Source organism: Lissotriton helveticus, chromosome 5_1 (assembly GCF_964261635.1).
Source record: "Lissotriton helveticus chromosome 5_1, aLisHel1.1, whole genome shotgun sequence".
NCBI classification, from domain to species: domain Eukaryota; kingdom Metazoa; phylum Chordata; class Amphibia; order Caudata; family Salamandridae; genus Lissotriton; species Lissotriton helveticus.
The window spans coordinates 1,440,587,009-1,440,731,187 of record NC_136065.1 but is presented as its reverse complement, the minus strand read 5'-3'; positions in this window follow the sequence as shown (position 1 = coordinate 1,440,731,187).

Below are 144,179 nucleotides of genomic sequence, written 5' to 3'. Positions count from 1 at the left end.
ATCTTTCAGGACCTGGCCCCCTCAACCCTCTACAGACGAAAGGTCTTCCGCCCGATCACAGAGAGACTCCGGACCCTCAACATCTCTTACCAGTGGGGCCACCCCTTCGCGCTCATCTTCAGGTGGGAGGACAAGCGCAGGGCGCTCAGGTCCTATCAGGAAGCGGCACAACTGCTAGGCATGCCGGAGTCCCCGGATCACAGTCCAACCCGACCTCCCCACCTGGAGAAGGCCCCTCCACGCTCGGAATGGTCCACTGTGCGCAAACGTCGACGGTCCCCTCCGGTGGCTGCGCTCTCTGCCTCACAGACCAAACAGGACATCATCGCACACATCCGCTCTCTTGAGGGCGACCGCGAGGAACAGGCCTCCCAGCTCCTCGCTTCTGGCTCTGAGGGTGGGGATCGCCCCTCGGCTACGGAAGAACACTGACCATTGCTATTGTGCTCACAGATGCCCTGAACATGCGCTCGCCCATTGGGCACCCCGATGTGTCCTCATGCATCATGGAGACTTCACCCCACTGTTCTTGGAAAAGGGGCTTTCCCCCTCTCACTGGCAGGCCACATCCGTGGCTCTCCCCCCCCCGCCCGCGGGGGTCTGAAGGAATGGACGATATCTTTTGCCTCCTCCAGGCCATGTACTGCATCAAGGAGCCCCAGCGCCCCACTGGCGCCTGAATGGACCAAGTGGTCCCACGGCCCGACACGCCCCCGAACTACCTTGGAGCAGCGGGGTGGACGGGCTCTGAGACGATTCAATCTTACTCCACTTACCTAGCTCTTCGCTTCCCCCCCCCCTTTGTCCCATAGGAAGTGACATTCCTGAGTTCATCCAAACCCTTGGGTAGAGGATGTCCGGTATCTGGGACAATGTACACTGGCCCTGTTGGCCTGTTTTGGTTCTACTTCTTCTCTGCGCCTTTTCTCTTTTTCCTCTCTCTCCTCTTCCTACTTTACCCTTCACTGCCCTCTCTTATCACTCTTTCCCCGCGCCTGCGAAGGGGTGGCGGGGTGGGTCCCGTGGGGGTTGGCGCGCTGGAGGCGAGATGAGGCTGCCGCTGTCCTGTCTGCGGGTGGGTCTGCTATGTTGGGTCTTGCGCGACTCCACACCCCCTTAGTGCTATGACAGCGAACATCCCTACGCCCTTGAAGGTCCTCTCCCTCAACGTCAAAGGGCTCAACTCCCCCAACAAGCGTAAGCAGATATGGCGCTACCTCCTACACCACTCCCCTGACATTATCCTCCTCCAGGAGACGCACCTTCTCAGGGGTGACATCAAACGCATGGCGCACCCCAGATACCCTACACAGTTCTGGGCATCCTCTGACACCAAGACAGCGGGGGTGGCGATCCTCTGTAGGGCTGGCATTCGGCGGGGACCCGTGAAACCCTTCAAAAGCGCTGACGGGCGTTTCCTCCGAGCCACGGTACAGATGGGACGAGCACAGTTCACTCTAGGATGTGTGTACGCACCCAACCAGTCGCAGGACAAATACCTCCAGGCGCTTCTGCGGGAACAGTTCCCATCGGGCGACAGTAATGTGATCCTGGGCGGCGACTTCAATCTTGTCTGGGACCCTGAGCTAGATCGGGCGGGAACCCCCTTTAACGGCGCGGGAGCAATGTCCTCTGCCCTTAGAACGCAGCTTACAGACCTGGGACTAGTGGACGTGTGGCGCTACCACAACCCGGGGACCCGGGACTATTCCTTCTATTCACATTCCCATCGGACATACTCCCGAATCGACTATCTCTTCACCTCCCTTGAATTGGCCCGAGACTCCTTAACTGCCACTATCTCCGACATTTCCCTGTCGGACCACGCTCACGTGGAGCTTTTGTTGCGGGACCCCCTGACCCGTGCCACTCGTGAGCGCAGATGGGCGCTCCCGCCGAGGATCCTCCGGGATCCGGACGACGTCGCCAGCATCCGAGACGCCATAGACTCTTACTTCGCCATCAACGACACCCCCGACCTGCCCTTTCACACGGTCTTGGATGCCTTCAAGGCCACCATTCGGGGCCATATCACCTCCCTGGCGGCGGCGCGGAGGAAGGAAGCGTTCCAGATGGAAACCGACCTGGCTAGCGAGATCAAGCAGGCGGAGTCTCGGGACCGGGACTCCCCTTCACGGGCGTCAAAGAGAACTCTCGCCATTCTCAGGGGGCAACTCCGCGCCCTGCGCACCAACAAGGCGGAACACTCCCTACTAGCGCTTAAGCAACGGTATTACGAGGGAGGGGACAAGGTTGGTCGTCTATTGGCCAGCAGGCTGCGGGCACGCGCAGCTAGGGCCCACATTGCCAATGTCAAGCGGCAGGATGGCACCAGTGCCACCTCAGAGAAGGCCAAACAGGCCGCATTTGTCGCTTACTACTCCTCCCTGTATGCTGAGGAGCCCACCTCTGCGGAGGCGCGAGAGGCCGTTCTCGCGGACTTCGGGGGGTCTCCACTGTCCCCTGCTTGTGCGGCCACGCTGGAGGGGCCCCTGCAGGAGGAGGAAATAACAGAAGCGGTCAAAGACCTCCCTGTGGGGAAAACCCCGGGGCCGGACGGCCTGCCGTTGACCTTCTATCGCCTGTTCTTGACCCAACTCCGCCCGTATCTGCTGCGGCTCTACAGCTCCTTCTCTGATACCGTTGGCCCATCCCCTGATATGGGCCTGGCGGAAATTGCCCTGATCCCCAAGCCTGGGAAGGATCCCGACCTGTGTGCCTCCTACCGCCCCATCGCCCTCCTTAACACCGATCTCAAGATCTACACTAAGATCCTGGCCAAGCGGCTGGACCCGCACATGCCGGGATTAGTGAACCCGGACCAGGTGGGATTTATACGGGACCGTCAGGGAGCCGACAACGTTCGCAGGCTGGCACACCTAGTGGGTAAGGTGCACCACTGGAAAATCCCGGCCTGCCTCCTTTCGCTGGACGCAGAAAAGGCTTTCGACCGGGTCGACTGGACCTTCCTACGGGCGGTCCTCACGAAACTTGGTCTTGGCCCTATCATGATCTCCAGGTGCATGGCCCCTTACCTTGGGCCGCAGGCCAGAATTCGGGTCAACGGTCAGCTGACATCGCCGCTCTCGATCCACAGGGGCACGAGGCAGGGATGCCCGCTTTCGCCGCTCCTGTTCGCTCTTGCGGTCGAGCCATTGGCGGAGCTGATTAGGCGCACTCCTGATATTCATGGTATCCCCCACGGAGGGCGCTCTAACAAGGTTGCGCTATTTGCGGACGACCTGATTCTTACTCTTACGAATCCTCGGGTCTCCCTCCCAGCGGTGCACGAAACCCTCTCATTGTTTGAGCAGGCGTCCGGCCTTAAAATTAATCACACCAAATCTTGGGCGCTTAACCTCACCATCCCCGAAGAGGAGGTCTCCCTCCTGAAGGGGGTCACACCCTACCGTTGGGCGGATGACCACATTCAATATCTGGGTCTAGACCTCACACCCCACCTCGACTCGTGGTCCCCGAGGAACTGGGCCTCTTGCCGCAAGGAAGTCCTGGCGGACCTGCGGAAATGGAAACCTTTGATGATTTCCTGGCTGGGGCGGCTCAACGCTGTCAAGATGTCGATCCTCCCCCGCATCCTGTATGTCTTCCAGTGCCTCCCCACCCCGATCCCGATTCACTGCATCAGAACCCTCCAACGCGACCTCACGTCCTTCATATGGGGGGGCAGGCGGCCCCGGTTCTCACAGAAAGTCCTCATGGAGCCGAGAGACAGGGGTGGACTGGCCTGCCCGAATCTCCTCCACTACTATTGGGCGGCGCATCTCCGGTTCGTGATCGAATGGGGTGCACGCGAAAGCGACAAGCACTGGTTCCACATGGACCGAGTGGTCACGGGACGCACCATATGGGACCTACCATGGCTACCGCGTGTGGCGCGCTCCAGAAGTGCATATATGGCGGTCCCCACAAGGACGGTTCTTGAAGTATGGGACAGAGTGGCAGTGCCCAAGGGCCTCACCACGTTCCCCTCTCCGCACACCCCCATTGCAGGTAACCCGCACTTTCCCCCTGCTGCCCAGACCCGAGCCTTCGAGAGTTGGACTCAAGGAGACTGCAGGGTCGCAGGAGATCTTTTTCTTGGTGGGTCGCCTAAATCGTGGCTGGACTGCAGAGACGAATTTGGCCTTCCTCTCACCGCTAGCTTACAATATGCACAGCTACGCCACTGGCTCTCGGGGGACGACATGTATCAGGCTGCTACCAGGGCATACACCCCGTTTGAGAAGTTGGCACTCTCCCTCGGGGATTGAAACGGCTCATCTCCCAGATCTACAACATATTGCAACACCCCGTCGCTCCGCCTGCGCATCCTTATCAGAGGCAGTGGCAGTCGGTGACTGGCGCTGATATCACGCCATCTCAATGGACTCGGCTCTGGAACGACATCCCCAAAACCTACCGCAGCATCCCACAGAGGGAAAACGCGTACAAGATGCTAACACAATGGTACTACACTCCCCTGAGACTCAGCAAAATGTTCCCCACTTCCTCGCCGCTGTGCTGGAGGTGTGGCACTGCGACTGGTGACTTCGTACACATCTGGTGGTCGTGCCCTACCCTAGCTGTCTTTTGGAAGGAGGTCCTTAGTCACATTAAGAAGGTGCTGGGTTTTCCCCTCCCTGAAGAGGTTTGCACACTCCTGCTGGGCATTCGACCCCCCACACTTAGGGCCCTCACGCGCAGCGACTGGATCCTCTCCCTTCACATGTTGGGCGCAGCCAGGCAACTCATTGCTCTATACTGGAAGCGGACTGAGGCACCGCCGATAGCCTCTTGGTTCGTGCGCCTCTGGCACGTCCTGACTATGGAGCTACTCACGGCGCGGATACAATCACGGGGGATACGCTTCAAGGCAGTGTGGGAACCTCTCGTGCGATACCTGTGCTCCATCAGTTATGCCCGCCACATGCCTCCCAGGCTCCGCGCCCTGCAATTGTTTGAGGATGCCCTCATCCCTGCTGACCCAAACAGGCTAGCCACCTAATCGCTTCCCCCAGTGCCGATTTGCGCTGTCCATCCCATATTGGCGACTGCAGTCACGCCCCCCAGATCCCACTCCACCTCGCTACTACTCACTCCTCCTCTGACTTTTCTTCTTTCCTACTTGCCACTCTGGCTTCCACCCCTCTTTGGGGCAGTTCGGCCCCTGTTGGGTCTTTGAAAATGTGGCACCATTGCTCTCTCTTACGTACGCACCTCCCCCGCACACCGACGCATTGCCGTCATCTGACCACCTCTTGTTATACTCTCCCCTAAGCCACGCGGCCGGCCCCTCCAGGGGTTGTAGGCAGAGCGCTGTGTTAATGGTTCCACCTCCCCCGGTTAATACTGCCCACTGGTCTTTTTTTTTCTGCGCGGCCGGCCCTGAAATGGGGTTGTAGGCTTATCGCTGTGTTCACAATAAAAACAGATTTGAACAAAAAAAAAAAACAATAGTAAAAAGAAAAATGATGAACAGACATCATTACTAATTGCAAAGTTAACAAAAATTAATTCTTATACACATAGGGGTCCATTAGGATGTCGTGCGGTGGCACCACAGCGGTGCTGGCGGTGCGAAAAAACACCTTTTTCCGCCCGCGAGCAGCGGTACTTACTTCCGCCATATTAGTATAGCAGAGCATAGGTCATTTCCCGTCCACCGCAGAGCGACGCGCACCGCCATCAAAGTGCACCCGCCACCGCGTCGGTGGAAGCCAATAGAGACTCACCGCCATGTGGAATGACGTCCACCCCGCTCCATAAATTAGGATGGCCCAAAGAGGCAGACGCACCGCAGCGGAGACACCGCCCAACCAGAGACTGCGGAAACTCGACAGCGGAGCGCAAGAGCAGAGACCCTGTCCTCTCCACCCAGCCATGATTGCCATGGACCCAGCCCTACATATGAATCCGGTGATGTACCTGCTACAGCACTATTATCAAATGTGCAGCCGCGGAAGACGCCGCAGGTACGCAACTACACAAATACAACACACAACACACAGGCTGACACAGGGTCCAAAACCATAACAGACACCCTGCTGGGGGTTACAACTCATCCACAAGGGCACCCACACATGACCCACCTGCCACAAAGTCACCCCTCTGCATCCGGGACACACATCGACCATGAACTAGCAGCAACGTCCTGTTCCCGGTCATGTCACCGCCCTGGTCAACACATGTGCACAATGCAGAAGGCAAGGCCACTCCAAGGCGTGGGCAGGGCACAAAGACCACAGGGACACACCACCCCCAACCACACATCCACACACCCCATCAAGTCACAGGCCAGGTGCCCATCCTGTGCCCCCCATGCACAGGAACAAGCAACAAGCACAGCAACAAGCAAGCACAATACACACCCTGCATCACACAACAAACAACCAGGAACACAGCCACTGCAGGAGTGGCTGACAAGGAACACACAACACCAGTGCCTCACACACTGTAGGCTGCCAATACTTCCCAGCACATATACACACAAACAAACACACACCCTAGATGTAGCCACAAACAGAACACACGCACAGGGAAGCCTGAACAGATGCCTTGTAGTGTAGTTCCTATTATCCCAATAGGCTCTGCGCATTGGAATAATATCTTCAATAGTATAGACGTAGGACAAAGGTTAACTAGGTCTTCTACTGACGATATTAGACTTAAAGTTTAGTGTTTGCCAGCTAGCTCAGAGTTCACTAGAAACTTTCTCGAATAGACAAGGAGGAGTTTAACCTCCCTGGATAGACAAGAAGGGATTTAGTTTCTGACAACCATAGAACATGACAACTTTGCTCTCCCCTAATCAAGAGTGTATCTCTAGAGTCGTGCGAAAACAAAAGACAACTTATTTTACTCAGTCAGTTCAGTGCATTCTTAGTTTCACCAGATTGTAGAGAAAAGGAAGAGACGGGCGTGTTCAATAAAAAGATGTTATTTATTGATCAGTCTCTTTTCTCATACAAGAGAAATGAATCGCTATTATTGCAATACTTATTGTTAAGTAAAGTGCATACAGTAATAACAGAATTATAAAATAATACTGTAAAAGCATTGATATGGTTTATTAGCCATATGATACTTAAAATGGATAAAATAGATACATACATATATACATTGACTAATCGTACTCAACTGGTGCTTCTAACTACGCCTACCCCAATGTACCTGACCTAAGCCTAATACGTGGGCGGGAGTAGATAAGTAGCAGTTAAAGTTAAGTTTGCTTTGCCAAGGGTCTGCTTCAAGAATTCTCTGCAAGGGGTTATTCAGTTCAGTACCTGGGATTTAGAAGGCTGGAGGGCTGGTATCTCTATCTCAGGGCTTGATATCCCAGCTGCCTGCAAGGGCGGCTGGAAGCGCCGGAGCTGGATTTCTCGGCAGGAGAAAAGGCAGCGTCTCTCTCTCAGCGCGTCTGAAAGGAGGGGCAGCGTCTGTGGGCTTCGCTGTCAGCTGGGCTCCTCGGCAAGTCTCGCTGCTCCAATCTTGTCACCACCTCGTGTGTTTGCTTAAGGCAATGTAGGTATTATTTATACCTGAAAGGTGCCGAGATTGACTTAAGGATGGACATAAATACGTCAATAAGGATGTCATACAAACTGGTCGTTCGCACATTCTTTACTGAAGTTCTCGGCTAAATCAAAACAATGGCTGTGGGGATTTCCCAGGTCGTGGTAGGTTTGATTTGTTTTGAGAACACCGTATGCCTATTAGGGGGCTGGAGAAATAGTGCTTGCCTAATGAGATGGCATGCGCTATGACCTAATCAGATAACGGGCTTCTGTGCCGTTGTATGGCTAATCAGATAACGGGTTTCTGTGCAGTTGAATGGCTGCTAGTTAATTATTAACCAGACAAGGGTCAGAAATAACGGGATCGATACAGTACCCATAGTAAATACATCACAGCCTGACCAAAAAAACACTCAAACACCGCAGGAATACACACAGAACGCCAACAGAAACAGACATACCCTCTAAGCCAAACTGTGGAAATGCAATGGGAGCACAAACACAACATGATTGCACAACATTATCACTCAAGAACAAAACACACACAACATACCACAAATCACACAAGAACAGCACCAGCACAGAACCACTCTGCCACATCAAGCCAACCACACATGCACATGAAAGCCAAAATCAACAAACACCACAGGACATCAGGGAATGCACATCAGTCAATGTCAAGCCCACATACTCACAGCAATGTATGCACAACAAGCAGTCTGTGCACACCAAGCACTAAGGGCGGGCCCGTTTAAGCCCATTCAAGACCGGCCAAGGACGGGACGGGCCACCCATCTAACATCTACACTCGGACAAAAAGGTCAGTTTCGCCTATTAGGAAATTGGTTGTGATTTATTATTTGCCATAATACGTGATTAAACATCTAGGATATAGTGAGGATGTCTACCTCTCCGGATGCTGGCCAAAGCAGCAGGAAATCAACGGGAGGTTCATTATTGGGAACTCTAGACAATTTCCTTATCAGGGTATCAACTGTACTTGCCAAGGATATAGAACTTACGGAGAAAAGACTATCCTTGGACATACCCTTTGACAAAAGATCTTCCCTGGGCCCCCTGGCAGGAGCAAAATTAACGATACATATATCAACTGACTTACAGGGTACGCTTCCTCCGTCTGGAGTGGAGGCAACTACTTTTTCTCCCGAGCTAGTAACCATTTTAAATATAAGTGATACCTCTTCAACAGTTGGAGTTCCTGCCAGCGATGCAGTCAGAGCCCCATCCCCTAACATTAAAACTCGTTCGGCTGGCCAAGTAAAAGCAGGTTTGGTCCAGCAGAAGTGGGGGGGTGCAAGTTAAAAGGAAGCGCCCTGGGCCCCAAACACTTCCTGGGGGGAAGAAAGCAAAGTCCCGCAAAAATATTCCTCCTGCTGATGATCCAGTAGCGACGCCAGCATCTTGCCCCCCACAACATGGATTGTTGGAAAAAAATGGGCAGGGACGCCACTCGGATAATATGGGGGAGGAATCATACCCGGACTTGGGCCCTTCTTTTTGGAAAAGATTGGAAGGAACTCTTAAGAAGATAAGTCAACCGTTATATGAGCGATTGGACTCTATTGAAAATAGATTGGTGTGCCTTGAACTTTCGCTGGCAACATCTCAGAAACATCCAGGTTCAAGGCACAGTGCCCATATTGGTCGGGCTAAAACCCCCGTAACCCAGGTTACCACTTGCCCTAGTAGTGGTGCCGGGATAGGGCAGGGTGGAAGATCTACCTTAGCTCCTGATAAGGTGCACGTTGCTAAACCCCAATCGCCAGCACAGTCAGGGGTGGGAAATATAGCACAGCCAAATGGGGTGCCCCAAAATACTTTGGCCGCGACAGTTGCACCCCCGTCCCATAATCAAGCAGGGGTTGGAGTGCCACTATTGAGTAAAGGGAGTAAACAGGGAGACAGCACTAAGACGGATGCCACGAAGAAAAATCTCACCGTTTTACCCAAGGCTTACACTGAGGCTCCCTTACCCTACATTGACCTCCCTCCCCAATCAGCCCCTTTTGTGGTAGTTTTGGCAGGGGTTCCACCAGTAGCTCAGGGGAAACGAGAATCATTCCTAGACCTCAAGCATACATGTATTTTCTGGCTTAATAAACACCGTCCATTGCCAGCAAATATGCGAGCTAATATCCTGGGTACTAGGAGAGTTAACTGGATAGGTAGGGGTTGTAAGACGGTGGCAGGGGACTGCATCATTATTAATTTTAGTGACCAGGCATGTGTTAATTACATTTGCAGCTGGCCTCATAATGATCAGTCTAATGGGATGCAAGCTCTACCCCTAGCTTATTTCTATGGACCCCCAGCTCCGGTTTCCTTTGAGAGGGATATGTTCTCACATGGGGCTGTACCAAATTTTTGCCCATTGGGGAATATAAGGTTGTTCAATAGATTCCAGCCCTTGTTGGGGCTGGGGGATTGCGACTGACAGTTTGACCCTCAAAGGCTTATCCAGGGTAATAGATCTGGGGGCACAAGGGAAGGGGAAGAGATTTGGAGAGGGCAAGTGACTCACCAGAACAGTGGGAAAGTAGGGAAGGATGAGGGTGGCCAAAGTTTTATGTCCGACGGCAATATCGAGGTCTCAAAGCTAGACCGGTCACTGAGAAGGCAGATTCATGTACAACAAGGCCCAGGGGATCTTTCCCTAGGGGACGAACTGACCGCAGTACCTGATGGTCCTTTAAGTCAAACATCTCTTATTTCATGGAACGTGGCGGGACTGGGGTCAAAACTTAACTCGCAGCCTTGGGTACAATTTATCGATCGTTTTGACATTTGCTTGTTTCAAGAGGTTTGGGCGGTTGAACCAATGTTTAGAGTAGGCGTTTTGAATTTCTTTGTTCCTGCTGTGAAAAAATGCCAGGGGCGACCTATGGGGGGATTAGTGATATGGGTTAGGCAGTCCTTAAAATGTTACACCAAGCTCCTCCCTGTTGTAAGCAATGATATTCTTGGGGTTAGGTTTAGTTTCCCTGCTAACTTAGAAATTGATATTTACAATGTATACACTAGGGGGCTCCAAGGTGGCAAGAAATCTGATGTTGTAGCAGAGCTGGATATACTACTGCAGGCCACCCCTCCTAACATATTGCCATTGATTGCAGGGGACTTTAACACCACTTTTGAACCCCTTGGCTTGGATGATACACATTTAACAGAGGATGAGGATGCTAGGTGGGGAGTTCCTCAACTTAGTACTAAACCCATAAGAAAATGGACCGAGGCTGCAATCCAGTTAAAGGGCCTCTGCATGGCTAACGGACGCAAATTGTCTGATAAAATGGGAATGGTAACTTTCGACAATGGTGCCAGGGAAAGCAACATTGACTATTTACTTGTCCCCCTTCGGATGTGGTCCACCCTACTGGACATGGAGGTGGTCACTGGTATTGAGAGTGACCATAATACCTTGACTGCAATGTTCAACCTGGGTCTACACAAAGGGGATGAGGACTTTGGGGGATTAACTCTTCCAGATTTAGCTTTGGCAAATGACGAGCGCCACCTTAAGTGGCGTCAAGTGGTAGAACATCAGGAAATCATTGGTAACATTGAAGGAGACTTGGAAGGGGCATTAGAGGCTATGGAGGAAGGCACCTTGAATGGGTCTCCCCTCAATCTTTTGTTAGAGGCACATAATAAGCTCTTCACTAAATTAAAAGTATACTTTTGTAAACCGAGTTCAGGAAACAGAAGAGCTCAAACTAAAAAAGTGGAGAGCTGTTATGACGGCTCTTGCCGCCAAGCTAGGAGAGAATTGGGCCAAGCCTTAAAGACCAAAGAAATGGGCACAATAAGATTGGCCCGAACGAATTATAGGCTTAAGCAACATATAGCTAAAAGGGATTGGGAAGAGGGCATGTGGCAGGATCTTAAAGTGGCATGTAATGTAAAGAATCCCAAACTTTTCTGGGATATTTTTAAATGGGACAGGGGAGGGCACCGCGAGAGCCCCCAAAACAACGTCGACCGAAATTCATGGGTTGACTACTTTAAGCCCCAATTTGCCAACAGGGCGATCGGCATCAGTGTGGGTGCAGTTGATCATACCTTCTATCAGGAGGCTGTCTTTACTCTGGGAGAAGTGGACAGGGCATTGGACCTAGTAACGGAGGGACGTGCTACTGGCATGGATTGTGTCCCCGCAGATCTATTCTTAAACAATAGAGGGCGATGGCGGTTTTATATTTTATATGTGGCGAACGCCATAGCCCAAGGGATGGAAGTCCCAAAATCATGGAAAGGGGCTGAAATTGTGCCGGTATACAAAAAAGGGGACAAGGCATTAGCAGGAAATTATAGGCCAATAAGCCTGATAGACTGTATACAAAAGATCATGGGGCGGCTGGTTTTGGGTAGAATCCAGTCCTGGATGGATGATGATAATATCCTGAGTCACCTCCAGGCTGGATTTCGCCCAAAAACAAGTACCATAGACCAGGTTTTCCGGTTCATTATGTTATATTGGCGCACCGTATTCCTGGAAAAAGGTACCCTGTATGCTGTCTTTGTCGACTTAAGGGCGGCTTTTGACTTGGTCCCACGCAATATATTGTGGAAAGTCCTTGTGGGGTTGGGGATGGCACCTGAACTGCTGAGTTTGGTCGTCCGCTTGCATGAGGGTACGTTCACTCGGGTTCGGTGGGGTTGCCGGGGAGAGGTAACAGAGCCGTTCCCGGTGGAGCAGGGAGTGAGGCAAGGTTGCGTCATGGCACCGTCCTTGTTCTCGCTCTTTGTGAACGGGGTTGCGGCCTTCCTCTCCCTGGTCCCTACCGATGCCCCTGCGATGTCTGGTGAGCGGATCCCGATACTCATGTTTGCGGACGACACCCTCATCATTTCAAAAACACCAAGTGGGCTCCAGCTCGCACTGAAACGATTTGAAGATTTTTGCCTAGATTGGGTTTAGAAATAAACACGGCAAAAACCAAGTTTATGGTCCTTACTGGCCGTAAAACGCATGGGTCTGCCAGACCTTTTAAGAGGGTCAATACATATGAATGCTTCCCCACTGGAGAGGGTAGATGCCTTTACATACATGGGGGTTACCCTCCAGAGAAATTTGGGGTGGTCTAGCCAGTTAGATATTGTAGTGCTAAAACACCGCCAACAGGCAGGCCTTCTTTTAAAAAAATGTACCTCTTCGATAACAAAGCCCATCAGCCCACTGTTGGAAGTATACGGGATTAAGGTGGTAAGTTCGGCACTTTACGGTGCTGAACTTTGGGGATTCGAGGATTTAAGAAAGCTGACGCTGGCAGAAAATTAATTTCTGCGGAAAGCTACAAGCGTTCCCATAAGTACCCCGTTAACACCACTAATGTGGGATCTTGGAAAAAAGACGGTGCAAGATCTTGCCTTTTTACGGCCATTATTAGTGCTGTTTATGGTCCACTGAAGAACTACGGCATTATGCCCAAGGGCTGAGGGAGATAATGATTATGGATTCATGCCAGAAAATTCATTGGCTGAAGGCCATTCGGTCTTTACTTTTCAAAATGGGAATGAGGGAAATCTGGGATGACCCGGAAAACGCTATATTCCCCTCCAAAAAAATTGTAAAAGAAAAGTATTGGGAGATTGTGATTACAGAAGCAAGGACAAAGGGACTCTACTCAAACTTAACAGGCCGATTTATGGAAATTAAAGCCCGACCGAAGCTGGAACTATATTGGGACACTATCGGAAAACAGCAGGACCGTAAGCTCTATTTCCAACTAAGAGTAGGCACCCTTCCAGTAAGGTCTTTTACAGCTAAATGGGCAGGAGAAAATGGTAACGACAGATGTCCTAAGTGTGGGGAGGAACAAGAGTCACTAAGTCACTTCCTCTTCTTCTGTCCTTTGTATTCGGCGCCTAGATCGATGTGGATTAAACCTATATGTAAATTGTTTGGTATCCATAGACATCAAGAGGCGCTAAGAATCCTATGTACTGACCCGACGCCCCTAATTGCTGTTGCTATGGCTACATTTTTGAAATGGGCATGGGTAATTCGTATAAAACAAATAGCGGCAGGCATGTGAATATTAAGCTGATTTATACTTGTAATACTTTCGACCCGGCTTTAGTACAGAAACAGCGCTTATTGAGGTAGCCGAGTCAGTAAGGTGGTCGATGGATGCAGGAAATTCAGCAATGCTGGTACTCCTGGATCTGTCGGCCGCCTTCGACACGGTGGACCACGCCAAACTACTCAGCCGGTTGGCCGAGATAGGGATCCAGGATAAGGCACAGGGATGGTTACATTCCTATCTATCCCTGAGAACCCAAAAGGTGGCGCTAGGAATGATTTCCTCGGCACCTAAGGCCCTCAGCTGTGGAGTCCCGCAGGGGTCGGCCCTCAGCCCCCTTTTGTTCAACATCTATCTCGCTCCTCTGTTTGCGTTGATTGCCAACTGGGGTGTCAAGGCAATTTCTTATGCCGATGACACCCAGTTGGTATTCCCGTACTCAGAGGTGACACAGGAGTCTTTTTCAAACTTCAAAGGCTGTCTTCAAGACATAGCCCATTGGATGAACACGAACAAATTAAAATTGAACGCCAATAAGACCGAAGTAATTTTCTTTGGCAGAGGTCCCCCTCCCTCCTCTGAACTTTGGTGGCCGATGGAGATGGGCCCAGCCCCCTCACCCAGCCGCACGGCAAAAAATCTCGGAGTGAGGTGGGACGATAGCATGTCCTTTACCTCCCATATCCAACAAGTTGCCGGCTGCTGCCTGAGCAAACTGAGAAATCTCCGAAAAATCCTGAGACTCCTCCCGGAGAGCTGCCGGAAAACGGTTATCCATGCCACTGTCACTTCCCGGCTGGACTACGCCAACGGACTCTACCTAGGCCTACCAAAACACCTGATGCAAAAACTTCAGGTAGCTCAAAATGCGGCTGCGAGACTGTTACTGCGAATCCCCCTCAGGCAATCAGTCTCTCCGCATCTTCGATCGCTCCACTGGCTGCCAGTTAACAGCAGAATAAAATTCAAAGCACTTACACTGGCGTACAGATCTCTGTATGGCTCCTGCCCAGTTTACCTGAAAAACCGCCTCCAGAGATATTCCCAAACCCGCACCTTGCGGTCTAACTGCCGTGTTCAACTGACCGTGCCGCGTACGAAAAAGGCTCGACTAGGCGGTCGGACTTTCTCGGCAAACGTCACCTCCTTATGGAATACTTTACCACAAGAAATCCAGCAGGCCCCCTCTGAACCTTGCTTTAAGAAATTCCTAAAAACGTGGCTCTTCACCCAACCCCGCTAGCTCTCTCCTTCCTGCTAGCTCTTTTAGGTCAACTGTGTTCTCTTAGCGCCGGGACGCCTCCTAGCGAGGCAGCTGTTCGCGCTCTATAAAATGCAGTATTATTATTATTATTAATATTTTGGGGGTTGTTTTTATGAGCTTTTGTGCAATACTCCCCTGGACCAAATGTATAGTGATGAGATTGTTTTTAGGATTTATGAAATAATGTAAGAATATATTCGGCAATAGTCTAAGATAGTTTAACACTTATTAATATTTATGTATACGTTTTTATGGATTTTTAATCTAAAATTGTGTATTTTATGTATACTTTTATGACTTAATTGTCGAATAAAGTTTAAGAAAAGAAAGGAAAATCACTCTTGGCCCTTGCAAGAACTGCACCACATGGCACAGTCTCACAAATGAAGTGATGGGGAGGCACATACATATGTAAACCAAGGGGACAGCTGATATCCAAGTCAACTGACTAGCATGTGAGTAGTAGACATGTAAGGGGTGTACTATACACAAATAGAGGGAGTGCAGACCCACAATGCGTAGGCACAAGTGGCACACATAGGTGATGGCATAACACCACACACACCATGCCATACAGGATGAGAAAAGGCATCCTGTTCCTGCAATGCATGACAAACACAAACACAATGCCAGTGAGGAGCAGCAGGGCCACACAATCTACACAGACACACTCAAGACACATTGATGATGAAACATAAACTGATGTGTAAGTCACACACATTGCACACTCATAAGTGACAGAATCAACAAGGAAGAGTCACACAGAACTGCATGGACACACCAACACACTGCACAGTGCACAACAGACAACTCACACAAGTGAAAACCATCATTTACACAGGGCAGGACAATCCAAACAACAGGCACACGACTCCTGGGTGACACATGTGTGTCTATCACAATCCAGGGGCACACACACACATCCACAATCACTACAAAGTCACACCCTTCACACTGCACACTTCTTCACCACCCGAGAGCACACATCTCATGTAGGCCAGGGGACCACGACTAAGGGCCAACACAAAATGACCATGCACATACACAGCTGGGCACATATACAGGAATAACACACATACATCATGACATTGCCCAGCCTGCATGCAAACCTGTGCACAGCATCACACCCTGCGCTGGCAGTGTTCCCCAACCTGACATGGCAACAATGTAGCCAACAATAGCAAACCACCAAAAAGAGAACTGCATCACAGGTAAATTAGCCATTACAGATAACACTAGTATATGTGCTGAAAATGGACTGAAGACCCTGTCACCCCTGTTTACAAATGTTATGTGGCCAAAGAGCGTGGCAATGTTGAAGTAACACATAGCGGTACAAAAGGGGGTGGTGATGGACGGAGCATCTGAATCAATCAAACACTCACACCCAGTCAAAAGATCTGGGTTTAGTGTGGCAGGGTATGCTCAGACGTGAGTCCCTTGCTCACTTTGCCACTGGATTCAAGCAAGCCGGGCTGAATATGGCTGGAATGCCAGAAACCGGTCCTCGGAAGCCTTGATTCCAGTCCAGGGAAGACATGGCTTGGCAGTTCGGGCTAGACTGTTCCCATGAGGCACAGGGTCATACTGATTTGCATATAGCCATGTATGAACTGGGGTGGCAGAGTGGGCTAAAGAACGGTGATGGATTAAACCCAGATCTTTTGACTGGGTGTGAGTGTTTGATTGATTCAGATGCTCCGTCCATCACCACCCCCTTTTGTACCGAAGTAACACATAGAGCATAGGGCACAGGCAAACAAATGCACACACCAAAATAACTTTAATCAGCAAGGCCACTGACAATACAGACAACATGAGTAACTGTCTTTATTTACATATTGCACAGATATGACAGTAGAACAACAGTATAGAAGAGCAAGCACAACATGTTGATCATATGCAAGATAATCTGCACAGGCAAAGTACCAACAGGAAGGCCAGTGTCCATGGCAGGTGGCACAGCAACTACATGAGAGGCGGCACAGGTGAGAGTACAACACAACAGAGCAACAGGGCCAGTGTCCATGGCACAGGGGAGAGTACAACACAGCAGATCAACAGGGCCAGTGTCCATGGCACAGGTGAGAGTACAACACAGCGGAGCAACAGGGCCAGTGTCCATGGTACAGGGGAGAGTACAACAAAGCAGTGAATGACAATTTAAGTTGCCTCGGACAAATGTGGAGTCAGGACATGAGAAGCTGCACAGTGAGTGTGTTTGACCGTACCCTTCCATGACCAGCAACACACCCAGGTGGCAAACAACGGGCAGGACTAGCACACCTGTATGAGAGACATGTTTATGAGGGGGACTACCACTCACATTTGGCTGTCACGCGGACTTGGAGCTGGCTGTGTGTTGGGGACAGCAGGAACACTTGACTGGGGAGACCGAGGCCCAGGTGATGTAGGGCTAGCAGTGGATTGGCAAGCTGGAGGGCTGTTTAGACCAGATGGTATAGTGGCACGTGGAGGTTGAATCAAGCAGACCTGTGACACAGTGTGGATGGGAGAGGTTGGAGGGGTTCCCTTCCACTTCTTGGGAATACGAAATGCCTTCCCTGTCTTGGGGTTTATGGGAACTGGGGATGAGACAACAGGCACACACACCAACTGTCCCGCATCAGGTGCAGACACTGGCACTCCCTCTGGTGACGTCCTGGATCCTGCAGAACGCTTTGTCTGGCTACGCCTCTGTACCACCCTCCCCTGCTTGCCAGGTGTCCCACTTACAGTGCCCTCCTTTGCCTCTTTGCCAGGTGTCCCACTTACAGTGCCCTCCTTTGCCTCTTTGCCAGGTGTCCTACTTACAGTGCCTTCATTTGCCACATTGCCAAGGATAGCCCCTACAGTGCTCTCCTCCACCTTCTTCACTGGGCTAGGAATTGGAGTTGATGTGGTGGGGGAATGTGGCCCTGTGCCCTTACTAGTTGTACCCTTGCCATACAACATCTCCTCAGTGGGCACAGACACTGCACGCTTAGCTCTGAGTGAAGTTTTTGGGACAGTAGAGTCCTTTGCTGGTGATGCCTCTGATGCATGTGAGCCTGATGTCAGCCTCATTGCTTTTTCACCCTTGCTCTTCCCAGACGGGCTCTTGTCTTTGCATTCTGGGGTGGCTCTGCTCTTCTGTGAGGATGGTGTCTGTTGCCGGGACCGCTTGGGTTGTGTCTGCTGTGTGCTCCTTGTGCTGTATCGTGTCTGTGACGCATGTGAACCGTGGTCTCTGTCATCTGATGTGGCCACTGACTGGGGGGTGGACAAAGGCACCTGAGCAGGAATGGGTGCATGTGCCTGTAGAAGGGCAGACTTCACTGCGGATGACAAAGCCTGGACTGTACGGTGTAGCCCACCCACATCAGAGTGTATGCCCTCCATGTAGGCAACCACCTGGCCTAGTTTCTTGTCATGGTCACTGAAGGCATTGAGCAGGGCGGTCTGGTCCACACAAAGCTGGTGCAGGAGATCTACACACTCTGCACTGAGGGCAGCAGGGGGGACATGTGCAGGCTCAGCGGTGCCAGGTGTGAATGTAACTCGTCCCCTCTTACTGACACGGATACGGGCAGCACCAGATGAAGTGGATGGGAGGCTGGGCACTGGCCTTTGTGTGGTAGATGATGTTGCAGACTCCCCTTCCCCTGTGCCTGCCAACATGGAAGCATCACCACTTGCATCAGATGATGTAGTACTCTGTGTATCAACTATGGATTCCTCCTGCATACTACGTTCCCCCTCAGATGCGCTGGTGAGCCCTTTGTCACTGGCCTCCGGTGCAGCTGTTGTGCTACTCTCGCCATCACTGGTTTCCGGCTCCCGTTCCTCCATGTCCACTGGTGATTCTGCAAGAGAGACAGCAATCCAATCAATGCAGTACAGGAGATGCCCAAATCAACATGGAGAACCACCACACCTTGCAATCACATTGCAGCAACACACTACATAGACCACAACAGTGCCTGTAACCCTGAATATCTGCATGACTGAGCCATATTGAGGCCACACAGCACAACACCCTGCCCGTGGATTAAGTGTAACAGACACACAACTTGCCCTGCACACACATGATGTGGGGACAACACTCATTGCCACTGTCAGCCCTTCAGGGAACAGGAGGGGACAACACACACACACCTATCAGGACATGACAGTCCACAATGCCAAGTTGGCCATAACAAGCACCATGTGCTACTCTGGGGCACCTTGTTTTCAGATGTGTGGATCTCACTGATCATGGTGCATGCAAAGTAAGCATACATGATGTCACACTCAGATAGTGGACCCTGCTGTTCACCCCCTAATATATTCCCTACACTATCACAATGCTGAATGACCATGTAGATCGCAACACATCTGGCTATGATAAAGCACAGCAGGGAGGATCAGCTTTGTAAGGGCAGTTTGGCCCAATGCCTGACACTGGCACACATCCCAGCAGCCACTCACATGACACAGAACAGCACCACCACATGAACATCACATGGGCCATCGCTGCCACAGGCCCTGTACACCTACATCCGCTCCCAGCCAAAGTCACCCTCACCAAATACTCACCCCTGCCTTGCTGCCGATGCTCCTTCAGATGTGCATCCAGCTCCAGATGAGTCACTGCCACTATGTGGACCATCAGTGGTGTCATGTTGCGCCGTGCCAAATGCCCAGTGTGCTGTAGCATCCCCAATGTCATCTCCGCCACGTTCTTTGCCAGCCGGCTGATGTCGTCCCACCTCTTGTGGCAGTGGGTGCGTCATCGGTTGAATACCCCCAGGGCTCGCACCTTTGCTGCAATGGCCCTCCACACGGCATTACGCTGGTGTACCTTGAGCTACAGGTATGGGAGAAAAGAAGGGTAAATGACGAGTTGCACAGTGTCATGTACCAACATCTATCAGTACAGTAGCAAGACACAGACTCAGGACCTATTGTAATCTCCCTCCATCCCAAACTGGGGGACACCTCACAAGGGCACTCTGCATGGGCCACACAGATGTGATAGCATGCATACATGAGGGCGTAGAGGGTCCATCATAATGTCACACACATGCAGGATGACTGCACTGAACCCCCTCAGTGGCTTGCAGACATCACCAGTGCCTTGCATGTCTGCCCACTACATACTACAAGTGTGTACTAGCACTGTGTGCATGACTGGGCAGCATCCAATGAGCATGTCCTGTGAACATATGCTTTTGTAATGTTTATGGCCGCGGGGCACATGGACTCAACAATAACATAGCCATCTATGCAAATATACAGGGCTGAGATAGTGCATATCTACTATTCATTGTGAATGAACAGGAGCAGGGACCATGTAAGTTTGGTCATGTGTTCTCGTTTGGGTGGGCAGGCAGTGGGCCTAGTCTCTGGGTCCACACTGAGTCGGACAACAGTGGAACACAGCAACATTCACTCGAGCAATTACTGTCCTGGCACCTACATGTCCAACATCCTGTGGCTCTTGATGGCTGAAAATGTAACACACTCCACTCCCACATACAACTGCAGGCAGTGAAAACAGTGATCTTGGGACACAAACACTCCCTCGCCCTGGAGACAGCTTGTTTGTCAGTGTATGACACAACCCCACACCCTCATGCATATAGTGCAGCAGCACAACTACATGTCTGACACTCCCCCCTGCCCTACAGCTCCCTTAATGCTGGCCACATTGGGGCCACCATACAGCCTTGGGTACTTTTGCCAGCACCTCGGCCACTAGGACCTCCAGCTCCTCGCTTGTGAATGGACTAGCACAGATCTCCTCTGTCATTGCCATCCCTGTGGACATGGAACACCTGTGGTGGTAGGGAATGGCGAGGGGTGCCAGGCAGCAGGCACTTGAGGCAGCAGCAGGAGAGGGTCCCAGGCAGCAGGCACTTGAGGCAGCAGCAGCAGAGGGTCCCAGGCAGCAGGCACCTGAGGCAGCAGCAGGAGAGGGTCTCAAGCAGAAGGCACTTGAGGCAGCAGCAGGAGAGGGTCCCAGGCAGCAGGCTCTGTGAGCAGTGGAAATGTGAGGCTCACTCCCACAGATATATAGCCCCCTGGCATCGTTTGTAAGGTGCAAAGCTGCACCAATTTCTTTTTTAGGTCTGTCTCATTCAAAAGCATCCAATGACCGCCACTGCGGTGGGGAGCACGCCTTCCGCGATTTTCAAAACTGCATCATGCCGCCGCAATCATCGCTCCCCTTGGCTGTAGGCAATGCTCTATGGTGGTGATGCACCGCAGGGGCCTGGGGTGCTGGTGTCACACCGCCGTGGTCAGGCGGTAGCTTCCGTGATTTGGGTGGCAGAGCATGCTCACCGCCATCTAGCCATGTCTCCATGCCAATGGCTACCGCACTTGTAAAGGGGGTGGTGCTGGTGTCACACCGCCGTGGCCAGGCAGTAGCTTACAAGATTTGGGGCACATGCAATGGCAATGTCCATCGTGAACACTGCATCAGTACACAGCAGCGACAGGGTTAAGGGCACATCATTGGGCACACAATGCCACTATTCCATATAATCCACAGGTGGACGCACATTATGCGTGACGCACATTGGTCTGTGGTCCCTGCCATGTCACTTATGCATTGGATGGTTGATGATGCTTCACAGTGTTAATCTGGTGTCAATAATGTGTAAGAAATCAATGTGTTGGGGGTCAGTGCAGACCTTGGCAAGGCTTGTCTCACTGTATGGTGTTGTTACTTACTTGTGCTTTCATATCAGCTCATGCACACAAGTGACAGTTTCCCAGCTACTGTGATCATTTGGTTGTGGATGTGTGCCAAGTTCACATGATGCATTGCGGTGTGACAGGTACAGCAGATGGGTATGTGACAGTCATGGTCATTGTACACACATTGGTGGATGGTACGGTACAAGGCGTGCACATGTGACTTGTGGGGTTCAGTATGTGTGCATTCACATCGACCTATGTGTTGTTTGCGGCACTTGTGTATTGTGAATGGAGAGGTGTGCCCTCTGTGAGTCTCAAATGTCCACCCATGTAACCTGGTGTGCCACGCGTCCATCATGGCAGTATTTGCTATTCCGTGACATCCTTAACGGTATGTGCTGTGGCCATCTCATGATGGTTGTCTGTGACATTTGTCTATTTACATCTCAACTAGGAGAAGGCCTAATCTCATACGTCACCTGACAGTGCTGGAGGACATGGAGGATATTGCAATCATTCTTCCGCCTCGACAGACCGACACTGAAGACCCTTTGTGATCTGTTGGAGCCCCACCTGCAGCCTCATTGCCACTACCCAGCAGCATTCACACCCACATACAAAGTGATGGCAGCCCTCTACTTCTTTGCAACTGGTTCCTTCTAGGAGACCGTGGCCAGAGCTGCAGGGATGTCGCAACCCATGTTCAGCCTGGTGCTGAGGGATGTTCTTGCAGCCATGATGTTATATAAGGATCGATACATACATTTCCCCAGGGGAGCAGAATTGGCCATTGTGAAGGGTGACTCCTATCCCCTTGGGCACATCCCCCATGTTGTTGGTGCCATCGATTGCATCCATATAGGTCTGGTGCACCATAGGTAAGTGAGCACATTTTTAGAAATTGTAAGCATTGTTATTCAATCAATGTGCAGGAGGTATGTCTTGCGGACATGACCATATCACATGTGTGTGCATGATTCCCCGGCTCCGCCCATGATTCATACATCCTGAGGACAGCAAGGTGCCCCGGATGATGGTAAATCTGCTTCCGGAGCGTGCTTGGATTGTGGGTGAGTATGCCCAGTGCTATGGTGTGCTGTGTGTGTGACCTGCTGCCATCTGCCTGTGCAACATTGCAATGCATGTTTGTTATTCACAGGTAACTCTGCATATCCCAGCTGTCCATGGCTGCTGAGCCCACTACAGAATCCCAGGACCCCGGCTGACGTCAGGTACAATGAGACCAATGGCAGGACCCGACGTGTCATTGAGCGGACTTTTCGCCTGCTCAAGTCAAGATTCCGCTGCCTTGACAGGACAGGAGGTGCACTGTCATATTCGCCTGTGAAGGTCTGCAAGATCATTGTGGCATGCTGTATGCTGCACAACATGGCCACTCACAATTGGATTCTCCTGCTCCTGGATGATGGTGAGGACCCAAGGCCCCCGCCTGTTTAGGGCCCTAAGCCCAGTGATGAGGACAGTGGAGAGCTAATTCACTTGAAGGTGGGTGACGAGGTACGACTTGTACATTGTGTGGTGTAATTGCAGTTATTGTGAAGGGCTATGCGTGGATGTTACAGACAGGCACATGTTGAGTAACCTGTGTGTGGAAATGTGGCAGTGACATTTCACATGTGGACATATACAGAAGTCTGTTTGGTGACACTTGCTGCACATTGTGTTGTCTGCCTATAGACTAATGTGGATGTTTTGTTTAGTGTTATGTCTGTGATGCCACAGTAATGCCAGTGACTGTTGTTCTGTTGTGTCTCCCTAGGTGCCTCTAAAATCTCCAGGCCTACCTACTGTACATCTTTTGGATACATCATGGACCTTTTCAAAACTGTAGATATTGCCGTAAAAACCAAACTGCACAAATTGAAATGTGTAAGATATTTTATTTACAAAGGTGACATGTGAGGGGTGCGGGCATATTTACATGAAGTTGGTGATGGAGCAGTGAGTTGACAGTCATGGTAGATGAGATGCAAGGGTAGACACCACATGGATGTGGTGACCCAGTCCAACAGACAGGTGCCATTGACAAGGCAGTGTGGGGAAGGACAGTCCAAACCGTCAATGCAGTGGGGAAGAGGGTTGCCATCAGGGCTGGCTCCGTGACTGGTGTGTGGCTGGTGCTTTGCCTCCAGAGACTCCCAGGCTCTTCTTTGGACGACCCTTGATCACTTTGGTGGTGGGACCTGCTGCATGGGCAGCAGCCTCTGAGGACTCACCCCTCTCTGTGGCCGCAGGGGAGGATGGTGCACTGTCTTCCTGCAGCACAACAGAGGGGGGCGGAGGTGTTGTTTGGGAAGCTGGCCTGTCCCTCAGTAACACCACTTGCTGGGCCACGAGGTCCACCATTTGTCCGATGCGTATGTCAATGGACCTCTTCAGCAGGAAGAGCTCACGCAACAGTTAGTCAGAACGGCCACTTTGTCCCTGGACCTGTTCGTATGCCCCAATGATTCTGGTGAAGTGGTCCAGGGATGGTGTGCCAACCTCCTGTGGTCTGGGGGTGACCCTGGCCCTCTCACCTACCCTGCTTCCACAGACCTGTTGCCTCATCACTGTGGGTCCACACACACTCTCCCTGCCCTCCAAAGTTGTTGTTGTGTCCTGGTCATCCCCAGGGACAGGGAGGGTGCTGCAGGCGGTACTGGAGGTGGTGGTGGTGGTGGTGGTGGCGGAGGTGGCAGCGGTGGAGGCACAAGCCGTGACTGCAGGGGTCTGCTGTGCTGTTGTTATAACAGCAGCCGTGGTGGTGGGGAGGATGGGGTCCTGGGACCTGTTGATCCCTGGCACACCAGATGGGCCGGCCTGGAGCTCATCACCCAAACTATCCTGGGAGTCATCATCTGAGAGTCCATGTACCGGGGGTGGAGACTGGCTCTGCTGGTCGTTGTTGTCCTCAGCAGCGAGTTCTTCATCACCTGTGGATTAGATGGGGAATGTTCAGTGTTGGGCACTGTGCAAGTATTCTGTTTGGTGCATGTCATCGATGTCTGTACACTACACAATTGAGAGATCTTCACTATTATCATTAAGTGCAATACCGGGCATAATTACATGGTGCAGACGAACATCAATTACTGGTACATGTCATCTATCGAGGCATTGCATGCAATAGGTGCTGTGTGTAGTCATGCAGGTTTCCCACCCCCAAACAGCCAACCCAGTCAAGTTGTCTACCTACCTGTTAGGTTAGGGTGAACAGTGCAATGACTGACACATGCTCTTGGGTGGGGGAGGGCTACATCTTGGTAGGCTGTGGGACAGGGGGCATGGTGGGAGTCGTGGTACAGGCCTCCCTCCCCCAAACAGTAGGCCTGGGCGGTAAATTCCATTCTTCTCCCGGTATTTGCGGAATTTGGGTAATTTTGCGTTCCACGGAGAACGCAAAATTGCCCAAAATTCTGCGTTCCACAACTTCGTGAAATTTTTTGCTTGTTCGCGTTCGCAAAATGCTTGTTCGCGGGATATTTCCCCCCGAGCATGCAAACAGCGATTGTGAACAGTAAAAAAGCATCGCGAACAAGCAATTCCGCGTGTTCACGGAATTTCTGCGTGTTCAAGGAGATTTTTTACCGTTTTGCGGCCATTTGCGTAACGCGATTACGGTCATTCCACCCACCCCTACCAAACAGGCCTCCCAAGCAAGATGGCTACCTACCTGTTAGGTGAGGGTGAACAGTGCAATGGCTGACACATGCTCCTGGGTGGTGTGGGGGAGGGCTCCCTGCTGCTGGGGTGTGGGACAGGGGGCATGGTGGGAGTAGTAGTACTGGCCTCCCACCCCCAAACAGCCCTCCCAGGGAAGATGGCTACCTACCTGTTATGTCATCTTGTGTACTGCAATGGCTTCTGGGTGGGGGAGAGATCTATATTGATGATGCTGTGGGACAGGGGGCATGGTGGGAGTAGTGGTACCGGCCTCCCACACCTAAACAGCCCTCCCAGGTGAGATGGCTACCTACCTGTTATGTTGTTTAGTATACTGCAATGGCTGCCAAGTGCTTCTGGGTGGTATGGGGAGGGATCCATCTTGATGATGCTGTGGGACAGGGGGCATGGTGGGAGTAGTGGTACAGGCCTCCCACCCCCAAACAGCCCTCTCAGGGAAGATGGCTACCAACCTGTTATGTCATCTGGTGTACTGAAATGGCTTCTGGGTGGGGGAGGGATCTATCTTGATGATGCTGTGGGATAGGGGGCATGGTGGGACTAGTGGTACAGGCCTCCCACACCCAAACAGCCCTCCCAGGTGAGATGGCTACCTACCTGTTATGTCGTTTGGTATACTGCAATGGCTGCCAAGTGCTTCTGGGTAGGGTGGGAGAAGGATCCATCTTGATGATGCTGTGGGACAGGGGGCATGGTGGGAGTAGTGGTACTGGCCTCCCACCCCCAAACAGCCCTCCCAGGGAGGATGGCTACCTACATGTTATGTCATGTGGTGTACTGCAATGGCTTCTGGGTGGGGGAGGGATCTATCTTGATGATGCTGTGGGACAGGGGGCATGGTGGGCGTAGTGGTACAGGCCTCCCCCACCCAAACAGCCCTCCCAGGTGAGATGGCTACCTACCTATTATGTCGTTTGGTATACTGCAATGGCTGCCAAGTGCTTCTGGGTGGGTGGGGAGGGAGAACGATCCATCTTGATGATGCTATGGGACAGGGGCCATGGTGGGAGTCGTGGTACAGGCCTCCCTCCCCCAAACAGGCCTCCCAAGCAAGATGGCTACTTACCTGTTAGGTGAGGGTGAACAGTGCAATGGCTGACACATGCTCCAGGGTGGGTGAGACTCCGTCTTGGTAGGCTGTGGGACAGGGGGCATGGTGGGAGTCGTGGTACAGGCCTTCCACCCCCTAACAGGCCTCCCAGGCAAGATGGCTACCTACCTTTTAGGTGAGGGTGAACAGTGCAATGGTGTTTGGGTTGTGCAAGAAAGTACATATCAGTGTGTTGGTTAACATTTGTTTGTACTTACCAGCCTCCATTCCCCCGGATACTCTTCTGAGACTCTCAGGATACAGTATGGCAAGCACCTTCTCGTCCCATGGTGTGAGTGTTTTCTGTGGGATGGGAGGGCCACTGCCAGTCTGGTTAGCCAGCTCCCAGTTCTTTCACCTCCTCTCTTTGACAACCCTCTTGAGATCATGCCACCACTTCATGATCTTCTTCTTGGATCGCGGGGTGGTCCCTACTACATTGACCCTTTGTACTATCCTTTCCCACATTTGTGTCCTTGTGGCTAATGGGGTCTGTTGGACCAGGCTACCAAACAGTTGTGGTTCCACTCTCACTATCTCATTTACCATGACTTTCAACTCTCTCTCTGTGAATGTGGGTATTTTCTGTGCTGCCATAGTGCTTGGTGTTTAGAGTGTTTGTGGGTGCAGGGGTGTGTGTGGTGGGTGTGGTGTTGATGTGTGAGGTGTGTTCTGTGCTGGGGGATAGTTGGTGCTCGTGTGATGGTGGTAGTGATGGTGGTAGTGGTGGTGGTAGTGGTGGTGGTGGGGGTGGTGTGTGTGCTGTGTTCTTTTGCCTCTCCTGTCAGATGTGGTGTATGGCCTTCTCTTCTGGAGTGTTGCAAAGGATTGTGGTCAGTAAAGGGGCTGGTTTTATACTCAGTTGTGTTGGTGTGTCCAAATGGGATTTTGATGTCAGGTGTGTTGTGGGTGTTGTCCATGGAGAAGTATATATTTTTTGGCATTTGTTTTTTCATTGGTATGTGTTTTGGATAGTTGGAGGGCATGGCTACTTTCATTTGTGCAAATTTTGGCATCGTTGCGGTGTTTTGACATCGTCCGCCATGTATTTCATTCACCGGCTACTGCGGTGGCTATGCTGCTGCTCTTCCGCTGTCTCTCCCATTCACTCCTGTGTGCGACCTAATTTACCGTGTGGTGTCTCCGCTTTGATTGCGGCGGGTTGTAGCTTTTCCGCAGCCTTTCCGACCGCCGCGGTCATTTTTTGGACGTCACTGTACGCGTCGGGCGGTTTTGGGTGCCCGCTACCTACCGCAGCGGTCGCTCATTTTTGGCAGTTGATCCTAATTTGATCGCCGGTTTATCCGTGGTACCGGTGGGTGGTTGTTTCCCGCCTCCATGGCGGTTGGGGGGGTTTCCGCCCACTATCCTAATGGGGCCCTTAATTCCTGTGCACTTAAGGTTAGTTTATCACTAGGATTAAACTCCATCCATTTTATTAGTGATTATGGATAAACTTGTCACTCATTGCTTCTTTTGATAAGTAGTTTGAGTTAGGTTATTCTGTTGAATACTTCTATCTGCAAACTCCTCACCTTTAGAATATTCCCCAGACTCCAGACTGAATCCAGCCTTTTTACAACAGTGCTCCTGCTAAGTGGAGTCTTGTATCTCCACTTGCACCTGGTTTCGCCCCAGAAAAGATGGATGGAAGTCACATACAGGTACCACAACTGTGCGCCAATGTCAATTCCTTTCTTTTCTGCATTCTAAATTACTAGACAAAAACAAAATATCAAGAACGCTTACCACAATATGCCACAGAAAGCATCATCATATCAAGGATGAACACAAAATGCCAACAATTACCTCCCATTTGGCAGACAGAGCATTATGCAAGACGAGAGAATCATTATGCCAAGAATGGCCACAGTGAGGCAATATTACAACCATTGCACAGGTGCAAACATTATGGTGATGAGGGTACAATTATGTCACAGATGTCCACAATATGCAATGCAGTACCACATTATGGAGGTGGCAGCATTAGGAAGGGACCGACATGCTTTGGAGAGCAAAATTGAAGCAAGTATAGCCAGCCTTATGTCAGAGTGTCTTGAGTGTGCCCATAATATGCCAAAAAGTACTACAGTAATGCCGGAACACATTGGTACCAGTTGGGTACTATAATGACAATAATGCCCACAATATAACAGGTATAACAGGTATGAAAACCATATCGTCAGGTTCTGAATTATGCCTGAAGTGGCCAACAAGACTAGGGAAACCGTAATATGGGAAACTTGCTAACACTCGTATAGGAGAGGTCCCTGGTAAGTACAGGTAGGGCCCATCTTGCATAGATGCCTGAGTACATATGGGAGGGTCTTACTAGATGCTTCAGATGTTAGGGGTTAGGTGGGTGGCACACTCCCACTCTTTCACCCAGACACATCCATGCACTGCCACTGTCAGTCCCTATGCCCTCCTGCTAGACCGCAGTGGTTTCAGCCCCAGCAGTCTAATTGTGAATTTGCCTCCCAAACTTTGCTTGTGTAGCTTCTCAATTGAAGGCAAATGCAATATGTATAGCTTGTGTTGTCACCCAAAGGTCTAGAGCTGTATAGTGCCACTGCAGAAGGCTCACCACAGCTCCAGACTTTGCGACAGCAAACATCTCATGAATGTGTCACCTCTGTCTTACTGTTAACTTTAATGAGCCTTTCTTTTAATCTGACTGCAGGCTATGCTAGCAGGTTCTGTACTACGCCTAATACATATTTTCAGCACATATTTATCCCATATCACATTTTTCACAAGTAAGGAATTTCGGTGATTATTTGAGTTAACAAGGTGGAACGCCAGTGGAATAAATGAGTTTACCAAAACCTACTCTTTTGGTGAAAATGTACCCTTATTTTCCAGAATTGTTCATGACACACTGCTTATAGGCAAAAAACAACAACAAGCACAGTCCTTTCTGCAACTCCATAATCAAAAATGGGGTGACCCAAAAGACGGTCATGGATCTGGTTCAATATAGTATGAAAAACAATGGTGCTAGACTAGAGATCATGCATGATTGAAACATATCCCTATAATCATCATTTAAACTACATCTGAGCTTCAAAACTTTTTTAGACTCACTTGTATTAATACACTTAATACCGTCTGAAGAAGACCTCCAGGCTGAGGCCCCCACTCACCCCTGAGCCCCAAGCCGGGTCAAAACATCGATGCCTTCCTAAACCTTACCTGGACCACCCTTTTTCTTTCAAAAACGTTCCACATAAGAATCCAATTATGTACTGTATAAAATGCAATCAATGATATTAAATTGATACTGAAAGCCTAAGTGGCAAGGTTCAAATAGGGCTGAGAATGTATGATCAGTCATTTTTCAAACAGTCAATTGTTTCTTCATCACTACTCTTGAAATCTTTACTTCACTTTTTCATCACCCGAGCACCCACCTCCTTGCACGCTCTCAGAAGTAATCTGTCCCCTTGTACCGCAAACTGTTTGTTGAAAAGGTGAATGTAATTTTGAAATACGATGGATTAAATTATTAGACCCCATCTGCAAAAACTTTTCCCTTTGATTGTTGCACTTTTTTAGGAAAATGAAGTGTATTAATACAAGTGAGTCTTAAAAAGTTTTGAGGCTCGGAAGTAGTTCAAATGATGATTATAGGTATATGTTTCAATCATGCATGATCTCTAGTCTAGGACCATTGTTTTTCATACTACTTTCGACAAGGCCAGCACGTGGTACCGAAAAAATACCACAACGAAAAAAAACAACCATCACAAAAACACGGAGTACAAAACAGCGAATCTGCTACACGAAAAAGTGAGTTATGATAAAAGAAATAAGTTCCTGTTTTCATGTGGAAATGCGCAAATCAAAATATAAATACAATGGCAAAACTAAAACGGAACCACCTAAACAAGCACACCAGAAAAAACTATAGTGTACCGGTAAAGAGAAATAAATGCTACAAGTTGCATAAAAAAAGGACTAACTTGTGTTATCGTACATTCAGCGCGCGCAGACTCAGTTCAAAGTTCTACTAAACGTTCCCACTATTTTTTTTCAACAGGAAAATGATCTAATTTTAGACCCAGAGATACGTTTTTTCCTTTGACTCTTTTCCAGTGTTGGCACGGTTTAAAGCAATACTATTTATGAAAGGTTTTTATTTTTTACTTGCTTGTCATTTACGGCACGACCCTGCGAGACGAGGTTGACAATACCACTGAGTGTCGTAATCAAAAATAACTTGTTAAAAAGACTAATGGAGAATCACGAGAGAAAGCACAATAAACGTACCCCGCATTATTGTGTGCCTGGCTGGGAGCTCGTGTGTTTCACACTGTCATCGTGCAAATAACCAGTCCACGCATCAGTTAGCGTAAAAGGCCATTTATTAGGACAGGCATGACGTTCAACAATAAACATAACATCGTTAACTTGAACAATCCCCCCAACATCCTGCCATTCACTCCATCATCCACTCACGTGTTCCACCAGCCACTCCCAATTCACCCCATGACCTCTTTGCATCTCATTCACTTTCCCCTTTCACTTTCCAACTCCACCGTCATCTCCATCCATCACACTCCCGTCTACCATTCCCCCCATCCTGCACCTGTAACCCCCTCCCTGAAAGGGTGATTCTGCCCGTCATGGACTCCCCACCCCTCCCAGTTCCCGTCAGCACCCCTATCTCGCCATCCTGTCCTAAACTGGCACGTTGCCCAACATGACAACTTCAACAAAAAACGCCCACGGCACCCCTTTTTAAATGTAGGGTGGGTGGGTGGTACAACTAACTTCTCTCCCTGAGGCACCGGGGACAGAAAGAGGAAGTCCTTCCCCTTCCTGTCCCCTTAAATAAGCCTCCTAACCCCCCCACCCCTGACCTAAACCCCCTAACTACTTCCTGCCCGTCCTGATATCGCGCGAACTCCCCGGGGAAAAGACTGGTCTGCCGACCTGCTTTCCCCAGGGGGCCGCATCGCGCAAATAACCACTCCACGCATCAGTTAGCGTAAAAGGCCATTTATTAGGACAGGCATGACGTTCAACAATAAACATAACATCGTTAACTTGAACAATCCCCCCAACATGCTGCCATTCACTCCATCATCCACTCACGTGTTCCACCAGCCACTCCCAATTCACCCCATGACCTCTTTGCATCTCATTCACTTTTCCCTTTCACTTTCCAACTCCTCCGTCATCTCCATCCATCACACTCCCGTCTACCATTCATCCCATCGTGCACCTGTAACCCCCTCCCTGAAAGGGTGATTCTGCCCGTCATGGACTCCCCACCCCTCCCAGTTCCTGCCACCCAGGGAACCCCCGGAGGGTGGTTACCTGCCCCACCAAGCGTGCACCTTTCGAACTCATACTCTCGGACACCAGATAGATTCATTCCACAGATGGCTAATCAGGTCGCGCAACTCCATTAGGTAAAAGGCATTCCCCATGTGAGAAAGGTGCACGCCGTCATCCCAGGAAAAGAAGTGGCTGCTCCAACTGAAGCCCGACATGAGCCAGCACGTGGATCCCCTTGTCCACACAAAAGAGTCTCATAGCCCTGTTCAATTTCCTGCGTGCCCGTTCGACTGCCGCAGGCTTAAGCGCACCCCTCCAAATCCTTCGTGGGACAAACTCAGTCCACACAATACAGGCGCCAGCCAGATTGCGTTTCATCGCTTCCAAATCCCTCTGCATCAAGTGCAAAAGTGACACCCCCGATTGCTTCACTAAGTCATTCTCTTCCAAGTGGATGATGAGCATGTCCGGGCAGCCCAGCTGCGACACTTTCCTTGTGAGCCATGGTAGCAATTCTCCCCAACGCATTCCGCTCTTACCCCACCATTGTACTTCGTGATGGCTGCTCCTCAGGCCCAGGTTACGGCCGTATGCCCGCCTGGCAGCGTACTTCTCCCCCCAGTGCACAAAGGAGTGCCCAACGACCCAGGTGACCGTCTTGGCCCCCGGCCCGCGAACATAACCTACGAAGAGAAAGAGATTAGTACCCCAGCCGAACAAGAAAAGCAACAACAAACAGTGCAGCCGGTCAAGCAGCACTCCCCACCCCTTCATTTACGCACATAATGCTCGCAGCATCGCGACCGCCAATGACCAATCCTCCGGATCTCCTCCCACGACCAACCCAAACCCGCCGCTGCAGTGGCCGCCCCAATTCGAAACAAGTGCGTGCCAAAACGCGCCGGGTCCCTGCCCAACCTCCGCAAGGCCATCCGCAGGACCGCCAGCAACTGCGAGGACGTCAAGCGCTTCCGCGACGCATGCACAAAAATCTCCCCTTCCAACCTCCGCACTCGACCACAAAACCCCAGCCACTCTCGCACCGGGCACACACCCTCACACCCACTCTCCGAAGACCATACCCATTTGCCCCGACCTAACTGGTCGGTCTTGGAACGTCCCAACCATATGCCCAAACGAACCCCATCCACACACACATCCCCAAACACTCGACCCGGCGCCCCGCGTGTCCCCAGCAACTCCGACACCTGAAACGCACCAAAAAACATCCAAATCATGCATAAACGAAAGAGCGCCACCTCTTCCCCGTCATAACAACAGAAATGCAACTCCCTTAAAACCTGCACCAACAAATCAAACGTGATCGCCTCACGCGGCAGATCCCCCCACCCAATTCCGCCCTCACCCGACCCCAACCTTTTAACATTCGGCTCAGCAGATTAGTCCTAGCCGGATCAAAACCCAAATACACCATGCTGTAGAAAGACACTCCCGCCAACTTGGCAGCAATCGTCGTTTGCGACAGCCCTTTATCCATGCATTCCAACACAAATTGCACCACCCCACGCTCACACTCTTCCTTGGACAACCGTCCCACTCCCATCACTCCCCCCACCAAGGACCCAAACTCAGCCCACGCCAACCTGTACGCCCGCCCAGTGGACTCCGCAATCGACCGCTCAACCAATCCAACCACTCTCACTCCCCCCAGGCCCAGATACCCTCCGGCACCTTGGTCTTGCAAGCTTCCGCTCCCGGCGCCAGCTCCCTAAAGCGCTGCCACTGCGAACGAGATAACGCATCCGCAATTTCGTTATTCACGCCAGGCACATGTTGCGCGCGGAACAGCACATTGAAACGCAGACACAGCAGCATGAAACTTCCCAGTAAGCGCAGCACTCGCAGGTCCCTTGCCTTCTGGTTGTTCACCAAGTCCACTACAGTCATATTGTCCACATGAAACAACACTGACCTGTTCCTGAACTCCGGGCCCCACACCAGCAATGCAACCAACAAGGGGAAGAACTCCAAAAAAGCAATGCTCCTGCCCTGCCGCAGCCAATGAGCCGGCCACTGTTCAGCACACCAGCGGCCGTCCCAGAAAATTCCGAAACCAGCTGCACCCGCCGCGTCCGAGTAGAGTTGAACCTGCCACACCATCCTGTCGCGCGCAAAATCCAAGGACACACCATTGAAGTCCTCCAGGAAAACCAGCCACACTCGCAAGTCCGACCGGACCCCAGCGTGATCCTGATCCTGTGGTGCGGGAGGGCCGCCCCCGACATGGCCATGCCGAGCCTCCTACAAAACGTCCTCCCGGCCCCCACCACCCTGCAAGCAAAGGTCAACAACCCCAGCAAGCGCTGCACAGACCTCAACTCAAGTTTCCGAACCTCAATCGCACCTCTCAAAGCGTCCCGCATCTCCGCCACTTTCCGAGCCGGTAAACGCGCCTGCCAAGCCAGCGAGTCCAACTCAATCCCAAGGAACGACAAGCAGCAATTAGGCCCTTCTGTCTTCTCCGGTGCCAATGGCACACCAAAATACTGCGCCAACAACTGAAACTGCTGCAAAGCCGCCCCACATGCACCCGAGCGACCCGCGCCCACAAACAGAAAGTTATCCAAATAGTGGGACACCAGCCGGTGCCCACTGCGGTCCACAAAGTCCCACTGCAAAAAGGAGCTGAAAGTCTCGAAAAGCGCGCAAGAAATCGCACAACCCAGTGGCAGAACCATGTCCACGAAGATGGACCCGTCAAATTGCATGCCCAAGAGGGAGAAATCCGCCGGATGGATAGGAAGAAGGCGAAAGGCCGACTTGATGTCACACTTGGCCAACTCAGCCCCCACGCCACAGGACCTCACCAAGCCTATGGCATCGTCCACCGACGCATACAGCACTCTAGAGTCCTCCTCCGCAATAAAATCATTCACAGACCCTCCCTCCGGCCACGACAAATGATGAATCAATCGAAACTCCCCAGGCTCTTTTTTGGGCACCACCCCCAGAGGTGAAACAATGAGATCCGACATTGGCCAGTCTGCAAAAGGACCCGCAATTCTGCCCTCCGAAACCTCCTTCTCCAATTTACGCGCCACCACCTCCGGCAACTCCTTGGCGGACCGCAAGTTCTCAGCCCAAGGTCTCTCCCTCGGCCCCTGATAACCAATCCGGAAACCTTCCATGAAACCCCAATACAAACGCACCGCCGCCACCTTATCAGGGTACCGGGAGAGCCATGGACACATGACCTCCACCTTAACCCGAGTATGGGCCCTTCGGCCCAGGCTGCCCCCTACCCCTGGCAAGTTTCCACTGTTCCGACGGTGAAGCCAATGTGAGGCACTGAGTGACCGCATGCCGCCCCCGCACTTGGAACACTCATGCTTGACTTACAAGAGGGGCGGTTGCAGAAACCTTTGTTGAACCCCCAACAGGCCCCAGTAGACACTGGCTTGTACTGTTGCCCTGCTGCCCCTGACCACACAGCCTGGGACCCCAGGCCACCTGCACCTCCTTGACCACCCGCCCCAGACTGGGCGGGGCGTGACTGAAAAGACCGATAAGTAACCGGAAGACCACTAGCCGTATGAGTGGAAGCCACCGCCTGCGTCGAAGACATCCATTGGATCCAGAGCTCCTGATCCCCCTCCCCCCACGGCTTGTCCGGATTGACACTGACCCTGGCCCTAAACTCCTCGTCGTAGCTCAGCCAAGCAAAACCCCCGAAATGCAGCTGCGCCTTCCTGATCACGTCCATATACTTGAACAGAGCAATCGCCCGGTCACCGTGCTTCTCACAATATATACTAGCGTAAATCAAGAAAGCCGACGTCCAATTCTCCATCGTTACCGGCACCCTCGGCCGCCTGGTCAACTCCCACTCCTCCTCCTTAGACCCCTCCTTCGCCTGAATCTCTCTATGTAGCAGCTTAAACACATTCACATATTCATGCCTCCAAATCTTCCCCTTCGTTTTGTCAGACAAATGAGAACCCAGGGGCATCGCCAACCCCATGTATGGCAATTTCTTCCGGAGCTTCTCCACTCCATCTTCCTTACCCCCCAGGTCCTCCACCTTGTCCGTCTGTGCACTGGCTGTCGTGACCTGCTTCCCCCCAGCAGCCGCCCCCGGCTCCACCCCAACCTGGGACCCCGTCCGCACAGACCCATCCCCCACCCCCACCGACCGGCAGGGCTTCTTCCTCCCTCCTTTACCCCCTTCAGTCCATGCATCCCACCAAGCACCCTCACCTGACAAGGTTGCAGGAGCGTCCGTCTCCCGTCGCCGTGCGTCCGCCGGCTTCATGGTCCCCTTGCTGGCCCGACTGGCGCCATCTCATGCCTCATGGGAAACACCAACCGTGGCAGATGCCACCTTAGCCCTGTCCACACATTCCGACTCACGCAACTCACCCTCCTCCAACTCATGTTATGTTATGTTATGTTATGTTATGTTAATAACTGTTATTCGGCGCACAGCTGCCCCAGCGAAGGGGCGTCCTGGCGCCTGATCAAGTACCACAACACAACAGGTCATGACTGCAAGGAAAGAGGATCAATTAACAGAGGCAAACAGATGGGTTTTAATAGCACGTCTGAAAAGAGTCAGGCTATTAAGTGCGCAAATATGGACAGGAAGAGAATTCCATAGTCCAGCCGCCAAAACACGAAAGGAGCGTCCTCCCATCCTACTCAGTCTGAACCTAGGCTTAATCACCAGATGGTGAGATTCAGACCTGAGAGACCGCGTAGGGGCATAGGGAGAGATCAGGCCCGTAAGGGCAGGAGGAGAGGAAGACTTCAAGATCTTAAATGTCAAACAAAGGGCCTTAAATTTAATTCTCTGTCTGACCGGAAGCCAGTGAAGGGAGGTCAGGACAGAAGAGACAGAACACCATCTCGGTAGGGCAACGATGGCCCGTGCAGCCGCATTCTGCACCCTCTGCAGCCTGGTAGCCTCAGCCTGATTAACTCCAAGCAGCAGAGCCCTCCCGTAATCCAGCCGGGACAGGATAGAGGCCTGAACCACCAGTTGCCGAGTAGGAGGGTTGAAGAATTTGAGGACGGGTCTCAGTCCTCGCAGAATACCAAAGCAGGTAGCTGCAGTCTTCTTTGTATGGCTGGTAAAAGAGAGGTTGGAGTCCAGCCAAACCCCCAAGTTCTTAACTTCAGCAGCTGGGATGGGGGACACCCCCAGTTGGGGAGGCCACCACTGATCTCCCCAAAGTTCCGCCTGCTTCCCTAAAACCAGGACCTCGGTTTTCTTAGCATTTAGCTGTAAGCAATTGCTGCGCATCCAATTTGCCACAGCTATTAGTCCTGCACGGAATCTGGGTGCAGTCACCTCAGGGTCCCCACTAAGTGTCACCGCCAGCTGCGTATCGTCGGCATATGATGTCATAATAAGGCCACATTGCCTGACGACAGCAGCCAGCGGTTTCACATAGAGGTTGAATAATTTGGGGCTTAAAGCAGAGCCCTGAGGGACTCCCAGTTCCAGAGAGTGGAAAGAGGACTGGCCAGGTGGAATAGCCACTTTAAAAAACCGGTCCGAGAGGAAAGAGCGGAACCATTGCAGAGCCTTCCCCTCAATACCCCCTTCCTCTAAACGCCGCAACAAAATGTCATGAGACACCGTGTCAAACGCGGCGCTCAGGTCTAACAATAAGAGCGCCGCTGTCTGCCCCGCATCCAGCACTGAGCGCAAATGCTCGATCATAAAGAGCAGAGCGGTTTCAGTGCTGTGCTGTGCGCGAAAACCATTTTGACTCTCGTCAAGAATATGATTGCGAGAGAGGTGGGCAGACAGGATGGAATTTACGTGTGCCTCAGTGACCTTGGCGGTCCAAGGCAAGAGGGAGATGGGCCGATAATTCTCAGGAAGCAAGGGGTCCAAGTTGGGCTTCTTCAAGATAGGACTGACCACTGCTTGCTTCCAGGAGGAAGGAACCACACCCTCACTGAGGGAGAGATGGATCAGGTCCAATATGGGCTCACGACAAAGAGGCGGGAGAAGTCTGATAAACTCCTCATCCTCATAATCCAACCACTCATCCTCAATATCCAGCGGCACCACTTCCATAACCACTCTCTTAGCACCCTTCCCTTTCACTCCAGGCATAAACTCGCATTCCAGCATTGTTGGTGCCCGCTCCCTCGATGGAGGACAGGCCGCCGCGGACCCCCCTGTTTCTTTGTCCCGGCGTTTGGAGGCTATTTTGCGCCCTGCCGGCCCACCCCGGCCTCTGCCAGCTGACCCAGTCGGCTTGTCCCCACCCCCCCCAGCCGTATGCGCTCGGGGAGGCCCCGGTGCCAACAGGTTTCTGATCCGTCAAGGCAGTCCCTGAACCTTCCACCCAGACCCACTGCCCGCGCGACCCAGGGGACCCCCTGCCTCTACCTCCAGTTGCCCCCCTGCCACGCGCAGGCGCCAGGACCCCATCGCCCTTGAGCGCCCCACCCGCCTTCGCCTCACTGGCCTCCTTCAAATGCTGCCACTCCCTCTCATACTCGGCAATGACGCGACGCTGATCGCGGGCCCTCTCCTCCTCGGACATGTGCTCCCACCTGTCATAAACGGACGACCGCCCAGGCACCCCCAGGCCTCCCCCCCCGGGCACGGGTGCCACAGCACCCTTTGCCCCAGTCTGCTGCTGCGCCTTCAGCGGGCCTTTGCCCTTGGAACCCTGCTGTTTGACAACCCCTTTCTGGCCCCCCGAAAGGTCGACCAGCTGCTCCAGGAAGGTGAACTCCTCCTCCCCCCCAGACTCCCCCCCAGACAGCGTGAGTGTGAAATCCTCACCAGCCGCCACCTCCCACTCACCCAGGTCCTCCCCCCCGCTGCCCTCACTGCTCTCATCGTACCCCACCAGCTGGCACACGCTCCCCGACCCCCCGGCAAGTAATGCCGGCGGAGTTCCGTCCGCCCCGCCCACCCCACCGGGAACCACTTCCTTGGCCTCGATCTTGGCCGGGAGGCTCAGTCGCCGTCCCCCTTTCTTGGGCGCCTCCTGCTGTTTTTTGCCCTTCGACCTCTTAGGCGCGCCATCCCGAGCCCCAGCGGGCTCGTCCATGCACGCTGCGACGACCGCAGCCGCCGACGCTGACCGGGGCCTGCGGGTCATCCCGACCCATGCCTGGTCCAGGACACCGGGCTGGAGGAAGTCCGTCCTCCCCGCCCGGCCAAGCACAAGCAGTGCAGCCCTCACCGCCTCCTCATCAGGCGTTGCCATGCTTCGGCTATAGCTTACTGACCTTCCTCGAGATGAGTGAGGTTTGGCACCCTAAATTCCAGCCCGTCCGCGAGATGCGTGAGGTTTGGCACCCCGCGAGATGCGTGAGCTTTCTCACCGCCGCGCGCCGCACCGGGACACCAGGGGCTACACTCCGCAAATTAACTAAAATGGCAAGCCACCTAACGAAACACCACTAAACCTGCCTGGCACGTCGCTCTGGGGCACCAGAAGACGACCTAAAGCACTGAATCACACACCGCCTATCTAAAAGCTCCCTACAACTAACTTCTCTCCCTGAGGCACCGGGGACAGAAAGAGGAAGTCCTTCCCCTTCCTGTCCCCTTAAATAAGCCTCCTAACCCCTCCCACCCCTGACCTAAACCCCCTAACTACTTCCTGCCCGTCCTGCTATCGCACGAACTCCCCGGGGAAAAGACTGGTCTGCCGACCTGCTTTCCCCCGGGGGCCGCATTCCCTGTGCAGTGACCTCTCTCTTAGCACTCTAGAAACCCTCATTACCACATTTTAACAAAAGCTATAATTAGCATGTCAGTGACGAGCGGCTGTGCAAGATTTGAACACTTCACAAACCAGAGATAAACACATTGACCTGAAGCTGGAGTTGTGTTATGGCTTGGAGCACTTTCCAAAGGCTGTAGTTATCATCTTGATTAAAAATAGTACACGCACCGTGTAACAACCAGGTATAGGGGCCAGCAGCCATGGGAGGATACAAATGACGACATGGCTGTACTAAGGAGGGACTAATAAGCCTCATAATGAATCAGAAGACAGCATTTACAAAGGATGAACACACAAGCCAATAAAAAATTAGGGCGCTGAGTGGGTGAAGCTTCTCTCCGTACTGAACTACCACAGCTCTTCGCAGAGCAGGGCTTGCACGCTGGCTCATGCTCCACCTAAAAACTATCTCACTGTTGGAAAAATGGTTGGATGAGATTTTTAAATGGCTCAATTTAATTTTCTGACGTATATTTAGCAAGGACCCCCTGAGTATATGGATCTTATAATTCCTAGGTCAGGGAAAATAATACATTTGAAAAACAACAACCTAGGCAATTAATGTTTAAAACACAGTAATAATAATAAAAATGAACAATTGGCTACAGCTGGCTACAAAACTTGATATTTTATTATGCAATTAAAAAATAGACAAATCATTGGCACAACCCAATATTAAGGTTAAAATTTCACAAAACACATTATTGTAAAAAATATTATACACGAGTTAATGAAAACACAAGTTTAAAATGTATCTATAGTAGATAGGTGGCAGAATGGGTCTCTACGCGCGTTTCGGCGGCCAGCGCCTTCTTCCTGGAGTAGCCACGCAATTTCTATAAAGTGAAAATACATATAGATTACATAATTATATAATTTCAAAATGACATAGTTATACAGATTAAAAAATCTAACATCAAAAGGATTTTAATTTTTGCAGCCAGTTAGTCTAATTTGTAGTTACAAGTTATAAAACAATCTAATTTCCATTATTCATCTTTATCGTTGTCATTTCCTTGCGGTATTCTGTCTAAGTCCATAAAGACACATGTCTTGAAAGGGGAATAAAAAGGGATAGGTGGACCTGACAGTAAGAGGCATACTTATGGTACCTAAAACGATATCTCTAGGTTTACCATTTCTACAGTTATGGAAGGTTTAATATTAATAGGACAATTTATAGCAGCCAAAGGGATCTTTAAGGGCTTGCTATATGTGATGTTTGATAAGGAAACAGATGCATGATTTAAAAGCAACAATCGTATGAATTCATTATTATAATTCTTACGGTCAACTCAGTCTTTTAGTTTTTCAGCTATTGCAGTCTGAAGGTTTTCTCTTATCTTAATTTATTTGTCTAAAATACTTACTAGTCGGGTTTATTTTGGAAAATGGTCGAATAAATTTTCTGCTTCTTGTTTGATTCTTTTTTGGTCAAGTATTGCAGGAGCTTAGGTAGGAGAGATCATACTCACTATTAGTTTTTAAAGTTTTCTGGTTCTCGTTATTCTAGATTAGATTATTAGACAAACATATAGTATAGTATATATACTTTTGGGTTTATATATCCTCTCAAAAAAATAGACATCCAGAAACACCTTGGAAGAATTCAACTTTTGATATTATCCAGCGCTGTTCTATACAAAGGGCTCCGGCCGGCGGGAATCAATTATTCAACTTCTAATCAATCAGGTAAAAAACGGTTAAAAATATGTTTGTCTAATAATCTAATCTAGAATAACGAGAACCAGAAAACTTTAAAAACTAATAGTGAGTATGATCTCTCCTACCTAAGCTCCTGCAATACTTGACCAAAAAAGAATCAAACAAGAAGCAGAAAATTTATTCGACCATTTTCCAAAATAAACCCGACTAGTAAGTATTTTAGACAAATAAATTAAGATAAGAGAAAACCTTCAGACTGCAATAGATGAAAAACTAAAAGACTGAGTTGACCTTAAGAATTATAATAATGAATTCATACGATTGTTGCTTTTAAATCATGCATCTGTTTCCTTATCAAACATGGATTCAGAAACTTTCAACCCAGAAGCCAACGGGCTTGAATGAAAGAATTGAACTTGCATGTTACCTGTAACCAATTGCTCTTATGATCATTTATTGTGCCTACAGCGTTTGTATATTATACATTTGACACTTATCACCATACACATCCCACACTATCACTAGTCTTAGGGTCACAAACTCGTTGATGTCACCCACCATCGCGGTGGCGCAACACATTAATCCCTTAGTCTCACATTCTTTCCAAGCAACAGACTGTGGATCGAGTCCCCACACTGCCACGTTACCCTGACCTCCCATTTTTACCTTCCTTTTGTATTCTATTTTTATTTTTTCCCCGTACATTGCACATTACAATTCTATCCGGCAATTTAAGATCCTGCGATCATCTGCTTCTACCGTTTAGGTGAAGGCACCCAATTCTGAATTTCATCCTCGCTCTTGCGAGTGGAGTCAAACATTCTTGTTGAGTCTTTTTTCTACCCTCTTAGTCATGTGATCGCCCACATGATCGGAGATCTTTCCCTTTGAATTTAGTAGCGCGACCGACTCCTTCGTGCCGCATTTACTGAAACGAACATTGGATTATTTACACCTTGAATTCAACAATCTCAGGTTAGTTTCACTCCCGCGTTTTTTCTCGCACACCACCACGCTTTCAGACCCCACACACCGAAGAAAATAGTAAACCAGTTTCTGCACTCTCCTTTGTTACAGATTTTGAACCCTATACTTGGAAAGGCATGTAAGTGACACCGATTTTGTCCATCATGTATACTGTTTTGCATATGAGTGTCATTATGGTTGTGATAATTTGTTCTTGATATAATCAAATCATTAACCGACCAGTACATCATGTTATTCCTAACGTTAATGAGTTCATTCATGTTGCTTTAATTGTTTGTTCATCCGTTTTTTAACGCTCACTAACGGTCATTCATCATATATTTTTTATAGTGTCGTCTCCCTGATGAAGGGCATGAATCTAATGCCCGAAATGCATTGGTGATTTTGAAATGGACATTGCCTGATGTTATCAAATTGTCTGGAAAAAGATAAAAAACTACCAATATGATTTGAAAGATAACTTTAAATAAAATGAACACTTGAGAAAAACTGCTAAGGAAGTCTTCCTTACTTAGAAGACAATCTAATGTGTGCCCACAGGGGATGATTCCAGACTCTGTCTAGTCTCACTATTCCACTATTGTATTGACGTCGTGGGACCCTCGACGTCACCCTTCTGGTGCACCAGAACCCCTTTTAAAATTTGTTGAGACATTGAACCAACCCTTGAGCTGTGCATCCATCCAATACCAATTGATCCTTATCAAACATCACATATAGCAAGCCCTTAAAGATCCCTTTGGCTGCTATAAATTGTCCTATTATTATTAAACCTTCCATAACTGTAGAAATGGTAAACCTAGAGATATCGTTTTAGGTACCATAAGTATGCCTATTACTGTCAGGTCCACCTATCCCTTTTTATTCCCCTTTCAAGACATGTGTCTTTATGGACTTAGACAGAATACCGCAAGGAAATGACAACGATAAAGATGAATAATGGAAATTAGATTGTTTTATAACTTGTAACTACAAATTAGACTAACTGGCTGCAAAAATTAAAATCCTTTTGATGTTAGATTTTTTTATCTGTATAACTATGTCATTTTGAAATTATATAATTATGTAATCTATATGTATTTTCACTTTATAGAAATTGCGTGGCTACTCCAGGAAGAAGGCGCTGGCCGCCGAAACGCGCGTAGAGATCCCATATTTTTTACAATAATGTGTTTTGTGAAATTTTAACCTTAATATTGGGTTGTGCCAATGATTTGTCTATTTTTTAATTGCATAATAAAATATCAAGTTTTGTAGCCAGCTGTAGCCAATTGTCGATTTTTATTATTATTACTGTGTTTTAAACATTAATTGCCTAGGTTGTTGTTTTTCAAATCAATTTAATTTTCTGTCAACTTTCCAGAAAAGATTTGGGCCTGATTTGCCGTGATTTTGCTATGTCTAATCTTGGTGAAACAGGCCCTAAATGTAAACAAAACAAAAATCCTTAAATTAATGTAGCACTGTTTTATGGTCGATTTACTTGTCCATGGGAAGGTGCATAAACAGCCATGTTTTTTAAGATCGTTGTTCAATGAAAGTTCTAAGCTGTACAAAAGGCTGTGGTGATGGACGGAGCATCTGAACCAATCAAACACTCACACCCAGTCAACAGATCTGGGTTTAATCCTTCACCGTTCTTTAGCCCAATCTGCCACCGCAGTTCAGACATGACCATATGCAAATCAGTCTGACCCTGTGCCTCATGGGAACAGTCCAGCCCGAACTGCCAAGCCATGCCTTCCCTGGACCGGAAACAAGCTTCCTAGGACCGGTTTCTGGCATTTCAGCCGTCTTCAGCCAGGCTTGCTTGAATCCAGTGGCAAAGTGAGCAAGGGACACACGCCTGAGCATAACCTGCCAAACTTATGGCGAACAAAGCGGTACAAAAGGGGGCAGTGATGGACGGAGCATCTGAACCAATAAAACACTCACACCCAGTCAACAGATCTGGGTTTAATCCATCACCGTTCTTTAGCCCACTCTGCCACCCCAGTTCAGACATGACCATATGAAAATCAGTCTGACCCTGTGCCTCATGGGAACAGTCCAGCCCGAACTGCCAAGCCATGCCTTCCCTGGACCGGAAACAAGCTTCCTAGGACTGGTTTCTGGAATTTCAGCCGTCTTCAGCAAGGCTTGCTTGAATCCAGTGGCAAAGTGAGCAAGGGACTCACGTCTGAGCATACCCTGCCAAACTTATGGCAAACAAAGCGGTTTAAAAGGGGTGGTGATGAATGGAGCATCTGAACCAATCAAACACTCACACCCAGTCAACAGTTCTGGGTTTAATCCATCACCGTTCTTAAGGCCACTCTGCCACCCCAGTTCAGACATGACCATATGCAAATCAGTCTGACCCTGTGCCTCATGGGAACAGTCCAGCCCGAACTGCCAAGCCATGCCTTCCCTGGACCGGAAACAAGCTTCCTAGGACCGGTTTCTGGAATTTCAGCCGTCTTCAGCAAGGCTTGCTTGAATCCAGTGGCAAAGGGAGCAAGGGACACACGTCTGAGCATAACCTGCCAAACTTATGGCGAACAAAGCGGTACAAAAGGGGGCAGTGATGGACGGAGCATCTGAACCAATAAAACACTCACACCCAGTCAACAGATCTGGGTTTAATCCATCACCGTTCTTTAGCCCACTCTGCCACCCCAGTTCAGACATGACCATATGCAAATCAGTCTGACCCTGTGCCTCATGGGAACAGTCCAGCCCGAACTGCTAAACAATGCCTTCCCTGGACCGTAAACAAGCTTCCTAGGACCAGTTTCTGGCATTCCAGCCATCTTCAGCCAGGCTTGCTTGAATCCAGTGGCAAAGTGAGCAAGGGACTCACGTCTGAGCATACCCTGCCAAACTATGGCGAACAAAGCAGTACAAAAGGGGATGGTGATGGACGGAGCATCTGAACCAATCAAACGCTCACACCCAGTCAACAGATCTGGGTTTAATCCATCACCGTTCTTTAGCCCACTCTGCCACCCCAGTTCAGACATGACCATATGGAAATCAGTCTGACTCTATGTCTCATGGGAACAGTCCAGCCCGAACTGCCAATCCATGCCTTCCCTGGCCCGGAAACAAGCTTCCTAGGACCGGTTTCTGGCATTTCAGCCGTCTTCAGCCAGGCTTGCTTGATTCCAGTGGCAAAGTGAGCAAGGGACTCACGTCTGAGCATACCCTGCCAAACTTAGGGCAAAAGTTCTAATCAAGTCTCAAAGTTGCCCTCTGTGAGTTGAAATGCATTTCTGTCCTTGAGGGCCTATGCTGGCAATGTGCCTGTATGATGACAGGGATATTCCCAGCATGCTGGACGTAGGTCATGGTAGAAGGTCCATTTTCATCATCATAAACTTTATTCGACCATTAAGTCATAAAAGTATACATAAAAATAATTAGTATTTTAAAATCCATTAAAATTCATACAATAAATATTAAAAAGGAATTAAACTACAGTAGACTATTGCCGAATATCAAATTACATTGTTTCAAATATGACTTAAAATCAATCTCATCAATGAACAGTTCTTCCAGGGGTATATTGCACAGGAGCTCAGATATAAATCTAAAACTTCATAAGTCTGACCCTATTTGTTTTGAATGGATTACCCAAGCCCATTTTAAAAACTTAGCCACAGCAACAGCAATTGTAGGGGTTGGGTCTGTAAAAAAAATTCTAAGAGCCTCTTCATGCCTATATATCCCAAGCAATTTACATATAGGCTTGATGCACATCGTTCTGGGGGCAGTATACATGGGGCAGTAGAAGAGGAAATGGCTTATAGACTATTGAGCCTCCCCACACTTTGGGCATCTGTCGTTGCCATTTTTTCCTGCCCAATTTGCTGTAAGAGACCTTACTGGGAGGGTGCCCACTCTGAGCTGAAAATAGAGCTTGCGATCCAGCTGTTTCCCAATTATATCCCAGTAAGGCTCCAGGGTCGGATGGGTCTTAATATCCATGAAACGACCTGTCAGGTGCCGGGAGAGACCATCTGACCTCTCTTCTATAATCACCATCTCCCAGTACTTTTTTTTAAGAAGAGTTTTGGAGGGGAAAAAAGCGTTTTCCGGGTCTACCCACAGTTCCCTCATTCCCAATTTAAAAAGTAAAGACCGAATGGCCTTTAACCAGTGTATTTTTCGGGAGGAGTCCTTAGTCATTATCTCCCTCAGACCCTGGGCGTAGTGGCTTAGTTCTTCTGTAGTCCATAAGCGGCGCCAGTAAAGTAGTGGCCGCAAAAGGGCGAGGTCCTGTACCGCCTTTTTTCCAAGGTCCCACATTAATGGTGTTAACGGGGTACTTACGGGAATGCTAGTAGCTTTTCGCAGAAATTCGTTTTCTGCTAGCGTCAATTTCCCTAAATCTTCAAAACCCCAAAGTTCGGCTCCGTAAAGGGCCGAACCTAGGGCCTTCATCCCATATACTTCTAGTAGTGGGCTAATGGGCTTTGTCAATGAAGAGGTAATTTTTTCAGGAGAAAGCCTGCCTGCTGGCGGTGTTGTAGAACTGCAATGTCTAATTGTCTAGACCACCCTAAATCTCTCTGGAGGGTAACCCCCAAATAAGTAAAGGCGTCTACCCGCTCCAGCGGGGAGCCATTCATATGTATCATCCCTCTAAAAGGCCTGGCAATCCCATGAACTTTACGGCCAGTAAGGACCATAAATTTGGTTTTTGCCGTGTTTATTTCTAAGCCCCTATCGAGACAAAAGTCTTCATAGCGCCTGAGCGATAGCTGGAGCCTACTGGGAGTTTTTGAAATGATGAGGGTATCATCCGCAAACATGAGGATCGGGACCCGCTCACCAGACAACGCAGGGGCGTTGGTCGGGACCAGGGAGAGGAAGTCCGCAACCCCGTTCACGAAGAGCGAGAACAGGGTCGGTGCCATGACGCAGCCCTGCCTCACTCCCCGCTCAACAGGGAAGGGTTCCGTGACCTCCCCCTGGCGACCCTACCGGACCCGAGCTAATGTACCCTAATGCAGGTGGACAATCAAGCTCAACAGTTCAGGTGGCATCCCCTGCCCCGCAAGAACTTCCCATAATATGTTTCGTGGGACCAGGTCGAAAGACCCCTTTAAGTCAACAAAGACGGCAAACAAAGTACCCTTTTCCAGGACCACGGTACGCCAGTATAACATTATAAGCCTAAAGACCTGGTCTATGGTACTTGTTTTTGGGCGGAAACCAGCCTGGAGGTGACTCAAAATATTGTCATTATCCATCCAGGTCTGGATTCTGCTCAAAACCAGCTGTCCCATGATTTTTTGTATGCAGTCAATTAAACTTATTGGTCTATAATTGGCTGCGAGCGACTTGTCCCCCTTCTTATACACCGGCACTATTTCTGCCCCCTTCCAAGATTTAGGTACATCCATACCTTGTGCTACGGCGTTAGCCACATACAAAATGTGGACCCGCCATCGCCCTCTGTTACTTAGAAATAGATCTGCGGGGACACAATCCATGCCGGTAGCGCGACCTTCCGTAACTTGGTCCAAAGCCCTATCCACTTCCCCTAAATTAAAAACAGGCTCCTCGTAGAAGGTATAATTAAAAGAACCTTCGCTGTTTTCAGATGCACTATTGGCGTATTGGGGCTTGAAATAGTCAACCCATGACTTTCGGTCGACATTATTTTGGGGGTTCTCCCGGTGCCCTCCCCTATCCCATTTAAAAATGTCCCAAAAAAGTTTGGGATTCTTTGCGTTACACGCCGCTTTTAAATCCTGCCACATGCATCTGAATCTGGAGGGGTATTACCCTCATAGGGATCATCCACTTTATGTATGCCCAGATTAAATATTGCGGTCAGGGGATTGTGGTCACTCTCAATACGAGTCACTACCTCCATATCAAGGAGAGTAGACCACATCTTCAAGGGGACAAGTAAATAATCAATATTGCTTGCCCTGACGCCATTGTCGAAAGTTACTTTTCCCATTTTATCTGACAATGTGCGCCCATTGGCAGCTCGGAGCTCATTTTCAATGCAAAGGCCCTTTAACTGTATTGCGGCCTCGGTCCATTTTCTTATGGGTTTGGTGTCAAGCTGAGGAACTCCCCACCTGGCATCCTCGTCCTCTGTTAAATGTATATCGTCCAAACCTAGGGGTTCAAAAGTGGTGTTAAAATCACCGGCAATTAGTGACAATATATTGGGGGGGGGGTCGCCTGAAGTAATTTATCCAGTTCCTCTACAACTTCAGATTTCTTTCCACCCTGTAGCCCCCTTGCATAAACATTGTAAATATTAATTGCTACGTTAGCAGGGAAATTAAACCTAACACCAAGAATATCATTACTTACAACTGGGAGCAACTGGGTTTGACATTTTACAGACTGTCTAACCCACATCACTAAACCCCCCATAGGACGACCATGGCTTTCCTTAATAGCAGGCACAAAGAAATTCAGATATCCTACTCTAAACATTGGTTCAACCGTCCACACCTCATAAAACAAACAAATGTCAAAGTGGTCAATGAATTCCGTCCAAGCCTGGGAATTTAGTTTTGACTCCAGTCCCGCAACATTCAATGAGACGAATGATGTATGACGTAGAGGTCCATCAGGTGTTGCGTCCAATTCGCCCCTTAAGTGGCAGCTCCCTGTGCCAGGATATACATTATTGTGCTTGCCCAAGAGCAGAACTACATTTGGGACCTCAGCAGTGATATCAGATATATTACTTTGGCCAACCTCAGCCACCCCGTCTTCCCTAATTTCTAGAGTAGACACTTGCCCTGTCCTCGTCTCTGTCCCCTCCCTTGTAACCCCTGCTCTGCAACCCAGAGTAGACCTTTGCGATTCATACTGTCAATCAGAGTCCCCTAGCCCGGACAAGGCCTGGAATCTGTTAAACAGCCTTATGTTCCCTAGTGGACAATGGTTTGATAGAACTCCATGTGGGAACATATCCCTCTCGAAGGAAGCCGGAGTCGGGGGGCCATAAAAATAAGCTAGGGGTAGAACGTGTATCCCATTTGGCTAATCATTATGGGGCCAATTGCAGATGTAATTTACACATTTCTGGTCTCTAAAATTGATAACAATGCAGTCTCCTGCCACCGTCTTACAACCCCTGCCTTTCCAATTAACTCTCCTGACCCCTATTATATCAGCTCGCGTATTCACTGGCAGAGGGCGGTTCTTGTTAAGCCAGAAAATACATTTATGTTTTAGGTCTAGGTATGATTCTCGTTTTTCCTGAATTACTGGTGGAACCCCTACCAAGACTACCACAAAAGGGGCTGATTGGGGAGGGAGGTCAATGTAGGGTAAAGAAGGCTCATTGTGAGACCTGGGTAAAACAGGCAATTTTTGCTGTCTAACGTCCAACCTGTTAGTGGCATCTTGATTACTATCTTTGCTTAATGGTGTCGCTCCCACCCCTGTATGGTTGAGTACCTGGGGGAGATTTTTCAGAGCCAAAGAAGTTTGGGGCACCCCACTATCCTTGCGAGCAATTCCCACCCCAGTCGGGGCAGGGGGTTGAGAGTTAGTAGTGTGCACCTTATCGGTAGCCAGGGGTGGCCCAACCCCCTGTCCTAAACCGGCACCACTATTGATACCAGTTGAACCATGGGCTACAGGTGTTTTCGCCCGGGCAATGTGGCCACTGTGCCTTGGTCCTGCCTGTTTCTGAGCTGTTAACAAATTCAGTTCAAGGCACACTAGTCTATTTTCAATAGAACCCAACCGCTCGTGCAACGGGTGGCAGATTTTCTTAAAAGTGCCCTCCAGTCTTTTCCAAAATAAAGGTCCCAAGTCCAAATGTGACTCCTCCCCCCTGGTGTCCAAATGGCTTTCCTGACCATTTTTATCGGCCATACCTTGATGTACCGGGCTGTTTAGCATAGTCACTGCTGGGTCCTCGACAGAAACAGTATTTTTACATGACCTTGCTTTTTTCCTCCAGCATTAATTTGCGGCCCAGGACGCTTCCTTTTTACTTGCGCCCTCCCCTTCGGCTGGACCATAGTTGGTTTTACTTGCCCAGCTGATCTAGTTTTAATGTTAGGTGATGGTGCTCTCTCTGTGTCACTTGCAGGTACTCCATCTCCTGATGAATTTTCACTTATGTTCAGGATGGTTACTGGCTGAGGCGAGAGGGTAGTTTCCACCCCCAACGGAGGAAGTGTGCCCTGTGAATCGGTATGTAAGTGTATCGGAGTTCTGGCTTCTGCCAGATGGCCCTACGAAGACCTTTTGTGAAAAGATGTGTCCAAGGATAGTCTTTTCTCAGTTAGTTCAATATCCTTAGCAAGTGCGGTAGATACCCTGATGAGGAAGTTATCTAAGGTTCCCAATAATGATCCCCCCGTAGATTTCCTGCTGCTTGGGCCAACATCTGGTGGGGTAGCCATCCTTGGTTAATCCTGGATGTTACTCGATACGATTAGCAAATGACGCAAAGTAGATGTCACAACAATTTATTGTATTACGACACTGACCTTTAAGTTGCTGCACCAGGTGTCATAGGGGTGGCCCGTCCCGTCCTTAACTGGTCTTGAACGGGCTTGAACGGGCCCGCCCTTGGCCCGGTCTTAGCCCGGCTGGCCCCGCGCGGGTCCCGCGTCGCGGGAGAAGCGCCGTTGCTTTTTAGCGCCTCACGGCGCGGGCGATGACGTCGGTGGGCGGGGCTTGCGGGAACTGTGGGGGCTGTAGTCCCCCCGCTCGGCGGCCGCGATGTGGAAGCGCGGCGGCGGGGGGGACCAGGCACCCAGATGGCAGCACTCCCGATTCAGCAGCACAGGGCCCCTGAGACAGTACTTCCCCAGCAACAGGGAACAAAGAAGGTACAAAAACGGCTAACAGAAGAAAGCGGCTCCCTTTTCACATTTACAAAATCATGCGTTTTCTTCAGTGCATCCTCCATATTAGGATACAGCGGTGCAGTTAAGAACATGTCCTCTATTAGGGAATGTGTCATTTCTTCCACTCACCCATCATTGTCTAAGCTCAACAAGGTGACCCTACCCAGTGGGGGAGCCAAACAGCGCCACAGGGGAGGGCATGTCCAAGGTATGGCTAGGGCTGACCCTACATGGGGCAATGCCTTACACAGGCTCCCATCTGTAAATACACCAGAGGAAATTCCTGGCTTTATGATAAGCACTAGTGTTTTTTTCTGAAGTGTAGTCACTGCCCACCTGCATGGTCTGTATACATGTAATTGTTGTCACCTTTTCTCAGGCCTTGAGCTTTAAGGTAGTTTTAGTTGTTAACCCAAAAGTTCTCAAGAAGTCGTGACTTTTAGGCCCAAACTTGAAAATGAAAATGCAAAACTGCAGGTCCTAACATGTTATATTCTGCATGCTTTATGCTATGAGCGGGAACATGAGGACTGGCCTGGTTATATTTATCAGGAAACCCTCTAGATAAAAATATGAGTGGGCAGAACACTGTGGTGGTAAAAGACACAAGGGTGGTTAGGTCGGAAATCATACAAACAACAACATGTCACGCTAAAATCACCGCCTTCAACTTTTTGGATGTGGTGGGTGCACAGCAAAGTACTTTGATTTAGAACTCCCATGTTAGATACCAGATAACTGACAAATTAGCTAGGTCAAGAGGTAAAAAGTGCAGTGTACACAGGTGTGATTACCTTTAATGTGTGACTCGTAGTATCAGTTGGTCTCTTACTGACAAGGAAACGGTTAAACTATTCTGTGAACGGATATCAAGATGGGGAAAAAAAGGAACCCCTGTCCCCAGCGTTTTCTGGGCGGGTTTTCACCAAGGCTGTGCCAAAACAAGAAAAAAGCATTAAAAAGCCACATGCAGGGAGCTGCCAATTACAATGGGTGGTGCCACTGCCAACGTGTACGAATGTAATCTCTGAAGTTAACCCTCGCGTGTTGCCTTTGTAAACACACAACAAGCATTTGCAATGCAACAGGTCTCGCATTTACGCGACATGGTCAGCGACTAGCTGCCGCCTCCCCCCCAATCCGGCACCCAATACCCAGGAACGTGGACACGAGACGTCTTTACTTTTTGGAAGGCGGGCGCTAGTCGCCCGGCCGTATTTATTAAAGTATGAAATTAAAAAAGGTTTTAATTGCATAATCAACAATTTATACAAAAATTCAGCAGGACATTTAGGTACATAATTCTTAGCAACAAGTTTGAGAGCCTGACTTTAACAAAACTCTAATACATGTTGTTTCCTAACTTAGACTAAACATCCTCATCTAGAATTTTTGTACATTTCTGGCCATATGGCAGGGTCACTACCGGTGTCAGGTCCTACAAGCTGCGCCTCCCCTCTGGATGTGCGCATGCGCAGTGTTACCCCGGGAATTGCCCGGTCTACGCCCTGAACTCCATTTACCCACTAAAGGAGGGCCCTTACTCTGCGCCGGTGGCGTCATGAGTCCACGCGCGCGGGGTGGCTACCAGCCTAAGGAAAGCGTGAACTACTCCTACCCGCGCTCCTTTGCATATTACCTTGCCCCTGGAGTTCTGGGAGTGGCCCGCAGGCCCCTCCCCCTGGGCGGGAACCTCCATAGGATGATGCCCGCCCCCTCAGACCTCAAATATGTGCTCACCGATAATGACCTTACCGCATGCCCCATACCTAATAAATACGACGACCTATGGGAAAAATTCTAAAGGACAGCTACACTGGCTAATAAATAACAGTATCAACGTATAGCTACAAAGGGAAAAAAGGCCTAAAGACACTTAGCATCAAATACAATTCACTTTACACATGACTTGCTAAAAGGGGAAAAAATTCCTAGACAAAAGCATCAACAAAATATACCAACAGTTCCATCTCTATTACCCTGTGAGACCCGTGGACCGTACCTTCAAAACTTACCATTCAACCAGACATAAGAACTGCTACAAAACTTTTTGTTCCAAGGGATGGTGGGTGGGAAAACAAAGAAGCCCCGAGCGCGGGGCACACCGTTTCGGCGAGGGAGCGTCCAGGGACAAGGGGGTCTCCTGGGCGCTCCCTATCTCTTTATTCCCGAGGGGCCAGGTGGCCCCTCCTATAGCCCGCCCCCCCGACCCGGACCCACTTCCCAGGATCCGGGTCAGGGAGGCCGCCAGCCAATCGGCGGTGGGCCGCGCCCCCAAGGGCACGCCCCCACCGCCGAATGGCGACCAAGGAGACAGTGGGGGCGACGGTCGCCGCGCCGCCATGCGTGCGGGGGGGCCGAGGGCCCCCCCTTTTCACATGGTCAGCGACTAGCTGCCGCCTCCCCCCCAATCCGGCACCCAATACCCAGGAACGTGGACACGAGACGTCTTTACTTTTTGGAAGGCGGGCGCTAGTCGCCCAGCCGTATTTATTAAAGTATGAAATTAAAAAAGGTTTTAATTGCATAATCAACAATTTATACAAAAATTCAGCAGGACATTTAGGTACATAATTCTTAGCAACAAGTTTGAGAGCCTGACTTTAACAAAACTCTAATACATGTTGTTTCCTAACTTAGACTAAACATCCTCATCTAGAATTTTTGTACATTTCTGGCCACATGGCAGGGTCCCTACCGGTGTCAGGTCCTACAAGCTGCGCCTCCCCTCTGGATGTGCGCATGCGCAGTGTTACCCCGGGAATTGCCCGGTCTACGCCCTGAACTCCATTTACCCACTAAAGGAGGGCCCTTACTCTGCGCCGGTGGCGTCATGAGTCCACGCGCGCGGGGTGGCTACCAGCCTAAGGAAAGCGTGAACTACTCCTACCCGCGCTCCTTTGCATATTACCTTGCCCCTGGAGTTCTGGGAGTGGCCCGCAGGCCCCTCCCCCTGGGCGGGAACCTCCATAGGATGATGCCCGCCCCCTCAGACCTCAAATATGTGCTCACCGATAATGACCTTACCGCCACAGGCCAGCATTGTTAACCGACGATCTGGCCTCCCCCTGCCTAGACCTACCCTAGAAAGTTCTCACTATTAGCAAAACCTTCCACCCAGGCCCTGACATCATCAGACTACAGGACCCTTCCTCCCTCCGTCAAATGGACTCCCTTCAGCAGGTAGAACAAATACACCCATGTTGGATCATCTACAACCGGGGGGGGGGGCTTGAAATAACTCGTCCCTCTGTGTGTTGATCCTCTTTATCGAGTGATTCAACGCCCTGACCGAGTCCCTGCCACCACGGGATAAGTTGAGGCCCTACAACTGTGCCCCCCAGGCAAGTCCTGAAGACCCCCCCCACAGTGGAGATGGACTCAATGAGTATTCGCCTCCCCAGTTTGGCCAATTCAGTCCCCCCTGGGTGAAGTATCACCACTGACAGGGGGTCGGGCTGCTGGGCTAAAAGTCCCTGAAAGAAGTTCCTGAACTGCCCTGGCACAGACCCTCAAACCAATTCTTCCCTGTCCTGCGTCCAGCCTGTTGTTTGTGCCGGCCATTGTAGCTCCTCCACTTCTGGTGCTGAGTTCCTCCCCTGCGTGACAGGTTTGAGAAAATGCAAGAACCAGGGAAAGACCAAGAAAACCTGGGTGACAATTCCCACTTCCACCTTAGGGAATGGGTAGCACTTACACCTGCCAGCAATACTTGGGCCCTTGGTGTCCTCTTTCTCGACGTATTCTTTCGCTATCGACGTCCACCCGCTGCTGATGTTGCGGTGTGGGGCACTCCTCAGATATCCGCCATTGACCCAGCCGTGCCTGACGTAAGCCTCCCTTGGGCTGTCCACCTGTTGCAGTTGTTATGATGTGGAGCACTCCAGGTATCCCCCCGGTCATACATAAATTGAAAAGATAGACACACACCATTAGTGTTTCCGGCGATAACTGCTGTACACGCGTTTAGACTTACATTACCATCCATTGCTAAGTTTTAGATAATCTTAGTGCCAGATTACTACACATTAACACGTCGACAGTAAATGTTAAGCATAGCCTCAGTTTGTTTGTTTGCGATTGCAGCATCTATGTCGTTAAGCATAGGATCTGCGCCACCCCCACCATGGTAGGCTATAAATTGGCTTCCTATTTTAACAATCATTGTTACACAAGAAAGTTGAGCTGTAGGCGAGGACATCGCCTCTTAATCCTGGTTTCCTACCCACGTTTCTATGCATAGGGTCCATGTGTAAAAACAAGACAGTCTACTTAACAGTGCAGCCTCACAGTCTTTAGCTAAAAGAATTAGCACAGCCCTACCTCTGCCAGGCCATAAGCTGGCCAAAGGACCCTTTCCGCTCGCCACTTTGACCTCTGGGGAATATCATCCCAGCCAACCGGACATGATCACATGCATCCCTAGAACTATGTGGTGCCGCCACTAGGCTCTTGGGCACCTTTGGGTGTGACATCAGGGTCTGTATCATTACCAGGACCCCAAGTAATCTTTCTACAGGCCCTAGGCCCTGCCTTTCTGCCATTCGTGGTTCCTCCCCCATATTATTAATATATGGCTTTGTTACACCCCTAGAGCTCAACGTATATGGTGCTAAATTACTGTGTGCCATATAAGTTTCCACACTGTAATTATTCGCCATTAAATCTCATCATGGGCTCACGTATATTGTGCCAATGTACTCGTGTGTTAAATAAGATTACTGACTGTAATTCTTGTTTTTTGCCTCGGAAAGGAACTACAGGGGTGTGTTTAGAACCAATATATATACTTGTTGCTATACACCTGTTCTTTTCATTTACCCATTCATGAGATTAAAACTGGTAAAACAAGCTGCTCTATATTCCCTCAAGACTTAGCCCGAGGGCTGCCCGCAATACAGCCAACCCTAGAATATAGCTCACTAATAATGTTGGCTTTAACCTGTCATCCCTGAAGGGTCGCTTGGACAGGTGCAATGTTTGGACTGGTGCCATGTCCCCCCTAGAATAGTGAACAGCACCTCGTATGGTGAGTACCTCCACACTGAAATAAGTCCATTGTGTGGCTTTCCGCTTGCAAAGGAAAGTGGGACCTGGGGAACTGGCTCTCAGTCTCGTCAAGCCCTACCCCTAGATGTCGTTAATCCCCAGGATGACCCCAAGAGAAGGTGGTATACCTTATTCGTGAATGGTTCCACAATTGTTCCAACTATCACCTAGCAGATACCAATGATAGTCGTTCTAGAGTGTCAAAATTTGACTTATGTCAATGGCTGTTCCTTGCGTAAGAGAAATAAGCTGCAACCATGGCTTGGATAAAGTATTGCAAGTGCTTAGAGGACATCAATAAAGCCATCCTATTCTCCAGGTGAAATTTAATGTCACCCATGTAGCGTTAGCTCTGATTTAGACCGTGAGTTTTCCAAAAACTGAACTCATCAGCTGAATGACCTGAGGTCTTGAGTGCCGACAGAGCATCTTCTGTGTAATTCACAGCCCATGGTGGGGACCCGTCCCATCAGGGAGCTGCGTCTGCCTTGTGAATTCTACCCACGTACAACCTGAGCATTAGTAGAACGCCCAAAAGGTTTTGGGCCGACCGAACCCTTAAATGCTCAAACAGCTGGAAAAAGTGCTATTCTACCCCATACACGAAGTAATATAACAGGAAAATTAAAACTTTACAGGGCACAGCATCATGAAATAGTCAAAACTGGATCCAACCCACCAGCTATAGCCCCAGCGCAGTATTTTTTGCAATAATGAAGTACAAACACTGCAACAGAAAATTAGCAGAACACATCACCTTCACCTTAAAATTGTCACCCAATTCGGTAACAACAAACCCTGCCTCAATCTACTACCAAGGACATAACAATGTTCTGTGATCTGTGACATTCTGGTGTGTATTTAGAATTACTTCAAGCTGTTTAACAGCTTTACTTTAAACGAAGGGCATTTACATGCGCTTCAGTCTCTCGCAGTGCGTATTTCTTCTCTTCCTGCGCATTTAAAGAATTGGGTGTTTTGACCATGAGCAGACGTCTGGATTTCATAATTCCCTGCTGTAACATAAAGGTTGCTGCATAAGTGTTTAATGAATCAGACCCTTAAGGGTCTGATTCATCACCTTTAGCTGGTAATTTCACCCCGGATTGAAGTAAAAAACGTTTTATGCTCAATATTATAAAATTGCGTGTAAACATTACTCTTTATTAATGAACATGACATGCTTCTGTCTGGCGGAAAACCGTAATGAATTCCTAGCTCTTCAGTTTATCTGAATTGCTTACGCTGTCAATAGCATAGCGTTTTCTCTACCCAAACTTATGAAAATACAGAATTTAAGTGAAATTGACATGCAAATTACTCTGGTAACAAGCAGCCTGTAGAAGTAAAATTATACCGAGGTCGGCGGTATAGGAAACCCGCCTTTCATATTTTCCATTAACCTAAGCACACAAACAAGCCGCAGACTGCATCCACCTTATATAACGAAAGGAGATGTGAACCATTAAAACAGGAGCAGACTTGGCCTGAATGTCTGTTTTTAAATCAAGTGGTTGACTATTGCATGTGGTAAACTAATGTAAACAGTGCCACTTAAAAAGTTCTGTACAGTGCATGCACACAGTATTATGTCTTCTGCATGTCTGCAAATTACAGCTTTGATGAATGCAGTTGTCACGTCATGGTGGTCTAATATAATGGTCAATCCCTGTACACCCACCTGCTCGCATTACTAGAGCCCGCAGAACATAGCAGCCCACCCAAACACACTCGAGCGCTGTTGCATAGGTTCAGGGGCACACATTCAATATCTTCCTGCCAACGGAGGAGCCTGGTTTAACACCCTTTTGATAGTTCTAATATTATGGGACTTGCAGACAAAATGCTATGTGAAGGCGGGATTGACATACCCATAATGCCCTGGGCATAGGTTGTAAACCATGAGTGGGTCGACATCTCACTCTATGGATTGTAACGGAAGACCCCCGACGACAAGACAAGTACATGCAGCGCACCTGTTCACTACCACTGGGCATTGTAGTAGAGTTATATGGAGAACGAGATACTGCGCAGCCTAAGTTATGAGGGGGTAAGTACACTCTGGCGACGTAGGGAGTCCATCAGTGCCGTGAGGTAGGGTGCGGAGTTTCTAATCTAACGTACGCATGGCCTTCAAAGTCTAACAGGCAGGCACACCTGTTTAGTACACACAGTTTGATATGGGGCAGATAAGGTGGACTGGATTATTGCAGTCTCTTCAAGGTTGCAGGAAAAAGGAGGTGTCTGAAATTCCTCTTAGGAGATAGGGGAATGCTCGTACCCTCTCTCTATGTACCCCACAACCCTAGTCCATAACAGCCTAAGGCCGCAGTTCCAGCTCCCTCCGCACTCATTTGCACCTGCGCCTTGCCCATGACCTCTTCGCCTTGTCACTTGTTTGCATGCCCTCGTCGCAGTCACAAAGTGTACTCTGCTTGCCTGCTTCCCCTCACTCACGTACATAGTCACACGGCTGTAGACTCCTATCGCTTCAGCGCTAGCCTTTCCTTCACTCCCCTATCCTTGTTCTTCTGCCCACCATCCCAAGCAACTGGGCCTCTCGGAGTCCCTGGGGAGAGCAGGGCCCTTCTCAGGCACACACATCTCAGGAAAACGGAAGAACGGTAAAAAGTAAAGTTTAAACCCTCAAGAAGCACAAAAGTGCAACATTCTTCGAAAAAAGAACCCCTAGAAACCCCCATCTACATTATGACACCAACTTATTTTAAAAGCATACCAAGTCGGGCAGCAGGCTATAGTAAGCACACACTTTGCTTACGTGATCGTGCGTCGCCCCAAATAAGCAATTGTAAATTAACCGGCTTCTTAACCGTACATTTGAAACAGCTGCCTGACGCCGAAAGCCGAGTGAACTCCAGCACCTGATACAACCTGAACGTATTACTGGCTGCTTTGCATCCCGGATAGTCGGTTACAGATGCATATTGCCAACCACGAACTAAAAACGTGGGCCAGACAACTAAGAACCAACAGTGCGATAAGGTGCAGAGAGCGCCCAGTGCTAGAACCGGACATGGGGTGAAACCGTGAAAGAAAAGACCAATAAGCCTCTGTATCGCCACCCATCACCCGCCCCTTGAACCTGTCCCCTAACCACATGGCAGTTAACTGCGGGTGTGGAGCAGACACTTTCTCTCACGGGCTCACTTCGATCTCGCACTCACACGCGCTCAGACACCTTTTATGTACTGAGCCGTGGCACGCTCTCATGGTCAGCGACTAGTAAAATACTATAGCACAGGGCGCCAGGGGAGTCAAAGCCGGCCGTGCTCGAGGGTACCTGTTGCTTCTATTCATCGTAAAGTTAAGCGGTTCCTTTGTGCAGTTGAAGCATTAACCCACCGGGCTACTGGTAGGGCGAGAGCAGCGGAGCAGTCACAAAATATACCAACAGTTTACTTTTCCGATGGAACATTATGCACAAAACTGTTCAAAAGCGGGAATATTTGCAAAGGAATGACTGCCCCCGCAAGCAGCCCAGTGAACCCCGTCTGTGAAAGAACACATCCCCACCATGAGACTCGCAAACCCATGCCGCCAACCAGGCGCACGCTCACCATTTTTTAAAACAGGAAGCGGTAGGTGGAGGTGGCTGCTCGCACCGCCGGAGACCGACACAGCTGTTCCCCCAAGGCGCGTTGGCTTCTCCGCCGACTGGCCCAGCTGCCCTCTCACTCCCGCGGGTATCGGATCGCTTTAGCCTCCATGCTCGTCCCTCGATGCAGTGGCGGTGATTCTTTGAAATAGTCACGACGCCAACCCCCATACCTGCGAATAAAAAGGGAAAAAATTAAAGAAACAAAGAAGCCCCGAGCGCGGGGCACACCGTTTCGGCGAGGGAGCGTCCAGGGACAAGGGGGTCTCCTGGGCGCTCCCTATCTCTTTATTCCCGAGGGGCCAGGTGGCCCCTCCTATAGCCCGCCCCCCCTGACCCGGACCCACTTCCCAGGATCCGGGTCAGGGAGGCCGCCAGCCAATCGGCGGTGGGCCGCGCCCCCAAGGGCACGCTCCCACCGCCGAATGGCGACCAAGGAGACAGTGGGGGCGACGGTCGCCGCGCCGCCATGCGTGCGGGGGGGCCGAGGGCCCCCCCTTTTCAGTTTCAGTTATTGGCATTGTGTAAATGACAATGGCTTTTATTTATCTTTTGGTTTTTGAAACATAAATAAAACGCAGTCATTTACAATGCCAATAGCATAAACTTGCGTAAATGAGAGACTTATTGCATTGCAAATGCTTTTTGTCGTTGAAATTTTTATATAGCGAGCACTCGACCCAAAGGCATCAGAGCGCTTACATGAGCACCAGTTGTGTTACAGACAGACACATTCATTTTCTTAGCAGGGGGAGATTAAGTGACTTGCCCAGAATCACAGGATGTTGAGCTTCCCAACAGACTTGAACCCGGTTCCACAGCTTCGAGGTCGACCGCTACCGCCGTTAAGCCACATCCTTCCTAGACTGCTACTAAATGTGGAGACATGGTGAGTGGTGCAGATAGCAGACACAGTAGGCTCCTGATATAACCACACGTCGGTACCAATTCAACACCCCTACTTGTTGTCACATGACCCTTGTGCCTTACCCTTCTTTTCTTCACCCCATCTCCCGCTCACCCCATGACCACATGTCGCTGATACAAATTACAATTCTCCTACACACTCTCACCCCTGATACACGCCACCCCATATTACCTCCACTCAGCAGTTACTATAGATGTAATATTGGTTTTATCGGTATACTTTCCTGTCTAGGGCAGGACACATAGCAGCGACTTAAAATGGCCCTGGATTTCGCTGCTACGACTCGCGCCATTCTTTATATGCTTGTACTTTGTTATCACTCGCTTACATTGTTGTAGTTCTCGTATGTACTGGGATGTTATAGTTACTTGAAATGCAACAGTACCTATTCATGACTGGTGTACACCATTTAGATATGATGATAAAAAATTAATAAAGACATTTTTTTTTATATTCTGAAAAGAAAGATGCTTTAAACGTGTTTGGCAATTGCCTGATAGTACTGTTCCAGCTTTCTTCAGCAAAATGTCAAAAAAATTATTGCATTTTGAAAGGTTAGGGGTACAATAGTGAATGAAGCAACGTTCGTGCAGGTGAGAGTGGTGTTATGTGCACAGAGGAGAAATGGGGCTAAGTGAGAGATGGGCCTAGATGACCCCAGAAATCTGAAGAAGGGCAATTTTAGCCTAGTGGCTGAGGTTGCCAGTGTGCAAACAGGCAACTGGTGCTAAATGCACATATGTGAGAGCAAGCAATGTACAGAGGTGAAGGGAAGGTGCAAATGAGTGCAGGAACTTAAGGTGCATATCAGTAAGAGGTATTAAGTGAATGCAGGTGATATGAATGGTTGCACACAGGGCGAAGGTGTATGCAGGTGAGAAGAGGTTAGGTGCACACAGGCAAGATGTAGCTTGGTGCACATAGGTGACAGAATGATATATGGGCAGACGTATGAGACGGGGCAGTGCATGTACACGCATGAAATATGGCTTAATGATTGCAGATGCCAGAGAGCTAGATTCACATGAGATGCAAAAATGAATGACGTGCTTTGTTGTTTGTACACAAGGTTCAAAGTTGCAAGCAGCAGCTAAGTACACACAGATTTTAAAAATAATTAAATGTGTTCTGTGAATAGCACCTATTAATAAAGTTCCAAGAGGCAACTTGGTTTGTGGTATGTGTTGCATACTAGGCTAACATATTTGTTACAGATGGATGTGTCTAACATAGTTCCGGGCAGACCACATCGGGCCCATGTTTTTATGATAAACCACAAAAACTAAAAGGAATTAATCTAAATGTAATTCAGTTATCAGGTCAGAGATTGTCCTATACAATCTGCAATAGATCAAACACTCCTAGGACTATATGACATTATTTTAGTAAGGGTCTGATTCATCACCTTTAGCTGGTAATTTCACCCCGGATTGAAGTAAAAAACGTTTTATGCTCAATATTATAAAATTGCGTGTAAACATTACTCTTTATTAATGAACATGACATGCTTCTGTCTGGCGGAAAACCGTAATGAATTCCTAGCTCTTCAGTTTATCTGAATTGCTTACGCTGTCAATAGCATAGCGTTTTCTCTACCCAAACTTATGAAAATACAGAATTTAAGTGAAATTGACATGCAAATTACTCTGGTAACAAGCAGCCTGTAGAAGTAAAATTATACCGAGGTCGGCGGTATAGGAAACCCGCCTTTCATATTTTCCATTAACCTAAGCACACAAACAAGCCGCAGACTGCATCCACCTTATATAACGAAAGGAGATGTGAACCATTAAAACAGGAGCAGACTTGGCCTGAATGTCTGTTTTTAAATCAAGTGGTTGACTATTGCATGTGGTAAACTAATGTAAACAGTGCCACTTAAAAAGTTCTGTACAGTGCATGCACACAGTATTATGTCTTCTGCATGTCTGCAAATTACAGCTTTGATGAATGCAGTTGTCACGTCATGGTGGTCTAATATAATGGTCAATCCCTGTACACCCACCTGCTCGCATTACTAGAGCCCGCAGAACATAGCAGCCCACCCAAACACACTCGAGCGCTGTTGCATAGGTTCAGGGGCACACATTCAATATCTTCCTGCCAACGGAGGAGCCTGGTTTAACACCCTTTTGATAGTTCTAATATTATGGGACTTGCAGACAAAATGCTATGTGAAGGCGGGATTGACATACCCATAATGCCCTGGGCATAGGTTGTAAACCATGAGTGGGTCGACATCTCACTCTATGGATTGTAACGGAAGACCCCCGACGACAAGACAAGTACATGCAGCGCACCTGTTCACTACCACTGGGCATTGTAGTAGAGTTATATGGAGAACGAGATACTGCGCAGCCTAAGTTATGAGGGGGTAAGTACACTCTGGCGACGTAGGGAGTCCATCAGTGCCGTGAGGTAGGGTGCGGAGTTTCTAATCTAACGTACGCATGGCCTTCAAAGTCTAACAGGCAGGCACACCTGTTTAGTACACACAGTTTGATATGGGGCAGATAAGGTGGACTGGATTATTGCAGTCTCTTCAAGGTTGCAGGAAAAAGGAGGTGTCTGAAATTCCTCTTAGGAGATAGGGGAATGCTCGTACCCTCTCTCTATGTACCCCACAACCCTAGTCCATAACAGCCTAAGGCCGCAGTTCCAGCTCCCTCCGCACTCATTTGCACCTGCGCCTTGCCCATGACCTCTTCGCCTTGTCACTTGTTTGCATGCCCTCGTCGCAGTCACAAAGTGTACTCTGCTTGCCTGCTTCCCCTCACTCACGTACATAGTCACACGGCTGTAGACTCCTATCGCTTCAGCGCTAGCCTTTCCTTCACTCCCCTATCCTTGTTCTTCTGCCCACCATCCCAAGCAACTGGGCCTCTCGGAGTCCCTGGGGAGAGCAGGGCCCTTCTCAGGCACACACATCTCAGGAAAACGGAAGAACGGTAAAAAGTAAAGTTTAAACCCTCAAGAAGCACAAAAGTGCAACATTCTTCGAAAAAAGAACCCCTAGAAACCCCCATCTACATTATGACACCAACTTATTTTAAAAGCATACCAAGTCGGGCAGCAGGCTATAGTAAGCACACACTTTGCTTACGTGATCGTGCGTCGCCCCAAATAAGCAATTGTAAATTAACCGGCTTCTTAACCGTACATTTGAAACAGCTGCCTGACGCCGAAAGCCGAGTGAACTCCAGCACCTGATACAACCTGAACGTATTACTGGCTGCTTTGCATCCCGGATAGTCGGTTACAGATGCATATTGCCAACCACGAACTAAAAACGTGGGCCAGACAACTAAGAACCAACAGTGCGATAAGGTGCAGAGAGCGCCCAGTGCTAGAACCGGACATGGGGTGAAACCGTGAAAGAAAAGACCAATAAGCCTCTGTATCGCCACCCATCACCCGCCCCTTGAACCTGTCCCCTAACCACATGGCAGTTAACTGCGGGTGTGGAGCAGACACTTTCTCTCACGGGCTCACTTCGATCTCGCACTCACACGCGCTCAGACACCTTTTATGTACTGAGCCGTGGCACGCTCTCATGGTCAGCGACTAGTAAAATACTATAGCACAGGGCGCCAGGGGAGTCAAAGCCGGCCGTGCTCGAGGGTACCTGTTGCTTCTATTCATCGTAAAGTTAAGCGGTTCCTTTGTGCAGTTGAAGCATTAACCCACCGGGCTACTGGTAGGGCGAGAGCAGCGGAGCAGTCACAAAATATACCAACAGTTTACTTTTCCGATGGAACATTATGCACAAAACTGTTCAAAAGCGGGAATATTTGCAAAGGAATGACTGCCCCCGCAAGCAGCCCAGTGAACCCCGTCTGTGAAAGAACACATCCCCACCATGAGACTCGCAAACCCATGCCGCCAACCAGGCGCACGCTCACCATTTTTTAAAACAGGAAGCGGTAGGTGGAGGTGGCTGCTCGCACCGCCGGAGACCGACACAGCTGTTCCCCCAAGGCGCGTTGGCTTCTCCGCCGACTGGCCCAGCTGCCCTCTCACTCCCGCGGGTATCGGATCGCTTTAGCCTCCATGCTCGTCCCTCGATGCAGTGGCGGTGATTCTTTGAAATAGTCACGACGCCAACCCCCATACCTGCGAATAAAAAGGGAAAAAATTAAAGAAACAAAGAAGCCCCGAGCGCGGGGCACACCGTTTCGGCGAGGGAGCGTCCAGGGACAAGGGGGTCTCCTGGGCGCTCCCTATCTCTTTATTCCCGAGGGGCCAGGTGGCCCCTCCTATAGCCCGCCCCCCCTGACCCGGACCCACTTCCCAGGATCCGGGTCAGGGAGGCCGCCAGCCAATCGGCGGTGGGCCGCGCCCCCAAGGGCACGCCCCCACCGCCGAATGGCGACCAAGGAGACAGTGGGGGCGACGGTCGCCGCGCCGCCATGCGTGCGGGGGGGCCGAGGGCCCCCCCTTTTCAGTTTCAGTTATTGGCATTGTGTAAATGACAATGGCTTTTATTTATCTTTTGGTTTTTGAAACATAAATAAAACGCAGTCATTTACAATGCCAATAGCATAAACTTGCGTAAATGAGAGACTTATTGCATTGCAAATGCTTTTTGTCGTTGAAATTTTTATATAGCGAGCACTCGACCCAAAGGCATCAGAGCGCTTACATGAGCACCAGTTGTGTTACAGACAGACACATTCATTTTCTTAGCAGGGGGAGATTAAGTGACTTGCCCAGAATCACAGGATGTTGAGCTTCCCAACAGACTTGAACCCGGTTCCACAGCTTCGAGGTCGACCGCTACCGCCGTTAAGCCACATCCTTCCTAGACTGCTACTAAATGTGGAGACATGGTGAGTGGTGCAGATAGCAGACACAGTAGGCTCCTGATATAACCACACGTCGGTACCAATTCAACACCCCTACTTGTTGTCACATGACCCTTGTGCCTTACCCTTCTTTTCTTCACCCCATCTCCCGCTCACCCCATGACCACATGTCGCTGATACAAATTACAATTCTCCTACACACTCTCACCCCTGATACACGCCACCCCATATTACCTCCACTCAGCAGTTACTATAGATGTAATATTGGTTTTATCGGTATACTTTCCTGTCTAGGGCAGGACACATAGCAGCGACTTAAAATGGCCCTGGATTTCGCTGCTACGACTCGCGCCATTCTTTATATGCTTGTACTTTGTTATCACTCGCTTACATTGTTGTAGTTCTCGTATGTACTGGGTTGTTATAGTTACTTGAAATGCAACAGTACCTATTCATGACTGGTGTACACCATTTAGATATGATGTTTAAAAATTAATAAAGACATTTTTTTTTATATTCTGAAAAGAAAGATGCTTTAAACGTGTTTGGCAATTGCCTGATAGTACTGTTCCAGCTTTCTTCAGCAAAATGTCAAAAAAATTATTGCATTTTGAAAGGTTAGGGGTACAATAGTGAATGAAGCAACGTTCGTGCAGGTGAGAGTGGTGTTATGTGCACAGAGGAGAAATGGGGCTAAGTGAGAGATGGGCCTAGATGACCCCAGAAATCTGAAGAAGGGCAATTTTAGCCTAGTGGCTGAGGTTGCCAGTGTGCAAACAGGCAACTGGTGCTAAATGCACATATGTGAGAGCAAGCAATGTACAGAGGTGAAGGGAAGGTGCAAATGAGTGCAGGAACTTAAGGTGCATATCAGTAAGAGGTATTAAGTGAATGCAGGTGATATGAATGGTTGCACACAGGGCGAAGGTGTATGCAGGTGAGAAGAGGTTAGGTGCACACAGGCAAGATGTAGCTTGGTGCACATAGGTGACAGAATGATATATGGGCAGACGTATGAGACGGGGCAGTGCATGTACACGCATGAAATATGGCTTAATGATTGCAGATGCCAGAGAGCTAGATTCACATGAGATGCAAAAATGAATGACGTGCTTTGTTGTTTGTACACAAGGTTCAAAGTTGCAAGCAGCAGCTAAGTACACACAGATTTTAAAAATAATTAAATGTGTTCTGTGAATAGCACCTATTAATAAAGTTCCAAGAGGCAACTTGGTTTGTGGTATGTGTTGCATACTAGGCTAACATATTTGTTACAGATGGATGTGTCTAACATAGTTCCGGGCAGACCACATCGGGCCCATGTTTTTATGATAAACCACAAAAACTAAAAGGAATTAATCTAAATGTAATTCAGTTATCAGGTCAGAGATTGTCCTATACAATCTGCAATAGATCAAACACTCCTAGGACTATATGACATTATTTTAGTGTACATCAAACACAACCATTATGGTTATAATTCATTAGCTAGGTATATGTCACATGAATCATTTAATAAACTAAACTTCTTCTTCCCACAATAGATGTCCGTGCAATTGCGAAGAAAAAGGGCAAAATATTGGAATTTATGTATATAAGGAATGTCTGCATTTTTGATACAGGGTTTGTTCAGTCTGTGTACACATTGCCTTTAATAAGAAGAGACGGCACTTGTATACTGGCCATAGAGAGCTTCTGTTGAATTGTGATGATGGTCGTATGAGACAACAGTGAGCATGTGGGGTTAGCCATGGGCATATGTTGGCTTCGTTTGCCTTACCATATGTTGGTTCTGGTTTGGCCTTGGGGCTGTATATCATCATTTGAGGCCATGTTTTGCATATTGTGATTGTGGCTAGGCAAACAAGTGTTATGGTTAGCAAATGATGGCTATAGGTGGACATGAGAAGATGTACCAGAGCGTTTGAAGCAATACTTAGGAACATGATGGCCCTAGTTGTCCTATCATGGCTGTACCTATTGTCGATGAAGGTTCTTTTCATGGCTTTATGTGGTTGTGCTCTGGCATAATATGAAAACAGCTTCCGATTACAAAAATAAATTACACATGTATCCCTTTTCTTATGCTCACCTATTACAGATCTTTTAACTTCATTTACTTTGCTTCCAGTAATGCCAAGAGTCAAAGATCACAGAAATCAACCTTCTGTGAAGTCAACGGGTGAAAAGTTAATTTGATGTCACTTCCTGTCATGTCATCTGCCAGGGTGAAAAGGGCAAGTGATGTCACGGCCCCTACCCCTAGCAGATTTGTGAATCAACATCAATAGAGGAAGGGAGGGTATTTTTACCAGGATTGTTTTTGGTTCCCCAGTCCAGACTTTGATTTTTCATCAAGCTGCCGCGGATTAAAAACACAGAAAGAGTGCAGATAAATACTCTGCAGGAAACATATTCCTCATTCTGCACAGTGAGGAATTCAAGGATTAAGGAATATTTTTGCTGTATCCAGCACTACCAGGGGCCTAATAACATATGATCTTAGTAGTAATTGCAATAGGTTGATTATAGTGGCTGCCTCCTACAATACGTGAAAGTTTATCATTCAGCAGGAGAACCGGTGAGGGGTGACTACCAACTAAACTGAAGTGCCAGGAGGAAACTGCAGCGGGGCACTACACACAGGCTACCTTACTGAGAGTAGTTTTCAAGTGCACTGTCAGAGCCCAAGCAATGTCCTTACTTTAATGGAATTAGTATAAAGGTAATTAAAGCGCCCACTGACGAATTTCTATGCTGTGTCACCATAGAGCGCCGTTTATCTATAAATATGTACTTGACAATGGGAAGTGGTTTTAAATAAATAAAGCAGTAACCCTTATGTGGTACTTCGTGAATCGCCGCACTCTGAAATTCGTTGCAGAGTGAGCTAGGGACTGAATCAGAGCTCTGGGCTGATGGAAGACGTGCATTAAATCACATTGCAAAACACACACAGGAAAGCCTACAAACACCAGCCGCGGCCGGTAGAGGGAGTACCTGCCGGGCGGTGACGTGGGGAGGGGCAGGGTGGGGGGTAGTAATGTATGGATTACGGACCTTAACAGGTAAGTAAACATATAAATAAATAAAACAAATTTCGTTGCGCGCACTGCATCGTATTTGGTAATGCAGTATTCATTTATATGTTTACTTACCTGTTAAGGTTCGTAATCCATACATTACCACCCCCCACCCTGCCCCTCCCCCTCCCCACGTCACCGCCTGGCAGGTACTCCCACTACCGGCCGCGGCTTCAGGGTGCTCTATCCTTTGGACACAGATCCTGAGACAATAATAGCAACAATGGTGCCCGCCAATTTCTTGAAATAACACGGCGCCCGCTTTGCGCGTCCTCCGTGCAGCCGGGAGGGGGAGCATATTTAAGTTAAAGCGCTACATGGGGCGCTTCTTTAAAAAATACTTTAAGGTAAATACAGCGAGCTGCATATATAGAAAGCCATCGCTCGCCTTGAAACTGAAAGCACGGGTCAGAAAAAATAAATACATTTGATACCATAAATGGAAAAAAAACTAGTGGATGGCACTGCAATCAGAACGGCGGACTCGGGAGGGAGGATCAGCGTTCGAGTCTCCGCCTTGACTCAACATTCTGTTAATCTGGGCAAATCATTTACTCTGCCCAGCTAAGGCCTACTAATTTAAATTAAACAAACAAAAAAAGATTGCACAGGGAGACAAGCTAATTTCAATGAAACAATAGATAAGCTGCATGTGCGTTGCTGCTGGTTCCCGAGGCAATACTCCATGGCAGTTACCTTGTGAAAAAAGGTGGGACATGCACAACCATTAACCATTTGAGGCCATCCTTTTTGAATGACACAGACTGCAGCCAGTCCAAAGGGTGGGAGTAGTCAGACCCCACAAAGTAAAGGTAACAGATCACCTAACAGCGCAAGCGCTGTTTAGGCGTGACCTAAAAAGGAGGTATAACAAATTAAATAGCTAATGTAATGTTCCCAAATTGTATGTCGTAACTGTTTACAATTAAGCAGAAAATTATGTATTTGTTACTCAAGCCCCATTTGCACAACCTCTTAAAAGATCAGCTAAAAAATAGTATTGTATCATCTGCTCTTTTATGACAAGTTTAAAATAGTGAATAGACATAGAAAGATTACAGACTGCATTTTGGCCTAACCTCTTCAATTATGTTGTTCAGATACATCATCCATGCTACATATAAATGATTCTATGTAACCGTGACAGTTCTATTCATCACCATGACTTTAGAGAACCATTCACGGCTTTGCAAAACAGTAGGTGATGAATAAAGAGGTCTATGTAATGGCCATGCTCACAAATTCTAATCAAAGTTGACCTAGGGATTATGCTTTACCTAGACTGAAAACCAACTTTACACGCCTCGTTGTGGCCTCTCCAGACACAGTGCCATCTTACCTCTAAATGTCAGTATGCCATATAATCGGAGGGGGAACTAATTTATCCTTAACAATGGTTAATAGAGAAAGGATTGCTGGCTATAGATATCATGAAATATTTTCCTAAGAATATTGAACAAAGGTAGATTTCAAATTTAGATAATTCAAGAAAGTCTCTAAGTGGCCCTTCTTGGCACACTCCTAGATATTTATATATCAACTTCTTCTAAGTTCATAACAGCCACTGTTCAGCAACACGTGTTTTCAACCGACCATATGAGAATAATTTGGGTTTATTTACTTTTACTACACACAATTTGCATGGTTCTTCACATTCATTGCCACTAATGTCCATTGAAAGCCAGTAGCAGCAGTGCCTAATATGCCAATGTTAATAGCACATGGTAGTAAGGTAAAGGGCTGGTACTCCAATTTTGCTGGAAAATTTATGATACTCTTTATTTTATCATCCATTTCTGCTTTTTTTTCGCCATTTGCTTTTAAAAGCTTCAACTAACTAGATAACCAGGTTTGATATAGCATGAACATGGTACATACTACACATAAATTACATGTGGTTCAGCCATGCGTGCCTCTATCATACTACCCTGCAAGGGAAACAGTCAGAACACCACAGCCTCAGCCACGTGTGTTCTGATATCGTAAGCATAACCATGCTTATGCTTTAACCATGCATATGCCTTAACCACTCATGCATGGTGAAGGAATGCATGGTTAAGGTGCATTAGTGGTTTAGGCTGCGTGGTAGAGACATGTGTGGTTTAGCCATGCATTCCTCTATCATACAACCTACACAGGGAAACTTTCGGAACACTGCAGCCTCTGCAACACATGTTCTGACATCGCAAGCGCAGCCATGCTTGCCTTATCCAGGCATATGCCTTTTAAAAGAAATCTATCTGCTGGCTGCTGCAGGGATGGAAGAATGGAAGACCATGCCAGGAAGAAAGCTGCAGTGAGATAAGTGGGGCTGGCCTGGGCGAGTATTTTTTGTAACTGGGAGATATGGGGTAGTTGTATTGGCTGGTGGGGTCGGTCAGTTTTGTGAGCCAGGGGCAGGGTAGTTTTCTGTGCTGGGGGGGGTTAGGAAGTAGTATTCAGTGCTGGGGGTCAGGGTTAATTTTTAGGGCTGGTGGTAGGGGGAGTTTTCAGGGCTGGGGGGTCTGGCAATATTTTTCAGTGCCGAGGAATCGAATGGATATCAGGGCTGGGCCGTCTGTTGTAGTTTACAGGGCAGGGGGATGATAGGGGTAGTTTACGGGGTTGGGGTAGGGTCGGAGTCGTTTTTTTTCTAAATTAGGGGTTTGGGTAATAGGCCTAATGGCAGTGAAAGGGGTTGGATCGATTTTGGGACAGCACAGGTTTGATAGAGATTTGGGGTAGTGTATGTTAACGTACAGGGTTTTAGGCCTGGGGGCACAGGAAGGGAATGGGTAGCGGTGATAGTTTTTAGGGCTTAGGGGAGGGTGGGGTAGTTTTTAGGATTTGGGGGGCGGTGGGAGTAGTCGTTCAAAATAGGGGTTTGGGTTTTAGACCTAAGGGCAGTGAAAGGGGTTGGGGCAATTTAGGAACGGAGCAAAGGGGTGGTAGGGGGTTGTGTTTGTTAAGGGTTGGGAACAGCGTGGGGGTTTGGAATGGTCAGGGTATTTTGAACTCTGGGCGGGGGCAGGTAGGGTGTTTGTAGCCTAGGGCATGGGGAGGGGACTCATTACCTTAGCCATGCATACTCCTTTCCCATGCATGCCTTTACCACAAAATTAAGTGGATTAGGTTGGGTGGTAGAGGCATGAATGTTTTAGCCATGTGTGTCTCTATCATATAACCCTTCAATATGTTTATTGTTGTCTTGTGGAATGTTTGTGTCTTGAACATCCAGCTAATTAAAAAAAAGATACAATTTCAAGTGTCTGAAAGTGATTCTAAAGATACCTTTCTGCAAGGAACCCCTTGAATCCTTTAAATTGAAAAGACAATGGGTTGGTCAGGTATTTCTCTCTCCCGCAGTCAATCATAAAGGTGGTGTTGCTATTCTTTGTGACAAATCTTTGACAATACATGCTGTGTCTATCGAATGTGATACTGATGGAAGATGGGTCTTGGTCAATGCTATTCTTGAAAACAAGCTAGTTACTTTGCTTAAAGTTTACAGACCTGATAAATCTGACCCTGAAGTTTGGAACTCCAATAAGGTGAAACTTGCTTATATCTTTAATTATAATATCATTTATATGGGTGATGACTCTATCATACAACCTACACAGGGAAACTTTCGGAACACTGCAGCCTCTGCAACACATGTTCTGACATCGCAAGCGCAGCCATGCTTGCCTTATCCAGGCATATGCCTTTTAAAAGAAATCTATCTGCTGGCTGCTGCAGGGATGGAAGAATGGAAGACCATGCCAGGAAAAAAGCTGCAGTGAGATAAGTGGGGCTGGCCTGGGCGAGTATTTTTTGTAACTGGGAGATCAGGGGTAGTTGTATTGGCTGGTGGGGTCGGTCAGTTTTGTGAGCCAGGGGCAGGGTAGTTTTCTGTGCTGGGGGGGGGTTAGGAAGTAGTATTCAGTGCTGGGGGTCAGGGTTAATTTTTAGGGCTGGTGGTAGGGGTAGTTTTCAGGGCTGGGGGGTCTGGCAATATTTTTCAGTGCCGAGGAATCGAATGGATATCAGGGCTGGGCCGTCTGTTGTAGTTTACAGGGCAGGGGGATGATAGGGGTAGTTTATGGGGTTGGGGTAGGGTCGGAGTCGTTTTTTTTCTAAATTAGGGGTTTGGGTAATAGGCCTAATGGCAGTGAAAGGGGTTGGATCGATTTTGGGACAGCAGAGGTTTGATAGAGATTTGGGGTAGTGTATGTTAACGTACAGGGTTTTAGGCCTGGGGGCACAGGAAGGGAATGGGTAGCGGTGATAGTTTTTAGGGCTTAGGGGAGGGTGGGGTAGTTTTTAGGATTTGGGGGGTGGTGGGAGTAGTCGTTCAAAATAGGGGTTTGGGTTTTAGACCTAAGGGCAGTGAAAGGGGTTGGGGCAATTTAGGAACGGAGCAAAGGGGTGGTAGGGGGTTGTGTTTGTTAAGGGTTGGGAACAGCGTGGGGGTTTGGAATAGTCAGGGTATTTTGAACTCTGGGCGGGGGCAGGTAGGGTGTTTGTAGCCTAGGGCATGGGGAGGGGACTCATTACCTTAGCCATGCATACTCCTTTCCCATGCATGCCTTTACCACAAAATTAAGTGGATTAGGTTGGGTGGTAGAGGCATGAATGTTTTAGCCATGTGTGTCTCTATCATATAACCCTTCAATATGTTTATTGTTGTCTTGTGGAATGTTTGTGTCTTGAACATCCAGCTAATTAAAAAAAAGATACAATTTCAAGTGTCTGAAAGTGATTCTAAAGATACCTTTCTGCTAGGAACCCCTTGAATCCTTTAAATTGAAAAGACAATGGGTTGGTCAGGTATTTCTCTCTCCCGCAGTCAATCATAAAGGTGGTGTTGCTATTCTTTGTGACAAATCTTTGACAATACATGCTGTGTCTATCGAATGTGATACTGATGGAAGATGGGTCTTGGTCAATGCTATTCTTGAAAACAAGCTAGTTACTTTGCTTAAAGTTTACAGACCTGATAAATCTGACCCTGAAGTTTGGAACTCCAATAAGGTGAAACTTGCTTATATCTTTAATTATAATATCATTTATATGGGTGATGACTTGTTGGATACTTTTACTGATATAAAATCTGAATAAATCGTATGAAGCATTTCATTCAGCAATTACTTCTCGGCCATTATTTGATCATTGGATGACTTTTAACCTGACAAACTGGAATGTTCTTTCTTTTCTAATGTCCATACTACTAAGTGCCAAATTGATTATATTTTCATCACTAAATCACTGCTCCCTAGTCTCTAATCTGCTGAAAATGGCTCCATCTTCATCTCTGATCATGCCCCAGTATTGACTTACTTATATGGCTCTAATATTAACTTAAATAACTTCTTGCTTTATGATACTCGGTTTATTACTGAATCCAATGCTTTTATTCACAGGTTTTCCCATTTTAACAATCTTAATGACACGTCCTTGCCAATTTTAAAGTGTGTTTTAGCCTTTACTATTGCTTATTCAAATAGAAAGAAAAAGGTCTAAATCCTTCGCATGCTCTATTAGTGCAACAAATTAAGATACCTGAACATGCTTACATTAACACCAAATCTTCGTCCATGTTACATCATTTAATTAAAGCTAAAACAGACCTTCACAAACTTGATATTGTTGAGGCTTGTAATATCATACTTAACATGATGTATACATTTAGTGGGTGTCATAATAAAGCTGATACAGTGCTTGGTAATTTGGAAAATGGAGCATAAATCTGTTGGATCCATTATCATGAATTGGATACTTATGTATCTATCTCCAATGCTGATATTTCTAATTCATTTAAAATCTTTTATAAAACACTATATGCTGCAGACACTATCCCCTCTGAAACTCATTGTGAACAATCCAAGGCAGATGCAGGGAACTGTCCTGCCAACTCCTACATGGCCCCCGCACTGCTCTGGCTCAGCAGAGGCGGGAAGCCAGTTGCCAGCAGTCCAAGATTCAGAGGGTGAAGTAAAGGCTAATAAAGAGACACCGGCTGCAGAGGGGAAAGAGGAGATGGAGGAGCCAACGGGAATGTGAAACTATGGAGGTGGTAGAGAAGAAGAGAGACTACAGGAAGGATCAGGAGTGTGGAGGGACGATGTAACCATTCACCGCGAAGAAGAGGACGGCGCTGGAGAGAAACGCTCAGGGAGCAACACTTTCGAGTCCAGTACTCCCACGAGGGAAGCGGAGGCTGTGACTCCTCTCCCCAAAGCCCTGTACGGTCGTGGACTTAGGCAAGTGCTTAGAACATCTCTGTTTGCACTTAAGGGATGGTGGGCAGGTTTGCAGGCCGCACCACCTTAACAGCACTATTGTACTCCCTCACATAGGCACAGGATACAGCAAAGGTGAAGGGTGCACAAGGTCCCCCCCACTTTATTTAGGAATAAACATGGGGCCATAACTTGACACTGTTTTTTTTATTTGTCCGGTTCCCTCAAGAGGAAACAGCCTCGACAATAGGAACAAAGAACGAGAAGATCGCACCAGTCACTTCACTGGACTTTCCCAGAAAAATTGCTACCCAGGACAGAGACTAGAATTCAAGGACGAGACACAGCTTCTCTTTGGTGTTTTTTTTTCTTGTTATCTCAACATCCTTATCCCCTCCCCAAGAAGTATTGGGATTATACTATTAATAAACATGCCGGTCCTTGATTCCAGCATCTGGTGTTTTGAGCAGGAAAAAGGGGTTTAGGAATGTACCATGCAACCAAACCATTACACTCATATTAAGAAATATTTTGATGGTAATTACATCTATGAAGAGAGCTAAGACATCTGGCCCAGCAGGGTTCTCTACTGAACTTAATTTGTCATTGTCTGCATGTTTTGCTCCTAAATTATTAGACTTTTTAAATTTGTTTATTTATGACTTCAAGGTTTGTGGAACCTTTTGCGAGGCATTGATAACCATAATCCCCAAACCAGATGAAGATCCCACAATATGTAAATATTATAGAACTATTTCACTCATATATTATGACAGTAAGATCTTTGCCAATAATCTAGCTTACCACTTAGAATCTCTTATTACTCTTCTTTTTAAATCAGACCGATCAGGTTTTATAAAGGGAAGGCTTGCTACTGATAATGCTAGAAAGTTCTCCTGTATTATCACATTAGCTAGAAACTCTACTTCCCCACTTTTAGCACTCTTATTGGATGCTGAGAAAGACTTTGACCGTATTAATTGGCACTTTATGTTAGCCACTCTTCATTGGTTTGGCTTTGGTCCTAAATTCTTATCTTTTATGAACTTACTATATTCTAATGCCTGGGCTACTGTTTTTGCCAGTGGTTGTTTTTCTCCCTATTTTGGTATACATAGATAGACCAGACAATGTTGTCCTCTTTTGCCTTTATTATTTGTCCAATGTTAAGAACCTTTTCTTGAATGAATTAGTTGTAATCCACTCATATCTGGCTTCAAACATCGTTCATGGAAGCTGGGTTATCGGCATATGCGGAAGATAACCTTAAGCATATATGTAAATTTCCCTAACCTTTTTCGGTCAATTTTTACAAGAAACGTCCTTATTATCTTATCCTGTCTCGGGATATAAAGTTAATCTTAATAAAACTGAGATTGTACCCCCCCGTTATCATCATATGTTTTCTAATATTAATTATACATGGTGTTCCTCAAAAACTAAGGGCCTCATTTATGAAAAGTGACGAATCGCTGCGTGAAAACAGCGATGCGTCACTTTTCACTGCGCCGTCCTTGCACCACCAATGATGCGTCATATTTACAGTATGACGCATCATTGCGCAAGGAGTTACAGATATGTCAGTATTTCTGACGTATCTGTATGGCGCAAAAGTGGCGCATTGCTGGAGTGTGTCTCAAAAGGGACGCAACTCCAGCAATGTATGCTTTCACATGGGCCAAGCCCCATGTGAAAGGGCCTGCATCAGTCTTACGCCTGCTGTGAGGCAGGCGTAAGAAATTAACGCATTTGTGTCATAGAAGTGGCGCAGTGAAATCACATAGATTTCACTGCGTCACTTCTACGACCCTTTCTTGCGTCAATACGCCCCTCTTGCATACATTATACCTGGCGCAGGTATAATGTGGCGCAGGAGTTTACAAAGTGACTTTGTAAATATGGCGCAACAACGCGCATTTTTTACGCCACTGGTGCGTCACAAAAAGTGACGCACCAGCGGCGTAAAAGTGACGCATAGCCTCATAAATGAGGCCCTAAATATTTTAGCATTTGGATTTTCACTACCTTCAAGAAACACTTTGTCATAACTTTGCTCTGTTAAAAATCCAAAGACGGGTTTTGCTATCAACCTGGTCTCTAATATATCTCTCATGGTGGGGAAGACTCATCACTTTTAAAATGATGACTGTACTGCACATACTCTACACTATTTCCTTACCCTTTAAACTTCCTAACTACTGTTTTAAGCAATGTGACTCTATTTGTACGAAATTTATTTGGAATAATAAAAATCTGTATATCCCAAAACCTGCAGGTGATGGTAGATTCCCAGATTGTAACTTATCCCATTCCTCATTTTTAAGCAGTTTTGTGCTATGGTTAATGATTCTCAGTATCAACTGACAGCAATGTACATTCTTTTTAATGATTCTTTATTTCTGGATTTATCTTTTAAGGATATTATTCCTATGTCACACTGTACCTTTGTCTCCAAAATACAATTTTAAAATACTTCAATTTTTTATGAAATAAAATAGTCTTTGGTAAATATACATTTCAGCATAGTTTCTTGTATTGCTCTGTTTGGAACAATACATTTCTTAAACTTATAAACGCAATCAGTTACCTGATCCCTTTTTAGAGGAAAATAAATTATTTTTCTCCTCTAGTAAGTCTTTTTTCTCCAAGTGCCAAATTTATTACTACCTATACAAAATGTACCTCTCAATAATGTTCTCTGTGGCACAATTGCCAAAGCTGCCCTCACTTACAAAACCTTACTTTCTTTAACCTCTATCAGATTTAAAAGTCGTTTGGAATTGGTATGGGGAAAGGATTTATCAATCTCATTCTCTCCCCAATTTTGTAATACATGTTGGCTTAAAATATTCACAATCTCTAAAGCTGCATGTATTACATTGTCGGTCTTTTTTATCTATCACAGCACTCTTGCTACACCAGAAACTATTGCCAAATGTGATGCCTCTATTTCTCCTCTATGCTGGCCTTGTTCTAAATATAATGATTCTTTAATTCAGATGATATGTCTGATCTCATGTCAAAGTGTTTTGACTCTTTTGGACTCAATATTAAAAAATGAACACTGTCATATTTCATTAAACCTAGAGCATATTTTCTTTAGGTTTTCAAGCACCTTATATGAATTTCTTTACTTATCAAGCCTCTACTGTTAGATTTACTCATTGCACTTGCTTTAAAAGTAGTTATTGACCTGCTGGAATATTTTTCTAAGTTTTCTGTATTTACATGGTGAAATGTTGTCAGTGATGAACATAAAACTGCACTGTATAATTTTCTAATTCAAAAGTTAAATCTGATTTATATTGGCTACCATTTACTTCTTTTCTTTCATTGCACTCCTAGCTCCTTAACCAATTTTTCTCACATCTATACTTTTCTCTTTTCTTCTTTCTTCTTTTTTCCATTCTTTCTGTTCCCTTTCTCACTCTTTTTCGCCTTTCTCTTTTTGATATAAAAATAATTTTTTTTTTTATTGAACAAGACAGCAGGAAGACATTGGTACATTAATTCTTAAACATTTGATAAAATTTTCATACAATTTACAAGAGACAATCTAAAAGTATACATTACTACGGCATGGTAAGCTAATCTTAAAGTGCTAATGCTAGTGCACGATAGTGCAAGAATAAGCAGGAAAGCAATTAATCCACTACATCAAAAATTCCTGTTATGAATTAAGCTAACAACAAAGCAAATTAACACCACAAATATATCTTTATCCTTCTTTAAAGTGCTAATGCGAAGACGTGGAAGGTTGATATCTTTACCCTTCTTTGAAAGGGTAATGCACAGACATAAAAGGTTAGCCAATATAGGAACTAATAATAGAAAATTGATAAACAGCAGCGAAATGCTATATAATACTTCAGATACGAGTACAGTGAAGTGTAATATGCTACTAATTTAGAACTAAAAAAATACTTTAGCCATACTAAAGTGCTAGTGCAAAATCGTGCAAAATTGGCTATATGCAAAGAAGACTATGGTTAAACAATCAGATTTCTATTGTAGTTCTCATAACCCTATTTGATTAAAATACATAAGCATTAATTATAGTAAAGATACTATTCTAAAGTGCCAGTACAAACAACATACGTCAATAGTACGAAATGGTTCATTAAATGCTGATTTAAAAATATACGAAACCTGCCAATTAAATCAGGAACGAATATTATTATTACAATTGTTTAAGTGCAGCTATTTTAAAGTGCAATAAAGTGCAGTGCAAAATAGCAGAATAAAGTGCAAGAAAAATACAGTAGCTGCTAGAATAAAACAATAGTAGAATATCAATTTCCTTTAATAAATTCCAACTTCTCTAAATATTTCCAAATCCTTTCAAATCTTTTAATCGCACCCACCCTGCCTGCATAGGCTCTCTCGAAATGATATGTTCTTTTCATTTTATTGACCCATTTTAATTGACATGGGATTTCCTCAGATTTCCAATTTTGTAAAATCAAAGACCGTGCTACGACAGTGGAAATAAAAATAAATGCTTCTTCTGAGTTATTGAGCCTATTCCTATCTTCGCAGATACCAAAAAGAGCCACTTTTGCTTCAGGAGGTAAAATTTTCCCAGTTGACAATTCCTTGTCAGAAAAAATCCCCTTCCAAAAGGATTCCAACTTTGGGCAGGAGAAAAAAATATGATGCCAACCACCCTGACCACTGATTTTACATCTAAAGCATTTATTTTCATGTTCAGGGAATAATCTCTGTAGGACCTCCGGGGTATAATACACCATCCAACGGGAGAGAAAGGACATTCGTTTATAATTAGCTGCCCGGAGTGCTTTATTTCCTAGCTGGCATATCACTTCCCAATCTTTTTCTGACAAAACGCACTGTGTCTTGAGGCTTATTTTATCTAGATGATTAATAATAACCTGAGAAGGTCCAGAAGGGAGTAGCTTTTTATACCAAAATCCTATACCCTTATGTTTTTCCCCATATAAGGCAGATATCAAGGCATTAGATGAAGTATCAGAACCCCCTATCTCCTTTCTTATCAAATAAACCAATTGTAAATAATCAAAAAACATCAGCCGCCTGGGATATGCTCTATCTACCACCGTTTGCCAGCTAATTATCTCATGTTGAGTAAATAAATGTCTTATTTCCACAAATCCAACTGACTCCCATTGTTGCGGGTGACTCTGAGATATCTTAAGTCCCATTTTACCACATTCTAATAATTTCAAGAACCTGGAACCATCTGAACCACATTTTTTATATAAAAGCCGTAATCTTGATGAGTATACAAGCAAGGTCTTATATCTTGTTTTTTTAGGCAGCTTTGCAGTTTTTAAAAAGAAAAAAATTTGAGAACCTGCCTTCTCTAGCATTTTATCTAGAAAGAAATTATCTCTGGACTGCCTGGTTCTTAATAATCACTATATTGAAAAGAGCTGCTTCATAATATGTTTTAAAATGAGGGAGAGCCAGCCCACCTTGGATGACAGAAAGTTGTACAACCGAGAGCTTGACTCTTGGGGCCTTTTTATTCCAGATAAATCTTCTCATCATAGACTCGAGTTCTTTAAAATACACCGTATTAACTTTGATTGGGATATTACTAAATAAAAATAAAACCAAAGGGAGTATGTTCATTTTTATCAATGTGACTCTACCGATCAAGGTCAGGGGTAATAAATCCCATTGTTCCAGCATGCTCTTAATTTTGTTCTTCATCTTAATATAATTCAGTCGAAAAAGTTCTTGATATTCTTTAGTCACGTAAATCCCTAGATATCTTATTGGATCCCGTTTTTCTGCTTGTATCTGAAGGTGAGGTGGAAGAAAATCTAAATTAGAATTTAAAATGAGAACTTCAGTTTTTTTCTCGTTGATCTTGTACCCCCCAATCTTCTCGTAATCTTTAAGCTCTTTCATGAGGTGTAAAATATTTTCTTTTTCGGGGGCTAAATACAAAACAATATCGTCGGTGAACAATTTTAACTTTGACATTCCGACAATAGGGGTATTATTGCATCATTGTTCCTTATTTTTATGACCAACGGCTCAATAAAAAAAGTAAAAAGCAGGGGAGATAGCGGGCAGCCTTGCCTAGTCCCTCGATTTATTTTAATCTTCCCTGCTTGTCTGGAATTAACTATGACCTGAGCAGATGCCCCTTCATAAATGTTCTGTAGCATACTAATAATCGGGGCCGGAAATCCAAAATAATCCAAGGAGAAAAATAACGCTGTCCAATTAACTAAATCAAATGCTTTTTCTGCATCTATCATTAAGATGCATGCAGAAGTTGAATTAATGTTAAAAAAATCTAAGGCCTGAATCAAATATTCTGTGTTTGCCGCCATAAATCTACCAGCTATAAAACCAGTCTGGTCTTGATGTATTACTTCCTGTGCTGCATAAACAAATCTTTGGGCCCAGATTTTCATAAAAACCTTATAATCAGAATTCAATAGACTGATTGGTCTATATGAATTTACCTCTTCTGGATTTTTGTCTTTCTTCACAAAGCTGATAATTGTAGATTCTTTAAACTCAGAGGGAACCTTTCCACCTCTCCTGATATAGTTAAATACATTTTTCAAGGGATCCTCCAATTCCTTTAAAAATACCTTGTAAAATTCAATCGGGAATCCGTCGTTCCCCGATGCTTTTGCCCCTGATGTTGCTTTTATACTATTTTGAATTTCCATTGTGCTAATTTTGAAACTTAATTGTTTTCTCCGGGAATACGAAATTTTGGGAATTTCCAAATTATCGAAGTATTCCTTAATCAATATTCCCTCCACCTGGATATCTGTGGAGTAAATTTTCTCGTAGTGATCAAGGAACACTTTCGTAATTCCCTCATTCCGAATCTCTGTGCCATCCAGAGGGTCTAAAATTTTCAAAATGATGGAAGATTCTTGTCTTTTTCTAATTGAATTAGCCAGAAGTTTCCCCATCAATTGACTATCCTCATATAGCCTTTGCTGGTAGGCCTTCGAGCTATTTATCTCTTCGAGAGTGAAGAAATCCCTGAGCGTTACTTTCGCTTGTTCCCAATTATTCGGTAGTCGATTAAGTTTTAGCGCATATTCTTTCTCCGCTGCACACTGAAGGACAGCAATTTGTTCTTTACAAACTTTTGTCTTATTGCAGGAAAATGCTATCATTTGCCCCCGAGCTGCTGCTTTAAAAGCTCCCCATATAGAGAAAGGCTCCGCTAAATCTTTATTTACTAAAAAAAATTCTTTTATCCAAACTTTAAATCCCTCCACCCACTCAGTATTCTGTAAAAGGGTACGATCCATCTGCCACCTGGGACGTTCTTCTTTTGTACCTTCCAGCATCAATTCAACTTCAATCCTCCCATGATCTGAAAAGGGGTTGCAGCCTATCAATGCGCTTGCAATTTGAAGTGATTTGGAAGTTAAAAAAAAGTCTATTCTAGAGGCGGTGTGAAATCTATTCGAATAGCAAGTATAGGACTCCGTATTAGGATATAGGGAGCGCCAAGAGTCCCGCAATTGGAATTCAGTCATAAATGCTTCCAACACCCCTTTCGTCTTTGGCTTTAATTGTTTCTTATTCTTATTAGTGGTATCCCTTCTCAAATCTTGGATATAGTTAAAATCACCACCTATTATGATTTGTCCTGGAGTGCCCCTCAAGATTTCGCTGATTTCTATCAAGGCAGAGATGTCATCAAATATTGGGCCATAATAATTTACAAAATTTAATATCTTCCCAAATAATTTTACTTGCACCCAGAGCCATCTACCTTTAGAATCTCTTCGTGTCTGCATGACTTCCCAAGGAAGACTATTAGCTAAATAAATAGCCACCCCCCTCTGGGCCACCCCAGCTGAGGAAAAAACCCCATACGAGAAGTATCTTGGCATAAACAACTTTGGAGAGTTAGTCTTCAGATGTGTCTCCTGTAAAAAGACCACCTGGGGCTTTAGGGTAATTACCCATTTTAAAAGCGAGCCATACTTCTGTTTATTAAGCAGCCCATTAGCATTAATGGAGAGGATATTACATGAATCAAAACTCATCTCTGCGTCTAAAAAAAATTGTATCTAGCCTGTACCAATCAAAAGAGAAATCAAAATAACGATCCTGCTGTACTTGTATCTTTTTACTGCTTTTACCCCCCCCCACCCAAACCACCCCCAGGGATGCGGGAGCCCCCTCCCTGTCCACGCAGCCCCCATCCCTCCCTCTACTTCCTCTTCGGGTGTCTTCTTGTTACACCCTGATGTGGCTCAATGACCCGGAACACCCACCTCTGCTATTCTGTTTAGCTATTGAAGAAAGGGAAATAAAAATAATTCCTATCTATCATAACTACTACGGGTTATAAATCCAGATTCTTTCTATTTTCTTCTCTCCCTCTCCATCTTCAAAACTAGGCCTTTGCGGATATCTCATCGAGAAGAGTTTGCGCCTCATCCAGATCTGTAAACAGAAAGAATTTTCCTTTGACAAGAACCTTCAATTTTGATTGCTGTGCAATCGAAGCCTGGGCACCATTAGTTTTAAATAGCTGCAGCATTTTTACAAATTCTTTTCTTCTTCTGGCAGCTACCGCTGTCATATCTGTAAATATTCTACATTTCACCGTCTCGGTGACGTTGAACTGGTGTTGTTGATATGCCCTAGAGAGAATTCGTTCTTTTATCCTGAAGTCAGCAAAGTTTAATAAGATGGTTCTTGGGAATGGAGAGTTTGCAAAACGCTGTGCTGGTACTCTATGGGCCCTTGTGATCGTCAAGTCCCCTTCAAATTCTGGAAGGACTACTTTTTGGATAAAGGAGTTAGCCCATTGCACTGTGTCAGAACCTTCTGTCCCTTCCGGGACCCCCACGATTCTCAGATTCGATCTGCGTGAGTGGTTTTCTAACTCCTCGAGTTTATTTTCCATAGAAATCCGCTTCTTAGTGGCCTCTTTGGTTGCTCCTGAAACCAGATTCATTTGATCTTCCAGCGCGGAGATCCTGGATTCCGCCTCCACTACTCTGATAGGGAGCGAGACTGTTAACTCCTCGAGTTTATCCATTCTGGCATGAAGAGCAGCTATCTCTACTTGCTGATTGTTTTTAATTTCACGGATCTCGTAGAGAATTAAATTGAGCATTTCGCGAATATCTAGCTGATATCTCGCTTCCGTTCTCTTTTCAGAACCAGATGGGCTAGCTTCATATCCCACCGTTCCTTCAGGTCCTGAAATTACATCTTGCAAGGAATCCCCCTCATTTATTATCGCATCTACTATGGGGGGCGAAATTTGAGATAGTGTTTCGATCGTGTCGGGATTCGTAGTTGGTATTCTCAAGGATGATGCCACAGAAGTAGTGGAGACTTGAAGAAGCTGCACCGAAAGTGGGGGAAGTGTTTTTGGAGTTGTTTTCGCAAAAAGTGGAAAGTCTTTCACTTCCTTCCCCCTGTACCACTCCCCCCGACACCACTCTTTCTCTTCTCCTCCACTGCCTGGAGCACAGCCGAGCCAGGAATCAATGGAGTTTTGGGGGTTTGAAGTTGAGCATCTACCTCAGAATGGGGCAGAGAGTCTGCGCTATTATTGTCCTCCACATTGCCCCCTCCAATATTGCCTTTCGCTGATCTTCCTGCTGCAGAGAAACTGAGGGGGGGAGTGATTCATCATCTGTTGATTCAGGTGCAGAATCTTCCATTGCGGAGTTTTCTACCCCATTACCATTTCTATTCTTATCTTTAGCAGCTTTACGCTCTGCTTTTCTAGCAAGGGCAAGGCGAGTTTTAGCCCCTTGTCGCGCAGCTGCTTCCACTCTGCTGAGCTTGACTGCATCATCTCCCTCCTTCTGTGGTTTGCCCATTTAGACCCAAAAGTAATTATTCCTCGTACTTCTAAAATCAGGCCAGATCTTTAGATCCTGTTATCACCGCTGTGCCTATTATCCTGCGAGAGAGTTTTCAAAAAGAAGTTCAGTTCAGGTTCAGGTTCAGTTTCAGTTCAGTATAGGAAGTCTAAAAAAAAAAAAATTGTCAGAGTATTTTTATCTTTTTCCTTTACTTGAAATTCTTTCAATATGAATTACATTATTTTGTTGTCATTCTAATGTTACAATTGCATTGTGAAATTGCAGCCAAAACAATATTAAAAGCTTAAGCTGATAACAGAATGATTTCACTTGTAAAACCCAGGACTGGCTTCTCATTCTGAACAGCTGAAGATCACACATCTCTTACCAGGAAAACTAGGGTGGCAGTAAACTAAACAGCTGTAAATGGCTTAGAAGAGGTGCAATCTTCAAAGTGCAATGTCTGTCTCTTGAACCAGAGACAAACTCTATTTGATTCACTAGGAGTCCCGAATATGTAACACACTCTGCCAGGTCTCAAACGACTGCCATGATTCACTTCTCAATCAAAACCCCATTCAAGCAGTGCAATCTGTCATTGTTCAGACACATACCGTATGTATGAATGGCACAGGAAATGGTGAAGAAGTACTGCAATTTGTGTGTGCTCTACTTCCTCATTAATACAGAGAAGCTTGCAGGCATATAGGCAGCCTAAACAGGATGAGCAGATTCATTTTCTATTTTTGCTAAACCCCTTAAATATACATCTCAGCTATAGGCAAGGTTAAGATGTCCTGGAGAATTCATAGATGAGTTACACAATTCCAGATCAGTTGTATGATAGAGGCACACATGCCTAAACCACGAATGTGTCTTAACCACGCATTCCTTTACCATGCATGCCTTTGTGGTAAAGGCATGAATTGTAAAGGTGTATGTGTGCCTAAGGTCATGACCCCCTCCCCTACCCTAAGCTACAAACTCCCTACTAGCCTGCCTGCCCTAAGGTCCAAATACTCTGACCTCTCCCAAACCCCACACTGTCCCCAACACTTAACAAACACTACCCCTACGCTGTCCCTAAAAGTACCCCAACCCCTTCCACTACCCTTGGGCCTAAAACTCAAACCCCTGTTTTAAAAAAAACTACCCGACCCCCCGAGCCCTAAAAACTAACCCTCCCTCCCCTAAGCACTAAAAACTACCCCGACTACCCATTCCCCTTCCCAGTTCTGAGCCCTAAAACTCTTGCCCTTAACATACACTACTCCATCCCACCCCACACGCTGTCCCTAAGACTACCCAACCCCTCCATTGCTCTTATGCCCAATACACTAAACCCTAATTAAAAAAAACTAGTCTGACACCTCCCCAGCCCTCTAAACTACCCCGACCCTCCCCAACCCTGTAAACTACCCTGACCCCACTAGCCCAGAAAACTACACTTCCCTATCCCTGAAAACCATCCCGACCCCATCCCTGAAACATATCCCTGACCCCAAGCCCTGAAAACTATACCCGATCCCCCAACCCAGAAAACTACCCTTCACTCCCCCAGCCCTGAACCCTACCCCTGATCCACAGCCCTGAAAACTACTCCCAATCCACCAGCCCAGAAAACTACCCTTTACTCCCCTAGCCCAGAGAACTATCCCCAACCCCCAGCCCCGAAAACAATCTCCCTGCCCAGCCCCATTTACCTCACCACAGCTCTCTTCCTGGCAAGGTCTTTCTGCTTCCGTCCCTGCAGCAGCCAGCAGCTAGACCGCGCCCTGCCTAAACCACACATATACGTAGTTAAGGCATATGCATGGTTAAGGTAAGCTCGGTTACGCTTCTGATGCCGGAACATGGGTGGCTGAGGTCCTGGTGTTCCAACTGTTTCCCATATTGAAGACATGGGGAGAAAACTACAGAAACATTTAGGAGTGACAGCATCCCTAGAGAAGTCTATAAAGAACTTTCTGCGCAACTTCTACCATTTTTGATAGAGTTGTTTAATCAAATATTGGAGAGCTTAGAGGTTTCTAAATCTTTCACTGAAGCACTAATAGTCATTTATTTTCAAAAAAAGATAAGTAATCTCTGGATGTTAACCTATATAAACCTACTAGCTTATTAAACTTTGACTACAAGCCTTTTTACTAATGTGATGGCATCACGATTAATGCCAGTGGTGCAAATAATAATTGAGAAAGACCAAAATGGATTTATATGAAACAGATTAATGAAGGAAAGTACAAGCTACCTGATTCAGGCAATTGATTATTTTTCTATGAATAATCTTAAATCAGGGCGATTTTAATTGATGCTGGGAAAGCCTTCAATTTTGTTACCTGGAAAGCATTATTTGACATTCCACCTAAATTTGGTTTAAGCAAGACATTTTAAACAATTCTTCACAATGTTTACCAGAAGGCAAAAGTTAGGATTCGAGTTAATGTGGAAGATATCCACGTAGTATCAATCAGGAGGGGTACCCGCCAGGGTTGCCCAATGTCTCTGCTTCTGTTTACTTTCTTTATCGAGCCCCTGCTGGTTAAGCTAGAAAATGCATCGTTGAGCTATACATCTGTAGATGAAATGTCGAAAATTAAACTCTTTTCAGATGATTCGTTTTATATCAAGTCACGATAAAAATATCATCCTAGGAGTGCTAGGTTTAATTTCCGAATTTCTCTACTACATTAACCACACTAAATCAGAAATTCTACTGTTTCAGGCAGAAGCAAGTAATAGTCCACAATGTTTGCAGCAACAGTCGGCTATGAAGGGTCTAGTATTCTATTCGGAAACTTTTGCCACCTCAAACTTTGCAGACCTGTTTCATTTAAATTATGTGCTTATACTGAGAAAAATGAAGGATTTGCTAAATAGATAGGATTTTCTTCCACTTTCAATAATAGGTCTAGTTTCTGATAAAAATTAAAATTCTACTGTTCTTTGTTTTTGTGGCTAATGTTCCAATTAGAGTGAATATTTCGTATTTTCATGAAATAGACTCACTTTTTAGTAAGTTTATTTTGATGTATAAGCGTTTGAGAATCTGCTTGGCTGCATTGAAACTCAATCAGGAACAAGAGGGACTAGTGATATCTCAACTACTGAATTTTCATCTTGCCTCTCTTTTAGATAGTATAGTTTGAATAATTCACCCAGATAGGTTTTCCCATAATATTTTGCTAGCTCAGATAGTAAAAGAATCAGAGACAGGTCTGCTGACCTTTTCGAAAACTGCTAAACTACCAAAAGAAAGAGATATAAGGTGGTTCATGATATGCTTTGTATTGGATAGTTTCTTAAAAAGTGGAATGCTCCGAGTCCTATTGCCACGGATTTTTAACATGAAAGGAGTGTAGGTATATGTGTTTAAAGATTCCTGGTACTCTTTTGGAAAAATGGAACGTTGGTGCGTTTCTTCCAGTCTGACATTTCTTCGCTAACCAGAGACTGAAATCCTGGGCCAAAGTTGAATTAGAGTTACAGACCAGTGAGAATGCGTAATCCTTTTTCTACAGCTTTTTACAAATAAAAAGCTTTTAGAAAAATAAATGTTCGATAGTGAATGAGAGCATTTTTATGTTGGTAAAGATAGTGTTAAGAACAGGTATTTAAGGGTGGGGAATTGGAATAGAGTCCTACAGCAGAATTGTAAAATTCCCAGCATCATATATAGAATCTCAAAGAATATTAGATATATTAATACGCTTGAAGAATGGCGGTCCACAGCAGAAATGGGACATAAAACTCTGTGAGCATCTCATTTTTAGAGAATGGCTTTTTTGTCTAGGTGGCATGCATTCTACACTCCTGGCTTTCTGCACAAGATACATCCATGGATTTCAGACCAGTGCTTTAGGTGCCAGAGCAATGATCCAGGGGATTGGCCCCATATGTTCTTTACCTATCAGATTTCTGAGATCAGATTTTCCACAGATTAAGTAAAATAATTTGAGTGAACATTCAGTCAGACACAACCTTGGCCCTATTTGGTTTGTCAAGACGGACTAAATAATTTCCTGGGGCAGGCCTGTGTTTTATTAGTATGCACATTCTTTTGGTACTTCATGCTCTGACAGACTGGTTTAACTGCCTGGTTTTGAGTGAGGGAAGCAAGTTACACCCTACCAGAATACACTATCTGTAATTTCAAATGAGGGAAGCTGTTAGACCTGTCATCATTAAGGTGGTCTTTCCCTAGACTTTTTTTTCTTTTACGTCCTATTTTTGCAGATTTTTTTGCTGGCCTTAGGACTCTGAACACTTTACCACTGCCAAACAGTTAATGTTAGGAGGAGTGGGCGAATAATTCCGCTCCCCCGGCGGAGTTTTTTTCTCGAAAGGCTTACCAATGGTATATTGGCGAATGCTTGTGTGAACAAATAAAGCACCTCACCTCCTGCTGGTGAGAATTCTCATTGGAGGAGGTCTTGGCAGATCACGACCGCTGGCGCTGAGAAATCTGCCATTTGCTTTGAGGAATCTGCCGCTCAAGTAGAGTGTCTACATGAGCGGCAGAAATCGCAGCGGCCTCTGGCATGATGCATAGTGATGTTCACTCTGATTTTACAGTGCAGGAAAAACTCCTGGTGATAAAAATCAGTGAGAGCAGCACAACTTAACAGACTCCACTGCTGGCAGGACTCTGTGGAGTGTAGCAGAGTTTTTTGGCACTTAGCGTAGTTCCACAAAAAAAAATTCTGTTAACTCAGCCCAGGCTTACTTAACATGCATGTGCTTCTCCCATAAACATGGTGATATTGGTGTCAGAGACTTCACCTGCCCATCGTCCACAGAAAACTCAACCCCTCCCTCACAGGAACTCTGTGACTCCCTTGCCAACCACGTTCACAACAAGATAGCAACTATATACAGAAACTTTGATCCCCAACCCTTCAACCTTTTCTGCAACCCTTCCACCACAACCACCAGCTCATCTCATGGGAAAAAAACAGGTCACCAACAACTACTACCCTGAATAACTCCATCTATTCAGGAGCACCCACCGACCTGTGCCCCCACCAACTCCTCAACCTCGGAAGCAATGAGATCAGACACCAGCTCACCACCTTCGTCAATGCCCTATAATCACAGTCACCTTTGCTGATGCATGGAACCATGCAGCGGTCAGACCCCTTCCTCAAGAAACCCTCGGGAGACTCCAGAAAACTCCAGAGCTATCATCTGCTCTTCCACCTCTTATTCCCTGCCAAAGCCCTGGAGAAGGCCATCAACCTCCAACTCACCGACCATCTGTAAAGAAACAAGCTGCTGGACCAATCAAAATCAGGTTCAGAGCCAGCCACAGCACTGAAACAGCCCTGACCTGACTTCCACGCCCTACTCGACAGAGGAGAATCAGCACCCTGATCCTCCTGTATCTCTCTGCAGCCTTCGACACCATCTCCCATCACACACTCATCATTCAACTTCACCAGATTGGAATCGCAGACAATGCAGTTTAATGAATGGGATTGCTGCTCACAGGATGTACCCAGAAAGTGTGCCTCCTTCCCTTTACCTCCCAACTCAAACACAACTTTCTGCTGTGTGTGCCTGACAGCCTGTCTCCTATGCACATCTGGGGTGGGTGACAGCTACACTTTGTGCATTCCCTCTAGAGAGCCCCAACACAGGAAGGGTAGGTGTGTCTGAATACCCATCTACATACATCTGCATTCTGATGGCCTTGCCTGGGCAGGATGGAAGGGGGGGCGAAAACCTCACTCGAATAGGCAGTGTACTGTCCCCACACAAATGACTGATTACCCCCCAGAGATAGCCTGGCAGACAGGACTAGGTTGAAAGCGATACTTGTGCACTTCAGAGAGCTGCTCTGAAGTTACCTGCACATCAAAGGCAATTTTGGGTGTAAGTAGTGGGTCTCTGAAACCCTAACATCAGACACTACTGGATTTGTAACAGAATCTCTGCCAGAAGAGCTGCTGTGCTGTTTAAAGGACTCAACTGGACTGCTGGTCTGGACGGCCTGCTTTTCTGTTTGTTGTACTGCTGCCTCTGAATCTTCTAAAGGAGAGCTGGACTCCAAGTGCCTGTTGGCTTGCCTCCTGCTATTTGAGACTCACGCATATCAAAGTCTCTACCCCTGCTCCTGTCCATGGTTCACTGGAAGGGGCATAGGTACTTTAAAAAATGTTGACGCAAGTCCTCTCTGCAACCGATCAACCCGGTTGTGAAAGTGAAAACGCTTTGCATAATGAGATTGAGGAATCAGACAGCATATCACCACCGCTGCAGGTTGGTGAGATCAACGCATCCCCTCGACTACATCGCACAATCTGGCACATCGATCGGTTCCTCTTAAATGGGCCTCTGAACTGACACATTGCCTTCCCTGCATGAACAAGTTTGACGCATCCTGCAAGCCTTGACATTGTTGCATCTTGCCATTTGTGACTAGGAAAGGTACTTTGTTCTGTGGGGCCTGTGTGTGTCCTGTAGCCAACCGGCGATCCATTGCAGTCGGCCAAAACCGTGACTTTGTCCTGGTCAAGCATGGTCTAAAGTATCCTTTTAGTAATACTTGCTTCAAAGCGCTTTACTGCATATATGACTTTAAAACTCTATTTCTCAGCTTCTATACATTGGATTTTTGTTGTTTCAATCTCGCTTTGTTCAGACTATAATAATCTGTTTTTCTAAGCCTGTGTGGGGTCTTTTTGTAGCGTACTCATTGTGGTACTGTGTGAGTGTATTGCAAAAATACTTTACACTTTGCCTCTTTATAAAAGCCTGACTGCTCCGTGCCAAGCTACCATTGTTGTTTCCTGCCTGGCCTGGGTGCATCCCTTAGTCAACCAGGAATCCCATTTGTAAGAGAACCCATTATGTTAACACTTACACCCCAACAGAGTGCGCTACGTGTCACAAAATGTTATTAAGGGAAGTGCCTCTTGCCCTGGCTTCAGGTCGACTACAGACAGTGCAACCTGTCTGGCCTTTCAAGTTAAGGAAGAGCATTCTCTCAGCACTTCAATTCCCCACAGCCTGGGCTATCTGTCTAGCATTTTAAAAGAAGAAAGCCCAGTCTGTCAACAAGTCCTCTTCTGGAAGACTATGCTCATGCCTCGCCTTTTAGGTGAGAAAAGAAGAGAAAAGCCTGCCAGAGGTTCCTACCCGGTGCTATGTGGCTTGTATTTGAACCAACGGAAGCTCATCATCTCAGTGCTTCAGCACCCACCAAACTCTGCTATCTGCATGGTATTTGAAGCAAGGTTTGCAATTCTTATCTGTGCTTCATTCCCTGACATCCCTGTAGTTTATGCCCTGGCAGACTACACTCTGCCTGGTATTTCAAATGATGGAAGTGCATCCTGCCAAAGCTTCCTGCCTGACAAATGATGTGATTTGTGTGGAATGTCAAGCAAAGGAACCACACTTTGGCATCCTCTGACAGACAGCACTACCTGCCTAGAATTTCTGGTGAGCATATCAGAGCTTCACCTTCCGCAGACTGTGCATCCTCCCCAACATTACAGGCGAGGAAAGCATACTCTGTTAGACGTTCACATCCTGACAGGCTATGCTCGATGTCTGGCATGTAAAGCACGGCAATTGCATCCAGTCAGCAGTATACACCTAACAGACTGCACTAACAGCCTGATATTGCAAGAAAAGGAAGAGCATCCTTTCAGAGGGTCACTCACAGTTGGACTGCTCTTCCTGCAAGTCATTTCAAGTGAGGAAAACACAACCTATCAGATATTCACACTCAAAATAACAGTGCTAACTGTCAGGATTTTTAAGTCAGCAATTCATGCTCCAAAGTCTGTGCTTCCTGCTTGGACCTTACACCGAGGGACATACATTCTGTCCGTACCTCATGCCCTGAACGGCCATGCTCCATGACTGGATTTAGACATCTCAATAGGTAAGAAAAGGCAATTTTACTATTGAGACTCCACGGATGTCTGATTCAATACTGAAATTTGACGGTTATGATACATCACCGACTTTAAATGAACATCTCTTCTGAAACAAAGGGATATTTTGACCAAAACGTCCTGATCCCAGAATATGGCTTGCAGCCTTTTTGCCATGTAGACTACTACCCAGGACATTTTGCCACACGCATCATGCCGACTACAAAAATAATGCAGCAATAGCAAGCGGTCTCATATGAGATGCCAAAGTGCAAGGGAGTGGAGTGGAGTGGACAAACATCCCCAGTAAAAAAAAAGAAGGGTCATGGGAGACACTTCCCCTCAAAAGAAAACAAATTCAGACAACTGTTGTCTGATGTAACCTCTACGGTGCGGTCCATAAAGAAAATGTAGAAACAAAAAAGGCTGTTGTTCCAGTGAAAATCAGGAAGGGTAAATTGAGAAATTGAGGAGGGAAGCAAAAAGGGTGACTGAAATAGAGAAATCTCCTGGGACAATCGCCAGCAGTAAGAGTGAATCGGTATGAATTCAGTCCTGCCAAGTACCAGACATCAAGGTTTAGACTAACACATTTTAGTGTGGTGATTTGCATCATTGCACTAAAATGAATTAGTCATGCATTTTAGCACTTTGAAATCAACTGTGCACTGTGAGGGAGAAGCTGTGAGCGACAACAAGTGTAAAAGAGGAACTGCATGAACAGCAGCGTGGTCTGCAAGTGCTGTGCTGACCCTACAGCAAGAATCACACTAGCCTCATTCAATCAGGTCTGTGTGTAAAAATTCACTTTGAATCGCATTCTACGTGGTCTTAGATCACAAATAGTTCCGAATTATGAGGATTTAGAGGCTGCAAAGAAATTCTTTTAGATGTGAGAGAGCGCAAATTAAGAAAAACTGTAGAAGTGCACCATATTTACAAGCACGTTGTATTAGTTTAGTAAACATTATATAAGAGTGTCGAAATTATAGAGTGAAAGTACATAATAGTGTCTAATTAGAATAGAATACTTATATAGAGTGTGAAAAGCTAAATGTAGATGTTTTTAGAGATGTTAGAATGGTGTTGAAATCTCATGTTATGTGGCTGTTGTAAGGGAAAATGTAATTCTGCTAAATGTAGAAATGTGTAGGCCACATGGCAGTTCACAAAGAGTACAAGAAGCTGATGCATTTCCACATAATCTGGATTTTGATGTTATTATGATTCATGTATTACTGAACCTAGGACTGATATATATGTTTTAGACGTTTTTACATAATCATAGCATGCTATAAGTTAGAATGTTGTTTAACAAAGAAAATTAAATGTTTTGCAGAAGTGCATAGGCCCGTTTCATAGAATCCTAACAGGCCTGAATAGATAAAGTAATTTCTTTTGATCTGCATGTGCTCGTTAGAGAAAGGTCGTGTTAGGCACAGGACGCAGAGCTTGTTACATGGTTTACGACTTAAAGATATGGTGGAGGCCGGAATTTGGGGCCCACAGAGAAAGTGTCTTTTGCAGGTGCGAGGGGGTTTAATCAGGAAAGTGATGAATAGACTTTTGTTCAAGAGAGCCTGGCACAGGCCTGGCGGAGTCTTCAGGAATTTCCTGGGGGTACCGTCTTGCCAGAGAGGAGCCTGGGAAGCAAGGTCAACGCTAACGATGGGCCTAGAAGGAGTACCAAAGAGAAGAGGTCTCAGTGTGAGAGCAATAATTCTACTAATAAATATTGAGAGAAATTAATCGACAATGGATGAATCCAACATTGTTTTAATTCACAATGAGGAACAATATAGTGAATATATTAACATTTTGTCAATGCATAAAGTAGGTTGAACAGTGCCCAGGAGGGGGGGGGGGAAGTGATAGTGTGAGGATGGTGTGGTAAAGGTTTGTGACAATAAAAATCAAGAAAATATAAAAAATTACATTCGTGTTTAAATTACACTATACAAAGGATGGTTCACTATACCAATATATACAATTATCATACTCCAATAATGCAACCAATGTCAAATGTAGGTAAGGAGTTGACGTAAAGGGAGACGTTGTCGACGTTTCGACCCTCTGGTTGTCGCAGGGTTAGTCGGAGTTGAATGCCTGTAGTGTGATTGTGAGAAGGTTGTGAGCGCGCGCAACCTGGTAAAATCTTACGTTCGGGGTAGAACTTAAGTGGTTCGGGTGTATCGAACATCCAGAGTAGTTGTCGACCAGAGTAAGGAGGTCATGAGGTACCATTGACCGCCGCAGGACCGAGATAGGGGGAATGCAAGAGTGCATGTGTGGGTAACGGACGCAGGTCGAAAGTTACCGTGTGCAAGTAACCTATCAGAAAAGACGATTGTCTGGACGTACACGGAAAGACATTTCGTCAGTTAAGGTGACAATTACAGTTAGACTGTGGACGTACAGTCAGAGAAAAGTGATCGCTTGGTCGGAAGTAATCATTTTTCAGAGTATGAATGGGACGCATGCATGACCGGGAGACGAGCGGAGAAAGGAGGGGAACTGCTGCAAAGGGGGACGAGTGACGTCAGCGAGAGCCGCGCTGAGATAGGTCGGTCAGTGTGAAGCCGCGCTGGGACGAGAGACGTCAGCGAGAGCCGCGCTGTGATAGGGCGGTTGGGGTGACGTCGGCTAAAGCCGCGCTGTGATAGGACGGTTGGTGTGACGTCAGCGGAGAGCCGCGCTGTGATAGGCCAGTTAGCGAAAACCGCGCTGAGATTGGTGGATTGTCATCAGGAAGTAAACGAACGCGGAGAAAATAGAAATTCGTAGATTTTTGAACATGAAGTGTTTTAAATGCTTGAGAGGGATTTTTAAGAGAAAAAGAAGGGAATCTTATTCCGGGGAAGAGGCACCGCCAGAGGGTACACCAGCTTACTATATGGCAGCAAATGTTGGGTTGCATACTATACTGTGGCTCGATACTTGGAGTAAGATTACAGAAGGGAATGAGGAATTGACCTTTCCGAAATACGGAACTTTTAGACTAGAAGTGTTACATCAGCTGAAAGCAGTCATGTCCTCACTGAGACCTTTGCCTAGACCAACACAGTTTGAGGCCCTTAATGAGTGGATTAGGGCGGCGCACGACAGGAATCAGAACAGACGCCAAGAGAGGGTAAGGCGATCAGTAAGGGCAGTGCAAGATGCTAATTGGGATGAGGAAGCCAAGAAATGGAGGGTACGGACGATTGAAGTAGACAAGTTGTACCCCATGAGAGAGGTTACAGGTAAAAAGAAACCCATGGAGGAGGATGATGAGAGCGAGTCGGAGGACGGCCTCATAAATAGGTTGTTGATAGATAGACCACCCCCGGACAATAGGGAGACAGAAGGTACGGGGCTCCCAAAGGAAGATAGGGTTGGCATAGAAGGGTATAGGCCACTCCCTATAGCGGATTGAGTACCTACCAAAGGTGAGGAGACACCTCAACATAGTCCTGTCCAGAGAGTAGTCGGAAGGTTTGTGGTGCAGAAGACGCCAGGAACAGAGAGGGCTGAGTCTCATGGATTGCCAGAGGCTCTTCAAGTACCTGTTACCATAGGTCCTATACGGTCGATTTATAGCCCAGAGAAAGGGAGAGAGGAAGAACAGGTACAGCTAGACGGAGAAAGAGTTGAGATGGAAAGAAGGAATATCACGACCAATGCCTGGAGGCAATTACCAGGACCAATAATGTGGAGCACCCCATTGGATTCAGCAGTGGGTCCCGTAGTAGAACAGGGGGGTCAGAGAGGACCGATGGATCTGAGGGGACCACGGCCGAAATCTTACAAAGAGCTGAGGGCTGACTTGAGAGAATGGGATGCGTCAACAGAAGCACAGAGCAACAGGTCAAGAGCAGAAGCAGAATGGGGAAGTCGAGGCAATGGAACTTTGTCTCACTGCGGGGCTAGCGCAAGCAGTCAGGAGTGGGATGGCAAGAGTCAGGAGAGTAGAGGAGTTATACGTCATACAGACAGAGGAAATGAGCAGGAGCAAAGAGGCAGAAGTACGGAGTGTGGGGAAACATCTCGTTTCATTCAAAATGAGGGAGACCAAAGGACCCAAGAGTACAGAGATAGGTTTAGGTGCACTCACCATGCACCCAGTGATAATGTACAGCACTGGAGTCGTGGGAGCATAGGGAACAGTGAAGGATCTTGCCATGGGTCGAGAGATCAGAGACCACCGGCAAATGGTGAAGAAGTGGGGAATAACGGAATGTCTTACCATGCATCTAGGGAAACCATGCAGGATGGGAATTGTGGGATTATGAGAAATGGGAAAGTGTTTCACCATACCCCCAGAGAGGATGGAACTGCATGGGACCTGGAGAGATGAGAACATGGGAGGACTCCCCATAACTCGCCTGAGCCTAGACGTAGGACTCAGAGCTGTGATGGGAGGGATGTGAATAGACTCTCTAGAGATGGCATACTGAAAGCTGTGATAAAAGCCAAAAGACTCAATGTGACCAGCTTAAGATCTGATCTGAACGATATAATAGACGGTACATTGTCTTTAGAAAGGATCGACATGTACGAACAAGATGAGCTACTGTTTATAGCAAAGGACATCACTCGAAAAGCCAGAGAAACTCATGAGAAACTGTCTGAATTGGCAGACAAGTATATGGTAGATTTGTCCAGAACCAAGGCATTACAGGGTAACCACAGGTTGCAGTATTCCGATCAGGACTTAAATGAGAGGAGGACAACTGGATTAAAAACACACATAAGGGAACTGATCACAGGAATAAGAGCATGGAGAGATCTGGACAAATGGGAAGAGAGGTGGTCCAAGAAGAGAACTGTCAGGCGGAGTGCGAATGTGATGTCTCCAGAGGGAAGGCTAATGCAGATGGAGGCATTCCCTTTGCGGGAAATATCGAATGGGAATTATGTACATGTGCCCTGGAGTAGGGGAGATTTGGCTGCATTTACCAACTCATTTCCGAAATTAAGGGAGAACCCGGTCGAGTGGTACAAGCAGGTAGAGAGGTTTGTCAAGATTTCAAAGGTGTTGTGGATTGATTTGAACACCTTGTTTGATATTGTGGTTCCAGGAGACTTGTGGATATCATGCAAGGTTAGTGTTGATTGGCCAACTGTAGAACCAGAAAGGAATCCTCGTACTAATGGACCGTCAGAGAGTGTAATGTTAAATATGAAAGGTGATTACATGGTTGAAGGATAAAGTGCCACCACAAGACATAGACTGGGTAAAAATAGACCGAACAAGACAGGAACCAAAGGAGACAGTCCATGAGTATTATGAACGATTGCTGAAAGCATTCAAACAATACAGTGGACTAGATGTAATGGACCCCAAGGATATAGGACAGTTTGTATCAAAGTTTGTATTGGGGTTGAGACCTGATATTTGTCTGATGATTCAGCAGCATTTAATTTGTTGGCAAAACAAACCATTGGATGAGATTTTGCGATACGCAAGATACTGTAGTGATGAGATAGAGTCCAAAGCAAAGAAATTAAAGGAAAAATTGATGGTGGTGCAGATGCAGTCAGCTGCAAAGAGAGGACAGCAGCAACAGGGAACAGGGACTATGGGACGGAAATCAAACAGTCAGAATAGGGACAACGAGGAAAACCCTAGACCTAGGATAGATTTTGCTACATTGAAAAAAACGACAAAGTGCCACCAGTGTCACCAGGTGGGACATTGGAGACGCGAGTGTCCCTATAACCCTGAAAATGGAGAAATAGAAGTAGAGGAGGAAGTTCAGGAAGTTCCAGTTCAAAGGGTGACGGTGTCAAGAAGTAATGTGGCCAAAGGGGGGACTTCGGCTCCACGAGCTCAGTTCCCTCAGCCACCAAAGATTACGACAGGAGGAAAGGTCTATAGACAAATGCCTTTGTTCACAGGTAAAGAAGAGTGTTACTACGTTGATCCATTGACGGGACGACGTGTAAGTAAAGAGGAGGACTGTACCCTCGGGGCAGTTCTGGAAGTGGACTAAAGAGGACTGTTCGTTGAGGCTGAAGTGGCAGGGTGTCCTACAACAATTTTGGTGGATACTGGAGCTACTCGATCAACTCTGAGATCGGCAGTGGTTCCAGATCTACCAATGTCGGGGGAAACGATTCAGGTGGTAGGAGTTGCAAATAAGAGAATGAATAGCCCTTTGACGGAACCAGTGTCAGTGAAAATAGGAAACTACACGGATGAACATCAGTTTGTAGTATGTGATTCTAGTCCTGTGTGTCTGCTAGGAAGGGACTTATTGTGCAAACTGAACTGCACCATATACTGCACCCCTCAGGGAGTAGAGGTACAGACTACAGACGATGATGCTACCTTCAAAGTTGTGAATTCGAGAACATGCATAGAACTGTACCCTACCCTGACAGTGGAGGAGCTCCCATGGGATTTACGAGGTGCAGTGTCATCCGAGGTATGGGATTTTACTGGGGAAGAGATAGGACTGATCAAAGGAGTAGAACCAGTGAAGATTATGGTAAAACCAAATGCTGAATATCCAAGAACGCCTCAGTACAAATTGACTCCAGAGACGATTGCAGGGATAAAACCCGTAATCGACTCTATGATTCAACAGGGAATACTGAAGGAAATCGTGGGAAGTCCATGCAACTCCCCGATTATGGGTTTGCAGAAACCTAGTGGGAAATTTAGAATAGTGCAAGATCTTCGAAAAATTAACAACATAGTTGTTTCATGTTGTCCAGTGGTACCGAATCCATCAGTGATACTGTTTCAGAAACCATTCCAAGCTGAGTGGTTCACAGTGATAGATCTTTGTCAGGCTTTCTTTTCAATCCCATTGGATGAAGAGAGCCAGTACCTTTTCGCTTTTAAAATGGAAAATCGCGTTTTAACATGGTGTCGAATCCCCCAAGGGTTTACAGATAGCCCATCAATATTCAATCAGCTGTTGAAGAAAAATCTTGAAAGTCTGGTACTGCCCCAGAACTCAGTTCTGGTCCAGTACATAGACGACCTACTTGTTGCGTCAGAAACAGAAGAGGCTTGTAAGACAGATACCATTGCCTTGCTGAACCATTTAGCTGAAAATGGACACAAGGTATCTCCGAGCAAATTGCAGTACTGTCTGACAGAAGTACAGTACTTGGGACACCGGATAGAAAAAGGAAAGCGCAAGGTGTCACCAGATAGGATAGAGGCGATAATGAAAATGAATGCGCCTACGACACAGAGAGAAGTCAGGATGTTCCTAGGAATGGTTGGTTATTGCCGACAGTGGATAGCTAACTTTTCACTGAAAGCAAAACCCTTACAAAAACTGACGCACAAGGAGGTGAGTGATCCGGTACCATGGGACAATGATTGTTTGATGGCGTTTCTCCAGCTGAGAGAAGACTTGTGTCGTGCTCCGGCTTTGGGAATGCCAGATTATGAGAAACCATTTGCACTTTTCTGCTGTGAGAGGGAGGGTTGTGCTTTGTCAGTTTTAGTGCAAATTCATGGAAATGCCCGTAGACCAGTTGCTTACTTTTCGGCTACCTTAGATCCAGTAGCCGCAGCGTTGCCCGGATGTCTCAAATCCGTTGCTGCAACAGGTGTCAGCATTGAGCAATGTGAAAATATTGTAATGGGACACCAGTTAGTGGTGTATGTACCGCATTCTGTAGATTTGTTGATGACCAGGACCAAGACACAGCACATGACCAACAGCAGGCTCACGCGCTACGAGCAAGTTATTCTTGCTGCGGAGAACGTGACCCTTAAGAGGTGCTCTGTTTTGAATCCTGCTACTCTGATGCCACTTCCTAACGATATAGAAGGCGAGGAATGTGAAGATCACGATTGCCTTGATGTGACTGAACTATGCACGAAACCAAGACCAGATATCGTGGATGAGCCATTAATTGACCCCGATGAGATTTTCTTTGTTGATGGCTCATGTTTAAGAGACGATACTGGTCGGTTGAGAGCAGCTTATGCTGTTTGCACCATTACAGGAGTTGTGGAAGCCGCTTGCCTGGAAGGAGTAGACTCCGCTCAGGTAGCAGAAATCATTGCATTGACACGTGCCTGTATAGCAGGAAACAAAATTAGAGTCACCATCTATACGGATAGCCAATATGGTTTCGGTGTAGTTCATGATTTTGGGCAGTTGTGGTCTCAGAGAGGTTACATGCCCTCCTATGGTTCGCCTATTCGAAATGAAGAATTTGTGCGAATACTGTTAGAAGCATTACAAGGTCCAGCTGAGATCGCAATCGTCAAATGTGTAGCCCACACCAAAAATACAGATTTTGTGTCACAAGGTAATAGATATGCAGATGAAGTTGCCCGCTATTGTGCGGAGCAAGGATATTCTTTCACGGAGGTGGAAGTAGGTGGCGTTCAGGAAAAGACCGAATTAAACATTATGTTAGAAACAGTAGATACTTGGGAGGACTTGAAAAACATGCAAGAAAATGCACCTGATTCTGAGAAAAAGGCATGGGAAACAGCAGGCTGTGTGAGAAGTGAAATGGATTTCTGGGTTTCAGCAGATGGAAGAGCAGTGTTACCTGAGGAATTAGTGAGTCCAATGGCACGACAGATACATGGTCCAGTACACTTAGGAAGGGATGCCATGCTGAGGGTATTCAGGCAGACTTGGTATTGCCCTAAGTTTAGGATTGCAGCAGAGGCAGTGTGTAGGAGATGTGTCACATGTCAGCAACTAAACGTAGGGAAAAGAACACCAGTTACAATGAGTCACATTGGGAGGTCTGGGGGGCCTTTCAACAGAATGCAATTAGATTTTATTGAAATGCCAAAAAGCAACCACCTCAGGTATGTTCTGGTGGTTGTATGCATATTTTCCAGATGGGTCGAAGCATACCCTACACGCAGGTGCGACACACTCACAGTAGCAAAGTTGTTGCTTAGAGAGTTGATCCCGCGCTACGGGGTGCCAAACTCCCTGGAATCAGATTGAGGAACTCATTTTAACAGTGAAGTTGTGAAGATGCTTTGCTCTGCATTGAACATTGATCAGAAGTTGCACTGTAGCTATCGACCAGAGGCTTCAGGTATCGTGGAGCAGATTAACGGCACGCTGAAGTCCCGAATAGCCAAAGTATGTTCATCGACTTCCTTGAGTTGGCCTGATGCTTTGCCCTTGGTACTCATGAGTATGCGTAGCACACCAGACAGGAGGACAGGCCTCTCTCCGCATGGGATCCTGATGGGGAGGGCAATGAGACTTCCAACTGTCCCAACCACTGCTTTGTTGAACATTACAGATGACCTAATCCTGGATTACTGCAAAGGACTGTCTGACGCCATTCATTCTGTGTCCTTCCAGGTGCAGGCTGCTGAGGTTCCATCTTCCAGAGACTTGTGTCATGATCTGTGCCCAGGGGATTGGGTTTTGTTGAAAAAACATGTCCGGAAGAACTGCCTAGACGTGCGCTGGAAGGGGCCCTACCAGGTTATTCTTACCACGAATACCGCTGTGAAGTGCGGAGGGTTGCCAAATTGGATCCATGCTTCCCATACTCGAAGAGTTCCAGCACCCCTAGAAGAAACAGCTCCTCTCGCAGATGAAGATTCAGTTGTGGACGGTGAGCCACTAGAGGGGATCAGTCAAGCTGTGGGGGTGTCTGAAGAAGTTGGGAGTGCTACAGATCCAGAAGAAGAAAGACAGAACGGCAGTGAAACTGAAGTTGCCACTGAAGGAGAAAGCTGCTGTGAAAACAACTCAGACACAGATCAAGTCCAGAGTGATCCAGAACAGAGTGAAAGGACAAGAAATAGGAGGATAAGGCGTGGAGCAGCTACTTGGCCTGAAAGAAAAAAGAGGTCAAGCTTGAAGCCAGCTCGAGAGGAAACTCTTGCTCCTATATCCGAAGACTCGGATCTGGACGAAGAGCAGGAACAGGAGGGTCCAAGGAGATCAAGGAGGGTGCGAGTGCCTTGCAGAAGATACTCTACTCCTGAGTGGACCTACCTCGCTGCAGATGTCAGAAGCACGGAGAACTGGGAGGGTGAGGCAAGTGACCCTGACCAGAGTTGACCCCATCATAACAGTGGAAATAGAGTTGCTGATACCAGGAGTGGAGGTCGAAGGATTGCTGACTCTCAATATCGTCTATCCTCCTCTCCTGAGTGGAATAAGAGACTTGGTCTTAAACACAGTAGAATTTCCGGTTTGTTGTTCAAGGAGTCCAATACTCGAGGAGCTCCTTCTTCGTTTAGAAATATTAGAAGGTGTGATGAGAGTCGTTGGAACACGTATAATTCCAGATTGCTAAAGACTTTGTAGATAAATTAATGAAGAGATAACCTAGCGCCGAGTGGAAGAAGAAAATAGGGACTTCCATTTAGAGGACGGAGAAGGGCTAGGGTTGTATGTTGCTATAGAATCCAAAGACTCATCTTGCGGAGAAGATTATCAGCTTCCAAGTGTGGTTCGACAAGAGACATTGTGCTGTGAAGGAAAACTGGAACTACACTGTTTGAGGTCATGGAGGTTGGCAACCCGAACCACAGGGCCAAATGTATAATAGGCACACTTTTAGTGGGAGTGATTTTTCTTATAGCTTTAGTGGTTACAATATCATATGTAGTGGGACATGAAAACGAAGAGAAAGCAACAACAAAACCAAAGATTACATCGACACAGAAACCTACTATTGCTAGTAAAAAGGGGGACAATACAGAGAAAGACAAAGCTTTACTAGCAGCTGAGACTCGTAGGTTACATGTAGATGAATCACAGGGGAACTTTAAATCGAATGCATATGCTAAATTGCTATACGAATATGTAGATGCTATGGAGGCCAAAAATTGTTACGTGTGCATGAAATTGCCAGCCTCTGTAGACGAAGGTATCAGATACCATCATCTTCCATTGACTTATGGAATCACATGTAGTTTGCTGCTGAGCATATTTTATGAACGGGATGGGTTCGAATACTATTTTTCGAACTTTGATTCAGTGCTACCAGAAGTGCCGAACTACAAACATTTAAATAAATGGGATTATTATAAGAGTGAAGACAGATTACAGAAATGTTTTCTTCCCTGGAAAACATTAGATACTTCACATGCCCGAAGAAATAATTTGACTTGTAAAGTGTCAGAAATTGAGAAAAAGTTTATAGGACAGGTGGATGATCGATACAGGAGACAAAAGATTTTAAAATCTTCAGGTCAATGGAAAACAGATTGGACAGAGGAAGAAAGGGGCACATCAAAGAAAGGGTAGCAATGGTCCGATAGCTTAGATCGAGAGAAAAAGGGGAAACTGTGCATACACAGAAGTGAAACTTATTACGAGAATGTGTTTGTGGGAAAAGTGAGTTGTGAACATGCTTTCCAATTAGAGTACTATTCTAAAGATTTCTTGAAAGAAATGCAGGTGATCCCTAATGTATATTTTGTCTGTGGGAGAAATGCATACGTGAAACTACCAGATAATTGGTATGGATCATGCTATTTGGCAATTGTCTTTCCCAAAATATACCATGCTAAGGATTTAGGAATTATAGAGGGAGAAACACCAGCTAGAGGAAGAAGGGATGTAAGTGCTGAGGAGGTAGTTGGAGACGTATTTGGTGCTATGTTTCCTATCTTAGGAATACCACTAAATGATGTTAAGATAAGAAGACTGGCAACAGTTGTAGATAGGTTGTCCCCCAGTACTGCTAGATCACTAATGCTGGTGGAAGGAGAAATGCAATCGATAAGGGCAATGGTTCTTCAGAACCGACTTGCTCTAGATGTTCTGTTAGCCAAAGAGGGAGGAGTCTGTAAGGCTTTGAAGGTCCAGGAATGTTGCACTTACATTCCAGACAATTCAAAACCGTTAGAAAAGTACATTCGAAACATTACTGAATTACATCATGAAATAGAGGATTTGACAAAGGTAACAGTGTGGGGAAAAGTAGGTCAAGGAATGGGTAAAGTTGGAGGTTGGTTTGCCAACCTAGGAAAGAATATCATTTGGTACATACTGAAACCTATTATCATAATAGTGATTTGTATAATCACTTTGTGGGGATTGGTGCGGCTGAACCAATGGTATAGATCAAACAAGTTGCAAAGAATCATGAGAAGGCAAGAGAGGAGATTGACTGCAATGCAAGATAATCAGTACCGGAGTCTAAAGGCTCTAGAGACGATGAAACGAGGGGGAATTGAAACGACTTCAGTTTGACTCAGTCCATACCTCAAGGATGGTGTTTTGAGGGTGATGACTACTGAAAGTCATCAAAGGGGGGATTGAGAGAGCGCAAATTAAGAAAAACTGTAGAAGTGCACCATATTTACAAGCACGTTGTATTAGTTTAGTAAACATTATATAAGAGTGTCGAAATTATAGAGTGAAAGTACATAATAGTGTCTAATTAGAATAGAATACTTATATAGAGTGTGAAAAGCTAAATGTAGATGTTTTTAGAGATGTTAGAATGGTGTTGAAATCTCATGTTATGTGGCTGTTGTAAGGGAAAATGTAATTCTGCTAAACGTAGAAATGTGTAGGCCACATGGCAGTTCACAAAGAGTACAAGAAGCTGATGCATTTCCACATAATCTGGATTTTGATGTTATTATGATTCATGTATTACTGAACCTAGGACTGATATATATGTTTTAGACGTTTTTATATAATCATAGCATGCTATAAGTTAGAATGTTGTTTAACAAAGAAAATTAAATGTTTTGCAGAAGTGCATAGGCCCGTTTCATAGAATCCTAACAGGCCTGAATAGATAAAGTAATTTCTTTTGATCTGCATGTGCTCGTTAGAGAAAGGTCGTGTTAGGCACAGGACGCAGAGCTTGTTACATGGTTTACGACTTAAAGATATGGTGGAGGCCGGAATTTGGGGCCCACAGAGAAAGTGTCTTTTGCAGGTGCGAGGGGGTTTAATCAGGAAAGTGATGAATAGACTTTTGTTCAAGAGAGCCTGGCACAGGCCTGGAGGAGTCTTCAGGAATTTCCTGGGGGTACCGTCTTGCCAGAGAGGAGCCTGGGAAGCAAGGTCAACGCTAACGATGGGCCTAGAAGGAGTACCAGCATGGAAATTGCCGCCAGAACCAACACCACGTGAGGGGCGTCTCTAGGTGCGTTTCTAATGTAAATGTGATTTTGTATTAGGGACAGCACCCCTGGGTGGAGGCAAGGCAGATGATCTGAGAAACCTAAGAGAGCGGATGGGTAGGCAGATAGGGAACTGTGAGACATCGACTTTGAAACAAAGACTAAGGGAAGTGTGTGATCTTCTTTGGAAGTCACCACTGCTGACACCTTTTTAGGTTAAGATCTTGTTAAGTAGGGATGTCACTTAGTCTAGTGTAGGGACAGTCTAATCAGAATTTTCCTTTCTGTAAATGACTCATAAGCTACAGCTTGTGTTTATCCTCGTAACTTTGATAATTCTAGAGTTTGTTTTGGTGATATTCTTCTGCCGACTAAGAGCATTTAAAAAATTCATGTTTGTATTGATACCCGTATATCTTTTGAATCTTATTTTGAGATGTTTGTATCTCCAGTTAAGTTTGGCTTTGTAATAAACTTTTAAAACTTTTAAGCTTCGGTGGTTCTTTAGAGTGGAGTAAGTCATTAACTGCTTAACCTAGTAGTGGATTGCCTTTTACTCAATGACAGGTACCAACGGTTCAGTCGACCTGAGTTGGGATCTAGATCTATAATTATAGACCAGAAATCCCGCGTTAACAGATGACAACTATTAAACTTCTTCTGTATGTACTTTCCATGCTGGAAATTTGACTTTGGTGTCCTACAATCGGAACTTTATCACCTGGACTTTACTTTGAAAAGGAAAAAATGTGGACTGCTTTGACCTTTTATTGTTAAATCATTGCGTTATATGAATACATGTTCTTAAATTATTGATTTTCTGAAGTGCTCAGGGGGAATTTCTTTGTGGTAGCTCACTTTAGAGCTAGGTACGACTACCCAACATGCTCTTGTTTCACACCTTACCATTCTCCAACACCACTACGTGATCCTTTACCTCATGTAACAACAAGAAAAGCGATAATCTCGTCTTTGTCAATCTTCGTCATGATGAGGAACAACAACTCTCACAACATCACCTTAACAAACATCAATTTCCCTCCTGGAGCCAACATCACACATAGGGACATACTTCTCCTGAGCACAGCTCAGCACATCCAACACTCTTCCTACTTTTTCACAATCCAAACTTTTCCTACCCATCCATTCCTTCTTCAAATGCATACCCACAACTCTGCCTCTCATCAAAGAGAAGGGAGCCATACCAGTACTGACATGGGAAGTAACTCTCATAGCCCACAACATGTCCTCAATGACCTTTCCCAGTCCAATCCATTGACTAATGCTAATCCTTAATAACACGGTTGACCGTCTCCACAACATCATTGCTACGGGGATGGTACAAAGATGTCTTTATATGTTTGATGCCATTCTTCTCCAGAAAATCACTCTTTTCTGTGAATACCAATTGGGTGCCATTATATGTCACTGAAGCCTCCAGAAAGCATCACTAATGAAATTTTACCAAAAAATGTTATGACAACCCTCAGTCTACTTAGACATGTAATCAATTAATACCAGGGCATATTTGGGTGTCAACCCTAGAATTCCAAATCATCCAGATATGTAGAAAATCAATGTATGCCATGGTTTTCCACTACTGACCACTGCTGATACAGGAGAAGGCACTGTAACCTGTGATTTATCATTTAAAACACACTCCTTATGTTCTCTCACAAAATGTTTAATTGACCTGTCCACCCAAGGCCACCAGAAATCCTCTCTGACCCTGTGCTTTATCGCTCACATTCCAATTTGTCCTTTTTGAGTATGTTCAAGAATTATGGACCTCATACTTCCAGGAACCACCAACCGCTCACCCCTCAATGCGATTTCATTGATGATAAACAAATCATTAACCTGCCTCCAAAAGGGAACCATGCCCTCACTCAACTCACGTACCCTTGGCCGATGTCCCATCACATACTTGAGCCCCTCCTGTAAGACTTTATCACCCTCGACAGCTGCACACCATGCCACTTCTGATAACACCTCATCAGAAACTGCATCAACTGCACAAACAAATTCAAAACTTTTGTCATAGTCAACATCCTCATCCCCATCAACCCCTAACAGCAATAGTGACAATCAGCTGCACAATTTCGAACACCAAGAACAAATTATAACTTATACTGAAAATTCTGGATACAGTATTGCCACTTAACAATGCACGAGGTTGCCCTAGTACCATTGCTAGTACTGAATACATCCACCAATGATTTGTGATCAGTATGGAGGATGAATTGATTGCCCCACACCACATTCCTGAAATAATGAACAACTCACCACAATCCCATAGTTTCTTTCTCTATGGTGGAGTAAGTTGGCTCAGCTCCATGTAGTGCTCTAGATGCAAATACAATACTCTCCTCTTTACCACTACTTCTTTTCTGCATACACACTGCGCCTAAACCATGGTTACTGGCATCAGTAGAGGTGATACATAAATCCTGTGTGTCAAGAGGCTTCAGGGGATTTGCGGAAATAATCTAAATATTGATCATATCAAAAACTCCTTGACACTCATCAGTCCACACATACTTAGTTGTTTTTTTTTCAACAATTTGCACAAACATGCAGTTTTCCCTGCAAAATTCATCACAAATTTCACATAGTACTTGGCCAGACCCAGGAAAGACCATTCCGATCCCTCGATTGGTTCTACTTGCATAACTTATCCAATTCTGACTTCAGCTCTTCCCTCAGGTTGATTGGTACTCATCTCACGTTATGCACCTTAGGTACTGCATTTTCTTTTACCACAATGCGATACCTAAATCCTATCAACTTCCCAGGAGTATTGGTGAAAACATTAGGATATTTAGATACCCAACTACACTACTCCACATTGCACATATCACTATTATTCAATTCTAACAGGCGTTGATTTGATTTGATTTGACTTGGGATTTATGTAGCGCATGGCTACCCTAAGGCATCCCCGCACTGACGATGAGAGCTGTGGTAAGAGGCAGAGCCCATTAGTGGTTTACAGGAAATAGGCAGGTCTTCAGTTTTTTCCTGAATGCCAGTTCATTTTGCAGCCCTCTTAGGTCCAGAGGAAGCTCATTCCACAGATTAAGAATCAGGTGTGAAATGGATCTGCCTCCCCATCTAGATTTTTTAATTCTGGTGGTACAGAGGAGGTGTGAATGGGAAGAGCTTAATAGCCTGATAATGGGGGCATGTGCAGAAATCAGATATCTGAGTTTTTCTGGGCCTTTATTATTTCAGCCATCAGGGTGGAGGGTCAAGGGGTGCTCAGGCATGAGGAAAGGGAGATAGAGAAAGCCTTCACAGAGTTCTTCCAGATATTATACACAGAGCAGGTCAATGTGTCAAAGGAGCAAGTAGAGAGGTATTTAGAAGACATGCATATACCTATATTGTCGGAGGAGCAGAGGGAATGGTTAAATGCAGAAATAACAATGGAAGAGGTAGCAAGTTCAATAGGAAAGTTGAAAATGGGCAAGGCAGCTGGCCCAGATTCTCTTTCAAACGAGATTTACCTATCCCTTTGTAAAGAGATTTCACCCTTCTTCACAGGTCTGTTTAATTTAATTTTGCTTGGGGGTGAGAATATTACAACATCCTGGGAGTAAGCCACCACCTGCCTATTGCATAAAACAGGAAAAGACCCCGAGCCCTGCGAGTCTTATAGACCTATCTCATTATTGAATACAGACTACAAGATTTACACCCAGATTTTGGCAACGAGAATAGGGGTGGTTGTAGGAGATGTAATTCATCTGGATCAGAAGGGTTTCATTAGGGGCAGGCAGTTGTACGAGTTAACACATGAACTTTAGATATGGCAACACAGAATGTCCTCCCTTTGGCAATTATAACCTTTGGCGCGGCAAAGGCGTTTGATAGGGTTAGGTGGTCCTTCCTGCATAGAGCTACAGAGAGGTGCTGTCTGAGTACAGCTTTTTGTAGAGTTCTTGAAACAATCCATAAGTACCCTTCTGCCAGGACATTGGTGAATGGGAATCTCACTCAAAAGATAGCTATGTCAAGAGGAACAAGGCAGGGGTGTCCCCTCTCCCCTCTCATTTTTGACATATACATTGAGCCTCTTGCAAATAAACTCAGAGCTAGCCAAGGAATTTCCCCTTTTATATTTCAGGGATCGGAGAAGAGGGTAGCTCTTTATGCAGATGACTTGATGGTATTCACGACTAATTCGGAGCTCTCACTACCAACAATTTTGGAGATTATGGGGAAATTCGATGAGGTTTCTGGCTATCAGATTAATTGCCAGAAAACGGAGGTGATGGAGTGGAACTCTCAGACTAATAATCCCTTGGTAAAAAACTCTATGAAAAATGTAGGCATTATGGTGTACAATAATCTCGAAGAGGTACCACGCCTGAATTTCGAGAAGGCAGTGGGTGAGACTAAGAAGCTACTAAGTTTTTGGGAAGGACTCCCGCTCTCCTTCTCAGGTAGGTCAAACATCTTGAAGATGTCAATATTACCCAATTTTACCTTACTTTTCGCATCAATACCCCTAGAATTCAAGAAGCCTCGGTTTGATAAATTACAGCGGGCGCTGACCAGCTTTTTCTGGGCCTCTAAGACTCATAGAATCGCATGGAAGAAGCTTTGCAGAGGGCAGTATCAGGGGAGAATTTCTAGCCCGGACATGCTTCAGTACTGTAAGGCCTTTCAATTTAAAACAATGAGAGTTCTAATGAAGGACTATGGTAAGTACCCCAGGTATTTAAAAGCCATAACTAAGGTAGAGGGGGATGGATTACTGTTGAAATTTGGTCTCCCTCGAAATATTAAAAAAAATAAAACTTAAGATCCTCCATGCAGCTAGTAAGCTATGGTATCAAATTAGAAGGGCAGCACAGATTCCGTACTATAGCAGCTACGCTCCGATCTGGACATCCCCAAGAACTCCTGAGTGCCCAAGAGATAAATACTCAACCTCATTGGCAGAAGCAGGGGTAACAAGATGGAACCAGCTACATGATGGGCAAACTTTAGTGGACTGGGAACAAATATCAGCTCTGACAAATGGGAACATTTCCAGATTTAGGTTTTATCAATTGAATAGCTGGTCAAATTTGCTGACACAAGGTGAGGTAGGAAACATAGACCTCAAAAAGAAATTCTTACAGAATCCTGGACAAAAAGGAGGTGTCGGAGTGGTTATTCGCTGTTCATTCTAGCTGGAGAGGAGAAATTCGTTCTTCTCAAGGAAATTTGGAGGACAGACATTTCATCAGGAGACTTACAGACCCTCTGGCAAGTATCCATATCTATGCTATGACATGTTGTTCGTGCTGCTCCTTAGAAATAAACATTTGTTTACAATACCTAGCGCCTACTGGTCGCCAACAAAACTGACAAGGATGAACAGGCAAGTGATCAAATGTTGTCCCAAGTGCGGGGACGAAGAAGCAGACGATCTCCATATGTTTTTCCGCTGCCCCAGCCTTCAGGTATTCTGGCATGATGTAACTTTGGTCTTCACAACAACCTTGGGCATAAATCTAGAGGTGAACATGTCTTTATGTATTTTTGGGGTTCTGAATGAGGATGAGGAGGTAAGGGTTAGCTTTGAAAGGAAACAGAAACATCTACTATTCATGTTGATACTGTTAGCTAGGCGGGAGATCTGTACCAAGTGGATAACTCCACTTTCCCCATCCAAGAGTTACCTTTCACAGGTGGTTTAAGATACTTAATTTGTGTATGATCAGTCTCAAAATGTCCAATGATTAAGCAACTCCACAATAATTCCCGGATCCATGGAGTGGGTTTGGAGCCCCCGGTGTTCCCTCTTCAACTCCATAACTGATTGGATTCCATGGGACAGGAAGTTTGGGTGAGCGTGTTTCGCCAAGCAGCATCCTCAGTGGGAAACTTGAAAACCCTCTCATTTTCTTCCTAGTAAATTATTGCACGAATGAGGAAAAAAACCACACAAAAATAGAGACGGAGCCCATTAGTGGTTTACAGGAAATAGGCAGGTCTTCTGTTTTTTTCTGAATGCCAGTTCATTTTGCAACTCTCTTGGGCCAAGAGGTACCTCATTCCACAGTTTAGGAATCAGGTGTGAAAAGGATCTGCCTCCCCATCTAGTTTTTTCATTCTGGTGGTACCAAGGAGGTGTGAATGGGAGGAGTTTAGCAGCCTGATGGATGCATGTGCAGAAATCGGATATCTGAGTTTTTCTCTGCCTTTATTATTTACTGCCCTGTGACCGTTGCAATTGGATTTGAACTTTACTCTCGTAGCAAATGGCAGCCAGTGTAGTTGTTTCAGGGATTCTCTTGCTGAAGTGTGTCTATTGCACTTGAGCAGGAGCCTAGCCGCCGTGTTCTGCACCATGTGGAGCCTCTTAATCACATATTTAGGTGAGCCCAAGTAGAGAGAGTTCCCATAGTCCAGACGGGAGACTATCAAAGACTGCAAGCTGGTTTTCCGAAGATGCTCCAGGATAAGTTACAGTATCTTTCTGAGCATTCTCAGAAGTCCAAAGCAGATACCAGACAATTTGTTTGCCTGTTGGTTCATTGAGAGGGAGCGATCCATCCAGATGCCTACATATTTTACCACTAGTTTAGGAACTGGTGGGCCTCCTGTACAGGATGTCCACTTATTCAGTGGCCTGGGAATGGCCCTGTTGCCTAGAATCAGGAGCTCTGTCTTTTCACTGTTCAGGTTTAGGTAACATTTTGACATCCAGTGTACCAGTTTGTTCAGGCAGGGACCCAAATGAATGTTACCTTGGTTGTGATCTTGGGATAGAGAAACGATCAGCTGGGTGTTGTCAGCATACGATACCCCTAGGATGCCAAACTCCTGCATGATAGTGGCAAGATGTCTTACATATATATTGCATTGGGTGGGGCTAAGGGAGGAGCCCTTTGGCACTCCAAATTTTATAGGCAGGCTATCCGAGAGACAGTCTTGCTCCTTTACTTGAAGGGAACGGTCATCCAGAAAGGACCAAAGCCACTCGATTGCTTTGTCCAAGATACCTATTTCCCTCAATACATTTTTTAGTATGGCGTGATTGACGGTATCAAAAGCCGCACTAAGATCTAGCAGTATGATGGCGGCTGACCCTTTGTTGTCTAGTATGGCTTTAAGTTCCTCAGTGACTACCAGGAGCACTGCGTCTGTGCTCTGAAGGGCGCGGAAACCCATCTGCATAGGATGGAGTAGCTTGTTCTCCTACAGATAGTTGACTAAAGTATGATTGACATGTCTTTCCAGGAGCTTGCCAAGGAGATCGAGAAGGGATATGGGTTTTAGGTTTCCAAGTATGTCAGGATCAGGATGGGATTTATTTAGGATTGGGCTTATTATGGCATGCTTCCAGGGTAGGGGAACCAACCCTGACTCAAGTGACTTATTAAGAATCTTCACTAGATAGGGAAGTATAGCCTCAGTCATCTTGAGAATAGTGTGCTGAGGTGCAGAGTCTAACGGGGAGCCTAATTTAATGGACGCGAGCAGCTTGAGGGTAGCTTCTTCCTCAATCCCAGGGAATTGTGTTAGACTAGGGGCAGAAGCTGGTACAAGGGCCACACCAGGCTCCTCTTGAGCAGGCTGAGTGGCATTCTAAAAGAGACCATGAATATATTTCACTTTCTTGTGAAAGAAAGAAGCTATTTGGTTGCATCTTCCATCATGGCCTTTAGAGAAACGTTAGTTTCTTGGGGATTAGTCAACATTTTGACTACTCTGAAGAGTTCATTTGGGGAGTTGAGTGCCTGGTTCATTTTCTCCTCGTAGAATTCAGCGTGTGGCAATTTTAGTTCTTTATAATAGAATCTGATAGAGGTTTTGTAATTGATTTTTTTCAGGGTTGAACTCCTTTCTCCAATCCCATTCCAATCTCTTGCAGTGCTTCTTTAATGATAGCAAATATTAATCGAGCCATTGGGCTTTTCTGGTCTGATGTTTTTGTTTAGGCATTTTTTTCAGTGGGACACAAATCTCCGGCAACAGGCTGATCCAGTTTTCCCATTGCTTGAAGTCCTCCTATGGACTGTCGTCAAGGTTGGGCAATGTGTTCCTCAGGGCATTTGATAAAAAATCAGAATCGATCTTTGACCAACTCCTAGTTATAATAGACTCGGCCTTTTCCCTAGTCTCTTTGGCAGGTTTGGATAGCCCAAACCGAATAAGACAGTGGTCATACCAGGAAACTGGGATGGCATCTGATACCGTGACCCGGGGGTCATTTGAGAATATAAGGTCCAATGTGTGTCCTTTTTCATGGGTGAGTGTAGAGACCAGTTGGGTAAACTGAAGAGCCTCCAGATCATCCTGTAATCTTTTGGTGGAGGGGGCGTCCAGTACTTCAAAGTGAAGATTAAAGTCACCTAACAAGGTTATCAATTTTTTTACTACGGACAGGCTAGCTAAAGTATAAGGCAATGCCTCCAGAAAGATGGAGCAGGGACCCGGCGATCTATAGAGAAGGATACCGGAGTAAGTTTAGGAGAACGAGAGAGTGATGTGGAACTGCAAACTTTCACATTCTGGAAGAGAGAGTGTGGTCATGGTGCAATTGAAGGCAGTTTTTTAAATAATGGCAATTCCACCCCCCAATTTATTTTCTCAGTCTAATCTGTGAATATCGTATGCTGGAGGTGTAGAACAAAGAAACTTTCTCAGAGGTCCCACTGATACTTGGTCCTATTAAACTCACAAAGAAGAAATTGGCACAGAAGCTGAAATATAAAAGAGCATCTTTATTAACCTCAAATGAGTGTGACTACGTCACACAGAAGCCTTAGCAACTGAATGAGACAGTCTGAGGAGTCCAGAAAACAGAGGCCGTATATATGCTTAGGGTTACATAGTAATCATTAAACCAAGGGGCAGTCCTGGCTCATGAAAGCATGCAAAATTACTAACATTTGTATAGAAGATCCACTTGCTCAACAAAGTGGGAGGAGAGTTACTTTTCCATGCAGCAGCAAAAATAGCCTGACAGTTATACTAGAGAAGCAGGTGCATTCTACTAGCTAGGCCCTTCTGGGTATGTGCGAAGGTGGAAGATGCTAAATATAGTTTGTCTCTAGGCAGATTTCAAGAGCAGTAAACAGAAAGGTAGGACAGAGCACATAGCGTGCACTTGGAAAACAAAATGGCTGCCAGAAATACAAAATGGCTTTGACAAAGTGGATAAGATAACTTCTAAATACAGGATGGCTTCTGCTAATTCTAACACATTGCTGCCAATTTACAACAGACGACCAATTTAGCATTAGCTGAAGACATTCCTATGATCCAGTAGGAACATAGAAAATATTTGCATATTAACTTTTCATAAAGTTATCAATATTCTAATTCATTGCTAGGTGGGAATTTTCCATTCTAAACATTTCATTAAGCCGGTATATGTAAGCTATAAGCAGGAATACGAAGAGAACGGAGCATTGGGTCAAAATTAACCTTCAGATAGCAGGAGAAATAATGACCACTATCACAAACAGAATTAGTCCTAAGCAAAAGCAAATCCTAAAATCATCTAGTAAACATTTTCAGGGCTCCTATATATTTCAGTGAGTATTCATTTTAAATTTCAGAATAGCCAACAACACATATCTAATAAAAACATTTTCCATTTGACTTTTACATTTTCTTTTTATGAGGGCTAGAATATCAATTTAATACATTCAAGGAAAGGGCAAAGTCACATTTTTCAATTGCTCAGAAAAATGTTTTTTGTGCATAATAAGAATAACTAATGGAAATATTAAAGCAACTAAACATATTATTACAAAAACAATCCGGGCTCCAAGGGACCAGGAGGACCACATAGGGCCATAGGAATTAGGACGAAGAGCTGCAAAGGGCTGCTCCTCCTCAAAAATGGGACGACTAAAAGGGTACATTATTGACAAGAAAAAGAAGAAGTCCTTGGGGACATTGAAGCTGCTGTACAACCAACCAGAGGGGAGTCTTCTCCCTGTGTCCGTTTGAGCTTCACAGGCAGGCTCTTGTTGTTTCCACAGTGGAGCTGCACAACTCGCAACTCAAAAATCAAAGCCCAGTTTCAAGGAAAAAGTCTCTTCTTTCAGGATGGGGCAGTTAACCACCAGGCAAATGCTCTAAGCGATCCTGTCCAGTGGCTCAGGTAGTGCAGCAGGTTTCTTCACTTCAATCTATCAATCTAACAGGCACCAGAGACGCAGCACCTGTACCCTAATCTTAAGTCCTTCCCTAACTCCTGTGCTGGCGCACTGCTCATTCGTTGGGGCCACGCATTGCATCAAGTGTACCCAGGTATCTCTTGACCAACAAACAAAGGAGCAAACTTGCATTCACTTTAGGACCAGGATTCAAAGTCCTGATGCTAGGATCTCTGAAGCAACCCTTGTTTCAAAAGGGGTGGCCTCAAGCAAAGCCTCCTCGCCATTCTGGTCGGTCTGTGACTCTCAGCTGGGCATCAAATACAATTTCTCCTTTCTGATTTGTGACCCCGTCTTTCGCTCAAGACAGTGGCAGGGGTACATACTTGATCACAGAGCTTCTGCCTTCACTGAGGTACTAGTTGCCAGTAATGCCTGTGCTGGTTACCTTCACTTTGGCTTCAAGCTGGACTGGTGATGAAGCTGACTCCCCAGGCTGAATCTGATGTCCGGGCCCCTCTGGCAATGGTTGTAAAGCAGCAAATATCTATTGGTGGACAGAACAAACGGTCTTTAGACAAAGCACTGAAACAGTCTATCAACAGAGAGGATAGTTTCAAAATACGTCCTAGTCTTAGGACGCCCCATATATCAGCAAGGCACCCAAGAAACACTTTCATCTATCTATGAGAGAGTTAAAAAAACAACAGCCTGGACCTATTGGCAAGTATAAAAGGAAAATCACCCAATCCCAAGCAGCCAAGGAAGTCTACTAAACTCAGAGGAAAAAGAGAAAAACAACACAGACATACCCTAAATCCTTACATTGGTGTATTTCTGTGTACTATATGAAACATCCTCAAAAAAAGGAAATATTCTACACTTTTGCTCATAAACTTACATTACTTCTACAGGACGGCAGACACTTCTAACATGATTCTTCTTATTGATTTATTTTAGTGTCTTATAGAGGGCGAACTTGACCTGTGAGGGTATCAGAGTGCTTTACAGGGTATACAAGGTCTACAAACCAACATAAAATGCAGAGAAATACTAACACATCTTACCCTTACTCCTACATGTAAATGATTACAATCATAGTCAGCTTCAGTGCTCAGAACTGAGATAGGTCTGACAGATTTGTGGGCTATACCTACATTGTAGGCTTTAGAACCATACTCTAATGTTATAGGAGGAGCAGGAAAATCTAAAACTGCTAAATTAACAGGGTTTCTTATCTATAAAACAACATTTTCTTCAAAACATTTTTGATAAGGATCACATGGGCATCTTCCCTGCGTTCTACTTTTCATGATCCAGACTATGCAACATCAGCTCTAATAAGGACTGTTTATTTACACAACTAGCTAATAAAAAACTAGCAATGCCCTTGCAAAACTACAATAATGGTGTTATCACCTAAGATTTTTAGAACAAAACTACCCAAATCTAATTTCCGTTAAATATCAAAATAAGGGAACAACAATCTAGACTACAGATCCTGTCATAATTTCATCAAACAGGATGGGCAGTAATAAAACATATATTTTAATTCATTTTATTAATGCTAACAATGTTTAAAGCAGTATTACTCAATAGCCAATTAAATGTCTCATTGGTATTTCACAGACAGTTTGGACAAGCTAAAAAAAAATTGAGAAAAGGAGAAAGCAACATACATATTACCTAGCCTTAATTAGTAGAGGAGCTAGACTCATTCCCCCATTTTGACAGTAGGAAACCTGAAACAGGTTTCACTTCTGTCAACACTATCAACCCCTATTTATAGCAACTGGCCATAAACAAAGTTATAGGAGGTACATAGCACTTTTGAGGAGGTAAAAAAATATGAATACCCAAACCCCAATCATTTTATCAAATGTACAAATGTAACATGAGGGCGAATTAATTCAAACTAAATCCCATTGGCACAGCCCTAGTAAACATTAGTGCTGTATAAATATGGCAAAGCTTACATATGCAATTGTATTGTGGTATATTCATATGAGTGCATAAAAACTTGCTTTTCCAACAACAAGATGTCAACGCAGACCTTGTCTGGGAGCCCTGTCAGGCTTCTAAATATAGAACTGACATTTAACTCTTCCCAGCTTCCTATTCTGTATTCAAGGGTGTCCATGCGGTTGTCCCAATTCGCCTTGAGACAGAAAGGTGGAAATCACCTATCCCTCTGTTTGTAGTTAATAGAATAACTTCTGCTGCTTTTTTATAAATGTTTTCAAATATAAGCAGTGTGCAATATACTTGTCTAATAATATAGAAGTCAGCTATTTGTATTATACCTAAATGTATGCATTTACTGAAGCCTAAGACACTTTAATACTGCATAATTTGTTTTTAAATCAGTGAATTTCACCCAATTTCAACTTTGATATTTGGGACACTTAAAAATGAATATCCTATAATTTCTTTGCATAATATTCATTATCAGAATGTTCATTACATAGCCCAGGAGTTAGAAATTGAAAATAATCCTATATACCTTTATAAAAATGAGTTTTTTATGCCTGCACAGAGTGATATTTTATATGCAAATGTCCTCATTATGCGGTACAACACAACTTACATTTAATTGTAATGCTAGGAGGTCATAGTAAGAGTATTAAGCTTTGTAAATATTAAAAAACAAATTTAAAGGCACTTATTTTTTTTTATAATTTTTCATAATTAATACTTTAAAAAAAATTAAAATAATCATTTTTGATAATTCCACATAGGAAAAGCAAGCTGCATCCCTTACCTATCATATTTAGACGCATTTGTTCATAAGCCTAAGCACAGAAGCCTAACTTGAAACATGAAACATTTTTGTGCCACTTTTTTTAAAAGGACTATTATTTAACATCAGGACCAAGAATGTGATCATAAAAACTGCTTTAAGAAAGGAAATCCTCACTTGAAATGTTTTCCTGTTGTACAAATTAATGGAGGAGACAGCACGCTCTGCGATCAAACATACGATTGATGATCACAATCATATGGGCAAATGGTTGCATTTTAAGAAAAACTCGCCGCAGGAGTATTACGTTCAGGCCCATTTCCCTCGACATCTGGTATGACGCAAGAAAGCTGCTAGAGGTCACCACAGAAAAAAGTGTCCAACAGTGGTGCGGTGACAAGGTGTGTTGCCTTGACGAATTTGCCATTACTTTTGAGGCAGAGAAACATATTGGCAATAGGTAATGGTATGCAATGTTAGCTACCAGCCTTTTTAATTCAACAGACCATGCCTAAAAATTAGGAATAAAAGTTTGTGAATAGGTGTGCCTGTTGATTTTAATCACACTATATTGTCACTAGCAGCTCTATAGGTATCAATCAATCAATCAATGACATTTGTAGAGCGCACTACTCACCCGGAGGGTCTCAAGGCGCTTGGGAGGGGGGGGTGCTGCTACTGCTCGAAAAGCCAGGTCTTGAGCTTTTTCCTGAAGGAGAGGTGGTCTTGGGTCAGGCGCAGGTCGGTCGGGAGGGAGTTCCAGGTCTTGGCGGCCAGGTAGGAGAAGGACCTTCCTCCTGTTGTTGTTCTTCGGATGCGGGGGACGGCGGCGAGGGCGTGACTGGCTGATCGGAGGTGGCGCTTAGGAGTGTAGAAGTTGATGCGGTTGTTGAGGTAGCTCGGGCCTTGATCGCGCAGGGCTTTGTGTGCGTGGGTGAGGAGACGGAAGGTGATTCTCTTGTTGACGGGGAGCCAGTGCAGGTCTCTCAGATGTCCGGAGATGTGGCTGCGTCGGGGGATGTCGAGGATGAGTCTGGCTGAGGCGTTCTGGATCCGCTGGAGTCTCTTCTGGAGCTTGGCGGTGGTTCCGGCATAGAGGGCGTTGCCGTAGTCCAGTCGGCTGGTGACGAGGGCCTGGGTGACCGTCTTCCTGGTTTCGGTGGGGATCCACTGGAAGATCTTCCGTAGCATGCGCAGGATGTTGAAGCATGACGAGGAGACGGCGTTGACTTGCCTGGTCATGGAGAGGGAGGAGTCCAGGATGAAGCCCAGGTTGCGTGCGTGGTCTGTCGGTTTGGGTGTGGTGCCCAGGGCGGGGGGCCACCAGGAGTCGTCCCAGGCGGAGGGTGAGGAACCCAGGATGAGGACTTCCGTCTTGTCTGAGTTCAGTTTCAGGCGGCTGGTCGTCATCCACTCGGCTACCTCTTTCATCCCTTCGTGAAGGTTGGCTCTGGCGGCGGCGGGGTCGTTGGTCAGGGAGAGGATCAGCTGGGTGTCATCGGCGTAGGAGATGATGTTCAGGTTGTGTTGGCGTGCGATGGTCGCGAGGGGGCTCATGTAGATGTTGAAGAGGGTGGGGCTCAAGGAGGATCCTTGAGGGACGCCGCAGATGACTCCGGTGGCCTCTGACTTGTACGGTGGTAGGCGGACTCTCTGTGTTCTTCCGTCAAGGAAGGAGACGATCCATTCCAGTGCCTTCCCCTGGATTCCGACGTTGCTGAGGCGCTGCACTAGGGTGCGGTGGCAGACAGTGTCGAAAGCCGCGGAGAGGTCTAGGAGGATGAGGGCCGCTGTTTCTCCGTTGTCCATCAGGGCTCGGATGTCATCGGTGGCAGTGATGAGGGCGGTCTCGGTGCTGTGGTTGGCACGGAAGCCGGACTGTGAGGGGTCGAGGGATCCATTCGTCTCGAGGAAGGCGGCCAGCTGTGTGTTGACGGTCTTCTCGATGACTTTGGCTGGGAACGGGAGGAGCGAGATAGGGCGGTAATTCTTGAGTTCGGTGGGGTCCGCAGTGGGTTTCTTGAGTAGAGCGCTGAGCTGGGCGTGCTTCCAGCCCTCCGGGAAGGTGGCAGTGTCGAAGGAGGTGTTGATGATGTCCCGCAGGTGGGGTGCGATGACAGCGTCGGCCTTGTTGAAGACGTGGTGAGGGCAGGGGTCGGTCGGAGATCCGGAGTGGATGGAGTTCATCATGCGGACGGTGTCATCGGTGCTGATCGGAGTCCAGGCGCGGAGGGTGGTGGTGGGCGGCGGTGCTGCGGTCGTTGTGTGCGATGGTTGAGTGCTGAAGCTGTTGTGAATGTCCGTGATCTTGTTGTGGAAGTAGGAGGCGAGGGAGTTGCAGAGGTCTTGCGATGGGGTGATGTTGTTGTTTCCGGCGCTGGGGTTGGAGAGCTCTTTCACGATGTTGAAGAGTTCCTTGCAGTTGTGTGCGTTGTTGTCCAGCCGGTCCTGGAATGCAGTTCTCTTGGTGGCGCGGATCAGTTGGTGGTGCTTCCGGGTGGCGAGCTTGAGGGTGGTCATGTTGTCCGGTGTTGGTTCCCTTCTCCAGACTTTCTCGAGGGCACGGCAGTCCTTCTTGGAGGTCTTGAGTTCGTCTGTGAACCATGGGGTTTTCTTGCTGCCGGGTCTGCTGGGCGGGGTCCTCAACGGGGCGAGTTCGTCCGCGCAGTTGCTGATCCACTTCGTGAGGTTGTCGGCGGCCTGGCTGGGGTTCGCTGAGCTGTCGGGAGGGTGCTGACCCAGGGAAGCGGCAAGCTGGTCGGCTGTGATCTTGTTCCAGCTTCTTCGGGCAACCTGTTGCTGGTGGTGGTGGATCGTCGTTCTTCTGAAGGTGAAGTGGATGCAGCTGTGGTCAGTCCAGTGGAGTCCAGTGGCGTGGCTGAAGGCGATGTCTTTGCTGGATGAGAAGACGGCGTCGAGTGTGTGTCCGGCGAGGTGGGTGGGGGTGGTCCCTGTTCCATTGGATCTAACGTAAAGGACTGGTTTCTCATGTGAATTGATTATTAGTTATTTGATTCATTGTTTTTGGTGTTGTTTGTACCAATTGACAATACTTTTTAAACACTTGTATAGCACTTGTATATTTATGCACATTTCACTTGTTTGTATATATATCTTTACTGTTTGATGAGTGTTCTTTTCACGATATACACAAATGAGATTGTGTAATGTTTTTCTAAAAATATAAAACAACTAAAATAAAATAGGTGACCCTCCAGAACTAATCCGCTGGGTGGGATCAAAAAATCCAAATAAGAAATCTGTCTGGCTATCTTGTTGTGTTTTGCATAGTTTAGGGGGGGAACAGCCGAAGTTACAATGGAATATACTTACCAGGTCAGGGTTCGGCATACCAAACTTCGAACTATACTACCTCAGCGCACACACACATTATGCATGGTTCTGGGTTAAATAGATGAGGTATATGCTGCAGGTTGTGGCGGAATATTGGCTCGCACACCCCCTTCCCTTGGATGGAGTGATTCATGAACCGCCCAGCCCTAGGGAATGAATGCCGACCATGGTTACATGCACAGTGGCGGCGTGGCATCGCATAGGGAGCATATTACAATTACCTTTGCTGTATTCCTCATTGATTCCACTCACATATCACCTGAGAATTCCCCTCCTCCCGGAAACACTGTTCCACGAGTTCAGAAAAAGCACTCACATCCACAAATGGGGGGATCTATATCATGAAGGTCAGTTCCGCACAATGGAACAGATATTTCAAAGACCCCGCTTGATGTCTTTTTGTATATCGGGCTTAGGCAGGGCGTTAGATCTCTCACCCCAAACTTCCCTGAGGAACCACAGGAATTAGCCCCATTACAATTGCTACTCAAGACCACGACGGCTAGCCGCCTTGTCTCCCTGTTATATAGGACAATCTACACACAGAGAAAAGTGCCGGAAGCACCTGCTCGTGCGCGATGGGGTGAGGAACTGGGCGACGCCTTAAAGGACGATCAGTGGGAATATTGTAGCCTACAAACGGAGAGAGTGTCGTCCAGTAGTAGGCTCCGTATCATACATTATAAATTCCTACATAGGCTATATTATACACATAATGAATGCACAGATACCATTTGAGAGACTCAGATAGATGTGACAGGTGTAAAGCGCCAGGAGCGGACTTTCTACATCTTGCCTGGGCCTGTCCAGGAGTGGGAGAATATTGGACACAGGTATTTGAGGCGCTGACGTAAATGATAAATACTCGCTTGGAACCCACACCACTGATGGCCGTGCTTGGCTATGTCCGACCCGTACAGGCGGTACACCGCAAATATGTGCCACTTGCTTTGCTTGTTGCTAAGAGACAGGTGGCATGCCGGTGGGACAGGGGCGGGCGCCCAAATTCAAGGACTGGATTGCTGATCTGGTGAACTGTCAGGAGAATCTTAACACATACGCTGAACTGCTACCCAGCGCCTCAAGGAGTAGGGACATTTGGGTCCGCTGACCTGCTATTTACTAGAACACCCACAGGAGGAAGGGACAGACGGCATGGAGGCCACCATGCGTTAGCAGCACTGAGGCGCACATGTTAGGTGATAGGTTGCCCTTCGCTGTGTAGGGGTTAAAGGGTGAGAGAGATCTGATGTTGCATATGGTAGTGTGAGCCCTGGGATACTTGCATATTGGCGGAGATACTGGGGCGCGATGTGACAAACTTGATAAGAACTACTACTAGAGATGACAGCACTAATCTCCACCAATTTTGGTGGAACACTCCAGCAAAACGCCAAGTAAGCGCGCACTGCAAACTGCATTTACCATGATGTTAAGGGGTGAACTGTGCTGGGAGGTCAGCAGTGTGCTCCCACCCCTTCCTTTTTCAAAAGGCTCCCTTGAGCCATGAAGCTGACAAGCTAGTGGAGATGCACCTGTGCGCCTGTGAGAGGTACTGAGACCTATAGGAATTGTGGCAGCCTGCTCAGCAAACCCCATAATGGAGATGACAGCACTAATCTGCACCAACTTTGGTGGAACACTCCAACAAAATACCAAGTAAGCGCGCACTGCAAACTGCATTTACCATAATGCTAAGGGGCGAACTGTGTAAGGGGCAAACTGTGCTGGGAGGTCAGCAGTGTGCTCCCACCCCTTCCCCTTACTGCTTGCCAAGAGCCGCAACCCTCTGTACAAGAGCATGTGTCGGCAATCCAGCATGTGAAGGGCTCTTTTCCCTTTGAGATATTGCAGACAAGAAGTGTAATGCTGAAGTAATGTACAATAGACATCCTTGTGACAACTACCAAATAAGCAAGAGTAATGACTGCATATAGAATATGTATGTAATGAAAATGTAGCTGTTTTTTTTGTTTGAAAAATCAATAAACAGACTTTCAACAAAAAAAAAATATTTTGAGCACACTTCTGCCTTCCACACCCAGATTATATAGCAGTAATGCTCTTTTCTTTTTAGAAGGAAATGTTTCCCCATCAATGGCTTCCAAATAAGCTTCAAGTGCTACACATGATCGTTCCCATGCCATTTATTGAGTGTCAGGAACAGACAAAAATGATGGAAGTGTGAAACTTTTTCCATATTGCGCCGTAAATTTACCAAAGCGATCAGTAACCCTTTAATAACCTGCAGTTATGATGATGCCACTAACCTTGTCACTCTATTAGATACCTGCAAATTTCTTTGAAAAAGTTTCTACTCCATGAACGATGTCCAGAAGTCCATGAGGTGTGCCTGTCACTGTGAAGACAAACACCCAAAATCGCCAATTTATTATGATTCTGCACAAAACGACATAGTAATCAATGTACAAACACTTGTTGCCCCGAAATGCTGCCCAACTTAAGATGGCCGCTGCCGAGAAAAAGAGCTGATGCACATGTGCGTTGCTCCAGAGCTCCTGCTGAGGACGCACTCCATCCCAACTACTCGCCATGGTACTCGTAAACACAGAACTGCTGCTGCTCGCTCCACACCAGCCACGGACCTCGCTCACGGAATAGCTACCACTCAACCACAACAGTCGCACCACCAAAAACCAGCCTCACCAATGCTGAATGGAAGGAAGAATATCTGACGCCTAGCCACTGGTCAAAGTGGTACACCTCCTATGTGATGCACCATGAACTGCTGCAATAACAGTTCACATATCACGGTTCTCCAGAAACTTGCCACCCACAGCACAGACTAAATGGACTGCCACTAATGGGTAGGTACCTTGGTGTCATCCCATCACTCATCACAACTAAAATGGAAGAATCTAAGTACCACAGGTAAGTGGGCATGTAGATGTATTCATCCGACAACACTGGACGCCACCAGCATGTAACCAGCATCTCGATCCAGAATTCCATCCAGATACATTTTGAATTGTAACACGCAATCCCTACACTAGCATGGACTGAAATCATTTTTGTTTTTTTAAATCAAACTGGATTGTTTTTTAGAAGTTACTGATGAAGAAGGCATGCAATAACCTAGAAATAATAATTAAGAACATATTTTGTTCCTTCAAGTGACCCATGTGGATCTAAATGATCGCTGCCATCCTTTCCCACCCCAGTCTGCAAATTGTACTTACCTACCTACCAGAAACAAAAGATGTGCCAGAACCACTAGCGGCCTTAAGCATTTTGAACAGATGCAGCACCAATGCTGAGAATTCACTACACCTGGGGTCATATTACCAACAGGTGTTTGCGCTCGCTTTGCGCGCCCCTGAGGCACTTTGGTATTACGGAATAGGCCACAGACTCTTGTGCGTCCACTTCTGTAATACCAATAGTGCTGGTACACATAATGCTCCAGTGCTATCATCAGAGGGCCTGGCCTCATTTGCATGGGGGCTTGGCCCCATGCAAATGAGGGAATCCCTTTTCCTCTGTGTCCTTGCCATACTACAGACATGGGCGCCAGCAGTGGCTGAGCCAAAATAAAATTGTGGGGCAGCGCAAATCAAATCAAAATGTCGGAATTTGTAAAGCGCACAGCTACCTCCACCGGAGGTGTCCCGGCGCTGTCCGTATACCGCTTAGGAACCCTTCCTGGCTTTCCTGGGAAATGTCCACTCCTGGGCACCCCCCAGGTGCCGCCAGGCATCCCAGCGCTTTTGGGGCCGTTGTGGAGACTAAGCAAGCTATTGCCCAGAGTTGCAGCGTGGGGCCCATGATCAGAACAGGTACTGAGGCGAGAATATCCAGTCAGGGGAATTAATGAGTCGGAGACCCGCCGAGGCGGGAATCGAACCCTGGTCCCTGGCCAGAGCTCTGCATCAAGGTCTGCCTGCTCTAACCATTAAGCCACACTTCTCCACAAACAGCAAAAAGAACACACTTACCTGCTTCTCCCGCTGCCACTCAGTCTGCTGGATGCCTCGTGCTCCTCTTCTGAAAAGTCCTGGTCCAGCTCAGGCTCCCAGACTCCCTACCCAATCCAGACTCTGATCTCATGCTGTGAGAGCAGCTCCTGGACTGATCCTCCTTGATTGGTCTGAGCAGCCTGGTTAGGCGCTCACAAAGGGACTGGGAGCCTGTGCCAAATTCTAAGCATGCATGTCTGTTTGGCTGGTCTAAAAAGGCCGGCTGAACAGACATGCGCACTTACAAGTGCTCAGATTCAAAGAAGCTGTCAGGGGGCAGACTGACTGTACCACCTTAAAGGTGGTTACTGTTAGTGTGCACCTAGATGGCAGCCCCCTGGAGGCCGGAAAGAGGGTTGCATGGACCCCCAGACACCCTCTTGCAGGTGTGTGCAGTCACTCACTGTACCCGCCTGCAAGGGGATCTCTAATCCCCCTTCAAAGTGCAAGCGTGTTGCCACCTGCAAAGTGAAATGCAGAGCGGCTTCAAAGCAGCTGCTCCATTTGTCACCTGAATGCACGGCCTACGGGGATGGAGAGTTTGTGGCAACCCTGGGTCCAGCGCATTAACTACAATGAGGCACATTTTCCTGGTTAGCGCTGGGCTCACCTTATGAAAGGAAAATGTGCCCCATAAGTAATACGGTTCCTGGTGAGCACGCATTAAATACCTTTTCGAAAAGGTTGCCACCTGTGTGCCTGTATAGCCTAGACCATCAGCCATTCAATCTGCACAGGGATAGATAGCTGCACTTTTCTGAAGCACAACGAACGCTCCAACAGTAACACAAAATCACTGTCAAGGTTTCTGCAGGCCTCTAAGTGTGATATGAAATACACGACTTGTCATTTCGAAGCATTCGCTTCTAAACTTACAGGATACTCACACTTTTTATCCTACAGGTAAACCATGCAGCGCTCAGATGTTCTGTATATCAAATCAGCAACCTGAAATATATATTTTGCACCAGTGTAGAAGACATGAGAGAAGTGCAGAATGTTCACTCAGTTTTTCCTTTCAAGGGCTCCTTGTTAAAAAGCCTATTTGGAGTTTGGTTTTACTCTATCTATAATACAAATCTATCAAGGGTTGGGCTGCAAATGAGTTTGCCATTTATAATTAGGAATAGACAATCTCTCTTTGATTCCAGACTGGATTACCTTGACCTGATCAATATCTGTCGGTAGGGGTCAGAGATAGCCAAGGTCACGACAGCGGTTTTCACCCGTGGGTCATTTCCTTTTATCATCCGGAGATAAAGCCTACTCGGATGGACAGAGCACATCTCACATGGTACTAACATCTTGCGTTTTCACAAAAGCAAACCTTATATTCATACCAGAAGAGATGCCAGACATAAAAGGTTTCTCAAAAATTAGCAAAGGAACATAGATGTAAGGGCTTTGACCACTATGCATCATATTTTAAAATTAAATAGCGTCTTCCGAGAAAGCCAATGGGGGATAAAACATAACAGAAGAAAACATGTCTTAAGTTAGGAGCTGGGTGTGATGTGCAGTATATTGCAGTACTCAACTGTGGCACATCTAGAATCGAATTTTTAAAAACTGGTATGGCCAAATATAACTGACAAACTTTAAGAGTGTCTCCTCGAGAGTTTGCCCATGTGTGTATTCCTTTCTATCTCCTGTTTCTTTGTTTATTGCTTTAAAGTCCCACCTCTTCCAGCAGGCTTAGCAAAACTGACCTTATCCTGCTCTCTGTTTTCTTTTTAAAGTGTTCTTGGCTTTGCCTCAATGACATGGTGTCAGGGCACAAAGGGGGTGGCAGTAGGAGGAATTCTGCCGGGGCATAGAGCACTAGTAGCCTCACAAGGCCAACTGGCTCCATCCTCGTGAAGATACTGGTGTTCAGTGGTAAAAGACATCGATTGAAGACGCTGGAAAGAGCGCCTATTAACCAGACAAGATAAAAACATTGATGGATCGCAGCAACAAAAATGCAAGTAAACTATGTGTAATGCTTTCAGCAGCAAAGCAATACATGAATTTAACAATTCAATGTGTCACTTTCAGGTAAGAGAAAACATTTAAGTAATTTCTAATGATAAGTTTTGATATAGCTTAGTGGGGAGCACATTCATAGAGATGTGAAAGTCAATGGCATGGTGGTGTAATGCTTACATTATTTTCTCTTCAACACAATCAGGGTTGGACTTGGGCAGACAATTGGTCCGAACATCAAAATTAAGTTGGCCACAATTACAGCCTGATTCATCAACGGGCCGTTTTGCGTGGCCCTAATAGCGAATCATAGCGACTCGCTATTGAGGACACGCAAAACGGTATTCATGTAGGAATTGCTAAATAAATAGCGATTCCTACATGTTCTCTATTTGCGAGTAGCAATTTGCTACTCGCAAAAAAAGGAATAACTCCCCATTCATTCCTATGGGCCAAAAGGCCCATAGGAATGAATGGGGAGTATCTCTTATTTGCGAGTAGCAATTTGCTACTCGCAAATCAGATAGCGATTTTAAGGGTGCCAGGGGTGTCCAAAGGACACCCTGTAGCACCCCTAAAATGCACATTCGAACAGGTGTTGCGCACACACATGTCCAAAGGACATGTGTGTGTGTAACATGCAAAAGAAAAAAATGCACTAAAGTGCTTTTTACACTATTTACGCAATTTACCACCAAGTCAGACCTGGTGGTAAATTGAGACCAAATATTGCGATTTCGCAATTTCTATTTGGTTGATGAATTGCATTTAAGGAATCTCTATTAGAGATTCCTCAAATCCAATTCCTCGCAAATATGCGATTTCGCTAATAGTGATTTTTGCATTTGGGATGATGAATACCAAATGCAAAAATCGCACTCGCAAAGGGCCAGATTCTCAGAATCTGGCCCTTTGCGAGCACAAATCAGCTTGATGAATCAGGCTGTTAGTGAATTAGAAAGCTAAAAAAGTGGCCCAGGTTCGCAAATTGGGGCAGCTTTGAACTTGCACAAACACACTGTTTAAGTGTTTTGGAAAGAACTGAAGACTGCATTGATTTGAGCTTTCTGCAGGCAATGTTTGTGTTAAATCCGAAAAATCAAAAGTGAAAATCGTCTGAGCGGACCATAAAACAGGTCCTCAAAATGCCCAAAAAACTGGCCCACACAGGGACCTTTCATAACAGTCCATCAGGCAACACCTGATTGCTAGGCCTGGGCAGTGAACTCCTCTCTGCTCGCGGAGTTTTCCGCACTCAGCGTTACGCAGAGATCATGGAGTTTTTTTCCTCGCTCGCATTCACCAACGCCAAGTTGGCTAGCACGGGCGAGGAAAATCAACTTCACGGCGAGATTTTTTCTCAAATGCGATCGTCAACATCAAGTTGGCGAGCGCGAGCGTGTTAAATAAACCTCCCAGCGGGATTTCCTAACGCGGGGTGGTCAAGTTTCTCATTGCAAGTGGTTGTGTATGCTCACGACCGCTCGCGTTGAGAAACTGCCCGTTTGCATTGAGAAAGCTGCAGCTTGAGTAAAAGTCAACTTGAGCCGCAGAAAAGGAAAGCCTGCGCTGCGCATGGTGCCATTCATGATGATCGCACAGTGCGGACAAGCATCCAGCACTGTGCAATCACCGCGAACAGCATTTTTCTATCAAACTTCACGGAGATCCGCGTAGTGCGGCGGACTTTTTTTTACCACTTCGCGGAGTTTCACGTAGCGCAACTCCGCTAACTCCTCCCAGGGTTACCGATTGCCCTATAGGCCGGTCCGACCCTGCACACATTCAGTACCGCTTTGTTAGGTAAAAGTAGCTCTAAACTTTGAGGTACCAACCGCTTCCCATATCTCAGTTTTTTATAACCTGTAAAAAAGAGATGTGGAGAGGGCACACGCTATATATTTGGTAAAAACCATTGACAGTACCACTGATGGACATTGTATGATGGTGTGAGGAAAAAATATAGAGTTTTAAATATCATGAGACATTAATACTGTTAAAAAAAGATATTGTTGATACGCAATTTTGCAGGATACAATATTGGTTGCAAGAATATCATCCTACCTAAGGGTTATGCTGTCAGCTCGCAAGATAAGGATGAAGGAAAAGGGGCGGCATAGATATTAACTACTCAGATCACCTCAGTTCTACTAGCGGAGGCGATGCATTTTTGTATAAAACTTAATAATCTCTCGACCTTTCAGGGGATACTCATATACCGTCCACCAGGGCCCAGAGCGGCTTTTTCCCAAGCTCTTTTGACGCTCTTGGAGTCCTATACGGACTCCAAATCTTCGACAATTCTGGGTGATTTTAACTATCATCTAGAACTAATAAATAATTTGGATACTGCCAGCCTGCAGGATAATCTTGCAGCATTCAGCGTGAACCAATTTGCAGTCGAACCCACCCATGTGGCGGGTCACACTTTGGATGGTAATTTTACTAATACTTCTGATATTGACTTGATCACAATATCCACTCTTCCATGGACTGACCATAAGTGTGGTCCATTTTAACATCAAGGTCATGCAGCACAACCACTGCACCCAAAGTAAGCCATCCAAGATAAAAATGCGACCTTGGAACAAAGTTCCAGGCAACGACCTAGAGCGGGCCCTTGGCCACCTCCCCTCTCCGCTAGCAAATGATAATAATGAAGAAGCCTCCCTGTTTAATGGTTGGCTACTGGCAGCCACTGAGCTGGTGGCACCTGAAAAATTGGTGACAATAAAGGAAAGAAATCCACAATATTGTGCATTTCTATCCATGCAGAAATGGGCTGCAGCGCTCCAGGCTCTCCAATGAGCCTTAGAAAGGCACTGCAGTGAGACTGTCACTGCAGGACCGCCTGCCTGGATTATATATGTATTCCGGCAGGTGGTCAGACTAAGCATTTGGTGGACTCGCTGCAGGGCACTGGCTTGGCAGCCCCTGGTCAGACCTCCAAACTCATAGTTCAGGCCCTATATCATGAGGTAAAATCTTTGGCCCAAATGACCATTATGATATATTGACCTGTAGTCCATCACTTTTTGCCTGAAGTCATACCTCAGGCCCAAAATGTAACTTCTGATTGGCACTCAGTGGTGGCTCCTACACTAAGGAGGAGGAGTGCCGCCTCACTGCATTTTCTACAGTGGAAAACGGAAAAATTAAATTAAAAAAACACTATGTTATTATAATGTTATTTTCCCTTTGTCGTGCAGCTTTATGGGGCGTACTGGTGCTTGGCTGTCATCTCAGCCAGCAAGAGGAGGATTGGTTGGCACTCAGGTGAGCATGACGGTTTGTCCCGCCCTCGTGAGCCGGTCAAAGATTCCTGTGCACTTTGCATATTCCCCACCTGGCTGCATTATGCAGCCTGGTAAGAAACATGCACAGGCTCCAATTTCCCATCCGAGCGCTGATCTGTGGCGCTCAGACCAATCACAATGCTTCATTACAGCGTTGTGATTGGCTTAGGGGAGGGAGCCTGGGCTTCATGGTTCAGAGGGCGAAGCAAGGCGAGGTGGTGGTCCGGCTGTAAGGTAAGACTATTCTCATGTATTTTTCAATCTCTCCTTCCAGTCTCACCCCACCCATGCTACTCAGTGGCAGCCACCACTGTTGTCACTTTACTTTTTATTTGCCCTTCATGTCTTCATTCTTCAATAAATCATATCTCTAGATCTCGTTATGATATATTTGTCATTTTTCTGATTAAATTTGTTTCTATTTCTAGAAATCGGTTTGGGGAATTGTTTTGAGCTGTGTTGCGACTTTAAATAGTTTTGTTGCTGCTAAACACTTTACTCATGTTCAGTTAAGCCTGTCTGCTCTGTGCGATAGCTACTAGGAATTTGAGCCCAGATTTCATGTTATTGAATCTGCACTTTACCTTGATAAGTTGTTGTACTTATTCCTTGTGGTGGACCACATCCCTACCAATTAATATCCCACTTTGTTACACTGTGGAAATGTGTTTCTCTGGATGACAGCATCTATGCAGTAGCCATAACAATGCACTTCAAATTCTTTGGTGTCACATTAAGCCCTCTGTCTGACTGAGCTTGTAACTTTGGCTACTAATACCGCTTGAGGAAAATACCAATAAGACACAATTGTAGTGTTATCCCTTGCTGTTTTAATGGCTGATTCGACTGGGGTGAATGTATGACATTGTTCTGCATTCGGTCCATCAATTTTTCTTTTAGCAATTGTCTCCCCGAGTGGGACAGGAATGCCAGAAATGGGTCCCGTGCTCTCCATTCCACTGGATTCACGCTATCCTGGCTGATGAAGGGTGAAACCCCGAAACCGGTCCTAAGATGCTTGTTTCCAGTCTAGGGAGGATCTGGCCTGGCAGTTTTGGCTGGACTGTTCCCATTGGGCACCGGGTCATGACTGATTTGCAGATGGCTGGGCTCAAACTGGCATGGCATGGAGAGCAAAAAAGCATGGATTTAGGCCTTGATATGTGTACTGGGGTGAATGTTTGACATTGTTCTACATTCTGTCCATCAATTGTTCTTTTTTATTCTAATCATGCACATAGCAATGTGTGATAGTTTGCAATTATATATTGCCAATGAGTAAAGCTGCGTGTTTCTCCTTTCCACTAGGCAATAATCGAATGAAGTTTGGGTTGTCTTAAGCTGAGTGCTAAATATCGATCCCTGCCCTAATGCTGTTAGCACATGGATCAAAATTACAAGTTGTATCCTAATTATCACATTTTCACTTTTCCCAGCAGGTCATATCTGACGAACTTTATAGTCTGAGAAAGGCATGCGAAAAGGCAAAGCATGCAACTTGTGGTGTGGTAATTACTGATAGAGAGCTGATTAAGATTTAATAAAATGTATGATTGGCATTGTAAACTGTATGGACAGTTCTGCATTGAAATTATTACACTACACCTAACAAAACTGTATTTTTCAGTGTTTTGACTCAACTAGGCCAAAACTAGGACCCAGGCCCATTTTTATTTCTAAAGCAGCCATACTGATGTGTGTTTTGATTGTTCAGTTCATAGCACATAACTAACATGTTGCACTGATAATGCTTTGTATTGACATGCTGTTCCCGAGGAATCACAGCGGAAACCTTTGCAACATTTAAGGCTTTCCTGAACACAACGATCACTTCCAGTGTTTTGTAACTAGTTTGTACTGTCACATACGAAGACAGGTTAGAATAGAGCACATTAATATGCAGTTAGGGTGTTAGTGTTAGAATGGTGCCATTAGATGACGCTGTATAATTCTGCACAGTGATTTGTCAATTAATAGCTTATGTGCAATTTGTATCGTAAATAGGCTATACAATGATGTCTTTCTGGAAGAGAGCCATTTTTTCTGACTCCCCTATTTTAGAGGCAGAAAGAACCCGGGTCAATTTGTGTTATGCTTTTCACTTCGAGTATTTTGCCTTGACTTCGTCATTTACTGCTGCCTTTGGTTGAGCTATATTCTAATTCCCTTTGCTAATTTATTATGAATATATTTTTGCCTTCTGAATTGCATCCTGAATCATTTTAATAAACCTCCATGGTTTTCATTTTACTCCTGATTTAAGAGGATTTATTTCCTTGAAACGCTATTTATTGAATGTGTGCTTGCGATCTGTCTAGGGACACATTGCCTCATACATGTTTGAGGTTTAACACCGTCCTCGATCCTACAGGATTTATTTGGCAGGATAGCGTCAAAATTACAGATCCTGCCTATTATGAGTCATTGGAAAGTTGAAATATCAGGATACCAAATGTGGAAAATAATATCCCACACCCCGGGATAATAGAATTTACCAGCTGTGGTAAATACAGCTCCCTATTCTGCCTAACTAGCAATGAGGATCTGTGTGTAGAAGAACCCAGGCTTCACCCAAATTGTTCCTGACAGAAATACTGTGTGCCGTTAATATTAAATTAAGTACTAAAGCTGAAATGTATGTATGTATTGTTTGTTGTAATGCGCTCCTTTCACATTATATGGCCCCAAATATATCAATGCAAAACCAAAGGCGTTTACCAAATATATCTATGTTATACAAGATTAGCTTTAAGATGGATCACACATGTAAAAAAAAAAAATTAAGAGAAAAACACATTATTTCCACAGTTTTCTTCAACCTTATGTATTGTATGCATTTATTCATTAGATAGCCTTAGGGTTGACATTATATGCATACGTCACAGATGTTTGTGAATTTCAAAGAAATAGGCACACATAGGAATGAGCAATAAACACAAGAGTCTTAAGCGAAAGTACAAAAAAAAGTAGACAATAATACACGATGCAGGTGCTTAAGTGTAAATAATGCATTGTGATGAACACAAGTCTAACTCTATTCTCTAGCCTGATTAAATGCGATATGTGCATTGAGCCCCACTACCGCATATATCATAATCATAAGTCTTGCGATAATTTTGGCTGGTAAATGGCCTTTAAATAATGCGACAAACGCAATTTGGTGTAGTAAGCATTTCGAGGGCAGTAGTCATAATTAGTTGATATTATAAGCACCCCCAAAATTCCGGCATATCAGGTGTGATGAATATTGAAACCATTTCTGTGACCTCTGCATTCATGATCTATGTTTCCATATTTCGAGACTTTCTATATTTGAATTGTATTATTTATTTATTTTTTTTTTACTTTTGCATGTATGGGTAATATTAGTCAGGTGTAGTTCAAAGCAATTTCTTTATAACAACATCTGAGTCTTTTTCGTGAATAGGACGATCATTGCCGCAGCACGGTCCTCTTCTCGTAGTCCAACCAACAAAGCCTGTGTTGAACTCTGGAGATTGGTCATTCTATATCGAGGCTACAATATCCCGGCCTTGCGTCTCTCCTATTCTTAGACTGTCAAGTGTATCAAATTATGCTGATTATTTCCTGTTATTAATTAGCTTGTCTAACTAGCTGTTACCTGATGTTTGCCACTAAGCAGGCTTGCCTTCGTCCTCAGTGGAATTCTGCGATGCTGCCAAAGACACTTTTTTTTAACTGAGCTTTCAGCTGCTTTATTTATGCTATAGTTGCATATTTTTAAACACTGCAAATCAATTCATGAATTAAGACGATCCTTACCCGGCATCTTTGTGCATGTTCATCAACACTCAGCAAGACGTCTTTAGTGGAAATAGGCGAATCTTTTTTATTTAAACGTACAGCAGGACGTTGCACATTCAAAACGTGACAGAAAGGTCCTCTTCAAAACACCAGTTGAGCCGTTCCACAAAACATGTGGTCCTCTGCCCTGCCTAGAGGCGGGGAACCTCGGGGCTTCCACAGGGAGATACTCTGCTGGCAGAAGGCCTTTACCTGGCTAGAATCCAGCGCTGGGGCATCAGGTCAGAGTGAAATCATTTACACCTTGTTTATGGCAAGTTATCATGACTACATTTCCTTTCCAAGGACCACCATGCAAGTCAGGGTAGCTATAGTTACGTGGGACTTTCCATAGAAGTAGCATTTTTAGTTTCCTTGACAGCCTTCCTGCTGGTTGACACATCTGCACAAAACTTTCGATAAACAGCTCATCCACTTTTGCTCTTTTATTGAATGTTCTGCATTGATCTCTCATAAATCAGAGTCTAAGAAAGAGGGGGATGGGAGCGAACTTTGAATCTGCATGTTAATACCCCTAAGAAAATTTGCTCTGCAATACATAAACAAATGGCTGAGGGGAATTAAACCGAATTTGCAAGAAAGTAATAACTTTATTTGGGTATGTCTGTTCAGTGGTTTAACAATAATTAGCCTTTAAGTAGCTGCTTAGGGTGGGCATGAGGATATAACCACTGGAAAAAATTAGTGATATCTGGACCGTTGATTCCAGATGTGCTCTGAAGGGATTGGTCAATCCTGATTGGCTGACCACAACATGAATAATATGTTGTAGCAGTCATACAGGGACTCAGGGAAATTGTCATTGCATCTTGAAAATAAATTACAAAAACATATATTGGAGCAGAGTGAGCACACCTTGACCACCAGGAGCATGTGTGGGCATCCCAAAGAGACCACCCCTTGACTGGTTAGGTTGAACATGGACAATGTATTGTGTCAGCCATTACAGGGCTTAGGGGCACGGACTCTATTGAAATGCATTTAATGAAAGCCCATTTTTGACGGTCACAAAAAAGAACACATATGAAAGGTGATTACTGATGTTAGTCACAATATAAATAATTTGTTGGTGTTGCCAAACTCATTTTAGGAATTGTAGTGTGTTCTAAGGTGATTTTACCTTGTGGAAAATATTGATCCTCCTCTAATATTTGATGAACAATGTTTTCGAAAAAATAGTTTTTTCTCACAATTTTTTCAAAACGTTCTTTAGAAGGGGCTGCAGAACCTAGAATGAGAAGATTTTTTTTATGAGTTCGAAATATCTTCGTGAGCCATTTGAGAACAACATCTAGCATTCAGAATAAATCATATACTTCCAACAGCATCAGCAACCTGTCATTAGATTCCTCATTGCTCCACTACAGCTTAACCATAGTGTTCTAAAGAACAAATACAGTGCTCACATTCTGTGTTTATGACAAAAGTTTGGCATATATGTTCACTATTTTGATGGAACCAAAGCTATAAAACTGATAGAATGTCCTACAGAAGATATTGCAGAAAATGCAAAAAATGAGGGGTGCTGTTTTCTAATAAATATTATAGTTAGTGCTCTAGAAAGCTAAAATGATAACAAATTTCTTATAGTTTCCCAAATATCTTTTTCATCAATGCCAGAAAAAAGTCCTCATTTTAGGAATTGTAGTGTGTTCTAAGGTCAATTTACCTTGTGAAAAATGTTGTTCCTCTTCTAGTATTTGATGAACCATGTTTTTGAGAAAATGGTTGTTTCTCATGATTTTCTCAAAACGTTTTTAGAAGGGGCTGCAGAACCTAGAATGAAAAGATGTTTTTTATGGGTTAAACATATCTTCCTGAGCCATTTGAGAACATGGTCTAGTATTCTGAATAACACATATACTTCCAACAGCATCAGTAACCTTTCATTAGATTCCTCATTGCTCTACCGCAGCTTAACTCCATTGTTCTAAAGAGCAACTACAGCGCTCACATTCTGTGTTTATGACAAAAGTTTGGCTTATATGATCACTATTTTGTTGGAACCACAGCTACAAAACTGATAGAATTTCCAACAGAGGATATTGCAGCAAATGCACAAAATGAGAGGTGATGTTTTCTCATAAATATTATAGTTAGTGCTCTAGAAAGCTAAAATGATAACACATTTCTTATAATTTCCCAATTATCTTTTTCATCAATGCCAGAAAAACGCCCAGTGAAACATGTAACCAGCTTCTGTCTGTCAGCTACCCCTTATCGATCAACTGCAGCATCACTGCATACTCCAAATGAACAACTAGAGTGCTAACATGTTGTATTCAAGACAAAAGTGAGGCACTCATGAACACCATGTCATTGTTGAATTTAAAGCTTTTCCAGAGGAACAGGCTGAAGTAAATCATCATTGAGATATTAATGTCGGTATGAAACCAGTGGGTTACAAATTTGAGTGGAGGTGTAGGTTTTAGTCATTTAAGGCAAATAGTTAAAGAGGGTCTCGTTTGCATAAGTACAGCATCTCCTTTCCACATCTGTTTACCCACCCTATCCATCGTTTGAATCACTCAACAGCATCATCATTTTAAAATAGTAAACATTGTGGTAGGCATACTATGTGTGCGCAGCTGGAGATTGGCCACAATTGCAGTGTTGACTATAGGGGCTCATATTGCCATCAAGCCCTGAAGCCAACCTTGCTAGAGAGTGTGTGCATAGTGGTGGTTGGGCATTTGCACATAGATGCCCACCGAGGATTGGGGGCAGACTCAGTGACCAAGCCCCACTGCACACAGCCAAAGTCATGTGTAGCATAGGCTGCGTGCCAGAGAGAACCTGGGAACCTGAACTGTATGGGAGGTCAGGCCCTGTGGCCAGCCCCTACTGTATATGATCTATGGCCTTGTGTAGCAGGCATTGGGCACTTGTGGATGATTGGTCGCTGGGCAGTGTAGAAAATGATCAAATAAAAACAGAAATTCACTGAGGAAACAAATGTGAGTGTAGTTGATGTGTTGGAATGAAACAATAACCAATGTTAAAAATCTCAGAAAACACTGAAACATGGCAGTTATAGTTTATAGTTATTTACCTATAACTTGAACCCTCATCATGCACTGTTTATGACTTTACATATTACTCATGACATATTATATGACATCATTGATCGACTTAATATTATCCACCCCATTTCCATTGACTCTAATTCAGGGGAACACCCTCCTTTCACTTTGGCAGTGATAGAAAGACAACTCCTTGTTTGGGGTCAACGTCTCCAGGGTTGTAAGGGAAAAGCTTTTTAAAATATCACCAGGCATGAGTGTTGTGTGTCGATTTAGATTCCGTATGCATTTCTCGATTCATGCCTTTATATAGGAATAATTTATATTGCCCTTATATAGGCATTGAAATCCAGTCCTTATTTAGGCATAGCCCATGCTACCCAAATATAGGCATGGCTACTTAAATCCGTTCATCTACGTCACAACGACTACTTGGAAAACCAGACTCTTAAGCCGCTAGGGACATCCCCTTGCTTGAATATTGATTTCTCCAAGAAACTCATTATTATGCATGAACATCTATTCCTTAGAGGTTCATTCATGACGTTCATATGCCCGTCTCTTACGTCAATACTGGCATTCCTAAACACCTTCAAGGAATAAATATACCTTCACTTGCTGTGGCAAAGCATGGTGTGGTTCGGTGCAGTTCGACTATCCACTTGCACGACGCAGCTCGCCACAGCATGAACCGAAGGAAGTCAACTCCCCAGCTGACGCACTGACCAGAAGCTGTCATCCTCTTGCCGAGAATCCAGCTCCAGTGTTTCTGACTCCCCTTGCGGGGTGTTGGGAAATCGAGCCCTGGGAAAAAGATACCAACCTCTCTCATTCTAAGGTATGGAGCTGATTAGAACCTAGAGAAATCTTTGGCAATTCTTGACAAAACTAAAACCCATGCTTAACTAGCACCTACTTCTTCCCTCGTACTAGATCTAGGTTAGGTACACTGTAGTAGTCGTATTTTAGAAGCAACAGTTGAGTATTTTAGCCTGTGTTATTTATGTATGTATTTTTATATATGTCATAGCAACAGACCATGCTGTTACAGTATTATTTTTTATTACTGTTTACGCTGTATGCATTATACTTCACATTCTGTCTAACAATTGTAGCTGTTCATATCTCTTGCATGAGAAAGAAGACTGTTCAATAAACTCTTTTTATTGAAACGCCTGTCTCTCTATTTTAATGCAACTCTATAGAAACGAAGCATGCACAATTGAATAAGTGAAATAGTTATCTATTGCTTCCACGTCTCTGAAGATATTGTTCCGACTCTAAGGGAAACAAAGTTGTCATGTTTATGCGTTTGTCAGAGACTAATCCCTTCTTGTTCATTCGAGAAAGTTTCTAGTGACCTCTGAGGTATTAAGTTTAATGTACTCGATAGAGACATACTGACCTCAGTCCTATGTCAAATCTATAGTGTATATTATTCCAATGCACAGAGCCTATTACTGATATAGGAATTATACTACATGGCGCACAACGGTTTGGTAAAGCACTAATTTAACGCTTGATACTGAAGTAACTCAGTCGTGCTTATCTCAGTGACCCCTACTCATAATACTCCAGAAGACGTCTGTAGTGGGTAAGGGATAATACCCGCCATAGCTTAGTAAGAGGAAAATCCTGTGTATTAGCTTTTTGGTTTGTTCAACATTGAAGGATACAGTGTTTCAAAATATTGTGCACTTTATCTTTGTTTGCTTGAAACTTGCTCTGCAAATTTCATTACAATGGCTGCCGAGGATAACGCCTCGACTGCAGCTACAGGCGACAACGCCGAAACAGCTCTTAACTTCACAGGTTTCCAAGAAACCGATGAGAATGCTGTAATATTTCCACCAAATTTAGGGAAAGCCATCACTATAAAACTTATAAAACATGGCCTAACATCAAGAGGTGGTAGGGCAGTTTTTGTGATAGAGGCACATGAATATCACCAAACAGAGGTATTCTATTCATGGATAGTCTTCCCTGAAGGAAATCCAGTAACACGTATGTTTCACTTCTACAAAGAAGATGATCCACCAGAGGAATTTATTCTTTTCAAGGATATTAAAATTCCACTCACATACCAGGAGCATGAGCTCTGGTTTAACGGCACCCTGAAACATTCAAATCACATTATCAGGCTCGGTCCACTAGGTAGACCAGGAGCAACATGGTTGGCCTAGCTGGCTCCACACCTGACCCTGACATTGAAGCAATGTCGGATGATAAATTACTTAGTAATATACAAAAATTAGTAGAATTATACAGTAAAACCACAACTGTCCGAAAGTTCTGAAAAGGTCTTTTCTAAAAACACTTCTATATCTTCTAAAAAAAGTGGGAAAATAGCAAACTTCCAAAGAGAAGCGTTCTCATTCCCGTGGTAGGTCTCCTCAAAAGGAGCCCTTTGAAAGGAGGAATAACCTCAGGAAAAGGGATAATTTGAGCAAAGCTGACAGGTATCAAGATACTGGTACACGTTCCTCTTGTACCTTTCAGACTTCGTCACAGAAATCCGAAAGAACAGGATGGTCAGAAAACAAGGAAGAACGTGTGAAGTCCAAAGACGAACAACACGTTCAGAAAAACAAAAAACCTCAATTCACCAAAAAGAAGGTAGCAGGTCTAAAAATTAGACATGCCAAGGATCTTGAGGACACAACTCAAGGACGGAGAATGGGCTCAGACAATGTTGGACAGCACAGCAGAAGTAACGATAGCTCACCAGAACGTGAAGGGACTTCTGAAGACAGTGGACTTGAATGAGGATATTGAAGTTGAAGCTGCAGATACCAGGGTTAGTTTTCCACATAGGTTATATGAAATGACTCTCTGGATGGAGGGACACATACCAAGAAAAGTAAAAGCACTCTTTTGGGAGCAACTTTCTAAGAGTTACGATATACTTCTAGTAGAACAAGCCTGGCCACCAGGATTTGTCAGGGAGTGCTCACATGGCAAAGACATCATTATGCCAGCCTTCTCTAATCATATTCCAATACATTTAAATTATACTCATGCCTGGAAATGGGCAGTTGCCCAAGCCCCAGCGTTTTATAAAAGTCATGTGGGATGGGATGAGGACTCACTTCACCATAAAATGATGTTAAAAAGTCAACCAACTGCACAAAGGCAGTACCCAGGTAAGCAAGAAGCTAAAAAACAGGTCAGGGAGATAGATCATAGATCAACTTGAATATCAAGGGGTGTTTGAAACACGCACCTCATCAATAAACAATCCTTTGTTTCCTGTCTCCAAACTAGACAATACATATTGTCTAGTATTGCATTACAGACATCTAAAATCTTGTTGCAAAACATTTGCAGTGCAAAATGCACAGTTCAGCATTAATGAATAACATTGTGCGTAAGAAATAAAAAAAACACATTAGATATTTCAAATGGTTTCTTTTGTCAAAACATTGCAACGGAAAGTAGGTATTTGACCGCTTTTTCAATAATGGGGACACAAAGTCACTTCTGTCGTCTCCCTCAAGGATTCAAGAATAGTCCTGGGTTATTTTCAGCAAGGGTAACAGAGTTACTACAAACTTATGATGATGAGGCATTGTCATATGTCGATGATATATATCTGACAGACGATGACCTGGATAGGCACTTGAACAGGGTGAACACCATTATACTGGGCTTCGCCTCTGAAGGGTACAAATTCAATTTAAAAAAATCAAGAATTTCCCATCTCAACGTCCTTTTTCTAGTTTATGAACTATCAAGTGAAGGCAAAGCCTGGCAACCAATCTTTTATAAAAGTGTGTGCTGCTCCAACCTCCAAAAACGCTGAAAAACTTACAGTTGATTCTAGGTTTTCTGAATCTCGGAAGAACTTACATTCTAAACTATGCAGAACAAGCCACCATACAAATTACTTTTTTGGTGTATTGTGTTCCCCTTTAGAGCGGTGCCTCCTTTATCCTGAGCTGTTGCCAGGTGGGGTGAGGTATTTTCTCCACACTTTTGAGGTAAGATTTGGTGGATTATAGCCCAGTTGGAGGGCGAGTCTGACATGTTAACTGTGTAATGCATAGTCTTTTCAAAGGGACAATGTTATCATTTTTCTAGACTCTTTTGGTATTTCTTGTATATCCTACAGACTCTGCAAAAGATACGAGAAGTGAAAACTGTGAGAAATAGACTGCTGAGCTATATTCCTTCACAGTGTATCCTTTATTGTTACTTTTTTCACATTTTTACATATATTTCAACTTCATGTTGCAGTAGCACTATTATAAATTGGGTCCTGAAGAAAGCAGTATACATTTTTTAGCAGTATAAATTTTTATTGTGTGTAGTTAATTAAAACCATTACAATATTATTGCATAAAAAGACGTGTTTTAAAAAAGTACAAATTCTCAAGCAGTTTAAAAAGAAAAAGCTTTCTGGAAGTCCATGTGTTTGGTGTAATTATAAAAGGTGTTTTAATGAGTCTGTTCGTTACACTTCACGCATCCAATTTCGTGCCTTTAATTTCGTTTTTCTTGATGTTTTGTATTAGCTGCAGTGCCCTTTGGCAAAATCTGGCGGCCCTACAAGCTGTCTGCAATTGATGACTGTTCAGTGCTAGCATGACGGCCGGGGGGCATGTTCTAATTTGGAAGAAACGGAATACGTGAAGGAGATAGTAACGTCTCAAGTTTTTCAAAGAGGGACAAATGCACAATATGGGCATCATTGATTCTTCCTTTTGTCCACATAGTCTGCTGTCAGGGGTCGTCCATGTTTGCTTCCATGGTGGTGTGTGTTCTTTTAAGATGGTAGTTCCCAGCCGTAGATTTAGAAGCATTTTTTGGGCGGCCGTGGATATGTGGTTGACTAGATAAGGTTGCGGCACCATTTTCCCATACGTGGCCAACACCGTCCAACCATGTTTTTTTTTTGCTGTTGCGGCTTTATCTGATAGCCATGATCTTTGCTTTGCAGCCCCGTTGCTCGCTTTTTGGAAAGCCGCGAAGGTTTGGTTTGTGTTCCATGCCTTTTCCAGCTTGAGATCTGATAGGGCATTCTCGCATACTGTTTTCCAGTCGTTTTTTGATTTTGTCTGGTTATTCATCTCCATCCAGCAGAGGCCCATGAGCGTGTCCTCTTGGGCTGCTCTTAATTTCCAGCATGTTTTTAGAATGGCCGCTTGTCTGTCTTGGTATTGGTTTGGTAGACCAAATTCCAGACGAATCTGTGATTGGGATTCAAACTTTGGGATCTGAAAAATGTGTTTGAACAGCACTGATTGTTGTGTGTTCAAGAAGTTTGCATCCTTTCCCCTGAACAATTCCGACCCATATGTAAGAGATGGTAAGAACTTGGCAGATATTACCTTCAGCAGGTATGAATTAGATGGGCAATTCAGTTTTGTTTTTAATAACTTTAAGGCAAAACGTAGCTTGTTTGCCTGAGCCTTTCTGTACAATTGATGGTCTTTCAGAGTCCACCTGGCATCGACCACTATGCCCAGATATTTGTACGAAGCAGTCTGCTCGAGTGTGTTGCCTGCGATATGACATTTAAAAGATTTCTTCCCTGGCCGCAAGGCAAAACAGACGATCTTCGTTTTTTTGTAATTAATTTGCAGGCCCTGGGCGCTGATGTAATCATGAAGCTTCGTGATGGAGCGTTGTAAGCCCATCGGGGTCTGACTGCACAGTACGATGTCGTCTGCGTACTGTATGCTCCTAATTTTGTGCTGGGCTAGCTTTGGTGGATCGCTTTCTATGTCCGCGATGCTTTTGTCCAGGTCCGCTGTGAAGATGTTAAAAGCGTTGGTGCCAATACGCAGCCCTGCTTGAGGCCAACATGAGTGGGTAGTTTTCCGGATATTCTGTCGCTATTACCTAGTTTTATTCTTACCCAGGTAAATGAGTATAGATTGATAATGGCCTGCAGCAATATTGGTGGAATTTCCCAAGTGGCTATTTTTTGCCATAGTGCCTCCCTCGGGACTGTGTCGAACGCTGCTTTTAGGTCGACAAAACACGTGTACAGCTTGGTTGTTTTCTCCCTTGCTTTGTCGACCAGAAGGTTTAGCGCAAGCAGGTTACATGGTGTGTTTGTTCCAGGCCTAAAATCTGTCTGTGTGATCGGGAGAATTTTTTCGCGTGGACCCAGTCTTCTAAGGCCCTCAACAGATTCGATGCATACATTTTGGCCTCGACGTCTATGAGCGCGATGAGGCGGTATACACCCGTTACGACGCAACTTTTACTCCGCACTACCATTACAACGCGGGCATTACAACGCATGACATTACAACGCATTGCGCTGGGGGGCGCTCTAGGATAAGAGGTAAGTTTAATTTACTATCCAACACCTTCCCTAGGGTCCACGGGGACTGGAGTTAGAATAGTAAATTATACTTACCACTATCCAGCACCCCAAAGCGCTATGCGTTGTAACGGTATTCGTTGTAAATACCGCGTTGTAATGGTATGCGGAGTAAAAGTATGCGTTGTAACGTCATACATCCGATGAGGCGGTAATTGGCTGGATCGGATCTTGTGCCTGCCTTGAAGATTGGGTGTAGGATGCTGCCTCTCCATGATTGGGGAATGCTTCCGGACTGAAAAGCGATGTTGTATAAAGGGGTAAGATATTCCACCCAGAACTGGTGATCTTGTTGCCGTTCGGGCCTGGGGCACCCTTGCATCTCAAATTTTTAAGTACCTTTTCTACCTGCGATAGCGTTATCCAGTTTGCATCAA